Source organism: Aethalodelphis obliquidens, unplaced genomic scaffold, assembly GCF_003676395.1.
Source record: "Aethalodelphis obliquidens isolate GAN/ISIS:26980383/991018 unplaced genomic scaffold, ASM367639v1 scaffold43, whole genome shotgun sequence".
In the NCBI taxonomy this organism is placed as follows: Eukaryota; Metazoa; Chordata; class Mammalia; order Artiodactyla; family Delphinidae; genus Aethalodelphis; species Aethalodelphis obliquidens.
This window is the reverse complement of record NW_020837987.1, coordinates 8,465,831-8,604,898: the sequence shown is the minus strand read 5'-3', so window position 1 is coordinate 8,604,898 and position 139,068 is coordinate 8,465,831. Positions and strand designations below refer to the sequence as shown.

Here is a 139,068-nt window from a genome sequence, read left to right as displayed (position 1 = left end):
TAGGATTATTCGGTATGTTAAATTACTTGGGAAATGTTGTCAAGTGATTGGAGATAAACATTCTTAGGTTTTACTAAATGTCATTAGTATAGATATTCTGGAAATTATATGAAATTTCTAAAACTTGGATATATCCTGGCATAATATTATCAGTCATATTTCAAGTTATTACCTTAAAGTGTTGTATGTCACAGGAGTAACCATTTTTCTTTGTTAATTGCATTGTAATCAGATCTTTAACCATACATTTTTAAGTCTTTTGTCCTTCATAGACAGTTATTGTTCTACTCATGCTTTTGCAAAAATACTTCATCTTCAAGAATATTCATAGAAAGGATTTTTTCACAAGCACAGGTTTCTGATACATTTTGGATCATACCACTGAACTGGGTAAGAAATTAAATAATTCTAATGGAAACCCTAATGGTTTCATAAAACCGTTAACAAAATGGAATTCGTTATACAGGACAGAGAGAACTGGTGAACATGGGCAAAAATTTTATGTCGTATCTGAAATATTACTGGCTTTTAATCTGTGTTTTCCAGATATAAGGAAACATTTCCCCTCAAGATAATTATGAATGACAGCAACTTGATAAATTATAACTTTGTAAGCAGAACTGAAACATTTATCTTTTCTCTCTACTGATCCCTCCAGAATTGGAAACTCTTAAGTTCCAAGCAGGTTTATCAACTGAATAAGGAAGGTCACCTCCTGACAGGTGCAGAATTCTCAAGTACTCTGGGGACTTCAAGAAGACAGAAATTCACCTAAGTCTATAGAGAGCATACTCCAAATCTATGGCCAGCTCTTGGCATGGCATTGTGGCCTTGAGAGGCCTTTTAAAAGTTATTAAGATTCCTTATAAAAAGTTCCAGCACAGCTAATTTAAAAGAGCCTATGTAATCGATTACACTTATGTAAAAATCAGAACAAGTTTACTGAAACCAAGCTTATTTTGCAAACAAATTAGTCTCAATTTGGCTATATTTGGTAGAAATTAGAGTAATTTTAGAGAGAAAAAGATTATGCTTCAGTGGATATTAAATTCTAATTTTGTTGATTGAGGTCTGTATTTGAGGTCTGTCTAAGACTCACCTCTAAGATAGCTCCTTCCTGTTATGTTACATTATTGTGAAGTTTAACTGAATTATTGAAGGACATTTTAAGTTTACTTCTGAAGCTGATCACAGCAAGTTGTCTTTGGATGAAGATCAGATGCCCCAAGAACTGCAACCAGGAGATCTGTGCATACTGGAAAAGGCATCATTTAAAGGACTGCCTTCAACCTAGACAAAAGGGCCTTCATCAGGTACTCTTAAATAGCTCATATGCAATAAAACTGAAGCGAACTGACTCTTGAATGTGTATTTCCCACTTAAGAAAGGGCTTTGCATTGGACTGGTCTATAGAAAGGCCTGCTGACCCCAAATGACACCCACATCAGGATGAGAAGAAAACCACAGCAGTGGTCGGCAGCTGATCCAAGAATCCGGACCAGGCTTGTAAGACCCATTCAACTAATTTAATTGAACTGTTCACAAGATGTTTATCTTCCTAGAACATTGAAAATTATTGTTTTACTTCTAACCATACTGTTAGCCCCAATATTTAAGATGGAAAGAAAATTCTCTAGTGAAGTTGTCACAGAGTATAGCTATTCATGACATGTCTCTGCTTGCTTTAAGTCTATGCTAAAAGCATGTATACAGTGTTTGTATGACAAATTGGTATAACTGATAAACAAAATGTATACCCTAGGGGCTTCCCTGGTGGCACAGGGATTGAGAGTCCGCCTGCCAATGCAGGGGACACGGGTTCGTGCCCCGGTCCGGGAAGATCCCACATGCCGCGGAGCGGCTGGGCCCGTGAGCCATGGCCGCTGAGCCTGCGTGTCCGGAGCCTGTGCTCCGCAACGGGAGAGGCCACAACAGTGAGAGGCCTGCATACCGCAAAAAAAAAAAAAAAAATGTATACCCTATAAAATGCTTCCCCATTAGAATACCTCTGAGCTCGTTCACTATGTATGATTAGTTTTCTTCCAATGTGGATAACTAGGCAAAATATATATAAACAAAAAGTAGGCTTAGCACCAAAGGACATCATGGTCCCAGGGCAGGCAGCAACCAACCACCCTGGCATCAAAGCACAAATATTTTGATCTAGCTAAAGATCTGCAGTCAAAAGATGACAGAAGAAAATTTCACATATTGGGGAAGTCATTCTGGCTTACACATTATTTAACTTAAACCTTATGCTGAGCAGAGTGGTCTGTGTTCTGGACTATCAAGCATGACTGTACACTTGCTTTAAGCGTTAAGGAAAGAATACATTTAGAAATCAAGATAGAGCTGGATGGCCATTGTGGACATGGTTTTAGACACATGCCTGTATTACTGTGAACCTGAATTTTCTGAACTGTATCAGAATCAAGGACACCACCATCCGTTCTCAAGGCAGTATCTGCCAACTACAACATTAGAGTCTCAAGGTTACGGTGAAACCTTTCTCTTACTTAAGAATAGTAACAAATGAAAGAGCTCAAGCTACGGCCTCTCAGAATAAAACACTAGATTCTTTATCCTGAATAGTACTCGACAATAAAATTGCTTTAGATTAGATTTTAGCAGAAAAAGGAGACAGATGCGTAGTGTGGCCAATAGCTCTTGTTTTGTATATGTTAATACCACATTACAAAATAAAACCTACTTAGATAAAATTAGGCAACTGGCTACAAGGCTAAAACAAGTCTCCCCAGAAGTGCCAGGTCCAGACTGTTTCTCAGGATTATTCTCCTGAATTCCTCAGGGAACAAGATCTGTTTGCCAAGGGTTATTACATTTCTGGTTGTCGCTCCTCCACTTACTTTTAATTGGGTCTGTTGCACCAAAAGGGAGGACCAAGGGACTAAGTTCTTAATCGTGAAAGACTCAGATCCAATACTTGGAACTCGGAAGATTTCCAACTCAGTGCAGATTCCCCAAATTGAGGCAGGACTATGACCTGTTTCAGCAGGAATTAGCTAGAGCAATCATTGCCTTGTCGCCTCAAAAATTTAGGGAAAGTTAAAACAGGAGTGGGGATTGAAACTGAATCCCCCTAAAACCAAGTCTCTTTACCAAGTTTTTGATTAATCTCTCTATCCAAAACTTCTTTCTTGTCCCTTCGGACCTCAATCCTGTGCTAACTGAACACTACTCAAGCAGAATCAGATGACTAAAACTGTTTTCGATAACATCATTAATGTACTAAAATTGCTATTACAGACATCATCATTAATGTACAAACTCAGGTTGTTTCTCCAGGGCAAAAAGGAGCTAAGAAACTCCAGAGCCATGGACCACATGGCCAGAGAATCATATCCAGAGACATCCTGACTCCCGAAACTACATTAAGAAATGTCACAGAAACATCACAAGATGATGATTAACCCCAGCTTCTTTGTTCTTCCCCTTTATTTAAAAACAAAACAAAACAAAACCAAACCCAAACTCAAAGACCAGGTTGGAGTGAATTGGAGGGCTTGCCTCCCACTCCTTTCCTGGATGCCCTGCATAAACCCTTACTTTGCTGCACACACTCACTGAGAGTTTGTTTTTCTTGGCCACGGGCACACGAATCCTTGCTGGTTATACAACTGTCCTGGAAACTTACAAAAGTGGCATAACAAGGCAGAAGAATGTTCTAGATTAAAAAGAGACTAAAGAGACATAACAACCCAATGGACTGCATGGAACGTGATTCGATTCTGGACTTAAAATCTGCTATACAGGACATGTTTTTGGACAATTGGGGAAATTTAAATATGGACTATTATTTAGTTAGTTAGCTGGTTTCCAATTCTTAAGCAGTAGCAGAGCAGAACATACATCAGTCTTGTGGAAGGTACAAAAATGGGAGCTTAGTGCTTGCCAAGGGGGGAGGGGATCTGATAAGCACCTTAGGCTAAAGTTAAAGCTCTGAGAGGAATGCACCCTAGGGGAACAAGTGTATCAATCATCCCTCAAAGCAAGTGAGACTGAATCTAATCAGCTCTGTTTTTATTTGGATGAAAGAATGTGTCCCCACTCTCACTGCCTGAAAAGTGAATCCACTTAGAGGAAGATAACACAATTTAAATGTTTAAGAATGCCTGCATCAGGCTTCCCTGGTGGCGCAGTGGTTGAGAGTCCGCCTGCCGATGCAGGGGATGCGGGTTCGTGCCCCAGTCCGGGAAGATCCCACATGCCGCGGAGCGGCTGGGCCCGTGAGCCATGGCTGCTGAGCCTGTGCGTCCGGAGCCTGTGCTCCGCGACGGGAGAGGCCACAACAGTGAGAGGCCCGTGTACCGCGAAAAAAAAAAAAAAAAAAATGAATGCCTGCATCCAAAAAAGTACACAAACACTCCCTTCATTAAAAATTTAGCAGGCAAAAAAAAAAAAAAAATTTAGCAAGCATACCAGGAGATCTATTTGTACAAGTCTACTTGCACACATTAGATTTGTGGAATCTAATTGCATTGAATGATTCAAAGCTCTGAAACCAGCATCCTATGATTATTTTATCTACTTGAGAAGACAGCACTCTCATAGTTTTATAAGAGTTAACATCTATTGGGTATTTTCTTTGTGCCACACAACGTTCTAACGTGTTTTCATATATTTCCTTCAATCTTCACAGAAACCACGAGATGCAGGTCTATTGTTGATTAGGCTTTACAAACAAGGACTTTAAAGGACAGAGAACTTAACTAACTTGTTATAATTCATGGAATAACAAATGGCAAAATCAGGTTTGTACCCAGCTAGTCTGAATCCAAAGTTTGCTGTCCTAATTGCAATGGCATTAATTGTTATCAGCCTCTCCTCTGAGCTTGGGACTTGTATATATTTACTGGTGAGCTCATCGTGAATGTCTTAAAGGATCTCAATACCTCCTAAATCAAACTGCTGATTTTATTCTCCCAAACTAACTTGCTGCAGTGTCACCCATCTTAGTAACTGGGAGCAACATCCATCCATGTTTAACAAGTCAGAAACTCAATCTCCCCCCATCGGTCCAAGTCAAGTTCTCCTCCTAAACATCTCTCATGTACGTCCTCGTTCCCATCTCTATCATCATCTCTCAGTTGGACAACTAGTAATTGATTCAATTCCTTGCCCCTTGCACTCCATTCTCCAGGATGGAGGAAGACGTATATTTTCAAATGCATATCTAATCATGTCACACTCCCTTATCTCACATCAATGGTTTCCTGCTTCCAGGTGAAAACCAAACCCCTCACAATAGCACTCGGCTTGTCAGGAAACCCTGGCATACTTGTATTGCCTCATTTTTTCCTCTCACACTTTCTACGCCTACCATGCTGTGTTCTTTAGGTCTGTCATGCCAATTACACCTTTGCACAAACTGTTTTTCCACCTGGAAATTCTTCTCTCCTCTTTTATCCTAGTTAACTCTTACTCCTTTCTCAGATTCTAGATATTCTTCTTCAGGAAAATCTTTCCTGACCTCGCTGGCCAGGTCAATTCGTCCTAGAATTAGCCCTCAAAGCCTTGTACCTTCCCTTTGGAAAAATCATCGTATTTGAATTTTTTTTCAGGGATTGTTGGACAAATATTTCCATCTCTAGAACAGGAGAGCAGTGATCCAACCTGCTTTCCCCCACTTTTTAATGAAAAATTTCAAACATGCACCAAAGAAGAAGATTGTTAACCTAAAAACAATAAAACAGCTCGTTATTTTACCTGCAATACAGATTTATTCAGGAGCACCAAAGAAGTGCAGTCCAGGACATGCAACTATGGTGAACCACATGCAAGTCCAGTAAAGAAAAGGAGAGGAAACTCTTTTATAGAGGAGAAGGGAAAGCTGGGAGAGGCTGTTATAAACAAGAAGTCCACTGGAGGAAACAGAGTTTAAAGTGTAGTGGATTTTCACTGGCTGAGCTGTTTCCAAGCAAAGAGAAAATCTTTCTTCCTCCTGTTGGCGTCATAAAATAAGGTCACTTTTTGCCAGAGATGCAAGGTACATCTCTTCCTGTTGGGATCTATGAAAACAGCCAGTGGTACATGCATGAGAGCTCCCTCTTCTGGCCCTCCAACTTCATTTTCGTGAGGTTTCCCTTTATTAATTTTCACAAGAAAGAATAATATAAAGAACCCCTATGTACCTACTATCCCACTTTAATTATGAATATTCTAACATTCTTGCTTCATTTTTCCTCCTACTTATTTTTCTGGAGGATTTTAAATGAAAACTCAGGCATATTATCATTTTTCTTATAAATATTCCAGAATGTATCTCTAACAGATAAGGACTTTAAAAACATAATCACAGGGCTTCCCTGGTGGCGCAGTGGTTGAGTGGTTGAGAGTCCGCCTGCCGATGCAGGGGACACGGGTTCTAATTAGTACAGACTCAATTAGTACCGAGAGTAATGCTGCCGTGTTCTCCTTGATGCTACAAAAATTGTAAAACAAAAAGGGGGACATGTAGTGGGATAACTGAGGACATGGAAAGGAGACGTGACCCATGAGCCACCACCCCCCCCCCGGCAAACCGGGGGCATGCGAATAAGCCAGAACTGTGAACAGTCCTGAATGCTTTGAGCTCCCCCCCAGCAAACCGGGGGCCTGCAAAAGAAGCATTGAGTGCTTTGGGCACTGATCCATGAGCTGTCCTCAGTCTAATCAGAGTGGTGGGAACGCAAGGAAATGTCCTTGTGCGACTTCAGTATAATCAGAATAATGGTGGGAACTTTGTGCTGTTCTTGCGCTCAAGGACGAAGCACGGCAGGTGCTCACGAAAGCCAATTATTGCTTGTATAACTAATAAAAACATAGGCTGCTGCTTTGGCACTTCTGAAATGTTAAGAAAACAAGTCTTAAAGTGTAAACCTAGATAATGCTTTAATAAAAGCTACCACAGCAGGACAGACGGCGCTGTTCTGCCTGAGCGAGCGGCAGCCCTCTACTGCTGCGCTTCGGCACAATTCATCTCGCGTGACGAGCTTACTTTCGGCCCTGTCCTAAGAAACTACAACACATATACAACGTAAATGCTACGCAAATCACTGTAAATGCCACGTAAATAACTGCCAGCATGCGGCGAATTCAAGTTTTGCTTTTCGGAACTTCCTGAAAAATTTTTTTTCAGATATTTTTGATCCACGGTTGGTTGAATCCATGAATGTGGAACCCTCGGATACTGAGGGATGACTATATAGGGAAAAAATGGTACTGTTGACCCTTCAACAACACAGGTTTGAACTGCGTGGGTCCACTCATATGTGGATTTTTTTCAATAAATACATACGACCGTGCTACATAATCCCCAGTTGGTTGAATCTGAGGATGGGGAACTGTGGACACAGAACCGCGGGTGCAAGTGCCCACTGGAAAGTTACAGATTTTTTTTTTACTTTTATTACTGATGTTTCTTTCTTTTTTTAACACCTTTATTGGAGAATAATTGCTTTACAGTGTTGTGTTAGTTTCTGCTGTATAACAAAGTGAATCAGCTATATGTATAAATATATCCCCATACCCACTCCCTCTTTCATCTCCCTCCCACCCTCCCTATCCCACCCCTCTAGGTGGTCACAAAGCACTGAGCTGATCTCCCCGTGCTATGCGGCTGCTTCCCACTAGCTATCTATTTTACATTTAGTAGTGTGTATACGTCCATGCCACACTCTCACTTCGTCCCAGCTTACCCTTCCCCCTCCCCGTGTCCTCAAGTCCATTCTCTACGTCTGTGTCTTTATTCCTATCCTCCCCCTACGTTCATCAGAACCACTTTTTCTTTTTAGATTCCGTATATATGTGTTAGCATATGGTATTTGTTTTTCTTATTTCACTCTGTATGACAGACTCTAGGTCCATCCACCTCAAGACAAATAACTCAATTTTGTTTCCTTTTATGGCTGAGTAATATTCCATTGTATATATGTGCCACATCTTCTTTATCCATTCATCTGCTGGTGGACACTTAGGATGCTTCCATGTCCTGGATATTGTAAATAGTGCTGCAATGAACATTGTGATACATGACTCTTTTTGAATTATGGTTTTCTCAGGGTATATGCCCAATAGTGGGATTGCTGGGTCGTATGGTAGTTCTATTTTTAGTTTTTTAAGGAACCTCCATACTGTTCTCCATAGTGACTGTACCAATTCACATTCCCACCAACAGTGCAAGAGTGCTCCTTTTCTCCACACCCTCTCCAGCATTTACTGTTTGTACATTTTTTGATGATGGCCATTCTGACCGGTGTGAGGTGATACCTCATTGTAGTTTTGATTTGCATTTCTCTAATGATTAGTGATGTTGAGCATCTTTTCATGTGTTTGTTGGCAGTCTGTATATCTTCTTTGGAGAAATGTCTATTGAGGTCTTCTGCCCATGTTTGCATTGGGTTGTTTTTTTGACATTGAGCTGCATGAGCTGCTTGTATATTTTGGAGATTAATCCTTTGTCAGTTGCTTCATTTGCAAATATTTTCTCCCATTCTGAGGGTTGTTTTTTGTCTTGTTTATGGTTTACTTTGCTGTGCAAAAGCTTTTAAGTCTCATTAGGTCCCATTTGTTTATTTTTGTTTTTATTTCCATTTCTCTAGGAGGTGGGTCAAAAAAGATCTCGCTGTGGTTTATGTCATAGAGTGTTCTGCCTATGTTTTCCTCTCAGAGTTTTATAGTGCCTGGCCTTACATTTAGATCTTTAATCCATTTTGACACTCAGATTTTTGACTGCACAAGGGGTCAGCCCTCTAGCCCCTCCTGCCCCCACCCCCGCCCAAGTTGCTCAAGGGTCAACTCTATAATAGGATTTGGTACTATCCAGGGTTTCAGGCATCCATTGGGGGTCTTGGAACATAACCCCTGTTGCTAAGGGGGACTGCTATATATCTTTTCCAGTTACACTTTTCATTTCCTTTGAATAAATACCCAGAAGTAGAATTGCTGGATCCTATGGTACTTCTATTTTCCTTTTTATGAGAAAACTCCATACTGCTTTCCATAGTGGCTGCACCAATTTTCTCTCAACACTAAATATTTCACTCCACTTGCCTCTTGCTTGCATGGTTTCTAAGGAGAAGTTAGATGTAATTCTTATTTTTGCTCCTCTATAGGTGTTTTTTTTCCTATGGCTTCTTTCAGAATTTTTTATCTTTGATTCTCTGTAGTATGAACATGATGTGCCTAGATACAGGACTTTTGTTTTATTGTTCTGGGGGTGTTTGGGGGAGGAATTTATCCCACTAGGTTTTCTCTGAGCTTCCTGGATCTGTAGTTTGGTGTTTCACGTGAATTTGGGGAAATTCTCAGCCGTTATTACTTCAAATATTTCCTCTGTTCCTTTCTCTCTTCTCCTTCTGGTATTCCCATTAAGCATGTATTACACCTTTTGCAGTTGTCCCACAGTTTTTGGATATTCTGTTCTGGGTTTTTTCTTTCTTTCAGTCCTTTTTCTCTTTGTTTTTCAGTTTTGGAAGTTCCTATTGACATATCCTCTAGCTTAGAGATTCCTTCTTAGCTATATCTAATCTACTAATGGGCTCATCAAATGCATTCTTCATTTATGTAAGTTTTTTTAGTCTCTAGCATTTCTTTTTTATTCTTTCTTAGAATTTCCATCTCTCTGCATATATTACCCATCTGTTCTTCTTCCTTAGAGCCCTTAGCGTAACTTTGTAGTAAGTTTTGAAATTGAATTGTCTGAATCTTTTGTTCTTTCTTCAGAATATTTTGGCCCTTTGGTTTGCCTTTCACTTCCATATGAATTTTAGGATCAGTTTTTCCATATCTGCCCACAAAGGCCACTAGCATTCTGATAGGGATTGCACTGAATCTTCAAATTGCACTGGAAAGTATTGCTACCTTAACAATATTTATAATTATCAATAATACTAACAACATTAAATCTTCCACCCCATGAAGATGGAACGTCTTTTCGTTTATTGAGGCCGGTTGTCTGTAATTTCTTTCAACGGTGTTTTGTCATTTTCAACGTAGAAGTCTTGCACCTCCTTGGTTAGATTTACGCCTAAGGATTGTATTCTTTTTTATGCTATTCTAAAAGAATTGGTTTCTTAATTTCCTTTACAGATTGTTTATTCCTAAGGTACAGAAACAGGGAAGAATGCTCAGAGGGCCTGAGGATGACAAAAGCAACCAGCTTTCCTTTATGTATGGAGCATCTGGGAAATTGTGGGAATGCAGGGTCCCCAGAAACTTAGGAATTCATCAGGTCCAGAGATTGTGGTTTATCTGTCTCCAGAGGACCTCAGTCTGGAGAGGTCTGGAAGGATGTGGGCCCAGCTTCCTAGGTCACACTTCAGAACCCCGGAAAGCTTCTAGGTCTTCCTAAGTGAGAGGAGACAGAAACCAGGAAAGCCATGTTTAAGTCATGTCTGCCTGAACACCTGACGTTCAGCTCCTGAGTTCAAACATCCCTCTAGGGCTGATTTCATCCTTGACTCATCAGTATCAAGTTCCTTTTGCCAATAACATCATTCTCTGGTCCTCTCAGCGTCACATAGGGTTCATACTGGAATATCTGTTGTGTATAAAGGTGTATTAGTGTGGGTTCATACTGGAATATCTGTTGTGTATAAAGGTGTATTAGTGTAAGAGGTAGTAATGGTTAAATTTAAGTGTCAACTTGACTGGGCCATGGGGTGCCAAGGTACTTTGGTTACATATTATTCTCAGTGCGTCTGTGAGAATGTTTCTGGACGAGATTAACATTTGAACTGGTGGCTTGAGTAAGGCAGATTGCCCTCCCTAATGTGGGTGGACTTCATCCAGTCACCTGAAGACCTGAAGAGAACAAAACAGCTGACCTTGCCTAGATCAGCTAGGCAAAAATCAGGGAGGATTTTTCCTGCCTTCAGAATGGAACTGAAACATTGCCTCTTCCTGGGCCTCATGACTTCAGACTGGAACTACATTATTTATTCATTTTTGGCAGCACCGAGCAACTTGCAGGACCAGGGGTTGAACCCGCGCCCTCAGCAGTGAAAGCGAGGAGTCCTAACCATTGGACCACCAGGGAATTCCCTGGAACTATGTCATTGACCCTCCTGGGTCTGCAGCTTGCTGACTCACCCTGAAGATCTTGGGACTTGTCAGCCTCCATAATCATGTAAACCAATTCCTTATAAAAAATCTCTTTATATATATAATTATGTATGTGTGTGTACACACACATATAAACACACACACTCACACCCTATTGGTTTTGTTTCTCTAGAGAACCCCGACTAATACTTGGGTCCAATAATTATTTGTGGGTGAATAAACAAGGGAAAAGAAGCTCACATACAAAGTTGTGTCCCTCCCTTACACGTCCCCAAACCTGTCCATCTTCTCCATAACATCCTGAGACACTCTCACTCTGTCTCTATTTCAGGGACAGCACTTGAGATTTTGGCCACCTGGGCCCTTCCCAAACCACACTCCTCATTCCATACTTGGGACAACTTTCCCTTTGTGCCAAATCTGCCCTTGATGTCTTCCCTATGAGCAAGGACCAAGTCCTGGTTCATACTAGGAAGATTTTATTATCATTAGCATAAGTGTGGCAACAGGGGGATATCCTGGCATCTTCTGGGAGCTGCGCTGATCCTGCACATTATAAAAGAGTATAACGGGGTGGATATTTTCATTGCAAGATCTTCTGCCCCTCAACATACTTCCACTGAAGTAAGCACAATATCTCCCTTCACCTCCAGCATTTTTACAGACTGTGAGGGCAGGCGGTGGGCAAAGACGTAGGTGGACTTGTTATTCACAAACACCTAAGGAAAGAGATATACTTCTTGTGAGTGCAGAACAATTAGGCCTCCTCCTTCCCTTTCCTCTTTTCATTGCCTGTAAAAATTCTTTACTCCGTAAAAGCAAAGCAGTTCAAATATCTCCTTCTCCAGGAAATCCTGCCATGACACTGCTGTAGGGAATCATCCCCCAGTGTCCACTTCCTTGCCTCCAGAGCTCCCCATCCCTGCTTTACCCTGATGACAGTGGGCCTGCACTTCTCCCTCCGCATTCCTGATTGTCCATGAAAGCAAGAGGCAGATGGGATTCAGCTCTGAATCTCTGCTTGCACAGCATACATGGCAGTGCTCAAAGAGCTGTGTTCAATGATTTTCAATGCATAGGAGATATGTTTTCTGCCCTGAAGGACGGAGGACTGGAGGAGAATTGGCCTGTGACATGAGTGTCTTTGATAAGGAAGAGATGTGGCCAGTAGGGATTGAGAGATTTGATGTTTGAGCTGCAACTACAAACCTGGCACATTTTTGTTAAGACAAGATAAGCATCAGACCGGGAGGTAAACTTTTGTGGTTTAGCCCTATGAGGAGGAAAGGACGTGGCAGCACATATCGAATTGGTGTGCTAAAGATGGGCTTAAGAAGATGTGCTGTGTATGTGTGTGTGTATATATATGCACACATACAAATAAAATGGAATGTTACTCAGCCATAAAAAAGAACGAAATATTGCCATTTGTAGCAACATGAATGGACCTAGAGAATATTATACTTAGTAAAGTTAAATCAGAGAAAGCCCAATATGTTACGGATGTTACGGAAAAACCCGAATGAACTTTTTGGCCAATCCAACATGATATCATTTTTATGTGGAATCTAAAATAAAATAGAAATGAATCTATATACAAAATAGAAACAGACTCACAGACATAGAAAATAAACTTACAGATACCAAAGGGGAAAAGGGGGGGTCATAAATTAGCAATATGCTAATAACAGATAGAAACTACTAGATGTAAAGTAGATAAGCAACAAAGATTTACTGTATAGCACAGGTAACTATATTCAATATCTTCTAATAACCTATAATGGAAAATAATTTGAAAATAAATAAGTGAAGATAGAAATATATAGTTGAATCACTTTGTTGTATACCTGAAACTAACACAATAATGTAAATCAACTAAATTTCAATTTTAAAAAGCACATGTGGCCTTCCCTGGTGGCACAGTGGTTAAGAATCCACTTGCCAGTGCAGGGGACACGGGTTCAAGCCCTGGTCCAGGAAGATCCTACATGCCACAGAGCAACTAACCCCGTGTGCCACAACTACTGAGCCTGCACTCTAGAGCCCACGAACCACAACTACTGAGCCCGAGTGCCACAACTACTGAAGCCCGCACGCCTAGAGCCTGTGCTCTGCAACAAGAGAAGCCACCGCAATGAGAAGCCCGTGCACTGCAACAAAGAGTAGCCCCCGCTCGCTGCAACTAGAGAAAGCCCGCGCACAGCAACGAAGACCCAACTCAGCCAAAAATAAATAAATTTGTTTAAAAAATAGAAAGCACATGTATTAAAACTACAAAACAAGGCTTCCCTGGTGGCACAGTGGTTGAGGGTCCGCCTGCCAATGCAGGGGACACAGGTTAGTGCCCCGCCCGGTCCGGGAAGACACCACATGCCACGGAGCGGCTGGGCCCGTGAGCCATGGCCGCTGAGCCTGCGCATCCGGAGCCTGTGTTCCGCAACGGGAGAGGCCACAACAGTGAGAGGCCCACGTACCGCAAAAAAAAAAAAATACAAAACAAAAAATTGGTGTGTTGACATCAGATCAGATCAGATCAGAGTTGGACTCTGTTTCTCCACAGCAGCCCCACCACAGCCATGGTGCTCCACGCCCCTCACCCTTAGGGCCCACACACCTGGTATTCATTCTCCAGCACCAAAAGTCGAAGCTCAAATGGCTGCCCACGGCTTCCCTGGCACAAAAGGGTCAGAAGAAGCTATCTCTTCCTCTCCCCATCCCCCTTTCGTGGAGGCTGTTCATCACCATCATGTTGTTCGTGTAGACTCAGAAATGGAATGCGACGTTGCTGCCTCTCTCAGGACACATGCACAAATCCACCACAAATTTTGGGTTCTTTCTGCAAAGACAAGAGAATGGCTCCCTCATCCAGGCCTTTACTGAAGAAAACAACCTCCTCAGGGACAAACACAGTCCTTCTCTCTCTCTCTTTCCCTCCCTCCCTCTCTCCTTCCCCTTCCCCCACCCTCTTTCTCAAAATATATACCTTTCTTACTTTGCCATCTCTCTCTCTCTCTCTCTCTCTCTCTCTCTCACACACACACACACACACACAGGAAGGAAATTCCCGCCTGCAGTGTAATCTCACACTTTTGCATGAGCCACCTCAGCTCATTCTGGTGATTAAAGACCAAAATGTTTCCAATGAGTGTTCCCCAAAATGCTAACACTCTCCCCTTGTGCTTCACCCTCCATCACACAAAAACTGGGATCTACTCACCCAGAGGGACACAGAAGATCTGCCTTGATCTTCACCGTATAACCCACAGTAAGGGAAACAGACTGCCAGTAGGGGTTCGTCTATGGAAGAGATGGATACATCGGTGAGTGACAGGCCAGTGTTTTCTCTCCCACACTGTTGCCCAGGGAGAATCAGGACATATAACATGGTTTTCTCTTGCAGCTCAGAGACATTAGCAGACCTCCAACAAGGAGACATTAATCTGAGTCCAGACATGCGCTCAGAGGCACAGATACACATATTACATACAAACACCTCCAAATGCAGAGAAAAAATATACAAAAGGACAATTATGCAAATCCAATGATTCCCACTGACACACATATGTACACATTCTCTTTCCCATTCTGTACCAGTATTCATTCAATGATTTGTTCCCAGGTGACCTGGCACAAGAAGCAGAGGTAACCAGATTCCTTCTTCCCATCCTTTATACCAAGGATTCCATAGTCTCCAGTTGGGTCTTTCTTCCCTATTGAAACTGTTGTGTGCGAGTCTGTCTGGAGAAGGTGCCCTAGAAATGCTGTTAGGAGGTGGGTCACCCCTGATCCTTTTGCTCAGGCTATAGAGCCCTGCCTGCTATTCTTTTGAAATTTCTGACTCCAAAAGTGTATTCAGTCCACACTACCCAAAGTCCACTGTGATAATAAGAAGCAGCTTCTAACTGGAGATGCTGATATGCTTAATCTAAGTGCAGTTCTAGGTGTCTCCTGATAAGCCACAATGATAAAATTATAACGAAGAGCTCCCTGGCTACCCTGCTTCATAAAATTGGTGCCTAACCCATGCTATATGCAACTGACTCTTTCTCTGACATCAAATCTATTCCAGAACCTTTGCTGGCAATTTCCCTATTCACCCTAGACTTGGAGGAACACACCACCTGGATAAGGATCCCAGCTCTGCCACTGTGGGACCTTATTAAGGAAATTTAACCTCTGCTAGACCCATTCTTCTTATATGTAAAATATTTGATGAACATAATCCCAAATCAAAGGGTTGTTAGTAAAGCAATCAGAGGGATCCATCCATTTATCTATTCATCCATGTATCCACTCATTTGACAATTGCTTATTGAGTGACTAACTGGCAGCAGGCTTTGTACTATTTGCATAAATGGAAAAGAACAGATAAAAATCTTGCTCCATGGAGCTTATACTCCAGTTGGAAAATATATGCAGTAACTTTTAAAATATAATACACAAGCAAAATATATAACGTATCAGAAGGGGATAAATGTCTCGAAAAAGATGTTGGTGGACTTCCCTGGTGACACAGTGGTTACGAATCCGCCTGCCAGTGCAGGGGACACGGGTTCAAGCCCTGGTCCGGGAAGATCCCACATGCCGTGGAGCAGCTAAGCCCGTGCACCGCAACTACTGAGCTTGCGCTCTAGAGCCCGCGCACCACAACTACTGAGGTCCACACACCTAGAGCCTGGGCTCCACAACAAGAGAAGCCACCACAATGAGAAGCTCGCGCACCGCAACGAAGGGTAGCCCCCGCTCGCCGCAACTAAAGAAAGCCTGCACGCAGCAATGAAGACCCAACACAGCCAAAAATAACATAAATAAGAAATTAAATTTTTAAAAACCCTTAAGAAAAAAAGATGTTGGTAATGGAACAGAGCAGTCCACAGAGGGCTTAATTTGAAATAGGCTAGTTAAGGTAGTCCTCATTGAGGAGATGAGATTTGAGCAAAAGCTTGGAAAAGGTCAATAAAAGAGCCATGTGTATCTTGGGGAAGAACTTCCAGTCAGAGAGATTGGCTACCAATATGGACCACAATGTGAGAAGGCAACGTGAAGTTTTGAGGAACAGCAAGGATGACAGTATGACTGGAGTAAAGGGGGAGAGAGGCAGGACTTGAACTCGGGATATGGAAAAGTAGACCATAGGACGTTTGCTTTAAGTGAGATGGGAGCCCAAGGTAGAGGAGAGGGATCTGGTCTCATTTATGTATTTTTGTTTTTTTATAAATTTATTTATTTATTTTTGGCTGCGTTGGGTCTTCGTTGCTACACGCGGGCTTTTCTCTAGTTGCAGCGAGCGGGGGCTACTCTTTGTTGCAGTGTGCGGGCTTCTCATTTCGGTGGCTTCTCTTGTTGTGAAGCACAGGCTCTAGGCACGTGGGCTTCAGTAGTTGTGGCTCGCGGGCTCAGTAGTTGTGGCTCGCGGGCTCTAGAGTGTAGGCTCAGTAGTTGCGGCGCACGGGCTTAGTTGCTCCGCGGCATGTGGGATCCTCCCGGACCAGGGCTTGAACCCGTGTCCCCTGTTTTGGCAGGCGGATTCTTAACTGCTGCACCACGAGGGAAGCCCTCATTTATGTTTTAAAAGGATTTCCTCTGCTGCTGTGTGGAAAACAGACGGTAGGTGGACCTGGACAAAATAAGAAGGACTACTCATAAGGCTATTACAGTAATCCTGGAGAGCGGTGATGGGGACCTGGATGAGGCTTGTGGAAATAGAGTTGGTAGAATTGTGGAGTTCAGTAAAGAGTCTCCCACCCATAGCAGTGAAGCCTGCAAGCCTTACAACACTGGACATGGCAGAGGCTCCCCTTTCATCCTCTCCCTCCCCTCACAGTGATAGAGGCTATGAGTTCACCACCCCAGAAGAGCTCACCATCCCAGTGTCCCAGGCACGGAAACCAATGACACTGGCATCTGCAAGGCACCAAGAACCTTGGAGGCACGGGAAGTCATAATCAGGGCATGGAGCCTCACCTCTGACACAGACAGTGGAAGGTGGAAAATGCTGACTCTCTATAACCAGAGGCATCTCGGGCAAGAGAAACCAAAAACGTGTGCTATAGCACCACCTACTGGAAAAGCCTCTAATTTCTAACTTGTTGAATTGATAGACTCAAGAGGAAGAGTGTTTGCTACTTCAAAAGCACAGGCAGAACAATTCATAAGGCACCATGAAGAACCATGGTAACACTGTACCACAAAAAGAAAATGCCAATTCTCCAGAAACCAAACTTAAAGTCAAGGAATACTGCAATCTAACTGAGAGCGAATTTAATACCTATCCCTCTCAAACTCTTCTAAATTATGAAGAGGAGAGAACGCTTCCTAACTCACTTTTCTTTGGCCAACGTTACCCTGATACCAACACCAGACAAAGGCAACACACACCAAAAAAAATTCAGGCCATTATTTCTTATGAACATAGGTGTAAAGATCCTCAACAAGGGAATTCCCTGGCAGTCCAGTGATTAGGACCCAACGCTTTCACTGCCGGGGCCCGGGTTCAATCCCTGGTTGGGGAACTAATATCCCACAAGCCACGTGGTGTAGCCAAAAAAAAATCCTCAACAAAATATTAGTAAGCTGAATAGAACATGTTACAGGATCATACACCATGGTCAAGTGGGCTGTATTCCAGGGATGCAAGGATGGTTCAACATCCAGATATCAATAAATGTGATACACCACATTAGAAAAATAAAGGATAAAAACCATGTGATCATCTCAACAGATACAGAAGAGTGTTTGCCAAGATTCAACCCCCAATAAGGATAAAAACTCTCAATAAATTGGGTATAGAAGAAACGCACCTCAAAATAGTAAAGGCCACATATGAAAAACCCACAGCAAACATCGTGCTCAAGGAAAGCTATCTCCCTAAAATCAGGAACGAGACAAAGATGCCCACTCTGCCACTCCTATTATACATAATACTGGAAGTCCTAGCCAGAGCAATTAGGCAAGACAAGGAAAAAACGGCATCCAAATTGGAAAGGAAAAAAGAAAACTGACACTGGTTTTGTTTGGCTTTTTGTTGCTTGGTTTTTTGTTTTTGTTTTGTTTTTTAATATTTATTTATTTATTTATTTGGCTGCATCGGGTCTTGTTGCGGCATGTAGGATATTCGTTGTGGCATACAGGATCTTTCGTTGCAACACGCGGGTTTCTCCCTAGTTGCAGTGTGTGGGCTTCTCCCTAGCTGTAGTACACGGGCTCCAGAGTGTGCGGGCTCAGTAGCAGTTGCAGCACGCAGGCGCAGTTGCCTCACAGTATGTGGGATCTTAGTTTCCCAACCAGGGATCGAACTCGCGTCCCGTGCATTGGAAGGCAGATTTTTAACCACTGGACCACCAGGGAAGTCCCTGACACTATTTTTGGATGTCATGATTTTATGTACAGAAAACTCTAACGACTCCATCAAAATTATTAGAAATTATAAATGAATACAGTAAAGTTGCAGGGTACAAAATCAACAGACAAAAATATGTTGCATTTCTATATGCTAAAAATGAGCTAGCAGAAAGAGAAATTAAGAAAGAAATTGCAGGGAATTCCCTGGCAGTCCAGTGGGTTAGGACGCTGCACTTCCATTGCAGGGGGACGAGTTCAATGCTGTGCAGCATGGCCAAAAAATAAAAGAAAGAAAGAAAGAGAGAGAGAAAGCAATTGCCTTTATAACCACAACCAAGACAGGAATAAATTTAACCAAGGAGGTGAAAGACCTGTACGCTGAAAACTATACGACATTGAAAGAAATTGAACAAGACACAAATAAATGGAAACATAGCCCATGTTCATGGATTGGAAGAAATAACATTGTTAAAATGTCCATATTACCTATACAATTTACATGCTCAATGCAATCCCTACCAAAATCTCAAAGACATTTTTTACAAATAGAACAAAAAATTCTAAAATTTATATGGACCCACAAAAGACCCCAAAAGCCAAAGCAATCCTGAGAAAAAGGAACAAAAGTGAAGATCATACTCTCTGGTTTCAAACTATATTAAAAAGCCATGGTACTGGCAGAAAAACACGGTAATCAAAACCACATGGTAGTGGCAGAAAAACAGATACATAATCAATGGAACAGAATTGAGAGCCCCAAAAGAATCCACACATATACGGATAATGAATTTATGACAAAGGAGCAAAGAACATACAATGGAGAAAGGATACTCTCTTCAATAAACATTGGAAAAATTGAACAGCCACGTGCAAAAAAAAAAAAAGAAAAACAATTACCTCATACCATACACAAAAATCAACTCAAAATCGATTAAATACTTGACTCTAAGACCTGAAACCATAACACCCCAGAAGAAAACATAGCCAGTACACTGATTGACATGTCTTAGCAATATCTTTCTAGATACGTCACCTGCCACGAGGGAAACAAAAGCAAAAATAAACAAATGGAACTACATCAAACTAAAAAGCTTCTGTACAGTAAAGGAAACCATCAACAAAATTAAAAGATAACCTACCAAATGGGAAAAGATATTTGCAAATGATATATCTGGTAAGGGGTTCATATCCGAAGTATGTAAAGAACTCCTACAACTCAACAACAAGAAAACAAACAACCCGATTAAAAAGCGGACAGGGGGGCTTCCCTGGTGGCGCAGTGGTTGAGGGTCCGCCTGCCGATGCAGGGGACGGGGGTTCATGACCCAGTCCGGAAGGATCCCACGTGCCGCAGAGCGGCTGCGCCCGTCAGCCATGGCCGCTGAGCCTGCGCGTCCGGAGCCTGTTGCTCCGAAGCGGGAGAGGCCACAACAGTGAGAGGCACGCGTACCGCAAAAAAAAAAAAAAAAAAGCGGACAGAGTATATGCCCAGTAGTGGGATTGCTGGGTCATATGGTAGTTCTATTTTTAGTTTTTTAAGGAATGACCATATTGTTCTCCATAGTGGCTGTATCAATTCACATTCCCACCAACAGTGCAAGAGGGTTCCCTTTTCTCCACACCCTCTCCAGCATTTATTGTTTGTAGATCTTTAGATGATGGCCATTCTGACCCGTGTGAGATGATATCTCACTGTAGTTTTGATTTGCATTTCTCTAATGATTAGTGATGTTGAGCATTCTTTCATGTGTTTGTTGGCAATCTGTATATCTTCTCTGGAGAAATGTCTATTTAGGCCTGCCCATTTTTGGACTGGGTTGTCTGTTTTTTTAATGTTGAGCTGCATGAGCTGCTTGTAAATTTTGGAGATTAATCCTTTGTCAGTTGCTTCATTTGCAAATATTTTCTCCCATTCTGAAGGTTGTCTTTTCGTCTTGTTTATGGTTTCCTTTGCTGTGCAAAAGCTTTTAAGCTTCATTAGGTTCCATTTGTTTATTTTTGGTTTTATTTCCATTTCTCTAGGAGGTGGGTCAAAAAGGATCTTGCTGTGATTTATGTCATAGAGTGTTCTGCATGCAGGATCTTTAGTTGCAGCATGCGGAATCTTTTTTTTTTAGTTGCAGCATGTGGGATCTTTTTTTAGTTGTGGCATGGGACTCAGTTGCGGCATTCAGGCTCCCAGATGCGGCATGCAGGCTCCCAGATGCGGCATGCAGGCTCCCAGATGCGGCATGCATGCAGGATCTAGTTCCCTGCCTAGGGATCGAACCCGGGCCCCTTGCGTTGGGAGCACATAGTCTTAACCGCTGGACTACCAGGGAAATCCCTAAACTTGTTTTCATTCATTAAAGATTAATCCTATCCAATACAAATTTAAAAAAAAAGATTAATCCTAGATCAACGTGATACTTTAAAAACCTGGGATAGTTTGTTACATTTAGAAATATTTTATTGTAAGTACCCATGTTTAAGTCGATTAAATAAAGCTCTTTTACAAATTAATTTTAATGACACCATCTGGAGGTAGGGACATGTCATATTTACAATGTACAGATAGACAGACATCCAGATAAAAACAGACAGATCTCATGCCTTTCCTGCTTGAGTTAAAAAGTCCTCTTGGGGCTTCCCTGGTGGCGCAGTGGTTGAGAGTCCGCCTGCCGATGCAGGGGATGCGGGTTCGTGCCCCGGTCCGAGAAGATCCCACATGCCGCGGAGCGGCTGGGCCCGTGAGCTATGGCCGCTGAGCCTGCGCGTCCGGAGCCTGTGCTCCACAACGGGAGAGGCCACAACAGTGAGAGGCCCGCGTACTGCAAAAAAAAAAAAAGAAAAGAAAAGAAGGGACAAACCAATATGGATACAGAAAGTTGTGTACAGTTTTTTAAAAAGGAGCCCTTGCACTTTCCCTGGTGGCACAGTGATTAGGAATCTGCCTGTCAATGCAGGGGACACCGGTTCGAGCCCTGGTCCAGGAAGATCCCACATGCCGCAGAGCAGCTAAGCCCGTGTGCCACAACTACTGAAGCCCATGCACCTAGAGCCTGTGCTCCATAACGAGAGAAGCCACTGCAATGAGAGGCCCGTGCACCGCAACAAAGAGTAGCCCCCACTCTCCGCAGCTAGAGAAAAGCCCGCGCACAGCAACGAAGAGCCAACGCAGCCAAAAATCAAAAAAAAAAAGAGGAACCCTGAAGCATCTCTTACAGAGATGTTAAACTCACTAGGATTATTTGGTATGTTAAATTATATGGGAAGAATTGTCCAATGAGTGACAAGCCTTCTTAGGTTATACTCTATGGTTAAATGTTATATACATTCTAGAACTTACATGAAATTTCTTTAAAAATCTTATATGTCCTGGTATAATGGTATTAGTCATAACTCTAGTTAAAATATTATATGTCACAGCAATAACCAAGTTTCTTTTTCAATTGCATTGTAATCAGATCTTTAAGTATGCCTTTTAAAGTCTTTTGTCATTTAGACAGTTATTGTTTTACTGTTTTTTTCCCAAAAAAGCTTCGTCCTCAAGGTTCATAAAAAGGAATTTTTGACAAATACAGGTTTATGATATACTTCAGAAAATACTGCTGAACTAGATAAGAAATTGATTAATTCTAATGGAAACCCTGATGGCTTCATAAAACTCTTAACAGAAAGGAATTAGTTACACAGGACTGAGTGAAGTGGTGAATATGGTTGTAATTTTTATGGGTTTTATCTTAAATATTACTGGCTTTTTAAAAAATAAATTTGTTTTATTTTTGACTGTGTTGGGCCTTCGTTGCTGCGCGAGGGCTCCCTCTAGTTGCAGAGAGCGGGGGCTACTCTTTGTCGTGGTGAGCGGGCTTCTCATTGCGGTGGCTTCTCTTGTTGCAGAGCACGGGCTCTAGGCACACGGGCCTCAGTAGCCATGGCACGTGGGTTCTAGAGCACAGGCTCAGTAGTTGTGGCTCATGGCTCTAAAGCACAGGCTCAGTAGTTGTGGCGCATTGGCTTAGTTGCTCCGCCGCATGTGGGATCTTCCCGGACCAGGGCTCGAACCTGTGTTCCCTCCATTAGCAGGCAGATTCTTAACCACTGCGCCACCAGGGAAGCCCTATTACTGGCTTTTAATCTGTGTTTTCCAGATATAAGGAAACCTTTAGCCTCAAGCTAATTATGATTTACTGCAACTTGGTAAATTATACCTTTGTGAGCAGAGTTGAAAGATCAGTCTTTTCTCTCTATTGATCCCTTTAGAAACTGGAAACTCTTAGGTTCCCAGCAGAGTGAATAAGGAAGGTCACCTCCTGACAGGTGCAGGAATCTCAAGATATTGTGAAGACCTCAAGAAGCGAAGAATTCATCCAAATCTATAGACAGTGCAGGCAAAATCTGTGGCAAGCCCTTGGCATGGCTCTTCTGGCCTTGAGAATCCTTTTAAGAGCACAATCTGAGGTTCCTCATAAAAAAGTTAAAGCACAGCTAATTTAAAAGAGCCCGTGTCATCAACTACACTTATGTGAAAATCAGGACAAGTTTATTGAAACCAGACTTATTTTTCAAACCAGTTAGTCTTAATGTGGTTATATTTGATTAAAATGAGGATAATTTTAGAGAGAAGAACATTATGTTTCAGTGGATATTAAATTCTAGTTTTGTTAACTGAGGTCTGTATTTATTTTTTTATAGGGTCTTTTTTTTAAATTTATTTATTTAATTTATTTATTTTTGGCTGCGTTGGGTCTTCGTTGCTGCATGGGCTCTCTCTAGTTACAGTGAGCAGGGGCTACTCTTTGTTGCAGTGTGTGGGCTTCTAATTGCGGTGGCTTCTCTTGTTGTGGAGAACGGGCTCTATGTGCACAGGCTTCAGTAGATGTGGTGCTCAGGCTCAGTAGTTGTGGCTCGCAGGCTCTAGAGCGCAGGCTCAGTAGAGCGTGGGGTTAGCTGCTCCGCGGCATGTGCAATCTTCCCTGACCAGGGCTCAAACCTGTGTCCCGTGCACTGCCAGGCAGATTCTTAACCACTGCACCACGAGGAAAGTCTGAGGTCTGTGTCTAGTATCTAAGACTCACCTTCCAGGTAGCTCCTTAGTGTTGTGTTACATTATTGTAAAGTGTAATTGAAATACTGAAAGGACACTCTAAGTTTCTTTCTGAAGCTTATCACAGCAATCCATCCTGGATAAAAATCAGATGCCTTGGGCTTCCCTGGTGGCGCAGTGGTTGAGAGTCCGCCTGCCGATGCAGGGGACACGGGTTCGTGCCCCGGTCCGGGAAGATCCCACATGCCGCAGAGCGGCTGGGCCCGTGAGCCATGGCCGCTGAGCCTGCGCGTCTGGAGCCTGTGCTCCGCAATGGGAGAGGCCACAACAGTGAGAGGCCCACATACCGCAAAAAAAAAAAAAAATCAGATGCCTCATGACCTGCAACCACATTATGCATACTGGAAAAGGCATCATTTATGACTTTTTTTCCTTTTTTGGCCATATCACGTGGCATTCAGGATCTTAGTTTCCCCACTAGAGATCAAACCCGTGACCCCAGCAGTGGAAGCACGGAGTCCTAACCACTGGACCGCCAGGGAATTCCTGGAAAAGGTATCACTAAAAGAACTGTCGCCAACCTAGATAAAAGGACCCATACCAAGTATTCTTAACTAGCTCACACACAGCGAAACTGAAGGCAACTGACTCCTGAATTCATATTTCCCATGTAAGAAGAGCCTCTGCAGTGGACTGGTCTACAGACAGGACTGCTGACCCCAAATGACACCCACACTAGGACGAGAAAAAGACAACAGCAGTGGTAGGCAGCTGACCCAAAAATCTGGACCCAGCCTTTAAGAGTCATTCTACTAATTTAACTGAACTCTTTACCAAATGTTTGTCTCCCTATCTACACTGAAAGTCATTGCTTTACCTCTAACCATACTATGCCCCTAATGTTTAGGATGGAAAGAAAATTCTCTGGGGAAGTTGTCAAAGACTGTAATTACTCATGACATGCATCACTGCTTGCTTCAGGTGTGCTGTTAAAAGCACATGTACAATGTTTGTGCAACAGTTCGATATAATTTATAAAAGGAATAGCCTATGAAATGTTTCCCCATTAGCATATCTCTGAGCTTGTTCACTACGTCTGATTAGTCTTCCCCCAATGTGGATAACTAGGCAAATATATATATGAAGAAAAAGGAGGCCTAGCACCAAAGGACATGGTGGACCCAGGGCCAGCAGCCACCAACCTGGCATTGAGGGACAAATATTTTGCTCTATCAAAAGATTTGCAGACAAAAGGGAAAATGATAGAGGAACTTTTCACATACTGAGGGATGGCAACGTCATTCTGGCTTTTACATGATATAACTTGAACTGTATGCTGACCAGAGTGGCCTGTTTTGTGACCTATTGAACATCCACTGTACATCTGCTTTGGCCATTGAACACGAAAATGCATTTAAAAGTCAAAATGGAGTGACCATGGTTCAGGCATCCAAGATGGAGCTGGACGGCCATTGTGGATGTGATTTTAGACCCATTCCTGTTTTGCTGAGAACCTGAATTTCCTGAACTGTGTCAGACTCAGGATGACACCAGTTGTTCTCAAAGCAGTGTCTGCTGCCAGCTGTAACCTTATGGTCTCAAGGTCTCCTCTTATAGCTATTAATTTTTTTCTTACTTTGGGAATAGTAACAAACAAGAAGGCTGAAGACATAGCCTTCTAGCAGAAGGCACTAGAGTCTTCAGTCAGAGGAGGGGATGAGGGAGTGTGTGCATAAGTGCAAGGAGGTGAGGCTGTGCATTTGTCTTCATGGCTCTGAGTGTGTGACTACAGCACACCAGTGCATGTTACAGTGAGTAAGAATGTAGGGAGGTATGTGTGACATGACGAACTGCATGTCTTTGTGTGACTATATGTGAATGTGTGTGTGTGAGAATCTGTGACTGGGTGTCGATCGGTGAATATGTGTGTGGATTTGTCTGCATGTGAGGGTTCTCCCCTACACAGCAGTGACTGTTTAAATGACTGTGGGTCTTCCCATGTGTATCAGTGTGGATCCTGGTTGGCAGAAGTGGTGGCCTTGTGGCCTGTGAGTTACCCAGAACTCACCTCTGAGCATTGATGAGAGCAGAAGGAGTGATTCCTTAGATGCCTCTTCTCGAGAAGAGTGAGAGAAGGTGACCTCAGACTGTAGGGCGCTGCATCTCCAGTCTGGGTGCACACACAGCTCCACCTCAGGTATCCTCCCCAAGTCAGCCCTTCCCATTGCCTCACAGGAGGAGGGTGAGCAGATCCTGGACCCCAGGGGAAAGCTGTTGGGAGACTTGGTTCCAGAGAATCAAATCACCTGAAGCTGGAAGGAACACGTTCAGCCTCAGTCCAGACAGTTTACAGCAGATTTCAGTCAACAACTTGCAGATTCTCCCCAATTACTTTCCTGTCCCACACCCTTTGTACAAGTACTGACTGTGTTCTCAACAACGCTGTATACGTTCTTGAAAGGACATGCATTCCCCTTGATGATTCCGATGCGTATACATCTACATCCCACACACAGGGGTTTCCTTTTCCATTATTACGTCCCCCTCTCTTTAAACAAATGTTTTTCCCTGGAGTGAATTTTTACACTTTCATATTTTTATATCCTCAAGTCTTGTCTTCAGAGTTTCAGATGGTAGAAAATAATTGCAGGCAGTATTCCTGAAAGGGTCCTCCCCCTTCTGACAGGTCGCCCCTGTATGGACCCTGCATGTGCCAGTGATTAGGCTAAAGGTTTTGCTCATGTATTCCTGAGAACACCCTATGAAGTGGGAATTTCTGATAATCCTCCTTGTACCAAGCAAACTGAGGCAGGGAGAGTTCAAGTAACAGATCTAAGGTCTCACTGCTCGTAAGGGGCAGAATCAGGATTCGAATCCAGGCAGCCTGGCTCTTGAACCCTTGCTCTTAACTATGATCCTCTCATCTCTTCAAGGACACAGGGACCTGACTCTCGTGAAGTGGGGAGATTGGGGCCCTCAGAGTTTGTTCTTTGATGTGTAACCTGCTGCACCCCTGGGAACCGCTGTAGGAGGGGAGCCCACACCTGGCCTTGCCCCTCATCCACTCTTGTCTCCCCATGGCAGGTCCTGTACACATGGCGTGTGTCCTTGTCTATTGGTTCTTCAGTGACAATCAGAGGGAAACCTGACATATCTTTCAGGTGGGTACTCTATAGCCCATGGGTGGGGAGGTGAAGGAGAAGTGAGAATATTAAGAGTATGGGGGCGGGCAGGTCACTTCATGTATGAGTGATGTTAAAACATGTAAATAGCATAATGGTAGCACAATGCATATGCAGGTCCTGGAGACCCCTGCAGTACCAGGCATTATGCCTGCAGTTGCAGAACTGTTGGCAGGTCTTGGGGTCTGAGAAAAGGGGTCAGGGCTTTGGCTCTTCATCAAGGGGCATAGGACTTCCAGCAGATAAAGAACCAGTAGCCCCAGGCCAGTGACTGCTGCTCAATTTGAATCCTGGGCCAAGGAACAGGGCATCCTGCTATCCTGGGCAGGGTAAGCTGAAGGAGGCCCACAGGAACAAGGATTACAGTATCCGCCAGGAAGGCCTTCCTCCTACCAGGGAGGAATCGGGAAAGAATGTGTGTGTGTGTGTCAAATGTGGGTTCCCCCACAAGAAGAGGCCTATTCAACATGCTATGTGCTTGCCCATCAGCAAGAACACAGAAATGCAGGTGGATTTCCACACTGGGACTGACGAGAACTCAGACGTTGCCTTCCATTTCCAAGCGTACTTTGGCATATCTGTGAAGATAAACAACCGTCAGAATGGGAGCTGGAACTGTGAGGTGGCATCCTCTGGAATGCCCTGTGTGGATGGCCAACCATTTGAACTGCACATCTCGGTGCTGCAAAATGAGTACCAGGTAAGTGCACCCAGGAACCATCCATTCCATGGCCTCTACAAGCTCTCAGAGGAGGACACAGCTCTCCCTGGCCTTGCCCCAAGTGTCCTTCAGGGTCCATCTCCCATAACTACTCCTGCCCCTTTAATTACAAAGCACCCTCTGCTTGTACCGCCATCCTCAGGTCTTTTCCCAAATCGAACCAGGGTCAAGATCAGCTTACCTGCCACTTCCCTCAAGGTGGAGAATTTGCTCTGACTTCACCCATAGTTATCATTTCTACCTATGCTCTTATTATTTGAATTTTCATGTCACTAAATAGTTAAGATATGCATATGAGTAATTTTAATCCATCCAATATAAGTCTTTCTCTCACTCTCAAACCAGGACAACTGTTACTAGTTTCTTTACACTCATTCCAGAGGTACTATATGCTTATACAAGTACATCTAACTATCTACCCCTTTATATATTAAAAAATATATACTTTTATTAATGGATAAAAATATATACTTTTATCCATTTTTTATACATATATATATATATATATATACACATACTTTTTTTTTTAAAGAAAAGGTGTTATGAGTTTCTCTATATATCACACCATGAAGACTAGAGTTTATTTGTGATTTAAGAATATATCTTAGGGGCTTCCATGGTGGCGCAGTGGTTGAGAATCTGCCTGCTAATGCAGGGGACACGGGTTCGAGCCCTGGTCTGGGAAGATCCCACACGCTGTGGAGCAACTGGGCCCGTGAGCCACAACTACTGAGCCTGCGCGTCTGGAGCTTGTGCTCCGCAACAAGAGAGGCCGCGACAGTGAGAGGCCCGCGCGCTGCGATGAAGAGTGGCCCCCTCTCACCGCAACTAGAGAAAGCCCATGCACAGAAACGAAGACCCAACACAGCCAAAAATAAATAAATAAATAAGAATATATCTTAAATCCATGACATTTCATAATTTAATGTTTGCATAACATTCCAATAGAAGGATTACCAAAAATGATTTAACTTGACCCTTATTAATGCACATTTAGGTTGTTTCCAATATTTTGCTCTCAAGAATGATGCTGCAGTAAGGTTTCTGTACCACACTTTTGTCATTATCAACCTCCCAATACTTACATTGGAGGAATAACTGGTTCAAAAACCATATGAATTTTAAATATGACAAACTAACACCCAAAAAATGACTGCTTCTGAAGAGTCTCACCAATAAAGAATATGTTCAAATATTCTGCCCTTTTTAAATGGCTAGGCAAAAAAAATAATATTTTTTAAGACTGAGGTAGAGCATCTTTTCATATGTCTATAAGCTGTTAAAATAATATCCTATTTTTAAACCATCTGTACTATTCTACCTCTTTAAGACCACTTGAGTTTCATTCTTCACCACCGTCACCCCAAATCTAAGGTACTCAAAGAAAAAACTGGGTGATCAGAGTAAATGGCAACAAAGTTTGCAGAACTGAAGTGTATGCATTCAGTGAACACTTACCAACCCCTTAGCCTGTGATGCTCTGTGCAAGAGACAGGGAGTCAAGATTCGTGAGACACAGTTCTTGCCCATGAGAAGCTTCTAAGCTAGAGGAAAGGCCACGCAAATATAGACCGTGCAACAGAGAGTGGTAGAACCTCCCTGGAGGAATAAGAGAAATACAGAAAACAAAGAGAACAAGTCTCCAAAATAGTCCCAAAAGTTAGCCTATAAAAAGAAGCATATCTACTGGGTTTTGAAGTTTGAATAGGGGTTTTCTGAGTGGATAGTGTGTGTACTAGGGCAGAAGTAGAAAGGAAGACTGAAAGTTTGTTTGGTGGCATACCGTATTTCTGACCCATTTTCCCTTCCAGGTAACGGTAAATGGCCAAAAATATTATAGCCTTGCCCATCGACTCCCACCACAATCTGTGAAGTTTGTGCAAGTGTGGAGAGATGTCTCCCTGTCCTCAGTGTGTGTCTGCTAAAGAGGGATGTGACCAGACTACCCATTATCAAGGAGGTCCCTCCATCTAAGTGACCATGTGACTCCCAGAGTTCGCTAACAGATTGGCTCCTCCTCACCCTTCCCCAAAACTTGATCATTAAAACTTCTGAAAACTTAACAGGGTTTGGTTCTTGCTTTGGGGGAAAAAAGAGTAAGTGGTCATCACCAAGAGGGGTGTGAAAGTACTATAGAAAAGATCAAGGAATCTAAAAGCATAGCTATTTCTCTGACACAAGGAGTAAGGGACAGGGTCACTGAAATGTCTGCAAAGACATTAGTAAAAATATCCTTATATAGTACCTACTATATGCCAGACACTGAACCAAAACCCTTCCCCCATTTCAGACAACTAAACCAAGATATAAGGCATCTGTCTATATACACAAAGCTATAATTGGTGATATGGGGAAGAAACTTTGTAATTTGAGGGAAATCAGGTGAAATTCATAAAAACTACTAGAACTGATAAACAAATTCAGCAAGGTAGCAGGATACAAGATTAACATACAGAAATCGGTTGCATCTCTGTCTCCCCAGGAATAGGAGAAAATATGATAATAGTCACGTTTACATCAAGCCAGATTTACTGCTATAACTATCCTGATATCCCTATAGAAGTTGTGCTGTGGTTTTTTTTTGTTCTACTTTAATAGAAAGTTTAAAGCAAATATTTAATTGCTGACCTCAGAAATTTTGATAGTTACACACATATTTGGGAGTTAGTTGGTCTCATTTGGAGACTTCCTTTGGACCCTCCTTTATGTACCTTTTAAAAATAAAAGTGAAAATATCTTTAAAAAAAAAAGAAAAAAAAAAGAAATTGGTTGCATTTCTTTTTTTTTTTACATCTTTATTGACTATAATTGCTTTACAATGGTGTGTTACTTTCTGCTTTATAACAAAGTGAATCAGTTATACATATACATATGTTCCCATATCTCTTCCCTCTTGCATCTCCCTCCCTCCCACCATCCCTATCCCACCCCTCCAGGCGGTCACAAAGCACTGAGCTGATGTTTACACTAACAATGAAATATCAGAAAGGGAATGTAAAAAAAAAATTATCCCCTTTAAAATCACATCAAAAGAAAAAAACTACTTAGGAATAAACCTGACCAAGGAGCTGAAAGACTTATATGTTGAGAACTGTAAAACTTAATAAAGGAAACCATCCTTTCCTTAGGGAGTATTCTACTTGCCACTTCCATAGTTTTTCAGAGAGTCAGATTTATGAATAACTCTGAATCACTTTTTCTTCTTATGTGGTTCTGTTTATTTAAAGGAAGAGACATATACTTTGATTAAAAAATTAAAAAGGAGAATGTTTAAAAGATATAAAAGAAATCAAAGATGATTCAAAGAAATGGAACGATATCCCATACTCTTGGATTGGAAGAATTAATATCATTAAAATGGCCATACTACCCAAAGCAATCCACAGATTTAATGCAATCCCTATCAAATTACCCATGATATTTTTCACAGAACTAGAACAAATAATCCTAAAATTTATATGGAACCATAAGAGACCCAGAACTGCCAAAGCAATCCTGAGGAAAAAGAACAAAGCAGGAGGCATAACCCTCCCAGACTTCAGACAATACTACAAAGCTATAGTAATCAAAACACTGTGGTACTAGCATATGGATCAATGGAACAGAACAGAGAGCCCAGAAATAAACCCACACACCTACAGTCAATTAATCTTCAACAAAGGAAGCAAGAATATACAATGGAGAAAAGACAGCCTCTCCAGCAAATGGTGTTGAGAAAGTTGGTCAGCCAAATGTAAATCAAGGAAGTTAGAACACACTCTCACACAATACACAAAAATAAACACAAAATGGCTTAAAGACTTAAACATAAGACATAACATCATAAAACTCCCGGAGGAGAACATAGGCAAAACACTCTCTGACATAAATTGTACCTATGTTTTCTTAGGTCAGTCTCCCAAGGCAATAGAAACAAAAGCAAAAATAAATAAATGTGACTTAATCAAACTTACAAGTTTTGCACTGCAAAGGAAACCATAAACAAGACAAAACAGCAACCTACAGACTGGGAGAAAGTATTTGCAAATGATGCAACCAACAAGGGCTTAATTTCCAAGATATACGAACAGTTCATACAACTCAATAACAAAAAACAAACAAACAACACAATTGAAAAACAGGCAGAAGACCTAAATAGACATTTCTCCAGGGACTTCCCTGGTGGCGCAGTGGTTGAGAATCCACCTGCCAATGCAGGAGACATGGGTTCGAGCACTGGTCCAGGATGATCCCACATCTGTGGAGCAACGAAGCCCATGCACCACAGCTACTGAGCCTGCACTCCAGAGCTTGCAAGCCACAACTACTGAGCCTGCACACCACAACAACCGAAGCCCATGTGCCCTAGAGCCTGCACACCGCAACTACTGAGCACATGCACTGCAACTACTGAGCACATACGCCGCAACTACTGAAGCCCACGTGCCCTAGGGCCCACGTGCCACAACTACTGAGCCCGTGTGCTGCAACTACTGAAGCCCCCGCACCTAGAGCCCATGCTCTGCAACAAGAGAAGCCACCACAATGAGAAGTCCCTGCACCGTTAACAAAGAGTAGCCCCCACTCGCCACAACTAGAAAAAGCCCACGCGCAGCAATGAAGACCCAACGCAGCCCAAAAAAAAAAAAGTCTACAAATAACAAATGTTGGAGAGGGTGTGGAGAAAAGGGAACCCTCCGACACTGTTGGTGGGAATGTAATTTGGTGCACCCGCTATGGAAAACCGTTTGGAGGTTCTTCAAAACACTAAGAATAGAGTTGCCATATGACCCAGCAATCCCACTCCTGGGCATATATCCAGATAAAAGTATAATCCAAAAAGATACATGCACCCCTATGTTCAAAGCAGCACGATTCACAATAGCCAAGATATGGAAACAACCTAAATGTCCATTGACAGATGAATAGATAAAGAAGATGTGGTACATATATACAATGGAATACTACTCAGCCATAAAAAAGAATGAAATAATGCCATTTGCAGCAACATGGATGGACCTAGAGATCATCATACTAAGTGAAGTAAGTCAGAAAAAGACAAAAAGCATATGATATCACTTACATGTGGAATCTAAAATATGACACAAATGGGACTTCCCTGGTGGTCCAGTGGTAAAGAATCCGCCTTCCAATGCGGGGGACGTGGGTTTGATCCCTGGTAGGGGAACTAAGATCCCACACGCCATGGGGCAACTAAGGCCCCATGCCAAAACTGCTGAGCTCTCGCATCTCAACCAGAGAGCCTGCGTGCCGCAAACTACAGAGCCCATGCTCTCTGGAGCCCGAGCACAACAACTAGAGAGAGAAAAACCCGCGTGTCACAACTAGAGAGAAGCCTGCGTGCCACAGCTAAGACATGACACAGCCAAAAAAATAAAAAATAAAAATAAAATAAAATACGACACAAATGAACTTTATCTACGAAACAGAAATAGACTCACAGACATAGAGAACAGACCTGTGATTGCCAAGTGGGAGAGGGATAGGAGAAGGATAGACTGGGAGTTTGGGATTAGCAGATGCAAACTATTATACATAGAATGGATAAACAACAAGGTCCTACTGTACAGCACAAGGAACTATATTCAATATCCTGTGATAACCCATAATGGGAAAGAATATGAAAAAGAATGTATATGTATGTATAACTGAATCACTTTGCCGTACAGCATAAATTAACACAACATTGTAAATCAACTATATTTCAATAAAATAATTTTTTTAAAAACAACAGTGCTTCACACAGATTCTTTTAAAATCAGGTGAAATTTCTTAATTCTTCCTTCATTCTAAGGATGTTTATTGTTTTGGGTTTTTTTGTGGGTTTTTTTTTGTTTTTTTTTTTTTTTTTGCGGTACGCGGACCTCTCACTGTTGTGGCCTCTCCCACTGCGGAACACAGGCTCCGGACACGCAGGCTCAGCGGCCATGGCTCACGGGCCCAGCCGCTCCGCGGCATGTGGGATCTTCCCGGACCGGGGCACGAACCCGCGTCCCCTGCATCGGCAGGCGGACTCTCAACCACTGCGCCACCAGGGAAGCCCAAGATGTTTATTGTTAATTGACACTGCCTCGCTTTGTGCAAGGTGCACTGGAGAAATTAAAGAAAGAAAATGACAAGGTCAGAATTTGAAACTTTTAATCCAAGGAAGAGTCGGGGCACAGAAAATTGCCCTCAAAGAATCCTTTCCCTTGTATCCAAAAATTGCAAGATTTTTGCAATTTATGTGGGCGGACACCTGGGGCTTACATTTTGGAAATGAATTATCAGGCTTTTAGACCAGGGAGGGAAGAATTTGTTATCGGAACAAGCAAAATTTGTAAACATGGATGCAGTGACCAGACTCTGGTCTTGATGTTGTTCCAGTTAACCACTGCAGAATAACAAATCTCCCCCAAACATATTGATTTAAAGCAATAATTTATTATCTCACCCAGTTTTGCAGGTTTACCCCCACTCATATGGGTACCGTATCATGCAGCTTTAATCAGATCATGATGGGGCATAGAGTTTTCTGAAGGATCTCCTGGTCTGGGCTAGCAGATGGATGCTTTCCTCATGTCTGACATTTCATTTGGGGTGGCTAAAACAGCTAAGGGTAGGCTAGTTATTTCTTTCTTACAAAACCTGCATGGCTATCTTAGATGGCCTCAATCATGGAGGCCTCAGGGGTTTTGGACTCAGTGACTGGCTTCCACCAGTGAAGCAGAAGGTACAAGATATAATAGGACCTAGCCCCGGGAGTCAGGCAGTGCCACCCCCATCACATCCTATTGTTCAAAGGCAAGTCAAAGAGACAGCCAAGGGCTTCCCTGGTGGCACAGTGGTTGAGAGTCCGCCTGCCGATGCAGGGGACGCGGGTTCATGCCCCAGACCGGGAAGATCCCACATGCCACGGAGCGGCTGGGCCCGTGAGCCATGGCCGCTGGGCCTGCGCATCCGGAGCCTGTGCTCCGCGACGGGAGAGGCCACAACAGTGAGAGGCCCGCGTACCGCAAAAAAAAAAAAAAGAGAGAGACAGCCAAAATAATGGATGCTTACTAAGCTAATTGTGGTAATCATTTCATGATGTATTATGTTGTACACCTGAAACTTACACAGTGCTGTGTGTCAATTATATCTCAATAAAAATGGAAGGAAAACAACCCGAGGGAAAAAAAAAAAGAGACAGCCAAAATCATGGGGAGGAGGCTACACAGGGCATGGGTCTTCTGACTTATGGTTCTTGGGAAGTCATCCTTGGCCACTACCTACTGTTCCACCCTCAGGCCCCAGTGACTTCACACTTCCCACGTACCAAAAACACTAACGTCTCTCTAAAGAATTCCCAAGCGTCGTACAATCACAAAAAAACAGGCTCAGGAATGATGTCCAGCATCTCATTATCTAAACCAGGACCTGGTGCTCACGAAGTCGATGCGTATAAATCCTCAGGTGCAGTTCCTTTCAATGTGAGCGCTAAAGGGACATGATCTGCCTCACACACACCAAGCACACAACGCTGAGACACAGGGGAAAAACGCAGTCAACACACCCATTTTAAGAGGGGGCAGCAGGAGATGTATAGCAATCCTCGGTCCCTATCATTTCTGAAACCAGCCAGCCTCAAATCTATCATTCTCTACGGGAATCCTTCTCTGCAGCAATTGGCACCACCCTCCATTCTCAGCTTCTATGAGTTCTTGCAAGACGGTAAAACGGGAGCTCCTTCCTTCTAGAGGCTCTGATCATCTGCTCCTTAGTAAAGTCTGGAGAACCACTTAGGAGACACGAGATATTGCCTACAAATAGACCAAGACAGATTGAAGAAAGTCCTCTGTGTCCACAAGGACTATCTCAGGCATCCGTTTTGATCATTCATATCATCTCTCACCACGCCCACCGTCACAGCTTGTTCTTCAACTGTAACCTTACTAACTGGTCTGCCTCTTTCCTTAACCTTCTCAACGTAACCTCCAGATACCTTGAGGGGGCAACTCACGGCTCACCGTGCTCTTCAGGCCTTTCTTCCTGGTCTCATTCCACAGGGGAATGAAATTTCCTCCTCTCTATCTGTAAACTCTTGGGTTCTGATTTGGCACAATCTCCTTCTTCCCCCTGCCCTGTCTCATTCTTGGTCACTTCAGCATTTTGAAAATGGATCGTAGAACCCCATCAGTAGCCTGTAACTCATGTTTTGGGGAATTAGGCAATTCTTGGTCTAAGTGGATAAAAACTATCCTGTGGCCCACAGCCTACTGAGCAGAGCATGAGTTAGATTTTATATCAACTTGTCCCTTGGCTGGTGGCTACTTTATTTGAATAAACTACAGAACCCTGCACAGTGGCCCTGCTAAACAAACATGTAATAACTGCCCTTCCCTGAATGATATTTGTCAACCAGTCCACTTCACACAGATCGTTACATTCATCTCCATCTTAGATACTGCTCTGTGCTCAGGGTGGCCAGTAGAGGTGTTTCAGATACAAATATTTGTAAATATTTTCAGATACAAAAATTTGAAGTGCCTCTGGTGACTTCCCCAGCCCCCATTTTCCTCAATCCTTCTCAATCCCTGATCATCTCTCAGCTAACAGGGCATTTCTCAAGAAATGGAAAGCCAGCCTTGGGTCCTAAAGCCTTCCCTTCTCAGTGCCTTTTGCTCTTCCCAGTCTGTGCCAGAGTCCCCAAAAGAAGAAGTTCTGTTCTGTGATAATTCTACTCTTTTTTTTTTTAACATCTTTATTGGAGTATAGTTGCTTTACAATGTTGTGTTAGTTTCTACTGTATAACAAAGTGAATCAGTTATACATATACACATATTCCCATATCCCCTCCCTCTTGCGTCTCCCTCCCACCCTCCCTATCCCACCCCTCTAGGTGGTCACAAAGCACTGGACTGAACTCCCTGTGCTATGCAGCTGCTTCCCACTAGCTATTTATTTTACATTTGGTAGTGTATATATGTCCATGCTACTCTCTCACTTCGTCCCAGCTTACCCTTCCCCCTCCCCGTGTCCTCAAGTCCATTCTCTAACTCTGTGTCTTTATTCCTGTCCTGCCCCTAGGTTCATTAGAACCTTTTTTTTTTTTTTTAGATTCCATATATATGGATAATTCTATTCTTGACGCCCAAGTCCCCAAAAGCCGTTTCCCCTCTGTGGCGTGTCCGTGGTGCTGACTAATGATGGCTCTAATGTGGAAGCACGTCTGTTTCCAAGTGAGGGGCAGGCAACACAGAATAAAAGGGCCTTTTTTTCTGATGAGTCATAGCACTAAATCTCTATGATGGACGAAACATAAATTCACTTTGGATTTTCTGTACAAAAATTTGCAGGGACTTCCCTGGCGGTCCAGTGGTTGGGACTCCCTGCTCCCACTGCAGAGGGCAGGGGTTCGAACCCTGGTCAGGGAACTAGGATCCCACATGCCGTGAGGCCACACACACACAAAAATTGCAAATTGTTTCAGATTCTACTAACAGGAATTCTTACGCAACAGAGTTTATTTAGAACTGAAGAAAAACTCAATTTTCATCAGCATTTCATATATTGATTACTCAACAACTATTAAAATATTTTACATATTCTTCCTCCCAAAGAACCAAGATGCTGTAAAAGTTGCTCAAAAACAGCAAAAAATTTGCTGTTTTCATTTTCATAAAACTGCAATGGTAAAATAAACCTACATTCCATACTATGGTCTCATAAGCCATATATCAAGACGGATGGGATTTCCTCACCCTTCCCTCACAAAATAGATAAAACATTAATATAGGGATAATTCAACAAGAGTTGGCAATTACTCTGAATATTAAAGTACTAGTATGTTCTATCAATAAAGGGCTGATGTAAAAATGAAGCAGAAGTTACAATATTACCAACAACAAAAAAAAGAAGAAATATACCACAGCATGTTTATGGCTCTACTTCAATATTTTATTTTTAGGGACCACAAGATGAGTTAAGAAGTTCTGGTAAATATCAGAGAGGCAGGATCCCTATCACAAGGCCTTTGAGTACCAACATAAGAGGCTTATACTTTGTCCTGAGGACATCTGTGAGCCTTAGGAAGCTACAGAGCCGGAAAGCAACAAGGTCGTCTTCTGCCATCAGATACTATTTATTAAATAGAACAATTAATGAAGACCAAGTGTCTACCAAACCTGAAGAGTGTCCCATCCCCAGGGCCCCTGCTGTGAAAGTTGTCACACGGAGAGAAAGCATGGTTTGGAAATCAGGGGATGTTAATTACATGGGCCCTGTGGCAGGGCAGCTACTCAAAACAGATGTGTGCAAGGAGTGCAGGAATAACCAAGTGAGTGACTGTGCCCCAGTTCTACTCTGAATATTCAACCAGGGACCAGGGACACTGTTTTTTGTGGATCTCTCTGATATCTCCTCCCATCTCTCTTGGTGGTGAATGGCTGGTGCAGGACAGGAAGACAGAATCCACTGGTATAGGGAGCAATTCTGGAAAACAGCCCAGACCCTAATGGGGGCGCACCTGCAGATCTGAATGAGCTGAGTACATTAAAAGGAACTGAGAACAGAACCCAGGTTTCACTCCCTGCCTTTGTTTGACCTTTTGCAAACACAGCTAAGGCACCAACTTGGAGATTATACCCTGTGGTACTGGAGTACTGTCCCTCAAGATGCCTTATACCAACAACCACTGTATAGTACAGTTCTCAATAAGAGGTAGACATAGAATTGACCCCTCTCACCATGACTCCCATGACCATTTTGGGGAATATGTGTTTCTGTTCCTGCGATTCCAGACCCTGCAGATCTAGAGGTCCTGGTTCCCAGGGGAGGAACCACTTCCACCAGAGGACACAGCAAAAGCTCCATTAACCTTAAGCTTTCGTTGCCACCCAATCACTTTTGGGCTCTTCATGTCAAGAGAACAGCAAGCAAAGAAATAAATTACTATACTGGCAGGAAACAGGACTGCTGCTGTGTAATAGGAACAAGAAAGAATATGTCTAGAACTCTTGATGCCTCCATGCCCAGAACTAACTGTAGATGGGGAATTGCAGCATCATCAGTGTGATGAGGGAAAAGTAACCAGGGTTCAGATTGCTCAGACAGGAAGGTATATGTTTATTTCAACAAGTAAGCAACATAGATCAAGAGAAGTACTGGTCAAGTATGGGAGGAGTCTTGAATGTTAATATACAAACAAAATTCTGACCAAGACCAACTATAGCAGTGAAGGCCTCGTCCAACTGTATATCTTTAAAAACAAAACAAAACAAAACAAAAACAAGTGTGACTGGCTGCCAACTTGACAGAGCAGTGGCAGGATGGAGTGAACTTCTGTGAGGCACCAGTGGCCCTGAGTGGTGCAAGGGGTGACTCTAACAGAAACTATCAACACCCTGCCCATGCTCCTTGGACCTTCAGTGTGCACCAGTAGATTTCCAACTGCCAGTATCTTCATCTGTGCATTATTATCCTCTTCTGGAACTATAGAAAGCCATACTGCCCACACATGCATGGCAATCTGGAAACGCCAAAGAATTAACATGTACTGTACCAGGAAATAACCCTAATCAATGACACTTAGGAGTTGCCGTATAAAGAGCCCAACACCCTCAACCCTCCAGTGAGATCATTCTGAGGCGTGTTTTGCACTGCTTTCCAAAGTTTTCACGCGGGCTTAAATTTCAGCTTTGCACTGTAGTTGCTGGCTTAATAGAGCACTCTTTATTGGCTGCCTTCCCTTCCCTGTTAACACACCCCTAACTCCCTTCTCTTCCCAAATAAATTACTTACACTTGTTCCCGGGTCTAAGGGTCTACTTCTGAAAAAACCCAAACTAAGAGAAGTTATGCAATGTTTTTCAACAGTTTCCCTTGTTTGTTGCAACTTGCGGATAGTTTATCTTAAATTTGCTTATGCATGAGACTCTTCATACCTTTCCCTTTGGATTTCATTTTCTAGTCTTCTAAATACAAATGGTGCATAATTTGTTTTGTTTCAGGTGAGAAAGCTCTTGATGTGTTCTTAGAGCTTACACTTTTTATAAACATTTCCACTGCATATGTGCCAGTTATTATTCCTAGTGTTACTAAAATAACTGTAAAATATGTATCCCAAAGTTCCCTAAAGGCTACAAGTTATGTAAACAGAACCCAGCTCCCAGTCTTGTGTAGCCTCAGTGCTTCTTTATGGACATTTTCTAGTTTCTGAGTCATATAGGCCTGACATTCCTTACCAGTGAGAGTACACATCCCTTCTACTAGTTAAGGTCTATAATAATTTGGCAATTGCAGTATTAATTCCTCCTGCTATCCAAGCAAAATCCAGAGCCATGAATTCTGTAGGACTTTAGTTCCAATAGCCACCATCTCCATAGGTATCTGATTTGAAGAAGTTATCAGCAAGATCTTTTAGCTACTGGAATATGGAACCCCATTGATGGTAGTGTTATTCTCCAAATACGTTGTCCTTTTCTTATATAACTGTGGTGGACTCTGCTAGTCTTTCACTAAGTCCCTTTCTTCTTTTGTCCTCAGCACAGAGCTAAGCACACTTCCTAACCCCCCTACCAGTTAAATATTTACATGGCTGACTTCTAGCCAATGGAATATAAGTGGTAGGCACCATGTCCAAGCCTGTCCCACAAAAACCTCCTGTGCAGGCTCCATTCTCCCTCTTCTGGCTGACTGGGATGCAAACCTCCAGGGTGACCTGGGAATCCAGGTGTTAATGATGGCAGGGCTGAAACCAACCTGGTTCCCTGAATGACAGCATAGAGAACTCCAAGTAAAAGGCAGGAATTGGTAGAATTCACTTTTTTTATGATTCAAATATATGCTATCTACAAGACACAAATTAGATTCAAAAACACAAATAGACAAAATTAAAAGGATGGAAAGACATATACCATGCAAACAGTAAACAAAAGAAAGCAGAGTGGCTATACTAATATTTGAGAAATAGTCTTCAAGATAAAAATTATTACTAGAGGGCTTCCCTGGTGGTGCAGTGGTTAAGAATCCTCCTGCCAATGCAGGGGACGCAGGTTCGAGCCTTGGTCTGGGAAGATCCCACATGCCGCAGAGCAACTAAGCCCGTGACCCACAACTGTTGAGCCCGCGTGCCACAACTACTGAGGCCTATGCATCTAGAGTCCACGCTCCACAACAAGAGTGGCCACCGCAATGAGAAGCCCATGACCACAACAAAGAGTAGCTCCCGCTCGCCACAACTAGAGAAGGCCTGCACGTAGCAACGAAGACCTAATGCAGCCAAAAATAAAAACAAAGAAATAAATTTATTTAAAAAAAATTATTACTAGAGACAAAGAATGACATTTTAAAAGGGGTCATTTCATCAAGAAGATATAACAAACATATAAGCACCTAACAACAGAGCCCCAAAATACATGAAGCAAAAAGCAGACTTGAATGGAGACAATTCGACAATAATGGAAACTTCAATACTCCACTTTCAATAATGGACAGACCAACTAGACAGAAAACCAAGGAAATATAAGACTTGCACGACACTATAAACCAACTAGTCCTTACAGAAATCCACAGATCACCCAACAACAGTAGAATGCAGATTTTTCTCAAGTGCACATGGATCATTCTCCAGGAGAGATCATGTTAGGCCATAACACAATTCTCAAAATTTTTAAAGCACTGAAATCATACAAAGTATGTTGAGCGCAATGGAATTAAATTAGAAATCAATAACAGAAGGAAATTTGGGAAATTCCCAAATGTGTGGAAATTAAACAACACACTCCTAAATAACCAACTGGTCAAAGACGAAATCATAAGAGAAATTTTCAAATATTTTGAGATAAATGAAAACAAAATCACAACATACCTAAACTTATGAGATGCAGAAAAAGCAGTGTTTGCAGGGAAATTTATAGTTGTAAATACCTATATTAACGAAAACGAAAATTTTCAAATAAATAAACTAACCTTCCACCTTAAGGAACTAGAAGAGCGAACTAAACCCAAAACAAGCAGGAGGAAATCATAAAGATTACAACAGAAATAAATAGAGAGGAGAAAAACAATAGACAAAATCAAAAACCAAAAGTTGGTTCCTTGAAAAGATTCACAAAATTGACAAACCGTTAGGTATACTGACCAAGAAAAAAGAGAGAATGCTCAAATTATTTGCAATTGGCAAAGAAACTATTTTTTAAAGTCTGTTAGAACTTACAAACATTCAGCAAAGTTACTGGACAAAACAACATGGGAACCGTCAGCATTCTTAAAGAGCAGCGTGAGAGTCCTTTTGCAATAAAGAGCCTATCCACACAGCAACTAAATGCTTAACGTTCCTAAAATTCAGTCCAATAAAAGGCAGGAGAGATTTGTTTAAACTGTGAAATATATCATGCACATAAAACTTATAACAAACTAGAATAATTAAAATTTTAAAAAAACACAAAAAAATAGTCATGTACCCACCACCAAACTTCAGAAATAAAAATATTAGTACCTGTGAGACAGGCTGGGACCTGGGACCCTTTGCTGCAGTGCTTGCACCTGGACAAACATCTCCTAGAGCAGTAAAATACAAAGAAACTATAAGGGACTAAAAATAACTTCGTGCTGCACAGTTGAGGCAAATTATGAACAACAAGATACAAAAAGACCAAAAACCCACCCAGCACCACCAAGGGGGTGGCCGAAGCCAAGCCTCTGGCCTAACCCCTGCATCCACCTACCCTTACCCTCACCCCCATAAAAGGAACCAGCTGGCCACCCCCTCAGAGAGCCAGCAAGAGAAACTGTTACTTGTTTTCACTCCCTCCTGCTGCAGCAGGAGCCCCGGTAAAGCCTTGCCTGAATTTGTCTGCCTCTTATCGATTTCTATTGATTAAGGAGGCCAAGAACCCTGGTCGGTAACACCTGTGAATTTCTCTCGGTGTCCCTCCCCACTGCCTCTACTTGCTCACTTTCCCAAGTAAACTCCATTTTGAATTTCTCATTTATTGTTTTTAGTTACAGTTTTACTATCTACATCTAAAAACAATTAGAAAGAAAACTATAAAACTTTTATAATGTAGTAGAAAACCTTAATAAGTGGATACATACATACATCACATTAATGCAGGAGAAGAATCCATTTTAAAGATTCCAGTTCTTCCCTGAATTAAACTAAGAAGTGATGAATTTCTAAGCAAAATCCCAATAAGATGTTAAGGAAATTCTCAAACTGACTCAAAAATTCACACACAGTGTAAAAGTCCAAGGAGAGCTAAGACAATCTTGAAGAACTAGGAGGGAGGATTCAGCCTCATCCAATGTCAATAAGTCACGTATTAAAGCATTTGATAGTAATTATAGTAAGACGATTTGTATTGGTGCAGATAAGCACATAAATTAACAGGAAAGAACAGACATGGGACTTCCCTGGCGGTCCAGTGGTTGACTCCAGGCTTCCACTACAAGGGGCATGGGCTTCGATCCCTGGTCGGGGAACTAGGACCCTGCATGCCACACAGCTCATAAGAAGAAGAAGAAGAAGGGGAAGGGGAAAGAAAAGAGCAGAAGTCCAGAAACAGACCCAAGCAGAGAGGTGGCATTACAAGGGAGTCTGGAAGACAGTTCCCCTAGAAATTAGAAGCAGGCTGGGCTGAAAGTCTGGGACGTTACAACAGTCGGGTAGGCAGAGGAGCCTGCCAGAGACTTAGACTTAAGACGAAAGGCAAGGGGCGGGGAGAAAGAAATGGAAAGGAGGGAGGCTGGGAGAAGAAGGAAGATGAAAGGGCAGGAGGACAGAGGGAAAGAGAGAAAGGGGGAATGGAAGGAGAAGGTAGCAGGGGAAGAGATGAGGAGGAGAAGGGAAAGAGGGGGGAGGGGAGGAAAGGAAAGAGAGAAGCAGTTAAGAGAAAAGGAGGTGAGGAACGCCAAGAGGGACAAGAGTTCATAACGCAGGGCAGTTTCAGGTTTCCAGCATCAAAAGTTGCACAGCTTTCTAAAATTAAATAGGGACCCAGGGCTTCCCTGGTGGAGCAGTGGTTGAGAATCTGCCGGTTCGAGCCCTGGTCTGGGAGGATCCCACATGCCGCGGAGCAACTGGGCCCGTGAGCCACAACTACTGAGCCTGCGCGTCTGGAGCCTGTGCTCCGCAACAAGAGAGGCCGCAATAGTGAGTGGCCCCCGCTTGCCACAACTAGAGAAAGCCCTCGCACAGAAACGAAGACCCAACACAGCAAAAATAAATTAATAAACTCCTACCCCCAACATCTTCTTTAAAAAAAAAAAAAAGGGACCGAGACACTGATGGTGTAGGTGTGCCTTACCAAGAATTCTTGACTATGACTTCCCTGGTGGCGCAGTGGTTGAGAGTCCGCCTGCCGATGCAGGGGACACGGGCTCGTGCCCCGGTCCGGGAGGATCCCACATGCCGCGGGGCGGCTGGGCCCGTGAGCCATGGCCGCTGAGCCTGCGCGTCCGGAGCCTGTGCTCCGCGACGGGAGAGGCCGCAGCAGTGAGAGGCCCGCGTACCACAAACAAAAAAAAAACAATTCTTGTCTAAAACTTAGAAGTATGAAGCAGCCCTTGTCATTCGTTGGGGACTGACAGCAACAAAGGCCTTGCCGAAACTTAGCATTATGAACCTTCTCACAGGCACGGTCACCACACAAGCATGCCAGTTAAACACAGCCGCGCGAGCGTACACGCTCACGTGCACGCACGCGCACAGAGATACGCACGAGCATGCGCACTCGCTCACGTGTTCACGCGCACAATTGTGCTGTTGCGTTGTTCCAAAGTTTCTGAGAAGCGGCCGCACGGGCTCCGCGGTCCGAGATGCCCAAGCTGCCCGCAGGCAGCAGTGTTCCGCCGACGGGCTGGGCGAATGGCGACCGCGACGTCCCGCAGGCGGAGGTCGGCGGCGGGAGGCGGGAGCCGGCCCCTACGGGGCCTGCGGAGCCCGGGGAAGGTCGGATGACGGACGAGGACAGAGAAGGCCCGGTGGCTGGGCCACGCGGGGACGGGTGTCCCCGAGAGTCGCCCCGGCAGGGGAACGGCCCCGACCCGGCCGAATTCCCACGACCGCAACGCGAGCCCGAAGGCTTCGAGCCTGACTTGGGACAGGCGCAGCCTTGGTTGTGGGGAAGAGGTGCCCAGCGCCCACGGCAGAGGATTAAGAGGGTTTGACGAACCCAGCTGGGTGTGTTACGGATGTGTGTAGAGCAAGGGAAGTAGCCCACGATTCCAGCTGGCAAACGCGTTATCCCAGCGTCTGTCTGATTATACATTTATCAAAGATCTCTTTACATCGGTGGCTCTCAGTCACCTGGCTGCAGAACTCGGGTGCGATGAGCTGAAAGACAGGGAATAGTTTTCACCACCAAAAAAAAAAAGTTAATTATGTGAGGTGATGAAAGTGTTAACTAACCCTATTGTAATTATTTCAAAATATATACATGTATCAAACCATCACATTGTACAACTTAAACTTATACGTTACGTGTCAATTTCATCTCAATAAAGCTGAGGGGAAAACATACCTTTCCTCTAGACTTCTTTCTATTTTAAGATCAGGCTTCTGCAGGACCATGCCTGTGGGCTTCCTAGAAACCCTTTCTTCTAGCTGGGAAGCTCACCTACGCACTGCCTCACATTTTCGAACTTTTAACAAAGGGTCATAAAGCCACACCTTTAATCTGATCTATACTCACAGGCTGTTTTTCACTTTGACAATCTTTTTTTTTTCCACTGGATGTGAAAAAGGCTTTTCTTTCCCAACCTAGCAAGTCATAGTCTCTCTACATTTCCTTTAAATTCTTCTGGAAAGTCAGCCAGTTCCTTCTATCGGTCAACCCTTTCTTGCTACGCTGTATCATACTCATCAGTGAGTAATCAGCAGTATGCCTGGGTATCTCCTTAGCCAAACACTTTCTATTTTCTGTTTCTATTTCTATTTCTGGGTAATCACAGGCGACAGTTTGCCAATTATTTCACTACATCATAATGAGTCATCATTTTTTCTGTTCCAATAACAATTTCCTCACTGTTTTCCCTACGTATCTCAGCCTTTTCTTAGGGCACTACCCAACTCCTGATACCAATTTCTGGAGCAGTTATCTATTGCCATAATAATGTTGCATGGCAAATCACATCAAGCATTTATTTAGTCTATGAGCCTAAAAGTCAGCTGGTGGCTCAGATGGAGCTGACTGATCTTCCCCCCGACCCTGCCACGAGCCAACCACAGGTTGAACCTGGGCCCCGGCAATGAAAGCACTGACTCCTAACCACTGAACCACCAGGGAATTCCCAGGACTGACTAATCTTGAATGCCTTGTCTGAGACCACTTTTCCCAGTCCCAGGTGTCTTCCACCGTCCAGCAAGCTGGTCCAGGATTGTTCTCATGGTCGAGACAGGAGTCCGAGAGAGAGAACGGAAGCATGAAATGCCTCTTGAGGCCCAGTCTCGAAACTGATACACCATCATGTCTGCCACATCCTATCGGTCAAAGCAAGTCACAAGGCCAGTTCCGATTCAAGGGATGGAGAAAAAGAATCTACCTATTGATGAGAAGAGCTACAAACTATTATTACAAAGGGTGTAGGAACAGAGAGGATGGAGAATTGGGGCCACTTTTACAATTAATCTAGCACAGTAACAATCTTGGGAAAAGAGACAAGGCTTGTAACATCATGTTTAGACCTCAACACAGCATTAACTATCTCAGGAGAGAGAAGCAAATCTAGAAAATCCCCTTAGAGAAAGAAGCACCTATATCCACCATTAAGTCAGCTCAAGCCCATCTAGTGAGCAGAACATGTAAGGCCTAGAATAATCAGGGGTAATAAAGAGGCAAGAATGACATCATGATTTCCCCAATTGTCCTAAGCCAGGTTCAGATTCTGAGTTGTGGTTTCAACCCCTATCCATAAAAGTACTGATTTAGGTGAACATGTGTATTTATCCTTTAAAGGAAGTCTTTGTTCCCAGTAAGGATAAATATCCCACCAGTGCTATTTATTACAGGCTTTTGCAGCTTTTGGGAGAAGAAGATCCAGTCCCTTTCCTTATAAACTCTTCACCTCCTCTTTTAAAATGTTAATTGTATGACCATGGGTTTAAATTCTCTATTTTTTCCTGTAAAAATATACCAGCGTGGAGCCCCTGATATCAGCTCGCTTAATTGTTGAGTCTGCACCATGACTAAAACTGTCCTCAGATGATTCTGAAATGCTGGCGGTGAGTCAGAGACAAAGATGCTACAGCCGCTACACAGGAACAGTCTTGGGAGCAATAGCGAACCTGGAATCTATCTCAAATTTTTGCTTTCATCTCCCCACATGAGCACTTCTGTTTAATACACCATAATTTTCTCTAGAGCTATTCTTATCCCTGGATAATGGGAGGGCCTTTCAGCTTCAGCTGGAAGGTGATTTGGGGCCTCAAAAGACAGGACAGATATCTGCCTCCATAGTATTATAGCAAATTACTGCAATTTCTAGTTCCCCCTCTAATAATATGTTATTACACAAGTCTGGGGATTCTTCTATTAAATATTTGTGATTTTCCAGGCAGCCTGAGGGTGGCAGCAATGGACCTTTGGTCTCCAGACTAGCCTGGGAGCTGTTAAGGAGCCACACACTTAGTCATTGCCCAGATGCTGGGGTGAAGCTGTGTTTGAAGCAGCACATAGGCTGGATGTTGTGTTTTATAAATGTGGTGCTTGGACCAGAAAAAAAAAATGCAACCTCGGGGCTTCCCTGGTGGCGCAATGGTTAAGAATCCGCCTGCCAGTGCAGCGGACACGGGTTCGAGCCCTGGTCCAAGCCCTGGTCCGGGAAGATCCCACATGCCATGGAGCAACTAAGCGTGTGAGCCACAACTACCGAGCCTGCGCTCTAGAGCCCGCGAACCACAACTACTGAAGCCCGCACGCCTAGAGCCCGTGTTCCGCAACAAGAGAAGCCACCACAATGAGAAGCCTGCGCACCACGACGAAGAGTAACCCCCACTCGCCGCAACTAAAGAAAGCCTGTGTGCAGCAACGAAGACCCAATTCAGCCATAAATAAATAAATAAATAAATTTATTTTAAAAAGAAAATGCGGGCTTCCCTGGTGGCGCAGTTGTTGAGAGTCCGCCTGCCGATGCAGGGGACACGGGTTCGTAGCCCTGGTCCGGGAAGATCTCACATGCCGCGGAGCGGCTGGGCCCGTGAGCCATGGCCACTGAGCCTGCGCGTCCGGAGCCTGTGCTCCGCAACGGGAGAGGCCACAGCAGTGAGAGGCCCGCGTACCGCAAAAAGAAAAATAATAATGGTAATGGATATGTAACTATCAAGAAAATTAAGTCACCTAGAGGGGTGGGATAGGGAGGGTGGGAGGGAGACGCAAGAGGGAGGAGGTATGGGGATATATATATATATGTATAGCTGACTCACTTTGTTATAAAGCAGAAACTAACACACCATTGTAAAGCAATTATACTCCAATAAAGATGTTAAAAAAAGAAAGAAAGAAAATGAAGTATTTATAACCACAATGAAAAGCATAGGTGAATCTCATAAAAATAATGTTGTGGGAAAGAAACGAGACACAAGCGTATGTAAAATTCAAAAAAACAAGCAAAATTAAACTACAGTATCAGAATGCAGCTCTAGGTAGTAAAACATAAAGAAAAGCAAAGAAATAATTACCATACATATCAGTATAGTAGTTACCTCTGGGTAGAAAGGAGACAATAGTGATAAGAAGAGGGAAAGGATTCTGGGATACTAGAAATATTCAATTCCTTGACCCAGGTGGTGGTTACATGGACATTCACTTTGCGATAAATCATTCAGCCGTATATTTATATTTTGTATATTTTTCCTGCATGCTATATTGTACGAAAAAGATTTAGAAAAAAAATTAATGTCCAAGAATAGCCAAAGCATTTTTTTTAAATAACAAGGGAACGTTATTACAAAGTTTTAGTAATTAAGAGGATTGGTATGGGTGAAGATTGGCAAATGAATAAATGGAGAAGAATAAAGAACCACACCCTACCCCCAAAATAACCCATGAATCTAAACTATCTGGGTATATAATAGAAGTGGCATTATAATCACTAGAGAACAAGAAGGAAGAGGCATCCTAGGATGTAATCTTGGGAAAGCCAACAGGAAGCGATCTTGTGAGACTTCCCTTGTAGACATTAAACTAGCTGAAATGTAAAACAAGGCTCGACTCCGCCCTTAGACATTCTGGGTAACAGGGGAAGGTTTCAGGTGTGTTTGTTGGCTCTTCCGGCCGCTAGGTGGCACCTGGAAGATCGCAGGCGCGTGGGGATGACTCATGCGCAGTGCTCTTAGGTTCAGCCACAGGCCCTACGCTCGTGCACGTGGGTTTGCCCACAGCGTTGACCCGTGTGCACAGCGCTCACGCACGCGCATTTACTTGCAAACCGCTGATCGCGCTGTAGCGTTATTCCCGTTTTTCTGAGAGCGGCCGAGCTGACCCCGCGGTCCGGGATGTCCGAGCTGCCTGCAGACAGCAGTGTGCCACCGAAGGGCGCGGCGAATGACAACGGCGACGTCCCGCAGGCGGAGGTAGGCGGCGGGAGGCGGGAGCCGGCCCCAGCGCAGCCTGTGGAGGCCAGGGACCGTCCGATGGCGGCGGCCAGGGAAGGTCCAGTGGCGGATGCCAGGGAAGGTCCGATGGCGGCGGCCAGGGAAGCCCGGATTGCAGAGGTTGCCCGATTGTTGGCGGAGCCAGCAGAGGAAGAGGGTCCTGAGGGCAGACGCCGGTCCAGGCCCGGGAACAGCCCCGGCCTGGCTGCGTTGCCGAATCTCCGCCTCCGTCACCCACTTGGCGTTTTAGGAATTAATTATCAGCAGCTCCTCCGCCACTATCTGGAACACTACCCGATTGCTCCCGGCAGAATTCAGGAGCTTGAAGGACGCCGCAGGAGATTTGTGGAAGCCTGCAGAGCAAGGGAAGCAGCGTTTGATGCCGAATATCAGCGGAATCCTCAGAGGATGGATTTTGATATTTTAACATTTAGTATAACTCTGACTGCATCTGAAATTATCAATCCTCTGATAGAAGAACTTGGTTGTGATAAGTTTATCGGTAGAGAATAATTTAGTGATGAAACTACTTCAAGAACCTCTGCGTCCAGTACAGTCATACCAATCCTGTAACTTGATTTTAAAAAGTCAAAGTATTTGAGAATAAGGCAAGGCACAGTTGAAAAAGAAAAGGAAGCTTATCAAGAAAAACCATCAGAAAAGAAATAGAAGAAAATAAAAAACGTTATGACTCCTCTAACGTCCTTTGAGTTTGTGATTGATCCAGATTGTTTTCCCTGCATTGTGGAAATGTCTTTTAGAATTGCTTCACTAAAGTGAAGAATGGTTTTACATAATGGAGACTTGATGAAGAAAAACTGCCAATAGAGCCCATAGTGTAAGATTGATTTTGTGTTTTCTGAGGCATTTCAAATGAAAGGCAAAGTAAATACTGTATATATTACATGATAAATTATGTATTCAAGACTATCGGAAATTTCTGGATTTTTTCTTTCATTCAATTTTTAATACTTTTTTGGTAAATAATCTATTTATAAGCCCCCAAAATATAAAGTGTGCAATGAAAAGTCTTCTATCCCTTGCCCCCCGCCCACCCAGTACCTACCACAATTCCCATCTGTAACCACAGTACCTCTTCTGTCTTTTCAGTTTCCCTATGTATACACAAGCAAATACAAATCTGGGTGGGTTTTTTTTTTCATTTCTTCACAAAAGTTGGCAAATTATATTTATTGATTTATGCATTGCATTTTCAGTAAGAACTTATCTTAAAGATCCTTCCAAACCACTACATTTCCTCATTCTTTTTTAGAGCTGCATTTTATTCCATTCTGTGGTTATGTTGTAATTTACTTAACCAGGAACATACTGATGGGCATTTAGGTTTTTTCCCATCATTTTCTATTGGCCAAAAAAGTTCCTATAATAGTTAATCTTGTCTGTATATCCCATGGCATGGGCACAAATACAGTATTGCTCTGATTCTAAATGCACTTTTCATATATTGACGTCTCTGAAATTGGGGTGTGTCTTACATTTGATGGTGTAATACAGCATTTTCATAAAAATAATAGTGCATACTATAATCAGCAGCTTCTTAGATTCCTTGTTATGTATAATATCTTAGTACGACTTTCCAGAGGTGAGAATTCTGAGGTGAATGCACTCATGTGAAAGTTTAGAGATATTACTAAGTTGCCTTCCATTCATGTTGTACCTCTTCACACTCCCACCAGCAACTGCTGAACATGGACATTTCCCCTGCAGCCTCACCAGCACAGTAAGTCATCAAGTGTCTGGATTTTGCCAGTCTATATAGTTGGAAAATGGTATATCAGTTTTAATTTGCTTTTCTCTCATTATGAGGGAAGTTAAATATCTTTTCATTTGAGTCATACATATTCCCTTTTCCATGAACTATCTATTCAAACTCTTTTCTCCATTTCTTTCCTGAATAATTTTGTCCTTTCTTTATTGACTCTGTTAACTATTAATGAAATAGTGAGATGAGCTATGATAATAGCTTGTAATGTGAGTTATGGATAGTTTTTCCTAGGTTGTCATTTGTCTTTGGTTTTCCTGAAAGCCTTTTGGCATGGAGATTTTTGCTCTTGTTTCCTTTTATCTTTTAAACCTGCAAGATTTGGGGAATTCCTCGGTGGTCCAGTGATTAGGACTCAGTGCTTTCACTGCCGGGGCACGGGTTTGATCCCTGGTCGGGGAACTGAGATTCTGCAAGCCGTGCAGCGTGGCCAAAAAAAAAAAAAAAAAGAGAGAGAGAAAAAACCTGCAAGATTTCGAAACTCGAGGGCTCCCCTGGTGGCGCAGTGGTTGAGAGTCCGCCTGCCAATGCAGGGGACACGTGTTCGTGCCCCGGTCTGGGAAGAGTCCCACATGCCGTGGAGCAGCTGGGCCTGTGAGCCACGGCTGCTGGGACGCAAAAAAAAAAAAAAAAAAAAAAAAAAAAGATTTCGAAACTCGAGGTTTTCTCGGTGTGTGTGCATGTGTATGTATGTGTGTGGTTTTATTGTTCATATTTGAATTTTTGAACCATTCGGAATTTATCCCGATGTACAATATGAGGTAAGGATCCAAATTCTCTTTTTCAGGTGGCTACCTGGCTGCCCCAACACCAGATACTAACTAGCCCATCTTTTCCCCACTAACTTTGTTTAAAGATGCCTCTTCATCATACACTAAACTTTTTAAAGTTTTCTAACTAGTTTTACAGGTAATAATGCTAAAACCTCTCATTATACTTCATTTTCAGAGTGTTCTGGCTATCTTTGTTTATTTATATTACTACGTCAACCTCAAAGTCAGCTTACCTTATTTCAAAGTTCTTTATTAGAATCACATTATATTTAATAAATCGAAGATAACTGCCATCACTAAGATATCCAAATTATTTATTTTTCCATTTTTTAAAGGCTTCCTTTGTATCCTTCAGAAGAGTATTAATGTTTGTCCTTAAATTAGTGTTCCTAAAGTAGGTCTTTTACAGGTCTAATCATTTATTCCTAGACATTTTATCTTTTATGTTTTTTCTATAGTAAAGGAGGATTATCGCTGTTATATTTTCTAAAAGCTTGCCTATGTATTTGAAAATAATTCATTTCTGCATATTTATTTGATAGCCTGTTAACATACTGAATTCTCTTACTGTTTTACAGTAGTTTTTCATTTGAATCTCCTAGATTGGGGAACAAGTCATATGCAAATAGTGACAGTATTGCCTCTTTTATAATGTTTATACTTCTGACTTCTTTCTCTTTATTTATACATTAGACAGAAGGTACTTTATTGGTACCTTCTTTCTAATGTAAAATAATATGAATGATAGTGAAGCATCATTAACTTGTCCTAATTTTGTAGAAATTCTTCACATATCCATCTCTCACTATTTGTACATGTGTGTGTTTTATCTAGAGTGGTTACAGAATTTTGTCAAAGGCCTTTTCATAATCCATGAAGGTATTATTTTTATATCCACCACCATGATTGCATTCTTCAAATGATCCTTATTTACAAATGAGATATAATCCTTTTTTTTTTTTGCCTCGCCAAGTGACTTGCAGGATCTTGGTTCCCCGACCAGGGGTCGAACCTGGGCCCGGCAGTGAAAGCGCCAAGTCCTAACCACTGGACCGCCAGGGAATTCCCTTGGCCACTTCTTAGATCCCAGTTCTATGAGACCTCCATGCGCATGAACTAAATTTTGTTTCTTTTTCTCCTGTTAATCTGTCTTGTGTCAATTTTATTATTAGTCCAGCCACAAGACCTCAAGATGGGTCCAAGGGAAAATTTCCCCCTCCCTGACAGTTCCTTCATACGTTTCCAATCAAATCCACTCACACGACCGACCCCTTCACTTTGGTAGACTTGAGTGAAAATCTGGTGGGTCGCAGGGCTGGGGTCATCCCTTGAAGGACAAGCCTCCCCACCTGGCTGGTTCCTTTCAACTTCTCCCCTTCCCTCCTCTTCACCTTTCATCTCAGGAGCAAACTCAAGTCCTCTTCTTGTCTCTCAAAGCATTTTAAGGAGCCACTTCTCTTGCTTGAACAGTTTCAGCTGCAGTGTCAGCACGTACAGTGGCTTCTTCCCCAGAGTTTAGCCAAACTCCCCAGGTCAGGGACACAGTCCTCTGTTACAGACACCATAGCTCTAAGTTCAGGGGTCCCCAGGCCACTCCCACGTCTGACCAGCAGGCTACAAGTTTGAGGATTCCCAGTTCCCATGCAGTTTCAATAATTTGCTAAAAAAAAGACTCACAGAACTCAAGAAAGCATTACAGTTATGGTTACAATTTCATGATAGCAAAGGATACAAATCATAACCAGTTAAAGGGAAAGACGAGTAGGACCAAGTCTGGGAGAGTCCCAAACATGATATTACTGCCATCCTCAGGGATGCATCATCCTCCGGCACGTGCAGAGCATTTACCAACCAGGGACGCTCAACGAGCCCTGAAGTTAGGCCGAAATCGCGAGGCTTAAACCCTCTAAGACTCCCAGGGATGGCCCAAGGGGTTCCCCACACACACCAGTAACAAAGACACTCCTATTGTAATGGGGATGGGGCGGCCGTTACTGCGCGACAGTTACCGGGCAACCGTTGCTCTGTAACGAACAGGTCCCTCGCATAGCTGCCTCTGGCGCTACAGTTACCAGGCAACCGTTACCGGGAGACCGCTAATGCGGGACCGTTAGAGCGAGACCGCTAGCCTGGCCGGTTAGAGGGCCCCTTCTGCCAGTCAGGCGGTTGGTGGTTCTCTGGGGAAAAGTGAGGTAAGAGGCGGATCCCGGCCTTCTCCCGGGTGCCCTCCAGGCACTCTGGCCTTGGGCCAGCAGGTGAGCTGGGGGGCTGGGGATAGGCTGGGGGCTGTGTCCTGCAGGGCTCCAGAGCCCTCGCCAAGGCCCCCCACTGGCCGGGCCCAGGCCTTGAGGCTGCGGTGAACCTCGCGACCTAATGGCAGCGGCAGTCTGCGTGGGACGCAGTTTGCGGGACCTGGCCCCCGCCGTTTGGGCGGCCTGAGGAGCCTGAGGGCCGGCTGGGTCCTAGGCGTCTGGCTCCCTCAGTGATGACAGCTGTGCAGGGTCTGGGGACCTGGTCCTGAGGGCACTGCCAGCTGGGATCTGCCTCTTCAGCCGGGAGGACCCAGACTGGGTGCCGGACGAACGCTCCTGGGCAGGGTAACTGGCCCCCGCAGGGTCCCCCTCCTCTTAGCCAGGACCTGGACCTCGGAGGGTGAAAGTTGAGCCTTAGAACTTTGCCCTTTCTTGTCAGAACAGAGAATAACATTTGTTGGGTGGAGATTTACAGGAACATCATTACCTGACCGTGACCTGACCTCAAGGACAAAGGATCTGACACCAAGAAATTTACAACTGACCACGCCCCTCCCTCACCATTGCTATAAAAGGGCTTTGCTGAAAGCTTTCAGGGAGTTTAGGGTTTTTCAGGCATGAACCACCCATCTCCTTGCATGGCCCTGCGATAAACCTTTCTCTGCTCCAAACTCGGACGTTTTGGTATCGTTTGGCCTCACTGTGCGTCGGGCACACAGACTTGCATTCGGTAACACTATCGCTGGAAATTCCAAAGATTTGGAATTTGGAATTTGGTTACCTTCTGGGAATTAGGGACAAAGTCCAATCAAATTAACATGATGGTTCTTCCAAACCAATACTGGCCTCTCTTTACGAATTCTGGGGGAAATTAGTCTCTGTCCCCTAATACTGATGTTCCAGTTATCTCTTGCTGTGTAACTAACCACCCTAAAACTTAATGGCTTTAAGCAACAACCATTTTATCACTGCTCACTCTTCTGTAGGTTGACCGAAATCAGCTCAGCAGTTCTGCTCCACGTGATGGTGGCCAGGAGCTCAGCTGGGCTGGAATGTCCTGGACGGGTCACTCACGTGCCTGTCATATTGGTGGGAAAAGGCTGGGCCTCTCCCTGTATGCAGTTTCAAACCCTCTTCCTCTCCACCTTGCTCTCCAATAGTGTAGCCAGATTTCTTATGTGGCCGCCTCAGGGCTTCCAAAAGTGCAAAGGTGGGAAGCTGCCGGGCCTTCAGACTCAGGCCCAGAGCTAGCACACATCCGCCTCATTCTGTGGGTTACACAGGCCCAGCCCATTTCAGGGAGGAGAGGCAATACCCAAGGAAGTGAATCCTGAGCACTGCGGTTTATGGGGAGCCATCTTTGGAAACCGGTCACCACAGATGATATAACTACCATCGCCATTGGTTGAGAGTTTATGGTGATCCAGGCACAGATCTTGGTGCTTTATTTATGGCATCTCACAGAATTCTCACCATGGTGTGAGGTAAAGAGTATTAGCATATCCATTTTATAGATGAGAAAACTGAGGCTTACTAGCTGTATCAGTCAGGGTTCTTCTGAGAAATAGAACCAATAGGAAAGCCATGATCTAGGCACATGGGCTTCTTTCTGTGTGTGTGTCTTTCTGTGTGTGTGTGTGTGTGTGTGTGTGTGTAATGTATATTGTATATGTATACATATATATTGTATATACAGAGAGAGAAAGAGATCTTAAGGAATTCATTCACAGGATTGTGGAGGCTGGCAAGTGCAAAATCTGTGGGGCAGGCCAGCAGCCTGGAGATTTAGGTAAAGTTAATGTTGTGGTCCTGAATGTGAAGGCTGGAAACTCAGGGAGAATATCTATGTTGCAATCTAGAGGAGAATTCCATTTTCAGGAAACTTTAGTTTTTGCTCTTACGGAACTAAGATCCCGCAAGATCTTTTTGGCTCTGCACGGCCAAAAAAAAAATATATATATATATATATATGTATATATATATATATATACATATATATATATACATACCTTCAAGTGATTAGATGAGGCAAGTCTGCTTTATTTAGAGCCAACTGTTGATAAATCTTAATCACTTCTAGGAAATATCTTTACAGCAACATCTTAGACTAGTGTTGGACCAAACAGCTGGTCATCATAGTCTAGCCAAGTGGACACAGAATTTATCATCACACTTACCCAAGTTCACACAGCTAAGAAGCAGTAGAATTAGGGCTCAAACCCAGCTTTCTTGCCTCCAAAACTCATACTAATAATCAATTCATCAGTGATTGCCAAAATGGACCACCTTTAGAAATGAACTGGAGTGCTGACCAGAAAATTTTTTCCCAGGACTCCACTCTGACTCTAGAAGACACTTCTTGAGATGGCTACCCACTACGTCCTCCTTTCTCTAGGAATCTCACCCCACCCTCTTAATGCTATTTGACCTTTGTGACTTCACTTCCCCTCCACTGTAGTTGATTTGATCAACGGTGGAACTTCAACTAGGCTGGGCCAATGAGATACTCGAATACTGGAGCTGGACTGTCAAGGTTCAAATCCCTATTCCACTTCTTACCAGCAGTGAGCTCTAAGGTGAATTACTCTACTTCTCTGGATCAGTCTTTCATCTGTAAAATGGGGGTAATGTTAACAATATCGACAGTTACATTATGAAAAATTATCCAAAGCCTACAAGTAAGACAAGTGATGACTTCATGTCCTTTCTTTTCTTTTTTTTTTTTAATTAATTTATTTTTGGCTGCATTGGGTCCTCATTGCTGTGCGCGGGCTTTTCCCTAGCTGTGGGGAGCGGGGGCTACTCTTAGTTGCGGTGCTCGGACTTCTCACTGCCGTGGCTTCTCTTGTTGCGGAGCACAGGCTCTAGGTGCGCGGGCTTCAGTAGTTGTGGATCGCAGGCTCTAGAGTGCAGGCTCAGTAGTTGTGATGCATGGGCTTAGTTGCTCCGCGGCATGTGGAGCCCCGACCAGGGCTCAAACCCGTGTCCCCTGCATTGACAGGCAGATTCTTAACCACTGCGCCACCAGGGAAGCCCTTCATTTTTTAATATTTTTAAAAATCATTAGGGAAGTCCCTGGCGGTCTAGTGGTTAGGACTCCAAGCTCTCACTGCCGAGGGCCCGGGTTTGATCCCTGGTCAGGGAACTAAAATCCCACAGGCCTGTAAGGCACAGACACCCAAAAAAAAAAGTTACATGTTAACAGTTTTATGAAAAATAACTGTTTCAGAAGAATGATGTCAGCAACATGGCAGATGAAAAACTGTCTCTTCAATCTACAACCGCTAAAACATCCACAACACAAACACCATGTGTCCAGAGAATTCATACATCTGAACAGCTACAGCGGGATGTACAGGGACACACAGAGGAGGCGGAACTGAGGGAACAGGGAGGTGGTTCCTGCAAACCCAGCTCTCCTGCCATGGCAGCTGAGGCCGCAGTCCCAGAGAGCCAGTAACAATAGCAGAGGAAGCGGCACACACGACTCTAACCTCCCAGCGGCAGCGGTGCCCACAGTCACCGGTAGCAGTGGAGCCTGAGATCCCATCCCTCCAGCTAATGAGGCATCCACAGTTCTGACCCCTGGCCACCCACTCGCAGCGGTGGAGCCGGCAAACCTTACAATACTGGCAGAGGCGCCAGGTGCAGCACCACTCGCCCGCCACACCACCATCGCCCTCCCCCAGGGGCGGAGTCTGCAAGGGGTGGGGACCCCGAATGTAAGAGAAGAGCACATCATCTCCGAGCCCCAGGCGGAAACACCTACTGGTGTTTCCAGCAGGAAACAAGGCACCAATGACCCCGGAGGCACAAGGAGCAATAAAGAGGGCTTGAAGCAACGGTAAAGGCAGTGGAGTGTGGAAAATGCAGACTCTCAAACATAACCGGAGGCAGCGCAGGGAAGAGAAACCCAAACCTTGTGCTATATCTCCACCTACTGGAAAACAGAAGAAACGCCTCAATTTTTTTTTTTTTTCTCTTTTTTTCTTTCTTTTTGGCCGTGGCCCTTGGCTTGCCGGATCTTAGTTCCCCCACCAGGGACTGAACGGGGGCTATGGAAGTGAAAGCGCCGAGTGCTAACCATTGCACCGCCAGGGAACTCCTTGAAATGCCTCAGTTTCTAACTTGTTAAATCGTTAGCATCAAGCAGAAAGTTGTCCCCTACTTCAGATGCATGGGCAGAGGAGCAACTCATCAAGCACCATGAAGAACCACGGTAACACTGTAACACGAAAGAAAATGACAATTCTCCAGAAACCAAACTTAAAGTCGCAGACTACTGAGATCTTACTGATGGAGAATTTAAAATAGCTCTATGAAGAAACTCAAGGAGCTACAAGAAAACTCAGAAAGGTAGTTCAATGAGCTCAGGAATAAAATTAATGTACAGAAGAAATACTTTACCAAAGAGATTGAAATTCTAAAGAAGAATCAAACAGAAATTCTGGAGCGGAAGAGCAAAATAAACGAGATGAAGAATGCATTAGAAAGCACTGGAAATAGAGCACACTATATGGAAAAGAGAACTAGCAAGCTTGAAGATAGAACTCTGTGATACAAGTAGAAGAGGAAAGAGAAATAAGATTTTTTAAATGAGGAAACCCAGCAAGGCTCACATTCAGATTTGATGGAGAAATCAAAAGCTTTACAGACAGGCAAAAGCTAAAAGAATTCAGCACCATCAAACCAGCTTCACAACAAATGTTAAAGGAACTTCTCTAAGCGAAAAAAAAAAAAGGCCACAACTAGAAAAAAGAATACTACGGAAAGAAAAGGCTCACTGGCGAAGTCAAACATACAGCAAAGGTGGGAAATCATCCACACACAAAGCTAGTAGGGAGGTTAAAAGACAAAAGTAGTAAAATCTGTATCCACAATCTGTATGCACAATCTGTATCTACAATAAGCAGTTAAGGCATACACAAAACAATTAGATGTAAAATATGATGTCAAAAAACAGTAATTGTGGGACTTCCCTGGTGGCACAGTGGTTGGGAATCCGCCTGCCGGTGCAGGGGACACGGGTTCCAGCCCTGGTCTGGGAGGGTCCCGCATGCCGCGGAGCAACTAAGCCCGTGCGCCACAACTACTGAAGCCTGCGCGCCTAGAGCCCGTGCACCACAACGAAGAGTAGCCCCCGCTCGCCGCAGCTAGAGAAAGCCCGCGTGCAGCGGTGAAGACCCAGTGCAGCCAAAAATTAATTAATTAATTACATATTAAAAAAAAAAAAAAAAAAAAAAAAGTAGTGCTTCCCTGGTGGCGCAGTGGTTGAGAGTCCGCCTGCCGATGCAGGGGACACAGGTTCGTGCCCCGGTCCAGGAAGATCCCACATGCCGCGGAGCGGCTGGGCCCGTGAGCCATGGCCGCTGAGCCTGTACATCCGGAGCCTGTGCATCCGGAGCCTGTGCTCCGCAACGGGAGAGGCCACAACAGTGAGAGGCCCGCGTACGGCAATAAAATAAAAATAATTAATTAATTACCTTAAATATAAAGGGACTAAATGCTCCAAGATTTGCAAAAAATGTAAAACAATGTCACTTTTCTCACTGAATTATTTTTTTGGGGAAATGATTATATTTTCATAAAAAATATTATTTATGTTAACATGTAATGGGCTTATTGTTTTAAATTGGTTTTAGGATTTCTCAGTTTTAATTCCTAAGATATGAATAACAGTAGATGAATACACATAAACAAAAGCTGTTTGGGACGATCAATAACTTTTACAAGTGTAGGTGGGCCTGAGACCAAACAATTTGAGCATTGCTGCTCTGAGCTTGGCAATCCATTCCTATTTGCTAGGGACTGATTGGCCTGAGATGGACATTTGACCCCAGTATGGCCAATCAGATTTAAGAGCATATCTGCTAAACCTCTGGAAAGGACTTTTCTCCTTGAAAATGCAGATTTTATTTTATAATCAATTAATAAACATATTTTTTAACTTCTCAATTTATTTATTTATTTTTGGCTGTGCTGGGTCTTCATTGCTGCGCGCGGGCTTTCTCTAGTTGCGGCGTATGGCTCAGTAGTTGTGGCACACAGGCTTAGTTGCCCTAAGGCATGTGGGATCTTCTCGGACCAGGGATCAAACCCATGTCCCCTGCACTGACAAGTGAATTCTTAACTGCTGGACCACCAGGGAAGTCCAGTCCAATACTATTAGGTCAGGTACAGACCTTATTCAGATTAATGGAAGGGTTTCAAACAGAAGTCCACTGTGCTTCCCAACCCCTGAGAGCCCCTCCTGTGCTAAACCTTGGGCCTGGGTCCCGAAACCAGGAAGATCAAGAAAGACACTGAATTTTCTGTGCGATTCTAGGCAAGCGTCTCCCCCTCTCTGGGCTTCACTTTGCCCCTCTGTGAAATGAACTTCAAATGGGCTTTCCTCTTATAGCATATTGAGAAGTAATATTTACTGAGCATCTATTGCATGCCAGCCTCTGTTGTAAAATGCTTTGTACTTATTAACTCATTTAATACTCACAAACTTGTGAAGCAGATTCTACTACTAGTTTCATTTTACAGATAAGGAAATTAAGGCACCGAGAGGTAAAGTGACTTGTCTGAATACATGGCAGAACCAGGTCTGAACCAAAGCAGTCTTATTTCCGTGCATTTGTAGGCTTTTTGGTTTTTTGTCTTGGTTTGTGCTTTTTTGGAGTGATCATTTAGGTTGCTTTATTTGCTACTGCCATTGTGCTAAATGCAATAAGTGTATGCCTGATTTAAAGATTTAAAGCTCTGTCAAAAGAGAAAAAAAAATGACAAGTTTCTCCTTGGTGTGCAATGCCTTCCACCTTACTCCTCTGGGGCCCTGCTTCCTTTCACCTTTAAACTGAAGGATTTGGACCAGAGAATAACTTTCTCTTCCCTGCAAGCTCTGATCATCTGAGATAGTCTTCCTTGCCCCAGAGGCTACGACCTTAGGCTGAGCCTGCAGCAGCCTATGAGACAAAGCGATAGAACAGAGCCTGCACTTTAAAGGGCCTCCAGACTTGGGTGTGGGACTCTTCCCTTGTGGTGGTGAATCAGAGGACTCTGGTCATCACTCTTTGATAATCCAGCCAGTACTGTTCCTGTGATGACTCACCGACATGTACAGTGATGGTGCCAAGACTCTGAGATAGGTGAGGCATCCTTGACACCAGAAGTGCATCAAAGGGGGGAATCCATGGGATTCAGCTGCCTGCCTTCAGCTTGCATGCAGTCACTGATCAAAAATACACGATGAAGGGACTTCCCTGGTGGCGCAGTGGTTAAGAATCCACCTGCCAATGCAGGGAACACGAGTTCGACCCCTGGTCCGGGAAGATCCCACATGCCGCAGAGCGACTAAGCCCGTGCACCACTGCTACTGAGCCTGCGCTCTAGAGCCCGTGAGCCACAATTACTGAGCCCACATGCCGCAACTACTGAAGCCCGCGCACCTACAGCCCTGCTCTGCAACGAGACAAGCCACCACAATGAGAAGCCCGTGCACCGCAATGAAGAGTAGCCCACGCTCACCGCAACTAGAGAAAGCCCACACGCAGCAACGAGGACCCAACGCAGCTAAAAATAAATACATAAAATAAATAAATTTTTAAAAAAATACGTGATGAATGTAACAGTTTCCCATCTTTGCTTTTAAATTGAGTTCTGCTCTCTCGGCAGGTGGTATAATTTGTTCAAGGCAGCAAAGACTCGGCCTCTGAATATCGCGTTGTCTTTGAAGGAACAATGGGCTGGTGTTGATGTCTGCCTTTAATCTCAATTTAAATATCATTTGATAGTACGCTTTTGTTTCAATGTCCATATTCCTTAATGGTACAGTTAAATCTCATGACACAGAAATTCAATATAGCGAAACTTGAAAGGAGAATTTGTATGTATAAGTATTTATTCAATATATGGTATTGTTGACTGAATTAAAATATGTGGATCCCTTGGCTGATGTTCTAATAAAAGGACTCCTTCATTTGTTCATTTGTTGCTATATTCCATTTGTTACTTTTCTCTGTTCTCTCATCTTCAGTTCCTATGATTTTGCTCATTTCCACAAGTGCTTGGGCACTGTTCCAGCCTACTCCCCACTAGAAAATATGGGGAAGGAGGATTGGCAGAAATTGGCTGATGCAGGCTTTTTATATTTTCAGTGGTAGAAGCAGTATTAGATGTGTGATGAACTGTCTTAGGCTAGTCCCCAAATTTAGGAAGCTTACCCCTCTCTGCTAGATCTTACCTAGATTTGTTCCATCTCATCAGGAAGGAGCTGCAGCGGTTACTCCACTCTCTGAGCCTCCCATTCCCCTGTAAAATAGTTACTTTCTGCTCTCACTGACTGGTTCTGTCCGTTTGCCTGCCAGGTACAGTACTTATATCTAGTAACAAATGCTGATTTTTGATACAGAAAGGGACACTCCTTTGCCCACATATTCCATGTGGTTTGGACAGGCTGACCTTAATCCCTGCCACGCACTAGACAGACGGCCAAGCCTGGCCAATCAAAATAAGCCATACTGCCTGGCCCCTAGTTTGAGCAAGGCCATGTGACAAGCCAGGGCCAATGAAAGCCTGTCTACATATGAAGTCATCCTAGAGACAACTGGAGGAAAACACTGAGCCCCTGAATCCACCCCTGCTAAAGCTACACCTGCCACAGGATTTTCACTTTTATAAACTAATAAATTCTCTTGTTTATTTAAACTACTTTGAGTTGTTTCTGACCCCTGCAGTAGAGTCCTATTATTCTTCTCAGGAGACAAAATCTCTCCCCTCAGCCCCAAAACCACATACAAAGCACACAACTTGATGAGTCAAAGCTGATCAAACTAAGAGCCTTTATAGATGTCTCTGGAGAGATGGGGAAAGGAAAAGATAGGATATAAATAACCATTATGTACAACGTCCAATGGTAAAACCCTCCCCTTCACCTCTTCCAGCTTGAACTCCAAAGTGTCTGAAGCAGAGAATACAAAAATATCCATGTTCTGTCCCCAGGTGCTGATGGAGAAGGGGCAGCTCAGGCCTAGAAACAAAGTAGGAAGCATTAGAAAGGTCTGCCCCTCCACCTCCCCTCCCTCTCCCCAGTGAGTGGAAATCAGTGGAGAAGCTCTGGCTGAGGCTCCCCACTGTGACCTCTTGAGGCCCAAAGGTCATCCAAAGAGAAGATGCCAAGTAGCTCAAAACGATAGCAAAAGGCATGCAAGATAGAACTAAATTAAGTCAAAACTGAAAAATGGGCAGAGGACCTTCCAGAGACACTACCCTCTTCATTTTACAGATAAAGGAGAGCTACAGGAAAAGCAGGAGCTGCCTCTGCCCAACATGCCCAACGTGCGCAGGGTGGGGAAAGGTGGGTAACTACCTCCCGAGCATAGATACAAGGAGCAGATATGACGTAAACCGAACGAGCGTCTCCATCTTCAGGGCGATTCCAATCTGAGGACGGGCTGCGGGAGGAAAAGAGTAAGATCCAGACACTTTAAATTCTCATATCTTGTTTTCCCACCCACCAAGGAAGGGAACCCAAAGCCAACCAGAGGAATTGTGAAACGACCCAACCAGAAAAAGGTTGGAGCTGGGATAAGAGAAAGGGACCAATCAAGGAAGGCCCATCAGGGAATCAGGCCAATTGCACTACGGAGATTGATGCAAGAAGCCGAGAGGGACAAGGCTTACGTCTGCGGCCAAGCCCCTCACCTCGGGCCATCCCCGGCACCTTCCCGCGTCCTCATGTTGTTGAGTGCATCAGGGAGCGCGTGGACCGATGGCTCCGGTGTCCCCGCCAGCAAGCGAGATCCAGTATCCCGGCCAGGGCCACGGCGTCGCACGTGGACCAGCAAGAGCGCAGAGCCGGCCAAGCCCGCGGCCACCAGCAGTCCCAAAGCCGGTGGCAAAAGGAAACGCTGCGGGTCCCCCGACCTCAGACCCGGCGGAGCCACGGGCAACGCGCCTGCGCCGTCGGGGTGAACCGGGAACTCGCACCGCGCGCCCATGTAGCCGGGCGCGCAGGCGCAGACGAGACCGGAGAAATGCGCGTAGCAGCGCCCGCCGTGGGCGCAGGGGCGCGCGGCGCATGGGTCGGCGCGCTCGCGGCAGTCGCGGCCACCGAAGCCCAGCGCGCAGGAGCAGCGGCGCGCGCCGCCGCCCTCCAGGCAGGTGCCGCCGTTGGCGCAGGCGCGGCTGGCGCAGTCATCCAGGTCGTGTTCGCAGCGTGGCCCCGCGAAGCCCGCGCGGCAGCGGCAGCGCAGGGCGTGGCCCAGATCCAGGCAGAGCCCGCCTGTGGGGAAGAGGGCGTCAGGGGCGCGGCTCGATTGAGGGGAGTCCCCCAGGCCCGCCGCTCGAAGCCTGCCCGCGATTTCTTCTCAGCTCGGTGATCCCCGCCCTCATTTTTTCTCTGGGCGCCCCTCTACCGTCTAACTCTAGGGCCAGCCTCTGGGAGTTTGCCTGTAAAACCGACCCGCCTCTTTTCCCCCGGTGAAGTCTTGGATTAACTCGGCCTCACACCTCTTTGATTCTCTGGGTCTCTTTCTGTTTTTCTCTCGGCTTTAACCGTACTGAAATAGTTCAACAGTTCTGGAACGACGGGTTTGAACCACCTGGCCTTTGCCCGTGCCTTCTTCTCCCTTTTCCCTTCCTCCTTTTCTCTCATTCTTTTCACCTGTTGTCTTCTCGAGCTCATCCTCCAGGTCTGTGCTCAGGTGTCCCCTCCTCCAGAAAGCCATCCGATTCTTCCTCCATCCCAACCCTCCTCTGGCTCCATCTCAGGGTAACACCAGAATCCTCCCCATAACCCATGAAGCCCTACAGGATCTGTCCCAGTCACCTCCCTGACCTCATCTCTCACCAGCCTACCCTCACTCCCTCTGCTCCAACCACACTGGCTTCCCTGCGATGCTGAACACACCAGGCATATTCCTACCTCAGGGTCTTTGCACTTGTTCATCCCTCTGCCTGGAACATACTCTTCCCTCATATCCCCCCACGGCTGCCTCCCTACCTGCAGCATGGTCTTCCTTACCCACTCTAGCTAAAATGTCAACCTGCCACCCCATACACACTACTTCTCATCCCCCTTCTGGCTTTTTTTTTTTTTTTCATTTTTTTTGTTTGTTTGTTTTATTTTTGGCGGCACCTCACGGCTTTTGGGATCTTAGCTCCCCGACCAGGGATTGAACCCATGCCCCCTGCAGTGGAACCACAGAGTCCTAACCACCAGGGGATTCCCTATTCTTAGTTTTTATCACCACAAAACCTCCTATATTTACTCATTGATCTTCTTTATTGTCTCTCTGCTCCATCAGCTCTGTGAGGGTGGGGGTTTTCATCTCATTCCCTACTGTATCCCCGGAACAGGGCCTGGCACACAGTAGATGCTCAATAAATAGTTATGAGATAGGAATGTCACCTCGCCCATTTTACAGAAGAACAAACTGAGGCTGGGCAGAGGGGAGCCCAGCCGCAGACCGAGAGGAGGCAAAGTCAGGATCCCCACCCGGGACTGTGTGAGCCAAGCCCTGCTCTTGCCCACTGACCATGCAGGGACCCCCACTCCCCACCCTCACCGCTCTGTGCTCCCCACCTCACCATTCCGGCATGGCTGCAGGCTGCACCGGTCTACCCTCTTCTCACAATTGGAGCCTTGGAAACCGGGCGGGCAACGGCAGATGTAGGCAGAGTCGGGGTCCGCACCTCCCACACACAAGCCGCCGTTGAAGCAAGGTCCATCCGCACATGTCACCCCGCTCACCTCACACCGCAACCCGTAGAACCCACGGGGACAGGTGCATTCGAAGGACCCCGGGGTCTCCTGAGCACAGGCAAGAGGACTTTGGATCAGTATCTCCTTAGAAATCCCATCCCTGTCCTTAGTCTTTTTTCTTTTTTTTTGGCCGCCCAGTGCGGCATGACGGATTTTAGTTCCCTGACCAGAGATTGAACCCATGCCTCCTGCGGTGAAAGCATGGAGTCTTAACCACTGGACCGCCAGGGAAGTCCCCCCTTCCTCAGTCTTGACCACTGGGGGGCTGCTCCTGGTCTAGTCCCACCTCCTAGGGTGTAGGGGCCTCACCGAGGAAGTCCCTGAGGCCGAGACAAACTCTCTGTTCCACGTTTCTGGGTCTGCACATCCAACCCCACAGAGGGGAGGCTCTGGAGGCCCGGAGAGATCCCGTTCCCACCTCTACACCTTTGCTGCCAAATGTTGCCCGCCCTGTTTGCCCTCCCCGATGCTGTCCTCATGGCCCAGGCCTAATTCCAGGTCTCAGCTCTAAGCCCACCTCCTCCATGGAGCCTTCCCTGGATCTCCCCTTCTCAGGCCCTCCCCCTAACTTGAACGCTGAGTGTTTCTCACTGTCCCGTGGTGGCAGTGTCCAGGTGGCCCACACCAGGCTCTGCTTCATCCCAGGCTCACTCCCACCACCACACCTTCGCTTCCCCCAGGCCACTCGTCCGGTCTAGCTTCTCCAGTCGCCTCCTGTCTGCCAAATGGGGCTTACTTCAGAAGGCCCAGCCCAGGTCCATCTTCAGAAGCCTTCTCTGATGCCCGCCCTTTCCTAATCCTCAACCCACTCGGCCCCACCACCCCTACCTTGAGCTCTGACTTGTTCTCTACCCCATAGGCGGGGCAGTTTGTGGCCCGATAGGATCCCTCATCATTCCCACATCTACACCTTTAGGTGCCACCCACTGGGGCTGCTCTCCCGAACATGTCATCCTACTTCAAGGCCCCAGATGCAGTCTGGACACCTCCAGGAAGCCCTCCCTGATAGCTGTCCCACCCCCCCCCCCCCCCCGCAAGGCTGTTGTCTCATGGAGCCCCAGACAGGGGACTCCCTGGGAAAAGTATTACCCAGGATCGGGGGGTGGGGGTGTGTGTGATACTGACACTACAGCTGCCTCCGTTGGCACACGGATTCCCATCACAGGGCCCAGGCCCGGGTACGAGGCATCCAGTGGTAGCAGAGGATGGGCCCCTGGGGCTGAGGCAGCTGCTGGTGGAGACAGGGATTGTGCAGAGGGGCCCAGTCCAGCCCTCCAGGCATCGACATTCATCGGGCTGCTCACAGAAGCCGTGCTCTGGGCTGCAGCCTGCTCGACATGCTGCTATGGGGGAAGGAGAGGCAGAGGGAAGAGGAATATTGATGAAGGGAGGATAGGAAATCAGAGAAATTTCTGAGCACTTTCCGGGCATCACTTGTTTCATCTTTGTGACTGTCAACCCAATGGGCTAGATGGTATTGCGACTCCCAGTTTACAGACAGGGAAACTGAGGCCCTGAGAGGCACGGTGATTTACCCAGCTAGGAAGTGGCACAGCTAGGATCTGAACCCAGACCAATGAGTTCCAGAGTCTGTGCTCTTGGAAGGAAAATGGAGTGGAGGTTCCCAGGTCTGAGCTTGGAGAGAGGAGAATGAAGGAAGAGGATTGAGGAGGGACCCTTGGCCTTTCAGGGGAAATGGGAGGGCCTTGGATTAGGGGAGGTCTGGGAGGATCTGGATAAGCCTGGGGGTCCTAGGGGATTCAGTGGGGCTCAGACATTGGGATATCTAGGGTGGGTTGGGGGACCCCAAGCTTTAGAACGCAGTGGGGTCTAGAGTGTAATCACAGGGAGGGAGGATGGTGGAACCCCTGCGGGGGATGGGAGGAGCTTCCAAAGCTCCTGAGTGGGGGTAGGCAGGGCGCCAGAATTAGAAGAGCTTTGGGGTCCGAGCATCTGGAAAGGGGTATGGGTATGGATTAGGGGAGGAACTGGGGGTACAAGGGCGGGAAATGGGTGTGCGGTTCTTATTTGGGGAGACAAGTGTGCTGGGAAGAGGGAAGGGGGCTGGAGTGCCCAGGCAGGGCTGGAGAGAAGTCTAGGGTCCTTAGCTTCCCAGAAAGTGGTAGCTGGATCATGGGAGCAGGCTGAAGACCATAAGTGAAGCTGGCGAGGGGTTCTCGGGTCCCCAGTTCCCTGAAGAGGGTAACTAGGTTGTGAAAGGAGCCGGAGGGGCCGTGACGGGATGGGGTGGGGTTGAACGCAGGACTCACGCGGTGCCTCGCATTTGTCCTCAATCTGCGGGCAGGGGCGCAGTTCCGGGCCACACCGCGAGGGGGCGCCGCGCGAGCGGCAGAGGCGCGCGCACGCGGCCCCAACGGCCGGCGGCTCGCAGCGCGCGCGGTAGGAGAAGCGCAGCTCCCAGGCGCCTGCGCGCTGCACGTCCCAGGCCCACGGGCTCCCGGCCGACAGGCGACGCCGGCCCGCCACGCGCGCCAGCAGGCTCCAAGCGGGCCCTGAGGTGAGAAGGGAGATGTGCTAGGCTGCGGCCCGCCGCGGTCTCGGGATGGAGACGGAGCGCGCAGGCTCGCACTCTCCCTTCCCATCTTAAGAAGCCAAAACACCCCTTTTGAGTCCTGAGAATGGCAGTTACTTAGCAAGGCTGCAAACTCCCCTAATGCGCCCTGGGATCTTCGATGACGCGAACCCTATGACCATCATGATGATAACAGTTCTCCCAGAGAAGCCGAAGTGCCCCTATATTTTGCCCCAGAATCTTTGTATATTAAAGTAGCTATGAGACCCCTAACACCCTGGGACATATGATATCCCTAATATGGCCAAAGGGCAATGACAGGTCTTTGAAGTGAGGTCAAAAACACCCCCAAATTGTGTCTCAGGATTTTCCTATATCAAAATGGTGACAGAACCCCCCCCCTCTGGGCCTTATATAGCATCAAAGTCCCCCTCGAATTAAGGTTAAGATCATCCCATATCCCTCCCTGAAACCTCTCTGGTGAAACTGCAACGTCCCAAAGGGGTCCTGAGGCCCTCTGTATGGACAAGGTGACAGAGCTTTGCCTACAAGAACCAGAAAGTAACTCATATTGTACCCTGGGTTCTCAAAATCAGATGGTGACAGAGCAGGACTGTGAAACGCTGCTGCTTCGACTCCAAGATAGTAAGAGAGCTTCTTCCCGCCTCTCCCTGCCCCCACCCCGCTTTGCCTGGTATCAGGACATTTCTGTGTCGACATGCCAAGAGCCCTGGGGCTGTCAACACCCAGCACCACACTCCGGGAGCTGTGATGACATCATGGGTCCAGCAATCCCATGAATGCCCCACCCTACAGACAGCCCCATGTCACCCTCCTGGACCTCACATCGGGCCCCAACTCCCTGGCTCTCCCACACTCTACACTGAAATCCCAGAATTGAAGATACTCACCTCCAATCTGTTCTCCTAACTCCTCTCTCCAGGTTTCAATGATGAGAGAGAAGGTGCCCTGGTTGGGTGGAGGAAGGTGGAGAGGGAAGAATGAAGACAGTGGTCAGGGCAGGTAGGTACTCAATGAAGCCCAGATTTTAAGAGGTAAAGAGTGATGACCATTCCAGGGACCAGACAGGCAAGGGACAATTCCCAGAGGCTGGCCCAGGCAAGGAATGACTGTTTTGGCTCTCTTTATTGAGCACTTACTATGTGGTAAGCACTATACTCAAGATACCTGGTTGAATCTCTCAAAAGGGACCACTGTAATGTACCATGATGATCCCATTTTACAGATGAGGATACTGAGGCTGGAAAAGGGAAAGTCACTTGCCCAAAAGCATAAGCATCTAGAATTCAAAAACAATTCTGTTCACCTTTATGCTTTTGGGGTTGTGGGATGGGAAGTAGGATTTTGGAGGTGAAAAAGTCATGGATACAGGCCCCAACTGGAAGGTCTGAGAAGAGATAAGGTGAGAAGATATTGGGGGTCCCCAAGACAGAGTGTGAAAGTCTCCCTAGGTGCAAGGAAATTTGGGGACAAAGATGAGGATACCAGTGTTTAAGGATCCCCAAGGAACAGGGGTAGGGTCCTGTGAATTGAGGATTTCTAGAAGGTGAGTTTGGGGTTCTGGGAATTCAGGGTTCCAGGCATGCAAGGCTGTGATCTGGGATTCCCTAGAGGGAAATTCGGAATCAGAAAATTTGGGTTTATGAGTAGGGTTTATGGGTCTGAGAATGTGAGATTCCAGATGATGGAGTTACTGGGAATTTGGGGTCCCCAGGGGGCAGAGTCTTGGAAGTTGGAGGGCAGATGGCAGTCGAGGTTTGGGTAAGGCCCCCAGCACGAGCGTGCCCCGGGGCTGGGTCTCACCGGCCAGGCGTCCCGGAAGGGCACGCGTATGAGGCCGTCTGGCAGCGGCAAGTCAGGCGCTGGCGCTCCGGGCTGCGCAGTGTAGACCGGTCCGCGCGCACTCAGCGCCGCGCCCAGGGTGCACGGAGACTCGGCGGCCTCCTCGGAGATCCCTGGCTTCAGGCAAACCCTGAAGAAGAGGCGGCAGGTGTCCCCGGCCTTGCAGGGGGACCGCGGGGCGCCCGGGCCTGGTCCCGGCCCAAAAGAGTGGATCTGCAGCTCGAAGACGCCGGCCGGCCGTGTCTGGGGCGGAAAGGGGTACAGGGTGAGGGGACTACGGGGACCCAGACGTCTCATCCGCCCCGCGCCCCCCTCCCCAAGACCCCCGGGTCGCACACCCTCCCATCCACCCTTTCCACTCGGGCTCCGACCTGGGGAAGGAAAAAGAGCGCCAGGATCACCGTCGGGGAGAGGAGCTGGGGCATCTGCAGGGAGACCATGGCCTTCCGGAGGTCTTGGGAGCTGCAGCTGCTGGCTCCGGAGCCTTATATCTGAGAGGACAGCTCCGCCCCTTCGGGCAGCCGCCGGCTCCAGGGGACCCTAGGGGAGGAGGTCGCAGGGGAAGGAGAGCGTGCTGGAGCAGCCGTGAGACTGTGTCGTGGCCACAGGCAATGCAGTGAGTGTACATCTTATATGCGGTTGTGGGCATGATTTGTGTGGCTGAGGATAGGGTGGGGTGGGGTGGGGGGTTAAGCTTGTGTGTGAGGTTGGATATGATTTTAAAACTCTGTGTGTGGTGTGTGAGCCAGAGCTACTGGAGGGTGTACATGACTGTGATTGTGTGTCTAGGTCAGATTGTGTGGCTCCACGTGTGCTTGAAATTGTATATGGTTAAGCCTCTTTGTGAGGTTGTAAATAATTCTAAGATTCTGTGTGTGTGTGTGTGTGTGTGTGTGTGTGTATACACGCACACACACACCTGCATGGGAGAATGGAGATGTACATGATTTCATGGTTGTGTGACTTTTGAGATTCTGTGGCTGTGTAGATGCTTCTCTGTTCAGGTGTACAAAAATGTGTTAGCTCCTGGGCCACTGTGTGTAGTCATAGGAACCTGTGACTTTGTGGTCTGTGCAGGTGCCTCTAGGTGGCTGTGTGTGTTTGTGTGTGTGGTAAGGTCTGTGCAAGGTTGTGAATGGCTGAGGGTTTGTGTGTGAAGGAGGCTGGGTGTGGGAGGTCCATGAGTGTAGCCCTGTGTGGATACGATGAAGATCCAGTGTTCTTTGTGGACCCGTGTGTGTGTGTGTGTGTGTGTGTGTGTGTGTGTGTGAGCACGCGCGCATGCTCGAGTGTGTTTCCCCTCCCCAAAACAAAGCCACCCTCCCCAAACCCGCATCACGGATGCACCAGACGCTAGGGCGAGCAGCCCCCGCCTCAGAGGGGGCTCCCAGCTGTATGTAAATGCTGCCATCTGCTGGGCGGCCGCGCCCCTCCCCCTTTGGGCCGCAGCTGGGCTGCCCGTTTGGCCTCCGGAAGGTGTGAGCAGCAAATGGGCAGGAAATTCGGTCCTCACAGATCAGGGGCCCGCTCCCTCACTCCAGGATGAATGGGGGGCGGGGGCACCCGGCGCCCTCCAGAAGCTCCTTAGTATTCCAGGACCACCGCAAGGAAAGCCAGTTAGAGCAGATGTTCCAGCCCTCCGGTCCCAATCATTTACTCTGCCAGGTGCTGAGCAAAGCCCTTTAGATGGAGTAAACTTTTTTTTTTCCAGAAGAAAAAAATTTAACACTTAGAAGCTAATAATTATAGGGGGAGATACAGGTTCAATTATATACGTACATATTTTTCTTTTGGAGAAGGTGCTCAATAAAGCACAGCCCAGTAGAGCCAGGCATACAGTAAGTGCTCAGTCATTTTTAATGAATGAAAGAACTCAATCTAAACAGTTTTGTCATAATCCTGAGGACGGGAGTCATGGAAGGGTTTTGAACAGGGGAGGGCTATGGTCAATTGTGCAGAACATCCCAGGTTCCTTTGCACAGGTTTTTCTTCTACTTGATATATTCTTTCCACTTCCTTCTTTTTAAATTGTTACCAGACTTCACCTCCTATAGGAGGCCTTCCCTAACACCCCCCAAGGGGGTCAGGCACCTCTTCTGAGTTCCCACAGCCCCTGGGGACTCCTCTATCCCAGCCCCAACCACTCTGGCCTATGAGGTCTTTCTAAGCACAAATCTGACCATGTCCCTCTCCTACATAGACTCTTCCATGGCTCCCCAGTGCCTCCCAGCTTCTGAAATTCTAAGGTTGACATTTAAGGCCCTCCCTCCACATCCCCCTACTCAAACAGGTTCTGTGGCCCCAAAGCACAGAGCCAGACCTTGTGGACCCCAGTTAATGGGAGGCAAATTAGGGCCTGTACTGGGGTAGGTAAAGGAGTGAGCCTCCCATTACAGGAACTATTCAAATGAGATCTGGACAGTTATTAGAAGCTGTGGGAGAAGGCAAATTCCTGCCGTGGATAATAACTGGGGAGGTAACAATTTCCACGTCTGAGATAGCTCAAAATTTTTGAAGATTGTAAAAATAGCCAGCGTTTATTGAGGGTTTCTGCCAGGCACGATAGTGTTTCCTGTGAATTCTCTCAAGTCTGTACGTGTACTTTAAGGGATTTCCAAGCATCTTTTTGGCTATCTAGGACTTTTCCTTATGTGCCCACCTTAGAGCCCACAGAAGGCTATGCTGAGGTGACATCTGCAAAGACCTGAAGGAGGGGAGGGAGTGAGCTATATGGATCCTGGGGAAAAAACATTCCTGGCAGAGGGCATAGGAAGTGCAAAGGCCCTGGGGTGACCATGCCTGGCACACCCAGATATCCCCATGGTTTGCCTCATTTCATTCTGGTCTCTGCTCAAATACACCCTCCCAAGAGGCCTTCTCTGACTGTCCCATTCAATCTAAAACAGCACTCCTGTTCCCAAACCACTCTATCTCCTTACCATGCTTTCCTGTATGCATTTATTTTACCCCAAGAAATATCTGACCACTTTCTGTCTCCTCCATGAGAACATCAGCTCCTTTTTTTCTAGAGCTTTTCCTCTAGTTTGTTCACCAGTACACCCTTGTGCCTAAAATGAGGGCTGGCAGTCAGTACTTAGGATATATTTGTTGAGTAAGCAAATGAGAAGTACTATTATTAACCTCTTATGAATGAGTAAACTGAGATGCTTGAGACCTTGCCCAGGGTCACAGGGCTTGCAAGTGGCGTGCAACCTGGGAATTCAGCCCCTGCTGGGATATGCCTCAACACTGGCCCAATCCTGCCCACTGGATGACGCCCTAATGCAGCCCTAGCACCGAGCATTTGATATAAACATCCTACGCCATGTCACGTAAGCAGCGTCTCAGAGGCCACCTGGCACAAGTCAAACCTTCTCCTCCCATCCAGCTTTAAGCAGGTGTGACCTGACAGACAGCACCATCCCTGAACCAGCATCAATGTCGGGGAGAGGCCTTGGAGGAACCCACTGGACACTGAAGCATGTGCCACCCAGAGTACTAACCTTAACCCCCAGGGCCACGGGCCAATGGACAAACGTACTTCCTCCTTTCATGCCCCGTGGATGGACAGATCTGAGTCACATTTCAAAAGCTTCTCAGAAGGTCCCATGGGTCACCCCCTGTGGTCGGCGAGCACTCACTTGCAGTGGCTCCCTCCGTCCACAAACCCTCTCCCCAGGATCATGTTCCCCAAATACCTTGCTTTCAGTTAGGAGTTTATAACACTCAAAGCCACCTGCAAAGGAAACACAGGCCCTCCCTCAATCCTGCAGATGCTCTCAAGCTAGGGAATCCTGAGGATATCGAGGAAACTCTCTCCTGGATTACAAATGGTACACCTCAGGGTGGGGGTAGAGGGCTGCAAATGTTACTTATTTGTAGACATCTGTGAGCCTTGCTTAAAAATCTAGAGTTCAAGTTCAATCTGGCCCACACAGTTTCAAATACATTTTAATTCTTTTCACAAATACCAGGGAAGGGTTTTTAAAAGTATCTAACTGGTACAAGCACTAAATGCTGGCTAGAGCAGGAGAGGCTGAGACAGCCGGGGGGCAGGCAACTGCCAAAATGGTACAGGACATTTCAGTCTGGGAAGAACCAGCATGGCCTGGTAACAATAAGCCCCACTGAATATACATGCAGCCTGCGCATGAGCTGTCCCATTTACTCCTCGCAGCCACTCTATTACAATGGGTATTATCATCGCCCCCATTTTAGAGATGAGGCAAGGGAGGCAGAAAGGTGCTCCCAAGGTGCATACAGCTACCATCTGAGTGCCTACCTGGGGGACCTCACTGAGCCTTCAAGCCTAGCCTATGAGGTAGGGACTATTATTTCACAGACGTGGAAACTGAGGCACCGAGAGGGGAAGTAACTTGCTCATTTGCTTGTGATCACACAAGTCAGGACGTGGCATAGAGCTTGGATCCGAACTTGGATTTGGGTTTATAAAAGTCTGGAGGGACTTCTCTGGCGGTCCAGTGGTTAAGACTCCGTGTTTCCACTGCAGCAGGCTTTGATCCCTGGTCAGGGAACTAAGATCCCATATGCTGCGCTGCTGCGCGGCCAATAACAACCAGTCTGGAACTCAACACTCCTAGGTAATACCCAAATGTGCTGTCCATTGCAGGAGCCAGTAGTCACACGCGGCTATTTAATTAAAATGAAACAAAATTAAAAATCTCATCCCTCAGTTACCCTTGCCACATCTCAAGTACTCAATGGCCCCATGAGGCCACTGGCTGCTCTACCGGACAGTGGAGATACATGACACGGGGTACACATCGCGGAAAGCTCCACTGCAGAGTGCTGCTACAGTCTGTTTTAGTTAGGAGCCAACATTTTTAAATTGGGAGATTTAATATAACAACCCCTTTCCTGGCTTCTACTGAAAAACCAGAAGATCAAGCAACTCTAGGCCCACCTTCCCACAGGGCCATGGTTGGCAGAGCTGAGCAGCAGCTGCCCTCGTGAGATGGGGCGGGGCAGCCTCTGGTCCACTGAAGCCCCATGCGCCCACACTTCACACATTTACACAGCAGCCTGGCGGCTACCTGTATTTCAACCCACAGTGCCGTCCTCTCTTCTCTTTTCCATAGGGAATCTGGGGCCAAAGAGGGAGATGCACTTTCACAGACCACGTGGCACATGGGAAGACACGGCTAGGGCAGGGCCCTACACAGGTTTTCGGATTCCCAGGCCAGAGTTAAAACCAACCATCACCCCCCAGAGCGCCCTTGCTGCTCAGCAGCCGATCAGCCGCTGTGGGACGACCCCCGAAGAGTCCCACACTGCACCCTGATGCCCCCATCTGGACACTCTCTGGACACAGCAGTGTGGCGTCTGGGATGAACTTTATTGGACATGTGGTTGGCCAAGCCGTGGTCTGGGAGCACTGGGCCTGGGGCCCAGAACCCAGGCACTGAGTTTGAGGAGGCCCAGAGGTCAGGGCTGTTTGGAGCGAGGCCACAAGCGGCTGGTAAGGGAGCCAAAGAAGAGGTTCTGCTTGCTGGATTTGGAGAGCTCAGCCAGGCGCTGCTGCTCCTCCTGGAGTTGGGGGCAGACAGAGTGGGAGAGTCAGCCCAGGGGCCACCTTCCTTAAACCTTTGCCCAGCCCAGACACAGGATGCACCCAGAACCTAAGGACCCAGTTCAGACACTGGCAAAAGCCAGCTTTGAGCCACAGAAGCCCAGACTCAAATCCCAGGGGGCCTGTCCCCTGAACCCTGGGAACCTAACCCAGGCCCTACACTGGACTACAACATGTTACTCCCTAAGCCCCCAGTGCCCAGTCTTGAGCCCTAAGACCCCTGTCTGGATGCTGAGGGACCCCAGGCCCAAATCTCCAGGGATTCCTCCTTTGGGTACTCAGGAGCTCTAGCCAGGAACACAACCCCAAACTCGATCATCCTCAGCCTAGACTCCTCAGAATCTCTTTCTCAGACTCAATTCATGTTCTTATCCCCACTTAAAAATTAGAGGATCACAGGTCATCAGAACTCCTTGCCCAAACCCTTGGGCCAAGTGTCCAAGGATCCCTCTTCCCAGACCTGATCCAAACCCCCACCCCACAAAATACGAGGACCCCCAGACCATCAAGGCCTCTGGACCTATCTCAAATGCTTAGCGTTTCCTGCCTCCTGTGCTCAGCGCAGGCTGCAGAATCAATTCGCCCCTCATTAAAGGGCCCCCTGGGACGGGTGGTGTGAAAGAGAAGGCAGTTGCTCAAGGTCACACAGCCAGAGTGGAGACAAGCTGCTCCAGGGCTCCGCCTTCAAGAGCCTGGGGAACTGACGGTGACACCCCCCATCCACGCTGGGAAGCTGAGGACTCACCTGCTCCAGCCGGCTTTGCCGCTGCTTGAAAGCCTCCAGTGGGTCTTCCTCCAGGGCGTAGTGCTCCAGCACAGTTCGGACATCCTCCACACCATTCAGAGCAATGGCTGTGGGGATAGCAGGTGGGGGTCAGCCAGCTGACGGTCAGAGGGAGGCAGGGCCCGCAAGGGTAAAGGTCAGACCGGGGTGGGGTCAGAGCTACGTGGAACATTTCTCAGCATTCTAAAAGGGATTCCCCTGAATATTCCCAGGCATCCCCTAAACATTTCAGAGAAGCATCCCAAACATTCTAAGAAGCTTCTAAAGACTGCAAGATGCTCATGGATCTCCTGCATCGCAAGTCCCTGGTTTCATATAAAAAACAAGCCAGAATCAAGCATCTTATCACTCCTCTTGAATGTCAAAGGCTCCAGGGTCAGAGGCCAGGAGGTCAGGGGTCAGCCTTACTCTTCAGGAAGGCAGATAGGTCCAATAAGACCCGGTCATCGGAGTTGCCATTCCAGGGCCGCAGGGCGACACCGTTGTAGGGCTGTAGGCGGAAGGCTTCCTTCTTGCAGTCCACGACTACTACGCGGGCTGGATCCCGATTCAGACACGAAATGTCCTGGAAGTGGATGACAGGTCAGGTCAAGGCCTGTGCTCCTTCCCTTCCCACCAGGAACCCCCAGAGGGAGAGAGAGGTGGACAGACTACACATGCACTTGGTATCACACACTGGGATCATCACGACACGGCCTCCCGAAGACCAGGCTGGGATGAAGACATCAAACGTAGCAGGGAGCAGAGGAGCTAGTCACACAGATCCTAGGCCCGGGCCCGGTGCTCAGGCAGGCTGGCTTGGGGGCTCCCTGGGGAGGGAGGTGGCACTTGTGTATTTAATCACTGCCCCAGGTGATTGTGACAAGCTGCACGTTTGTAAACTTCTCACAGACAGAGGTGCTGACTGACCCACAGCCACACACAGGAAGTCACACAGAGACAGGCACCCAGACAGACCCTTCAAGACCCTCAATCACAGCCCATGTCCTTCCGAACCCTGAAAAACTACACAGACCCCCAGAACCAAGACACAGGGAGAAACCCAACAGACACCAAGACCCATGGATACCTGGACAAAGACCCACAAAGAGGCCCATTCACAGCCCCACAGACTCCTGGACCCCTGGATATATCATTGGTCACAGCAACAGACCCCAAGTCAAATTCCAACACAGTCTCATTTAAACTATTATAATTACATAGTCCCAGAGACACTCAGCCAGAGACAAAAATCCACTCCAAATGTCATGTCCCTACCCCGTACTCCCAACTGTTTTCTTTGGAGAGATCCCATTTTCCCCTGCTCCCACTCCCAGATTCTGGGACAGAGAAAAGGGCGTAGAGGCCCAGCCCAGGCTGGCGTCAGGCTAGTGTCCTACCAGATTCAGACCTGGGGCAGAACCAGAAGCAGCCGGTTGCTTCTCAACCAGAAACAGATTGAGGCTGGGGTCAGAGCTAGGTCCTCTTTCCTTTGGGAAGTGCCAGCCCTCCCCCAAATCCCAGAGCCCCACCATGGCCCCCACATGGCACCTTAACGTGGTGCCCATCCATGTATCTCGTGGCGTCCCGGAACAGGCGGTAGGAGATGAAGCCGTGGGGGTCCACGCTGTCGATGAGTGGAAAGGCAGTCTGGGGGGTGGGGTCGGGGGGAGAACAAGGTCAGGCTGAGCCTTGGCCCTGCAGCTCTCCCTCACCTCCTGCCACATCGACCATCCCGCCCCTGCCCCGGGGGCCTCACCATGCCAGTCTCTGATGTAAAGATGACGATTTCATACAAAGGGGCGAGCTGCTGGAATAAGGTCTCGATGCCTGGACGCTTCTTAAACCTCCAGCCAGTGGCCAGCTGGAAAGGCAGTGAGAACAGTGAAACACTGAGACCCAGAGGTCCCTGTAGCCCCAAGAGGACAAAGACCCAGTCTCGGGGGATTCCCGGAACCAGAATGCTCTCTCCATCTCTGTGGCTCTTGGAGGGGTGCAGGAGCACATGGCTGTGGCTGAGGGCCCAGGAGTATGGAGGACGTGACTCCCCTATGGCACTTACTGTGTGCCAAGGCACACTTACAACTACCTCCGGGCTGCGGAGTAGCACAGTTGAGGGAAGCAAGGCAATGAGGGGTGATACCTCTTCCCCTGGATCACAGAGTGGAACTGGGGCCTCCAGAGTCTATGCTCTTAACCACATCATCATAAGCCGGCCACCCAGCCCTGTCTGGTGTCCCTAACCCGCTGCCTTCCCCAGGACACACCGACCACTCAGGGTGCAAGAGGACACCAGTGAGCTCCAAGACCAGTGTGTATGGTGGTTGGTAGTACGGCTCCCGCAGAGGGTCTGGGAGAAGGCAGGGGCTGGTGGGCTCGATGATCATCTGTGAAAGAGAGATGTAATGGGGGCACTCAGACAAGGAGGCAGGAGGCTGGGGGTGAAGGGATAGGGACTGGGCCCAGGGCTCCTGCTCACCTGTCTATAATCTTTGAAATATTTGTATGTCCGGCGCAACTGCTGTACCAGAATTGGATCTAGGAGAACACCAGGGCACAAATGGATTCCAAGATAAGCCACTGCTCAACCTCCTGGACAAACCAGGGGTTTATTTATCTACCAGATACAAACAGGTCTACATACCCACCTGGTTTGAAACAGCTCATTTCCGAGTACAAAGATAAAAAGCAATGACATATCTAACTGCCAGGTATGAACAAATGTTTTTATTCACCTGTCAAGTTTTAATCTGAATACTTATATCCACACACCACCCCAGATATAAAACAGAATACTTATACATCTGCCCACTTAAATCCCACATACATATAAATAAATCTGCTGACATCATGCCAGTATGTTTAGTCCATTTTGAACCTCTAGGTTTCTAGATGTGCCCACTTTAATCAAGTATGTGAAATCTAGTTAAGCCACAATAAACATACACACATCTATACACTTTAAACTAGTGGTTCTCAACTAGAAGCAGTTTTGTTCCTCGCTTCCCAGAAAATTCTGCGATGTCTGGAGACATTTTTGACCGTCACAATACTGGCATCTAGTGGATAGAGGCCCAGGATGCTGCTAAACATCCTACAATGCATAGGACACTCCCCTACAACAAAGAATTACATGATCTATAGCATCAGAATGGCTGAGGCTGACAAATTTTGGATAACTGAATACACCAAATCCAGTTTAAAACAGAAATCTTACATGACTACCTTCTTCAATACAATATTTTTAGTGCAGTTAAACTACTGTCTGTGGGCCTGCCTTTTTGAAACCAAAATATCGAAACACCACTTAAGCTAATAAACACACACACTTTAAAACTACAAGTTTACCTGCCCAACTTAAATCAGTATACTGCCTTGTTTAAACCAGTATGATTCTACATCTGCCCAGTTAAACCAGCATACTTACCTACCTGCCTAGTTTAAAACAATCAATGTACTAACATGCCAGTTTGCAAACATCCCTACCACAAGTGGCTTTCTGGACCTACCAATTTTATATTTCTCTTGGGAGGGACCAGATGTGACAAAATTAACAACTACTCTCTACTATCCAACTTGTCAGAAGCTCCCTAAGAGCTGGTTAATCATAAGGGGGAGGAAGGAAGGAGGCATTGTTTCGGAAATGAGGAGTTGGATGGGGTAGGGACCTGGTGGGAAAAAAAGAAGCTGTCATAAAGCAGGGGGTGAGGGGCTGCAGATGCTCAGATCTAAGGCACAGGAAGTCATGTGTCTGGCGATAGAAAGCCCAGTTCTCCCCAAGCACTCCCACCCACCTAGGATTCCCCTCCCCCATCTATCTGTCCCTGACCATCTGCTCTTGGGCTGAGGGGCCAGGGAAGGGGGCTGGAGTTTTGTATGCCCCTCCCCCCAAGCCATCCAGCTGCTGACTCCCCTACCTCCCAATGGAGGGGTGGGGGAGCACCAAATGGGGAGGGCACAGTAGAGAGGGTCAGGGGACCCCAGAATCTGTGCTTGTTTACTCACCGTTGTCGAATTCATCGGGAATCTGGGAGGTAGAGAGAAAAATGGAGGGTTTGGGATGGCAGAGGCAGAACCCCATCACACCCAGAAAAGGAATCTCCAGGGCCCTGGGAAGAGTAGGCAAAGGTCCCTGGGAGGGAGAGGTTCACCCCAGACCAGAAAGAGCCTGAACAGGCCAAATGGGAGGAGACCCACAGGATGGGACCCCTGGTAAGGCTCTGGGTCTCTCTCCAGCTCACCTTGGCACCATTTTCATCCACAGAGTTGTTTCCTGTAAGGCAGATAGTGATGAATGAGAGGACTGAGGATCCAGTCTCCTGGGTTTTACAGAAGGAAAAGGGCAGGGGGCCTAGCCTCCTGGGTCTGAGGGAAGCGGGCTAGAACATCATGGCCTCCTGAGAGAGAGGAAGGGGCTGGTAGCCAGGATACCTGGGCCTCTGAGACAAGAAGGGCTGGGGCAGAGTCTCCTGGGTCTCTGAGGAATGAAGGGACTAGGGGGACGGTTGGAGTTTTGGGTGCTGAGGGAAGAGGTAGCTTAGGGGGGTGAGCCCAGCCTATCCTTCCTTCTCTTCCAATTGACTCCCCCCATAGCTTAGTGCAGGAACCAACTAGAAAGAGTAGAACGTTGAGTAGAGAGGCAGTAGGGAGACTTCCCTCATTTCCAAATTCTAGTTGGCTGCCCTATTGAGGGAGGAGCCAGGGAATGAAGACGGGTGAAGCCCTTAGGGGAAAGAGGGGGAAGTTCCCAAGCAGAATAGCGGGCCAACAGAACAAAACTGGTGGGCAAGGGTACGTTCCTCACCAAAAATATAGATGACGCTCACGGTCCCACCAGCCCCGAGCAGCCCAGCAAGCCAGAGTGCAACTTTTTTGGCATAGCTGGGACCCTCCGAGTTCCTCTGCTGCTGTGGCCCCTGGGTCTGGGCCTTAGCGCCTGCTCGGCTCCCAATCTCTGTAGCCTGCAACTGAAAGGGGGTAGGTTGGCCAAGAGAGGAGAGAAAGAAGGTCAGGGTGATTTGGGCACCCTGATCTGAGAAGAATCGAGGTTGGGAGCCAGGAAGCAACCACCCACATGGCCTCCAGGTGTTGTGTGCCTGGAGGGGCAGGCAGGAGACTGGGTCTCTCAGAAGGGTCAAGAACTAAACTGTCTGGCGCCAGGATCCCAGGGGTTCAAGAGTTGACAAGCTCTGGTGCCCGGGATCCCAAAAGCAAAAGATTGGAGGGCCTGGAGCCGGAAAAAGCTGGGCAGGGAGATAAGATGAGGGAGCCTAGCTGAACACTGGGATTCCTGGAGCAAGACAATGAAGGACACTCAAGGGGATAGGACGGAGAGTTAAGTCCTCCGGACGCCTGGGGCTCACAGTAGCGGGGTATGGAGGGGGAGAGAATGGGAGCGGGGCCGGAGGGGCAATCGCTTGCTGCGGCTTAGGGCACGGAAGTAATGGACCCGGAGGTCAGAATGACTGGGTCTCTGTCAAGATGGAGGCAGGTCAAATCAGAAGCCCGAACATCTACCTCACCACCACCACCACCACCACCGCGGGGGAAATACCCGCAAGGCCAGGCTGGGACTCCAGCGTCCCCGGATCCTCCCCTTCAAGTATTACCTGAACAGTCACTGAGATGGGGGAACAGATGACTCCCCTCCCCCGGCGCCCACGTGCGGTCGAGGAGGTGGGGTCCAGAGGACGCACTTGAGCCCCCAAGCATCTAGCCCGGGACGCAAGCGCTGCCTACCCCGGGAAGCGGGGAAGAGACCCAAAATGCTGGCGGTGTTCCATTCAGCACCCTGACGTGCTGCGTCCCAGAACCTCCGGGCGGCGGCGGTCCGCCTGGAACTCCAGGAAGGAGCCCCAGCACCCGGAGGCCACCCCCACCCCCACCCCGCTCACCTGGTCCGGGGCCCGAGGGGGCGGCGTCGCGAGCCTCGCGCACAGCCCCCGCGCGCCTTGCCGGAGCCCGCTCCGCAATCGCAGGAACGGCGCCGCTGAGGCCGCCATCTTGCGCTGACGCCACGCTACCCCGCCCCCTCACTCTCTCCCCGCCCCGGGCCGGGGCCGCGGCCAATGGGTGGTGCAGGAGAGGGGCGGGTGGACGGGAGCCCGAGAGAGACAAAGGGCTGCGGGCGCACTGCCGCGGGCACTCCAACTAGGACTGGGAGACAGACGGCACCACGCCCCCCTCGCGCCGGACGGCGTTCCACCGCCCACGCCCCAGGTCGGCGCCGGACACCCACTGCTCCGAGGTGAAGCGGAAGCGCTAACGGAGGGAACCTGTGGCTGCGTGATTTGTCCTAAAACCTGAAAGCCACCTTCACACACCTTCTTACTCACGTGCGGCCCAGAGGCCTCATCCGTCTTCCTTCCCATTCTCCGAACCCTTTCTTGCCCCTCCTCCCGTGAGCTTCTTAAAATGGGTCTGGAAAACCAGCCAGTTTCATGGAGGTTCAGCCAAAAGAACAGCTGCCCGTATCTGGCGGACTCGGGGTATTAAGAGGAAGTCCATGAATTAGAGGCTACAGGAACCACGATGAATCTTCCTCAAATTATTTTGAGAGGAAAACAAGTCATACTGTTTATGTAAACTTTAAAAACATGTAAATCACCACACAACATTTAGGGACATTTACTAAGGTAGTAAATGTACAAAGTCAGGAAAAGACAGGATTCAGGGTGCGGTTACTTCTGGAGGGGAATGGACTGGGTGTGCTGCTCGAGTGGGTCCTTACTATCCGGTACACATATGGTTCCTATGCTGGGTGGTGGGGACATGGGTGCTCCTGACATACCTTTTTAAACATTTGAACTATTTTATAATACAGTTTATATTACATTTGTAAAGAGACATGTGAATATCAAATGAGGAAAGTGAAGAAAGGTCAAGTACTAAGCCCACTCTCCACACTGCTCCCCATCCCCACGCCCTTACACAAGCTACAGCAGTTCTGGTGTCACTGCTATGTGGGCTCAAGAGAAAAAACTATCAAATGCTGTAACCTGCACCAAAGGAGCAATATAGGCTTCCTGAGGGATACTCACTGATTTTCACTTAACTCGAGCATGAGTAAGATGTAACTTTGTCAATCACATGGCAGGCTCTGTTCTAATAATCTCTGTTCTAATAATCTCTTTCCAATGTCTTAAACATTCAACAGCCCTCTGGGGTAGGGAGTATCATTTTCTAGATGGGGAAACAGGCTTTTGTAGGACTGTTATTTGCCTAAGACCACACAGCGTGGAAGTAAGTGGGGTCTGCAAATGACCCCACTTACAAACCAGAACACACACACACACACACACACACACACACACACACACACACACGACTTTTGACCAAACAGCTTTTTATTGAAAGACCGTAACACAAAAGAAAGCTGGGGAAGGTGGGGACTGTCCCTGTCGACTCTACTCTGATTCCCATGAATATCAGGGAGGGAGACAGGAACCCAGAAAGGAAAATAAAAGAAATCCTGATCAACCCGGCTAGCCCTGCTCCAGGGCCCAGATCCTGTGTCAGAGCCAAGGGCCAGGAAAGGAAGGAGGGACACTCTCCATCTACCAGATTCATCTGCCAAAGTCCACCCTGCCTGCCTCAGGCCTCCAGGAGCTTCCCCAGGAAGCGGAGGTTGAGGATCTTGAGCTGTTCATCAAGGTCCATGCGGACTATGCCATCCTCGCCATCAATGCTCAGCAGGACACCTGTGGCTTCCCGATCCTCACCCAGGATCACCTTCACCTGGGGGGGGGCGGGGACAACACGACACATGGGGTCACGGTCCTTGGCAGCAGCCCAATGCCCCCACATCCCTTTGTCCTCCCTTACCTTGTTGTTCTTGGTCGGGGTGATGGGCTCCAGGTGCTCACTGGAGATGCTGACAACCTTCTCGCTGTCCTTCAGGTATACGGAGCACATGCCTCCCTGGGGGTGGGGACAGCCTGGTCAGCCTGGCCTGCTCCCAACACAGGACTGATACCGCCCCCCCCCCCAAGGGACATAGGATCAGGGCTTATTCTAAGAAGTCACTTTCCCAAAGTGACACAGGGGCAGGAAAGGTGAAGGCTGGGCCTGGTTCCAAGGCCTGGGGTCTGTGGTGTATGGGGGCAGGGTGATCAGATCAGCAAGGGAAGCTCCAGCATGAAGCTAACTTAGGCCAAAAGGGAGACTGTTTCTCAGGCTCTTGACTCATCGTGTCCCAAACTGGCCTCAGTTTCTTCCCCACACTTGCTTCTCATCCTGGGTCTCCGTCTCAAGGATGGCCCAATGGTCCCCGGCACCAGCCAGAGCTCTAGACCTCGTCTTAGTCAGCAACTTCACCAACAACCTCCAGCTCTGAGGCCTGTCCATTCAGCCTCCTGAGGGTCTCTCCCACCTCCCTCTTTCCTCTCCTCCCCACAGCTCTGTAGTACAGCCTGACCTCCCTCTGGGCTCCCAGCCCCGATCCAACTATGACAGAGCAACATAGTGAATTGATTCCAAACCACGGATCTGATCCCACCACTCCCCTGCTTAGATTCCTCCACCACCTACCAGTGCCCTCAGGACACAATCCAAGTTCCCCAGGCTGGCATGTGACCAGCTCCAGCCACTCCTCTGGCCTCATCACTCACCTTCCCCCTTGAATCTTTATGTTCCAGCCACAATGAAGAGACTTCAACCCCCCAATTTGTGCCAGGCTTTCCCTCACCTCCAGGCCTTTGCACGTGCACTCTATCTAGAACACACTCAACCCCTTCCCCAGCCATTTCTCTCGGCTTACTCATGTTCATTCTTCAGGTCTCAGCGCAGATGTCACCTTCTGCCGGAAGCCATCCCTGATCCCTTCCAAAGTTGGATAAGGTGCCTCCCTGGGTTCACATAGCTCCCCTTGCCCTCTGGGCTTCCTATATCCCAGCTCTGGCCACTTGGGCTGTCACTGTCTGGAGACGTGTCTGTCTCCCCCACTGGAATGTGAAATCTGTGAGGGTAGGGCCTGGAGCTGTCTTCCTCTCTGGTGTTTAATTAATTCAATTAATATTTACTGAGGGGCCAACAAGGTGTCAGTCCCTCATCTAGGAACTGGGGCTACTTGGGAAGAAAATATAGGCTTGGTAATCAAAGAACCACACCAGGATAAACTTTAAGCTTTTAAACAGGTAGATAACATGAAAAAGAATTACATGGACCCATAAGAGACAGATCTGAGACAGCCCAAGTGCTTTCTTGAAGGATGAGTAGGAGTTAACTAGACAAAGAATGGCAGGAAGAGAGTTCTAGACAGAGGAAAGTAATAAGCAAAGGCCCTGAGGCTGCTGAGAATTCAGTGACTGAGAAGAATGGAGAGAGGCCAGCAGAGCTGGAGCTGGGAACGCCCGGGGGGCGTGGGTGCCTGGCGCTAAGCCGAAGCCTGGCACAGAGGAGCACTTAGTCCATGTTACTGAACTGATCTTAGAAGAGTATGTCAAAAAGTAACCACACTCCTGGGTGCCAGTCACTGTCCCAGGCCGCTGGGGACCCAGCCATGAGCACAAAAGGCAGAAGTCCCTGGCCTGTAGAGCTTACATGCCAAACCTTTCCACATCTGTTTTTCCAGCTATAAATGAGTACTGGAAAATGGGGATAGACAGTTAAAAAGAAAACAGAAAACAGTAACCAGAGAGACTGGGGACCCCAAAGGAAGGGATGCCCGCCCACCCACCAGCCTGGGCGCTTACCGTGACACTGCGGATGACGCCTGTCTGCCCCACCACTTGTGTATCCAGGTAGGTGTCCCGCACCTTCACCTGGATGTCAGTGGTCACCCAGTCGCTGGAGTTCTGCTCAATGCCTGAGCCCGGTGTGTGTGGGTTGTAGCCACCAGGGGAGGGAGCTCCAGGTGTCATCGGACTATAGCCAACAGGGCTTGGGCTGGGGCTGGCCTGTAGGGAAAAAGGGATGGGGTCATTGGGAACAGGTTATTTGGCCTGGTTGTCCCTATAGGCCCAAGGCCCATCCTAGCCCACCACCCTCAAGGGCGTGCCAAGTGAGCAGTACCTGATAGGCCATGGGCGAGGGGGTGGGGTGGTAGCTGGCTGGGGAGTGGGTGTTCTGGTAGCCTGCTGGGCTTGGCGCCACCTGGTGGTAGCTCTGGGGGCTGGGGCTGGGCTGGTAGGAGCCTTGCGGGGAGGGGGCTGCATAGGGGGAGAACTGGTCTGTGTTGTACCTGCAGAGACAAGGAGAGGTGGGGGGCATTAGCTGGGGGCATTAGAAGGGGAGAGAAGGAGGTGGTGGCAGTGGGGAGGGTTTGGACAGCGGTTGATAAGGCCTAGCCCCAGTGGACTCACATGGCTGGCGTCCCTGGCGTCTGCGGGTTGTACTGTGGGTTGACCTGCGGGGACGAGGGGTCTGGGTAGCCAGGTGTTTGGGGATTGGGGGTGCCCCCATAGGCCTGTGGGGATGGTGTAGGCTCATCATCGAACGCGTACTCATATTCTTCCTCAGCCCTGTTGGGGAGAGACGTCTGTTGAGAATGACTGTGGTGATCGCAATGATATAGCAAATGCTTCCAGAACAGCGCTGAACACCAGGCAAAACCAAGGCAACTTCATCCTCACAAACAGCCCCACCCAGAGGCCTCCATTTCACAGGTGAGGAGACTTGGGAAATAGAGATAAGGTTGCCCAAAGTCACATGACCAAGATCACACAATTTGTCTCCAAGCCCAGGTCTTGACCACAGCATGCTACTACGATGGGAGCTGGAAAGATTACTTTGCCCCCAGCCCCAGCCTTGCCTACCCCTTCACATAACCAGCCTGGGGCTGAGCAGAGAACACAGGGTGGACCACACAGACCGGTCCATCACACAGAAACACAGCAGAACCATTCACGCACATGGGCACACACACCCAGTGGCTCAGGGAACCCCGCCCCAGCCCCCAAGCTCCTGGCCCTCACCGTGACGGTGTGTTAGGATTGTTGGGGTCCCAGGCCCCACTCTGGGCAGGAGTGCGGCTGCCATCATGCAGGGGCGTCTGAGAGCCATAATGCGGGGTCCGACTACCTGGAACGGGAGAGATGTGTGTCCATCAGTTCTGTCCTGGCTCCAGATCCCCCCACATTGCCCCTCATCCCTGTCCCGTGGGAGTGCTCACCATCCTGGAGAGGCGTCTGAGAGCCGTACATGGGCGTGCGGGAGCCAGAGCCATACATGGGCGTCTGGGAGCCATACATGGGTGTCCGCCCATAGGTCGAGGTCATGCCGCCCGGGCGCCGTGAGCCCCTGTAGACACAGAGAACAAGTGGGGTGAGTAGGGCTCTTGCACCACCCAACAACCTCCCTCCCAGCCCTGCCCTGGCCCGTACACTGTGGTGAGGCGCTGACGGTCCACTGAGATGGTCTGGCAGGTGGAGTGCAGCTCCACACGGGCTGTGGACTCCGTGGCATCTTTTACCACGCCAATGTAGCCTGGTGGGGAGGCAGGAGGTCAGGCTGGGTGGGCTCTCCTTCACCGTGCCCCTCCCCAGGCCTCCACACAGTCTTGCAGGTCACCTTTGTAAGGCCCCTGGGAGATGCGCACAGTCTGGCCGATGAGCTCGTTGTCTCTCCGCCCCCGGCCCCTGCTCATGCCGCCGCTGCCACCACCCGGGCTGCCAAAGCCACCACGCTGACCTGGGGAAGAAGACTGTCACCAGTCCCTGGGGCCATCCTCTCATGTGCTGTGCCCACAGTCAGGGTACCCTCCAGCCCCCTCTTCACCTGACTCCCTCCACTCTTGGGTTAGGAGGCTCCTCTGGGGGCCCACCACCAGAGCCCTGGGCTTTCCCATCACAGCCCTAGCCACCCTGAGCTGCACTGTGGTAGGGGGTCGGGTCTTCCCTGGGCTGTGAGCCCCATCATGGTCGGGCCAGCCCAGAGCAGACACTCAGTGAGTGTGGGCTGAACAGCCTCTCTCTTCCACCCCCCAGACATATCCCCACCCCAAATTCCCCTCACCTCCAGCACTGGGGTGCATGGGGCTGCTGATCCGGGGGCTCATAGGGGCAAAGCCACCTACTGTGAAGTTGGTCACATCTCGCGGCTGGGGAAAGGGCAAGAAGTGAACAGGAAGGCAGGGCCTGGATGACAGGCTCCCAGCCCCTGCACCACACTGCCTGCTGCCATTTGGGAACAGTTCCTGATTGAACCTGCCCAGCAGCCTTGCCTCCCTCCTTCTGGTCACAATGCCTCAATTTCCCTTTGGGAAAACAGTCACCCCTATGCCATTGTGGGCCTGTCAATCAAGAGGCCCAGGCCTCCCTTGGGCAAGGAGATTAAAACGTGGTAGTCAGGAATTTAAACCCCCAGTGACACAGAAACTGCAAGCCATGGGAATTCAGCATTCCACCTGCAGGGCCTGAGAAAACCACCTCCTGGTCCCAGCTCCCCAGATCCCAGGTTTGATTTCCTTTCTGATACCTGGTTCTGTACAACTTCCCTACAAATCCCACCTCAGGAACTCTGCTTTCCCCTGAGACATTCAGGTGGCTCTCTGACCCTTCCTTCAGGTCTCTGCTCAAATGCCACCTGCAGCAGCGCCCATCATTCTCTGTCTCCTTATCCCGTTTTATTTTTCTTCATAGTGCTTGCCATCAGTCCCAATTGTATTATGCATGTATTTATTTATCTGTTCATCTCCAGAGCAGCAGCACTAGAAAGGCAGAGATTTTTCTGTCTTGTTCACTGCCGTACCCCGTGTCAAGCGCCTAACAGGTGCACAATAAAACTGAATGAACAAATTATTTGGTAAATAGCTCAGTATCCCAATAACCCTTTTTTCCGTACTTTGCCAAGGATCTGACACTGACACTTGCCCTCCTAATCCTCCACAAGCCCATTCTTGGCACTCCTGGGGCCAGGGTAGGTCAGAGAGCCGAGTCAGGTGGCCAACAGACAGGGTGCCACCATGCCTGTCTCACCTTCGAGCCCCCTGCCAGCACCAGATGGCGGGTCTTGCAGACAAACATGCCCCCGTTCTCTACCAGTTTCTTGCAATGCAGGAAGGCGAAGCTGCGGAAGAGATGGCGAATCTCGCCCTCCCGGCCCTGGATGGGGAAGGACGGTCACTCTCGTGGCCATGCCCCACCCCAACTCTTTCAGATGTGACAGACGGGCAGGAGCTTATACTCACTGAATGGGGGCCATCAATGACCTTGACAATGTCTTTCACATGGATGTTGTTCTGTTCTGAGTCCAGGGCCACGGCAAAGCGGTTGTCCTTCTTCCGGGTCACAGCCTGGTGCCTGACAGTCACCACCTTCCCATACATGTTCAGCACCTACGGAGGGAGGGGAGGGGATACTGAGGGGATGAGAGTAGAAAGGGGTGAGGTGGAGCAGGGCTTCCCTACAGTGGGATGATTATTCCTGTAGGAGACTGTCCCAAGCTCTGCAGGATGTCTAGACTCCCTGACTCTGGGGCAGGTAATGTCAGAGAACCACCCCCCAGGCACTGGGTCAACCGAAAATGTCCCCAGTCATATTCCAAAACACCCTCTGGGAGGAGCCTCCATTCCAACTGAGCATCAGGGACCTGAGAGATGAGCAGAGGAATAGATGTTAACATAACAGCTAATGTCTACCCATCACTCTGTGCCAGACCCATGCTAAATTCTTCACACAAGATTTCACTGAGGCCTCAAAATTTCCCTCTGAGATGGATGCTGTCACAATTCCCATTTTATAGAGGGGAAATCTCAGGCCCAGAGAGGGCAAGTTACTAGCCCAGGGTCATACAGCACAGAGCAACAGAGCTGAGATGTGAATCCAGAGCCCAGGGTCCTAAGCATTTACACTCTGTGGCTCCCACATGCACGGTGAAGGGGAGGAAGGCACCAGCAGTACCCAGCCCTTGAGAAAGCACCGAATGCCTGGGTACGTATCTGATGTCACGGATTCAGTCACAACTGACGAAGTATATGCTGCTGCTATCTTCTTTTTACAGGGTGTGATACTGAGGCACCGAGAGGGTAAATGACACGCACTTGCCTGATATCACACAGCTGGCCATGGGTGACAGAGCCACGTCTGCAACCCTGAGCAGTCTGGGATCTTAGCCACCATGTGCGGCCACCTCCCAGGATGAGGAGCTGGAGGGAGAGGAAGCCCCTAGAGTAAGCCTGCCTCTGCGTGCAGCACACACACCTGGAAGGTCTCCCGCTCCAGTCGCACGATGACACCCACGGTCTGGGGGTCCAGCTGCACCAGCTCCCCCCATTCATGCTGGCCCCCGACATCCACACCTGATGCCGTCTCCGAGCAGAGCTGCAGGTCCCGGGGGAGCACCTTCAGCTGTGGGAGACGGGAAAGGGTGAAGCAGGGTCCACGTGGCTCATCGGCCTCGGTCTCCTCCTGGCACATTCACCCCACTCCCAGCCCTCCACTAGCTACCTCGTGCATGGTGAGGTCCGAGAAGAGGATGACGAAGTTCTCCTCCACCCGCACAATGAGGCCTGTGTCGCCCTCGAACCGGCCGGCAATCACCTTCACGTGGTCCCCCATCTTGAAGTACTTCCGAAGTTCCTGGGCCGGGAACTCCAGCATGTCCTAGGGGTCGGGTGTGAGGACAAGCAAGTGAGGGGAAGTCACCACAACCCATCTGTCTCCCCCTCTTCAGATTCCACTCGTGGTCTCAGAAGGACCCTGGCCAAAACCCACTCCAGGCTCACCCCCAACCACAGACTACCCCAGGCCACCTGGACCAACCTCAGCCTGCCCCGGAGACTCAGGATATCAGCCTGCACAACCCTTTACCCCGCACAGAGACAGCCTGTCCCCAAGACATATGACACCAGACTAGACACCTCCTCAGACCCACCTGGAGACAGCCTCACCCCAGACACACCATGCTGGGCCTAGACAAGCCTCAGACACAACCACCCCTAAGCAAACTAAAACCAGTGCCCTCAAGATTACTCCATGGTTTCGTCATGCCCTCAACCCACCACGTACACACGAGCAGCATGGTACCCACCTTGAGGTCCTCGTGCTTGGGCATTATGGTGATCTTGTTGCCATCCACGCTGAGGATCTTGCCCTGCAGGTTGATGAGCTCACCCTCACACACCTCCACGTTGTCCCCAGGTTGGAAGTTGTGTTCCCGCTCCTTCCCTGTGGGGGCAGGCACAGGGCTAACCTGAGGGCTGCTCACCATGGGCCGCCCCCTCCTTGGCCTGGGTTACTGACCAGGACCAAATACCTGTGCTTTCAGTCACCACCTCGAGGTCGATGCCCTCTGGCTGGTCCTCAAATTTCTCCAGCTCAGAGAGTGTGGGCTTCACACCCTCCGTGATCTGAGCCCCAAGAGACAAGAGGAAGAGAAGGAAGTGGATGAAAGTCAGTGTCACAGCCCGGCTGAGCGGACTGGAGAGATGGTGAGATTAATCCCCTGGGGATACTCCTAACTTGAGGATCCAAGACAAGCCCAGATAACCCACTGTTCTGGGGCCTGGACTGCAGGAGGGAGAAAGCTTGGCCTCCCCGCTTCCCACCGCCATTAGCACGACCCCCTCTGGGACCCTCACCACAGCAGACATGGCAAAGCTCTTGAACAGAAAGCCCTTCCGGCTGTAACGGTTCCCCTCGAAGATGAGGAAGTCACCATCAGAGGCAACATCACCCCCCAGGGACCTGGGAGTTTGTGGGGGAGAGAACATTGGAAGTGGAGGTTAAGAGGAGAATCTTGCTGTACCTCAGTCTCCTCTGCTGGCAAAGGGGGAAAAGGGCACAGGATGCCTGAGCCATCCCCCCCCCAAAACACACACCCCTTGGCGAGAGTGACCTCTCACAAAGCCCGAAGGCCCCGCCTCAACAGAAGGGCGCACAGCACCCACCTTCTTGCACCCTGCTGCCCCCCGTCCCTGCTTTATTTTCCACTACAGCAAGTTTGACCCATCTTCCTAACTAGAATGGCAGCTCCAGAAGGGGAGGACTTAGCATCTTTTATTCACTATTTCCCCTATAACAGGGCCTGGCACACAGCAGGCACTCAGTGAGTACTAGCTAGACAAAGTATCAGACACTGCTAACAGTTAACACTCACGGACACATATGACCTCACCGACTCCTCCCCAAAGCCCATGACATCAGTAATATGAGCCTTGTTTCCAGGGAAATGAGAGAAGGAGGCTCAGGGAGGGCACACCACATGGCCAACATGGCCGAGCCCTTGAGTCTGAGAGTCAAGATTCAAATGCAGGGCGGTGGGACTCCCAAGCCTGTGCTTAACTCTAATGGCCCTGCATGTGGGACAGGGGGACCTTAGTTCCTGCCCATGCTTCTAGAGTGGGGAGGGAAAGCCTGCCCCGCTCTCAAAAACGGAGCGCTAGGGAGCAGGCTGAGCTCCTCCTGCCAACTGCTCAATCATCTTCTCATTCCCACGCTACATTTGGCAAGAGGCGAGACTGCTCAGCTGCGCATGTCTGGGCACTGCGTCAGACCGGCTACTGGGGGGCAGGGAAGGGTCACTCTAGTTTGTGCTCAGCAGGGGATGTCCAGATGAGTGGAGACCACTGGTGTAAATGAGTCCAATTCAGGCATGTGAAGTATTAATCTGGCCTGGCCTGGAGGTATTAGCCCAGGCTGGCAAATCAAAAGGCTCATTCTACAGTCCAGCCTTTAAGAGAATGAAAAACTGGCTGCTCATGATGTGTTTCCGGAACAGGACCAGAGGAAAAGTGTCACTGGCTCTTGTTTCTCCAACTCCTCCTCTTCTGCCCTCCCGCTGGAGCCCCCGGCAGCCCTGGAACACTGGAAACCCTGGACTGCTCCAATGCTCTATCCAGCGGGGAGGGGGAGGGAGACACCCTGAGTGGAAGGGGCTCTGTACCCACAACTGAGGTGTCCAGGCATCAGGAGATGAGGGTAAGAGACTTTATAAAGCCTGATGTGTCGATAAATCTCATTGCAATATGTGATACCATTAATCACACTTACTAGGTGTCAAGTGTTGTTCTGGGTACACACACATATTAAATCATTTGAGTCTCAATACAATCCTAGGAAGTGGGGGTTACTATTATAATCTTTGCAGCAGAGGAAACCAAGGCACAAGGATGTTAAATAACATGGCTAAGGCTATACTGCCAAGTTAACCACTCACAAACCACGGATGGCTCCCGGAGCCCAGCCCTGTGGGGGAACCTGCAAAGGCATATCCTACACCACAGCTCTGGGCACCCGGCCTGGCCCAGCCCAAGGACACCCACCTGATCTTTTCTGCATCAAATAGCCTCTGTGGAGGCCGCTTAAACTTCTTCCTTTTGGCAAACCAGTCTTTCTGTGTAGGAAAAGGGGCATGAGTAGGAAGGGTGAGGGACGAGGGCTTGGCCACCAGCAGGGGTATCAAGCACCCCCTCTCCCCACTGGCAGCACATCCCCACGATACCAAGCTCATTCGGGCCTTGATGCGGTCGTAGTCGATGCGTGGGATCATCTTTAGGGAGATGGTGTTTTGGCTCGGCTCCACGTAATCCACCTGAGAAGGCCAGACAGGTGGTCAGCAGGGGCCCAGCCCTCCCCTCCTGACCCCGGACACAGAAAGGGAAAGGAGATGCCAGGAAGGGCAAGGGACAGAGGGTGATGGGGAAGAAATGAAACTGCTGACAAGTCCCCCAAATTCACTCTCTAGCCTGTCTTCCCTCCATTCTGAAACTGAGTATCCACTACCATCCTGACATCTCCACCTGGATGTCTAGAAGGTCCCGCACACCCAGCGTAACTGCAACTAACCTCCTGATTGCCCCAAACCCACTCCTCTCCCCATCTTGTCCCTCTCCATCCTTCCTTCTTCTCAGGCACACAACGTGGGAGGCATTCTTTACTCTTTTTCTCTTACACCCATATCCAACCTGGTAGCAAAACTGTCAGCTCTGCCTTCAAAAATTCTGACCTCTCCCCCCTCCTCTACTACTGCAGCCTCAGTCCTGTCCTACCATCACCTGCCACCTAGGCTGTGGCAGCAGTCTCCTCACTGGTCTCCCTGCTCCCGTGGCCCATCCAGTCTATTGCAGGGTTTCTCATCTGGGTAAGCCTTTGTCGTGGCGGCCGTCCCGCGCCTTGACGGATGTTAGCAGCACCCCTGGCTTCTAGCCCCTAGATATCAGACTCCACTCCCTCCCCAGGTAAAACAACCAGAAATGTCTCCATTCATTGTGCAAGGTCCCCCTGGGGGTACCCCTGCTTGAGAACCAGTGGTCTAGTCCCAATGCAGTCAGCAGCATAATCCTATCAAAATCCAAGCCACACTGTATCCCTTAGAGCCCTCCCATCTGACTCCAGTAAAAGCCAAAGCGCTAGGATGAGTCACAGGCCCCGCTGCCTTCCTGAACTCATCTCCTGCCACTCTCACCCTCATGCACTCTGCTTCGGCCAGTGACGGTCCTAGCTCATGGGCTGCCTTCTGCCACATCCCTTCCCCGAGAACTCCGCGTGGCTCACTCCCTCACCACCTTCAGATCTTTACTCAACACGCATAGAACATGCACAGAAGATGGTTATCCCTTTCCTGTGTGCTCACAACAAAGTCCAGACTCTGCTTCACCTGATCCTTGTGGGGTTCTGCTCTCTGCACTAGTCAGGGGGCTGGAAAGGACAAAGAGAAAGGAGGGGAGGACAGAACAGAGAGCCCTGGCCTCCTCGGCCACCCCAGCCCAACCCAGCCCCAGACACCTGAGCGATGTCGTCCTTATAGATGCCCCGCTTGAGGCGGACCCAGGATTTTGGTTTCAGGTTGGCCACCTCCTTCACCACTTTGAGCACATCTGTCATCTCCTTGATGGGCACCATCTGCTGGTTCCAGTAGCCAAGCCGCAGGTTGCCCACGCCCTCGATGGCCTGCTTCACATGGGTCTGCTTGTAGGCCTCCACGTAGATGTAGCCCTTCACATGCTCGGGTGCCACTACCGACTTAATCTGCAGGGGCTGGAGGGCCGAGCCAGTGAAAAGAGACAGTGAGACACGACTGCTGGTACCAGTAATGACCGCCACCTCAGCAGTCTCTCTTCTAGGAATTTATCCCACAGAAACACGTTTGTGCAATGACCCCCACACAGGGACATTCACTGCAGAGCCATTTAGCATAGAAAACAAACAAGACTGGAAATTTTTAAATGCCCCCAAAGAAAGACTTGTTAAGTTATGGAATAACCAGAATAACCATATAGACATAACTCGTTTTACTGCTCTTTGGCTTTATAGCACTTTGTAGCTATTGTGTTTTTTACAACTGAAGATTTGTGACAGCCCTGCAGGGAGCAAGTCTATCGGTGCCATTTTCCCAACAGCAATTACTTTTTAGTTAAGGTCTGTACATTGTTTTTTTTTAGACATAACGCTATGACACACTTAATAGAATACAGTATAGTGTAAACATAAGTGTTGCATGCAGTGGGGAACAAAAAAATTCATGTGACTTGCTTTACTATGATATTCACTTTATTGTGAGGGTCTGGAACCAGTATCTCCGAGGTCTGCCTGTACCATGAAATACAATGTAGTACTTAAAAAAAACAATGAGATGGATCTATATGTAGTGACACAGAAAGACATCCAACATATGTTCTGTGGAAAAAGCAACTAGAACCAAAGAGAGCTGGAGTGACTATACTAACAGCAGAGCAGACTTAAAGACAAAAATTGTTACCAGAGACAGAGGACATTTAATAATGATAAAAAGTTCAATCCATCAAGAAGATATAAGAATTATAAATATATATGAACCTAACAACAGAGCCTCAAAATACAGGAAGCAAAACCCAACAGTAATGGAGAGAGAAATTGGTAATTCACCAATAATAACTGGCGACTACAATACCCCACCTTCGACAATGGACAGAACAATTAGACAAAAGATCAACAAGAAAACAGAACACTTGAGCAACTCTACAAACCAACAAGACCTATCAGACATCTATAGCTAGAACAGTCTGTCAAACAGCAGTGGAATTGTCAGGGGCACACTGAACACTCTCCAGGATAAACCATATGTTAGGCCACAACACAAGTCTCAAATGTAAAAGGATTGAAATCATATGAAGTATAATATATTCTTCAACCACACAGAATGAAGTCAGAAATCAAAGGAAATTTACAAGGTTCACAAATATGCGGAACACACTTCTAAGTAACCAGTGGGTCAAAGAAGAAATAGTAAGGGAAATTTTAAAATATTTTGAGATGATGAAAACAAAAACACAACATACTAAATTTATGGGATGCAGAAAAAGCCGTGCTTAGAGATAAATTTACAGCTGTAAACACCAACTGAAAAAAAATTTTTTTTCAAATCAATAACCTAAACTTCCACCTTAAGAAACTAGAAGAGAAAGAGGAAATTAATCCCAAAGCAAGCAGAAGGAAGAAATAATAAAGATCAGAGTGGAAATAAGTAAAATAGAGGTTAGAAAAACAATAGAGAAGACCATCAAAACCAAAAGTTGGTTCTTTGAAAAGATCAACAAATTTGACAAACCTTTAGCCAGACTGACCAAGAAAAAAAAGAAAAAACTCCAATTACCAAAATCAGGAATGAAAGAAAGGACATTACTACCAACCAAACTTACAGAATTTTAAGGCATACTATGAATAACTGCATGACAATAAATTAGATAACCTAAAGGAAATGAATGTTTTGTAGAAAGACATAAATTACTACAACTGACTCAAAAAGAAATAGAAAATGTGAATAGACCTATAAGAGGTAAAAATATTGAATTAATAAGCAAAAAACATACACACACACACACACACACTCTCTCTCACAGACACACACACATACCCAAAGCCCAGGATTAGACGGCTTCACTGGTGAAATCTACCAAACATCTAAAAAATTAATACCACTCCTTCACAAATTCTTCCAAAAAATAGAAGAGGGGGGAACATTCCCAATTAATCCTATGAATCCATTATTACCCTGATACCAAAACCAGACAGAGACATCATAAGAAAACTACAGACCAACATCCCTTATAAATATAGATGCAAAAATCTGTAATGAAATAGTAGAAGACCAAATCCAGCAACATGTTTTCATACAGTACGTGAATTATATTTCAATTTTTTAAAAAGCACCTAGTTTGTTTCCGTATTCGCTGTGGTAGTGAAAAATGGAAACCACCTTATGTTTACTGTCATGGAAAGATGACTATGGTATTGACAAAAGGCTCTCTGCAGAATGATACGTATATAATACCATTTTATTTTTTTTTAATACCTATTTTTCAATATGCAGAGAAGACAGTCTGGAAAGACACACAAACCAACAGTAATTACTTCTGAAAAATGGGACTTGGGTATGGAGAGATTTTGGCTTTCATGATATACATGTACCACTTCAGTCCCATCTCAAATGGGGTCACTAGAATCTCGCCCAGGGCATAGGGTAGAAGTATGAGCACATTCAAAATCATGATTTGCAAATCCTGCAACTGTCCACTTGGTCCCACTGACACACACCCACTGTTTTGGCAGGTAAAAGCTATGCACTCAGCCTAACACAAATCATATTCAGTGAGAAAGTTACCAACCAGCACGTCCTGGTTCCAAAACTAACAATTACGCCTATGATAACAATTACACTTACTGAACACAAGCTGCAGAACAAGTCCCGGCTAAGGATTGGACATATTCAAATATACTTAATCCTAACGATGCTGAGGGGCAAGCAAGGGGCGCAACAAGGGGAAGCGGCTTGATAGAGGTCACACAGTGAGGAAGCAGCAGGGGCAGGATTCAAAACCAAGGAGTCTAAAGAAAAATCTGTGCCCTTAATGCAGCATCTGCTGCCTTGCACGCAGCCGGCATTACTTCATGTTTTGTGTGTTGTGTGTGAATGAGCCCTTAAGGGGCAGGGACCAGCTCTGGCATGGTCACAGCTGTATCCTCAGCATCTCCCAATGCCGGGACCAGCCCAGAGGAGGGGCTCAGTGGATTTTGATAACTGAGTGAAAGAGAGAAGGAAGGAATTCTCCTCCCCAAAGGCCTGTTCTGTGATGCACTTAGCCACACTGCCCTATGGTGGGACTCGCAACCAAACAGTAAGAGGGTGACAGCTGCCCACCAGGGTTGGTGAACAGGCAGAACTCGTTCTCAGGCAGAAAAGGCTCAGGGAGCTAGATGGTTGACTTCCAGAGGGGTGCAGAGGCTGGGGAATCCTGCCAGAAATGCAGAGAGAATAAAGACAGTACCTCTATAAGGCATGAAGAACACTTTGATCCAGAAAGTGGTCATTTTCTAGCTGAAGCAGCTCACCTACCAGGCAGTGCTGCTCAGTGCAAGGGGTATCTGGTACCCCTGAACCTGTACTGTCCCTCACTCTGGGCTTTACCTGTCTCTCACCCACAAGTTGCTTGCCTACCCAACTTACCGTGTCTGTAAACTGGTATGCAATGAACTTGCGCATCAAGGAAATGGCTGTGGCCCGTTCCTCCCCAATCTGGAAGAAGAAAGGCAGACTTAAGAGAAATGACAAGATGGAGAACAGGACATAGAAAAGGGGGCAGGAGACAGCAGCAAGAAAGACAGAGTCAGGGGAGGGCAAGATAAGGGTAGGGGATTAAGAGGTACAAACTATTATGTATAAAATAAAATAAAGCTTTAAGAATATATTGTACAACACAGGGGACATAGCCAAAATTTTCTAATAACTATAAATGGAGTATCTTCAAAATATTGTGAATCACTATGTTGTGCACCTGAAATTTACATAATATTGTAAGCCAATTATACCTCAATGAAAAAAAGAAAGAAAGAATCATCAAGCAAAAAAGATAAAGTAAGACAGTGGGAATTCCCTGGCGGTCCAGTGGTTGGACTTGGCACTCTCACTGCCAGGGGCCTGGGTTCGATCCCTGGTTGAGGAACTAAGATCCTGCAAGCCACGTGGCGTGGCCAAAAAAAAGATAAAGTAGGAGAGAGGGAGGAGCAAGAGAGATGGAGAGATTACAGAGCAAGAGTAATGGACAGCAAGAAAAACAGGGAGGAGACACTGAGTGAGGGAGGGAGAGGGGAGGGGAGGAGGAGGGTGGGGGGAGAGAGACGGATGTAGAGGCAGACAGAAGGAAGAGAGTGACAGATCAAGAAGACCCAGGAAAGACAGAAGGAGAGTTCCCCCCAATGAGGCTGCCTCTCCCATTCCCCTGCCTCCCCCAAGCCATGAGGCCAGAGCACATACCTTACATTTGACAGTCCACAGATTGGGATCCCTGACAGGAGAGGAAAAGGAAGCCTTTTAGTGAAACTGTCTCCTGATCATGAAACATACAAATCACCACACCCATCCTTCTTCCTCTCCCTCCACACCCTCTCCCTTCTCCATCCTTCCATCCATAAGCAGACAGGAGAACAGTGCCAATCTGCCCTTCCCCTCTTTTCCCACCATCCACCACTCTGTGTGACACTGTGACCTGATTTATTTCAGGGAGTGAGCCGTGTGGGCACATCACCCCAGTAAAAATTCCCACCTCGGCCCTCCTGTCCCACCCCCTTACTTGACTCCCGGGAGCAGCTGCTGCTGGGTGATGTCATCCGAGAGCTCATCGGATCCTCCATACACCCTGGAGAGAGAAAGGCCGTCAGGAAGGAAGGGGTCTGTCAGACCCCTGACCCTTCTCGGAAAGGAACCACCTGCTCCCAGCCTCCCATCAGCCCAGCCCACACCCTTACGTCTCTCCCACAGATGACTTTGCGTATTTCTTCATGTAATACTCGCCCAGTTCTTCTTCTCGCTGGTCCCTGGGGTGTGAGGGGGAAAGTAAACAAGAATTGAAGGTTGAGGAGAGGAGGGTGGGCTGACCTGCCCCCAAACCTCCCTTTCCCCTCACTGCTTACCTCCAGAGGTTTTGTAGGCGGCGAGCCCCGGAACGGTCTTCATCCAAGACAACATTGTCGATATTGGAGGCTGCAAAAAAAATGGGCAGATGGGGTGAGTAAGGGGAGATGAAGAGCAAGCAGGGGCCTGGAGAAAGCGGTGCGGGTTAAGGGGGTCAGAGGTGGGTCCTGGGGCAACAGATGCCTCACTGAGGAAACCCCTAACCCTCACCTTCCTATTCTGGCCTACTCAACATCCTGCTTCTCAGTGTCCTCCTTGGGGATGGGGCCCAGCAGTTGGGGACATCCAGCTGTTCCCCATCTCATCGCCACTGCCTAAGCACATCCTGAACTCCATCCCAGCCCCCCAACCCCTTCACCCTGCTACCGGCAATGCTCACACTCACACGCACACATAAACACATACACGCTTTCCCAGGCCAACAACTGCTGGAGACCTGGCCCCAGACCCCCTGCCTCTGGACCCTACGTGAGTCAGAGCCCCCGGGGCCGGGGAGGGGTCAGGGGTGAGGGAGGGTGCCACAGGCAGGAAGGAGGAGATGTCAGGATATGGGAGGAGGGTCGGGGAAGCACACTTTTCAGGTTCTTACCTTCAATCTCTTCTACTTGGAGGAAGAGGAGGTGGTGGTGGTGGTGGTGGTGGTAGTGGTGGTGGTGGTGGTGGGCGAGGGCAGACAAAGTATGAGCCAAATTATAGCAGCGAAATCAACCAATGGGTTGGGGGAAGGGGAAGGGAGGGACACAAGAAGGTTGAAAATCAAAAGTAAAGGCCAGGCACCAGGTGGTGGGGGGAGAAGCCGAAATGTATGAGGCGCACAGAACGGAAAATAACAGGGAAGGGGTGGCACTGGCCCAGGAAGTGGGGGGTATCTTGGGATAGAGCCTGTCCCACCCCCACAGCCCCCAGAAGGGATTCACTGGGGCCCTAGGAGCCCAGAGTCCTCTCCCCACAGCCCCCATCCCCCCAACTCATGGGCCTAAAAGGAAAAGGGTGCAGAGCTGGCCTCTCTGGCAACGACAGAAAGAAGCAAGGTGAGGAGGGTGTGGGTTGGGGTGGCTCCGGGCATGGGGGTGGGGGTGGGCCCTCAAGGCCCTCTCGGCCACACCCCCAGTGGTCTCCCAGAGGTGGGGCCCACACACACCTTTCTCCAGGATGTCCTCTGCTCCATCCTCCCACTGGTCCTCATCCTCATACTCATCGTCCACATCTGAAACGGAAACGCCAGGTGATCAGGGGGGCATCCAGGGAAAAGACGACCTCATGACAACAGCTCCCAGGAAACATCTCCTCTGGGCAACAGGCACTACAAATCCCCACCTCACAGGTCAGGACACTGAGGCTTGGACAGGTGAGGCTCTCACCCAGAGCCTCAGAACTGCCTCAAGCAGTAGGGTCAGGTCTAATGTGCAGATCCGCCTGACTCTAGAAGTCATCCCTCCCCCTACCATCCACAGATCCATTTTAAAAATATGATAAAAATAAGCAAGCAGAAAAGTTCCCTCCCAACTATCAAGGGAAAGGAAAATTGGTATATAGTTTTATTTGTTTGTTTTTTTAAAGATAGGATTTGTGGTTTGTTGGTTTTATTATTATTCGCTTACATTTGTAACAGCCAACCCTTATTGAGAGCGTACTGTGTGCCCTGCCCTCCTCTGAGTACTTCCCAAATTCCTCATTGAATCATCCTGGCAACCCTAAGGGAAGTACCACCATTGTTCTCATTTTACAGTAAGGGCTCTGAAACCCAGAGAGGTCACCTAACTTGCCTAAAGACTCTCAGCTGATACCTGAGAGGCAGTCTGGCTCCAGGGTCCATGCGCTTAACCTCTCCACTACATAACATATACTCTTGTATGTATTGAATATTACACTAAAAACTGAAACAACACACAACAAAAAAATCCAAAGTGTACAGAGGATGTAAGTGTACAGTGAGTCTCCCTCCCATTTCTAACCCCTTTCAATCCCCTTTCTCAGATGCAACTGTGTGACCAGCTTCTAGTCTAGAGGTAATCTGACCTTATACAAGAAATGCATATAAATCCCCCACCACTATTTTCCCTTCACACAATTTTTTTTCCTATAAACTTATTTATTATTTATTTATTTATAGCTGCATTGGGTCTTTGTTGCTGCACGCGGGCTTTCTCTAGCTGTGGTGAGCAGGGGCTACTCTTCACTGTGGTTGCGTGCTTCTTACTGCGGTGGCTTCTCTTGTTGCGGAGCATGGGCTCTAGGCACGCAGGCTTCAGGAGTTGTGGCATGCGGGCTCAGTAGTTGTGGCTCACAGGCTCAGTTGTTGTGGCTCGCGGGCTCTAGAACGCAGGCTCAGTAGTTGTGGCGCATGGGCTTAGTTGCTCCACGGCATATGGGATCTTCCCGGACCGGGACTCAAACCCGTGTCCCCTGCATTGGCAGGTGGATTCTTAACCACTGTGCCACCAAGGAAGTCCCCTTCCACACACCTTTTTAAGACACTGTTCTGTCCCACCCTCTTTTTTAAAGCAGTACTAGTAGCTTGGAGTTCTTCCATAGCAGCACACGCCTCATTATCTGTCCTATAGTTCATTATGCCAGGCTCTTATCATCGATGGGCATTTAGATCACCAAACATTTGCAACTGCAAACAGGACCGCAGCAAGTGTCTTTGTTCTTGTATCCTTATGTACCTGTGGGGTGATCTCCTAAAAGGGAATTGCTGGATCTAGGGTCCTGATGTGGTAGATGTTAATGGGCATCGCCACAGGCAGTGCTGAATGTCACTCCCACCACCACCAAGTAGGTGTCCCTAGTGGCCCACATCTTTGTCACATGGCACGTTATCCGTTCTCTTGATCTGAGCCCATCTGCTGTCTAAGACTTTCTCTCTAAGCAAGGACTCCCTCCCTTTCAGCCTTTCAGAAAAGGGCCGAAGCTCTCTGAGAACCAGGAACACCTAGAGCATCTCCTGCCCCTCTGTTCCCTGGTTTCCTCTCAGGTAAGAAGGTCCCAAGAAAATGAAGGGTGGTGTTTCAAGTCGCTTCTCTTTACCTGCGTGTGGGAAACAAGCATTCTCATGTATGGATGGTGGGAGTATCAAGTAGCAACATTTTCAGGAGCTGATATTTGGCCAAAGATATCAAAAAGCTTTAAAAACATATGCATCGGGCTTCCCTAGTGGCGCAGTGGTTGAGAGTCCGCCTGCCGACGCAGGGGACACGGGTTCGTGCCCCGGTCCGGGAAGATCCCACATGCTGCAGAGCGGCTGGGCCCGTGAGCCATGGCCGCTGAGCCTGCGCGTCCGGAGCCTGTGTTCCACGACGGGAGAGGCCACAACAGTGAGAGACCCGCGTACCGCAAAAAAAAAAAAAAAAAATGCATCCCATTTGTCCAGCAATTTGACTTATAGGGATTTACCATGTAAAAAATCTGCCACGTCTGTGTTAGTTGAAAAAACTACATCTTCATTTTCACTAATCTCTAAGTGAAATTTAGTATTTACATCAATTATGCGCAATGGCAACAAACCACAGTAGTGTTAGCCATGAAATCTGATAATTTTCATAGCACAGTACAGCTATAAATATCTTAAAATATTACTCACAATCAGTGTTACTTCAAAATTAGATTCTTAACAGATCCTCCACTAAATCTTGTTATTTCAATGTGCTAAAAAAGAAGCACATACATCACAATGTTCTCTTAATATTTAGATACTGTATTTCAATATAATTGTTTTCTTTGGAATCCTGTGTATTTTTTTAAATGCATTTCAGAACATGATTCTGAGAAGGGTCAGGGAATCACACTTCACACTCCAAAAGGGGTCACAGTACAAAAAAGATTAAGAATGCCTGATCTAGGTAATAACTTGCATATGTGAGTCTAAATGTTATATGAAGATGCTCAAGGCAATGCTGCTTATACTACTGAAAACTACAAACAACATCAATGTCCCACAAAAGATTGGTTCAATAAAGCACATCACAGAATGGAACAATGTGCAGCCACTGGAAAAAAACAGATATTTCAACAGTGATGATGATGATGATGAGAGCAGCTAAAACTTACAGAGTACTTGCCAAATGTTCAGAAAACTTTCCTTACAAGAATTAACTCATTTAACCTAAACTATCTATGTTATATCTACCTCCACAAGCATTGAACAGAAAAGCAGTTACAGAACAGCAGAGACATTGTGGGTCTATGTAACATAAATAATAACCCTGTTTTCTGAGGGCCTACTGCAGGCTGGGCATTATACTTTGGGCTGCCATCAGCTTGACGTGCTTTACATGCATAGTCCCCCAAATCCCCAAAATATCCCTGCTGAAGTCGGCAGAACTGCCTGTCCCCCTGTACAAGGGGGAAAAGAGGCTCAGACAGACAGGCAGCAACTTGCCCAGGGCCACGTGGAGAAAAGAGCAGAGCGAGGCCAGAAGGGACCTGCATCTGTCAGCCTCCACTACCCTGTCCAGCTGCCTACTTCTAGGTCATCTGAGCTTTTCACGATTAGTAGTTTTTTAAAGGAGGATAATGGCATTGTAACTGGGTTTTAAAAGGATCTATCTTATAGGAATACATATGAAATATTTTGGGGTTAAATTGTGTATTTGGGATTGGCTTCAACATCATCCAGTGGTGGGTGGGAGTGAGCAGGAATAAGCAAAACAGGGCAGCACTGAGCTGTTCACTACTGATGCTACGTGATGGCACACGGGGGCTCCGTAAACTACCCTACGATTGTGTGTTTGACATTTACCAAAAGAAAATGTTTAAAAAGTACATTGGAGAAATAGAACTGAAGGTGGAAGTCCAGCCTCTGCTCAGCACTCGCCAGCCCTGTCACATACCAGCCTCATCCAGAATGAAGCCGCCGTGGCGGGGTTTCTTGGGGGGCCGGTCATCATCTTCCTCCTCCTCTTCCTCATCATATTCCTCCTCCTCTTCCTCCTCCTCTTCTTCCTCAGGCTCTTCCTCCTTCTCACTACCTGCTGCACTCCGCCGCTCCTCCTCTACCTGCAGGGTCAGGTAGGGTTGGGGCACCAGTGTACTGAAACCCCCAAATCCAGACACCATGCTCTCCACCCCTAAATCTGACCTCAGCTCTGCCTGGACGATCACAGCCCCCTCTGCTCTGCATACATGTCCTTCCACCCTGGCCAGGCCTCCCTGGTAGCCATCCTATCTCAGTGACAGCACCGCCATCCACCCAACCAATATCTGGGAGCTGACCCCACCCCCCAAACTAGATCTCCTTGCTAGCCTCCACCGAGCCTTTAAATGTTATCACTCCACTAGGTTTGGTCCTTGGCTCTTGTCTCTCTCCATGCTACAACTCCCCTGGGCCATCTCATCCACTCCCTTGGCTGTGGTGGACATCTCTGTGATGACTCCCACGTCTGTTTCCAGTCCACACTGCTGCCAAGGCCACTGACCGCCTCTCACAGCTGTTCTATGGACATTCTTTGGTCCTTACCTATAAGACCTCTCACACCACCGACCACTCTTCATGCAGGGAAACGCTCTTCCCTTGGTGTCTGCCACATCACACTCTCCTGGCTTTTCTCCAACCTCTCCGCCTGCTCCTCTGCAGGCTCCCTTTACTGTGCTCACCTCTCAAATACTGGCTTCAATCGGTGATTGACCAGGGTTCAACCAAGGGCCCACTTTCCTTCTCCCTCCATGCACCCTCTTCCTGGCCATTTTACCTTCCACGATCTCACTTACTGTCTCTGTAGATGACATCCCATCAGTCTCCAGTCCCCTACTTTTTTCCAGAACTAGAGACCCTCCTGTGCCAGCAGCCTCCTGGATACCTTCCTCAGATGTCCTCTGAGCCCTTCACAACCACCACACCCCAAACTGGCCTCTGTGTCTTCCCCTAGACCTGTGCTTGCCTCCTCTAGCTCCCATCAGGCACCAAATTCTTGACCTTTCTGCTTTTTGAGCATCGTCTCTTCAATCCGTCCCTTATTCCCCATCTGCACAGCCCCTAGCCTAGGCTAGAACATTGCCCTCTAAATCTGAATCCTTGCCCCAGCTTCCTTTCTTGTCTCTTGGCCTCCAATCCCTCTTTTTCATACAAACCACAAAAGGAAATGACCCACACAAAACAGTGTTCCCCAAACTTCAACCTTTCGCTCATTAACTTCATGACTTTTTGCCATGTCCACATCGGTACAACCCATTTATCTAATATTTTCTTTAAATTCACTAAAATTTTTACTTCTGAGGCAAACTTTTTTGTTTTGAAATGTTTCAGAAGTTAAAACTTTTTAAAGGTTAGCTAGTTATAGACAGAAAGTAACCATAAAGATAAAAGTAATGTTACTAAGTCCCAACATGATATTGTTGCCTGCTGCAGGCTAAGTCTAAGGCCTGTTCTCCCTGCCAAACACAGAGACTAGCAAATTTCAGAAAGGTGTTCAAGACACAGTAGCACTAAAGTGAAACTTTCTCCATGACCCAATTAAAAGATAGGGTGTACAACTAAAAAGAAAATAACTTTCTCACTAAATGAGTCAATGTGGCTTCAGGTCTTATTCTTATTCCACCTAAAAGCACTTCTCATTACTCCCCACCTGGAAAACATCCTACAGTCTTGGGAAACTATGACCTAAAACACGAATCTGGGGGACTCCCTTGGTGGTCCAGTGGTTAAGACTCCACACTTCTGCAGGGGGAATGGGTTCAATCCCTGGTCAGGGAACTAAGATCCCACACGCGCACCATGCGGCCAAAAAACAAAAGCAAACCAAACCAAACCAAAACAAAAAAACACGAATCTGATCATTTGGTGCCCTGCTTGAAACACAGCCACGGCTCCCTACTGCCCTCAGGCAAAGAACCAGCTCCCTAGCAGCCTGGTCTGGGAGTGCACACTGTGCCCTCTGCCTCTCCCTCTCATCCGCCTCGCTGGGCTCCCCCTCCTAAATGCTAGGTTTGAGCCACACTGAACCACTTGCAGCATGCTCTCATAGCACTGTCCATCATCCATGCCAGTCCTCAGCATAAAAAGCCTTTCTCTTCTGCCTCTTGTTCATACTTCAATCAAAATACCCTCTCCTTTTTATTATTTCTCATAACTTACATACAATTAAATATATTCTTTTGTATATTATCTAATAATATTTAAAAAATCAAAATCCATTGTATACCAAAGATAACCCCTAGACATTAATTATAGAGTCCACTTGGAAACAACATACATAGTTACTCATAAATCTTCTGTAGTTCAAAGCTTTTAACTATGAAATTCTTCCCCCTTCATATGAGGACTTTATGTTCCATAATGAAGGTAAATTGTTCCTACTTTGGGACAATTTGCCTTCTTTATTTAAGTGATACTAGTTAGTCCTTCGGCTGCCTAGAAATTTTAAAAACAACTGATAACTACATCTACTGCCTGCAAGAGAATAAAGGAAAAGGAGCATATGAGGCAATCTCATACATTATTGATAAACACATACAAAGACAATATTGGTACAAAGCTATTTCTCCATATAGCAACTCTGAATTTTATTAATAAATACATATATATATCAAAGATTAATAAAAGAATAAAATTATCCAAAAAAAAAAAATACCCTCTCTTCCAGGAAGTGACGCCTGCCCTCTCCCCACCAGGGAAAGTCCGGCACATTCTCTGGGCTCACAACTCTCTGGGCTTCCTCCATCACAGCCCTGACCACCGAGAGCTAGCTCCCTAAGTGAAAGGCCCATGCTAGCTCAGGCATTGCTGGGTCCCTAACACACCACCCAGCCTGGGGCTGGGAACAGAAAATGACTTTAAAAAAATAAGGCTGACCCTTGAATAACATGGAAGTCAAGGGCTTCAACCCTCTGTGTAGTCAAAAATCCACACATAACTTATGGCCAGCCCTCCGAATACAAGGTTCCTCCGTATCCACGGTTCTGCATCTCAGGATTCAACCAATCTTGGATCATGCAGTACAATTTACTATTGAACAAAAATCCACATATAAGTGGACCCGAGCAGTTCAAATCCATCATGTTCAAGGGTCAATTCTATTTGCTTAATACAGAATCCTAACTAGCCCACAACGTCCCTTACTTTAACAACTCACACTACAAGAGGACCACAGCCTGACTTCTAGGAACCTTGTCATCATCCCCCTGGCTCAGTCCCAGCAGTCTTCTTTCCAAACCTGGCTCCGCATCTTCTGAGGAGATAGCTCTCACTACTATCTCTATGTTACCTCAGGGCTTGAACGTGCTCTTACACAGTCCGTCCTCAGCATCCCCTGGAGTAACCATCTGCTTATAAAACTACCTCCACCTCAAGACAGAGAGCTCATGAGGGTCTCATTACCATCAGGCTTTAACCACAAGCAAAGTGTCTTGAAGCCATGAGTCAGAGACCAAGGACTCAATGAGACAGCTTCAAGTAAAGGCCCTTTGTGTCATCTTCCCTCTTGTCCCATTCCCACCATGGCAAGCTGAGGACTCCCCAAAGGACGCAACAAGGATTGACAATCAAATGCCTGCAGAGGGCAGACAGGAAACGTAAATAAGTAGGGCAGCTCAAGGGAAACCTATGGCACTCTTCACCTACCTGATGTTTTCCAGAACACAGATTTATGAAATCTTTCCTTTTCTTAAATCTGCATGATGACAAATGGCAATTAATATATCCCGGGAACTGGAGAAAATTCCTAACTTTAAAGAAGGGATGCCACTTCTTGAGAAAAGGGCTGGGGTGTCACTCAGATTGCTCGCTCCTCCCATTGTCCCAGAAAAGCAAGAGAGCTTGATTTTTACATGAAATTTCTACAAGTGTTGGCAACTAACTTAAGCAATAAGTTAACGTTTCTATAATCATACTGCCATCTCTTTGTCTGTAATTGTTGCCTACTAACTGTAAACTCTGTGAAGGCAGAAATTTGCCTTGCTCCACTCTCTCCAACGCCTAGGAAGTGTCTGGAACATAGCAATAGATGCTCAAACATTTACCTGTTCAACAAACGAGTAAATGAGAAATAAATAAAACAGGCTAATAGCTAATAAAATAATATCTGAAATCAGCTATGTCCCAGGAAATGTTTATTTGGTTCCTAAAACAGTGACATTCAACAGACCCCTTTGGGTTGAAGCTAAAGTGATCCTTTCAAAATATTAGATCACATGCTTCCTTTGCTCAAAACCTTCTCATGGCTTCATCTCACTCAGTTAAGGACAAATTCCTCACCACAGCCTTTAAGATTCGACAAGATCTGGCTCCTGTTACTTCTATGTTGCACTCACTCTGATCCAGCCAAACTGAACTTCTTGTTACTTTCTGAACATCACAGACATGCTCCCAACTTTGCACTTGCAGTTCCCCATTACTGGAACACCCTTCTTCCATATGACATGACTCACTCACTCACCTCACAAATCTTTTTCCAAATGTCACCCTCCCAGACTCACCAGGATCACCCTACCCAAAGTGCAACCAGCACTCCCTATTCCCCTTCTCTACTCTACTTTTCTCCAGAGTGCCTTCTAGCTCACTAAATGATTTACTTCTCAGTTACGTTTGTTTACCCTCACCAGAGCAAAGAAAGATTCTAAAAATCTGTTTTGTTTACTGGCGTAGCCCAAGGGTAAAGAAGTGTGTCTAGCATGTAGTAGACGCTAGAAGTATATTTCTGGAATGACTGAGCACACCTAAATATAAAAACTAATAGTGAGTTCTTACTATATGCCAAGTCCTTCAAACACATCACTTGTTAAATCACTGGACCTGGAACATCCCGGGTCTCCAGCACCTGAGCCTCTGCTTGACTTGGGCTTGCCTACTTCCCTATCTCTCCCGACAACCTGGAAGCTCCCAGAGGCCAGAGATCCTTCTGATCCCCGCTAAGCTTCCACATGGGCCGTTCTGCCCTGGTCCTGTCCCCAAGCGCAACGCCTCCCCCAGCGTCCCAGCCACAGACCTCGGCCTCCTCGCCGTCACTGCTGCGCTCGCTGTCCTCCTCCTCGGAGAAGTTGCTGTCTTCGCTGTCCGACATCTTCTGCTCGCAGGAAAAGACGGCGGCCTCAGCGCTTCCCCCAGTTCCGAGCCCCACTCCGAGCCTCAGTTTCCCCTCGGGTTCCCGGGGAGAAGAAAAAGCGCACTTCCGGCAGCCTTGATCCGGCAACCGTGATCCCAAAATGGGACCACCCCCCGACACACGCCACCCGCTATACCTCCCGAGTCCCCTAATCTGGTCTCTACACCTCCTTGTCCTCCGGCGACTCCCGGGCCTGCCACCACGGCCTCCAACCCAACCGCTCACCGTTCAGGTGCCACCTCCGCCTTCGGCACCAGCTGCTGTTCACACGACGCCTGGCTGAGACTGACGTGACTCTCGCGAGAACCTACCACTTGGCCCCGCCTAACGCGAGATTTCTGGGGCTCATCCCCGGTGACGCACTTCCAGGACGCCATCTTGAGAGTGGCAGAGATGTCTTAAAGTAGAGCGTGGAGCAGACATCTTGGGATGGTCAAATCGGAGTGTTATAACACCCTGGGATCGGCCTTTTCTAGCCAGAAATAAGTGCTTGCTTGAATTTAGTCCAGATCACTAACGTGGTGTGCCAAGCCGTGAGGAAGCATGAGATTAGCAAATAATAACAAATTTGCAAATAAATCAGACTTTATCTCACAGCCTCTGAAACATTCCTAGGAGGTAGATACCCCTAGTTTGTATACAAGGTAACCAAAGCTTAAAAATAAACTATGTAGGGACTTCCCTGGTGGCGCAGTGGTTGAGAATCCGCCTGCCGATGCAGGGGATACGGGTTCGTGACCCGGTCCGGGAAGATCCCACATGCCGCGGAGCGGCTGGGCCCGTGAGCCATGGTCGCTGAGCCTGTGCGTCCGGAGCCTGTGCTCCGCAACGGGAGAGGCCACAACAGTGAGAGGCCCGCGTACGACAAAAAAAGAATCCACCTGCCGGGCTTCCCTGGTGCCACGGTGGTTGAGAGTCCGCCTGCCAATGCAGGGGACGCGGGTTCGTGCCCCGGTCCGGGCAGATCCCGCATGCTGTGGAGCGGCTAGGCCCATGAGCCATGGCCGCTGAGCCTGTGCATCTGGAGCCTACGCTCCACAACGGGAGAGGCCACAGCAGTGAGAGGCCCGAGTACCGCAAAAAAAAATAATAATAATAATAATCCACCTGCCAATGTAGGCGACACGGGTTTAAGCCCTGGTCCAGGAAGATTCCACATGCCGCAGAGCAACTAAGCCCATGCACCACAACCACTGAGCCTGTGCTCTAGAGCCCGCGAGCCACAACTACTGAGCCGGCATGCCACAACTACCAAAGCCTGCATGCCTAGAGCCCATGCTTGGCAACAAGAGAAGCCACCGCAATGAGAAGCCCGCGCACCTCAATGAAGAGTAGCCCCCCGCTCACCGCAACTAGAGAAAGCCTGCGCGCAGCAACAAAGACCCAACGCAGCCAAAACTAAATAAATGAATAAATAAATTTATATTTTAAAAAATATATGTAAATTATGTCTCAATAAAGTTGATTTTAAAAATATAGATGTTCAGCAAATATCGTATATTAACGCATATATGTGGAACCTAGAAAAATGGTACAGATGAACCGGTTTGCAGGGCAGAAATAGAGACACAGATGTAGAGAACAAACGTATGGACACCAAGGGGGGAAAGCGGCAGGGGGTGGGGGGGCGGTGGGATGAACTGGGATTGACATATATACACTAATATGTATAAAATAGATAACTAACAAGAACCTGCTGTATAAAAAAATAAATAAAATTCAAATATTCAAAAAATACATATATAGATGTTCAGGATTCACCAGAGACCAATTGTCAAATTCTCTGGGCTGGGACCTGGCCATCAGCATCACTTAAAAGTTTTCCAGGGCTTCCCTGGTGGCGCAGTGGCTGAGAGTCTGCCTGCCGATGCAGGGGACACGGGTTCGTGCCGCGGTCCGGGAAGATCCCACATGCCGCGGAGCGGCTGGGTCCGTGGGGCATGGCTGCTGAGTCTGCGCATCCGGAGCCTGTGCTCCGCAATGGGAGAGGCCACAACAGTGAGAGGCCCGCTTACCGCAAAAAAAAAAAAAAAAGTTTTCCACGTGGTGACTATTTGCAGCCAGGAATGTGAGCCACAAGACTCTTCCTGTCCTCAAGGGATGGGGATGAGTTTGGAGGACAGGTGTGCAATTCTCGGTCCCTTCCTGGAAGAGGAGAGAGGAGGGAGTATCTGAAAGAGAGGGAGAACAATGGGGACAGGTGTGGGCAATTTATCCAACCCTCTGCCCCAGTAGGTCAGAGACTTCAGGCTTCAGATCTCACCTTATATTTTACTTTCTCTCCTCTTCCCCTGGCTTCTGGGGCTCTGGGTGAGATCCTCTGGCCTAGAAGGAGAAGGCTTGGGGTTTGGGAACTGGGGCTGAAGACCGAATCTCCTCTCCCTCTCTCCACGCAGCCTCTCCGGGAGTACCAGGGAGTCTGTATCCTTCCCACGAACCTCCCAGGTTCGTGCTGAGGGCAGATGCTGAGCACAAGCACCCTGTAATAACTCCAAGAGTTTGGCCAGAAAAAGATGGACAGGTCTCTGAGGGTGTCCTCCACAGGGTGGACAAGGGCCCCAGCCAGTCACCCACAGCCAGGACCTGAGGGCATCCAATAGGCGTTGTAGCCGGAACACAGCAGTCTCCATGGATGGGCCCTCCTCAAACCCAATCACAGACAGCTCCAGCCAGAAGCAGCCTAGAGCCTCAGCAGGACACACCTGTGGGGACAGAATGATCTGGTGTCTCTGGGCAAGGACTGATCCCAAGTCCTCACCCCCACAATTTCTGACTTGTGGCCTGGGACAAGCCCCTTCACTTCTCTGAGCCTCAGTTTCCTCGTCTGTAAAGTGGAGCTCTGAATAATCCCTACCTTCACTGGAACTGCACCTGTGTAAGTTAGAAAAAGACACTCCTTCCTTAAAGTACTTCTAAGTGCTGATTTTGTTAGAACAAGATACTTTACTGCCGTCTGCTGGAAATTGACAAATATATCCAAGATGAGAATACTGTCCTTGTAGATGTGGGATTCTTGTGCAGTGTACACCTTCACATCCATACATGATGGCCTTGTTTACCTCATAGGGTCAGTGTGAAGAGTAATTAAGCTAATATGCTGACGAGTACCTGGCACAGGGTAAGCACTATATGAGAATAGCTGTAATCATCACCATCATCCTTTGTTGTGATTATGTGCCAGTCACTGTAGTAGGTGTTGGAGACCGCAGTGAATAAAATATATTTGTTGTTGTCCCTGGTGGCGCAGTGGTTAAGAATCCACCTGCCAATGAAGGGGACACGGGTTTGAGCCCTGGTCCGGGAAGATCCCACATGCCATGGAGCAACTAAGCCCATGTGCCACAACTACTGAGCCCAAGTGCCACAGCCACTAAAGCCTACAGGCCTAGAGCCCGTGCTGTGCATCAAGAGAAGCCACCGCAATGAGAAGCCCGTGCTCCGCAACGAAGAGTAGCCCCAGCTCCCTGCAACTAGAGAAAGCCTGCGCGCAGCAATGAAGACACAATGCAGGCCATATATATTTGTCAAGGCTGGGGTGGGTCAGGAGCTGGACAACCAGAATACCAGCCTGCCTGTCTCCTGGCCTTAACATGTGCATGTTCTGAGCCTAGTGGGCTCTCCCTAAACTTCCAACTTCAGTAAGGAGCTAATGAGATACCCACCAAAAGATCATCTGCGGTGTAAAGAGTACCATCATTTTTGCTTCCCTACAATGGCGAGGTAGGGAGTAAAATCAGATTTTGGTGGGGGGGAGAGACTGGCCTTTCCTCAACATGCCCCCCACCCACTCCCTAACTAGCCTGCCCCTGTCTGCTGGCTCTTCCCTCCCTACTCACCAGCAACTTCATGATGGCAATGAGGAAGCAGAAAGTCTCCCTTGGGCAGAAGGGTGGTCCTAGGCCTCCCAAGGGCAGCACCAGCAGGAGGATGGTCCAGAGAGGCCACATGGGCACCCTGCCCACCCCCAGACTTTCTCTGGTTCCGGCCTGGGGTCCTGGAAACAAGAGGTACAGAGAGTGGGAGCAAGTTGGAAAACTGGAATAGGTGAGGGAATTGCCCCCTTTCCCTCCCTTCCAGCTTTACTCAATCCACAGATACCCAGGAAATGTACTCCAAGAAGTTGGAGGAGATGGTGACCCTAGAATAGGGAGGACCTAGGTCAGGGGACTCCCAGACCCACTTCTTTCCCCCCACCCAAGATACCAGACTTAGCAAGGCTACGAGGATCACCGTGGAGAGACTGGAGAGTTTGGAAGCTTCCCCTGCCCCCCAAACAGGCCCATAAGGCAGTACAGAGTGTGTGAAAGCATGTGCATTCTGTGGCCTGTCTTCTCACTGGAAAACACCAGGGTTAGGCTTTATCTGTGTCTGCAGGTACATATTTGGGAGTCTCTGCTCTGCTTTCTACTTCTATTTCTGTTGGAAGTGTCTTGGAATCTTCGTGCCTGCCTGTACCTGCCTGTCTTCTTTCTCTGAGGGTTGGCCTCTCTGCCTCTGGATCTCTGTCACTTGTGTCTCCTGGCTCTATCTTTGACTGACCTGGTGTCTCTCTTCTTTTTCCTCTCCTCTGTTGGTCCCGTCTTTGCCTTCTCCTCCATGTGTGCCTGTCTCTCTCTTGTGCTGTGTATCTGTCTGTGGGTCCCTCCAAGTCAGCCACTGGGTCTTCCCTTCCTCTCTCCCCGGGGCCTGGCTCCTCTCCCTCTCTCACCCTTTAGGAGCTGGATTCTGAGCTGCAGGATCCTCCCTCCGGCCCCTGACCTGCCCACCAATCTCCACCCTGTCTTGGACCCTCCAGGAACAGGTGAGCCACCACACCCTTTTGCACTTTGGACTCCAGACCCAGTGCTGCCAGAGAAACTGAGGCAACGGTGGGCTCCCTGCAGCCCTGAGAGGGAGCTCTGGGCTAGGAAGGGAGCATCCTGAGTGGTGGGGGGCCAGGGAGCTACCCAATCCTGAGGTTCCTCAGATGGGCTGGGGGGACTGGGGATAGAGCAGTGGTCCCCAACCTTTTTGGCACCAGGGACCGTTTTCGTGGAAGACAATTTTTCCAAGGACCGGGGGTGGGGGTGAGGATGGTTTCGGGATGATTCAAGTGCATTACATTTATTGTGCACTTTATTTCTATTATTATTACATCAGCTCTACCTCAGATCACCTGGCGTTAGATCCTGAGGGTTGGGGACTCCTGGGATAGAGAATTCTGTGTGGGAGGAGCCTAGAGAGGAGGGTGATTTGGGGGGGTCCGGAGAAAGAGGGTTCTCAGAGACTCTGAAGAGTAGAATTTTGGAGCGTCTCCAAGGAGTGGGGGATTCTAGTGGGGAGGCAAATTTCAGGGGAGACAATTGCTGGGGAGAGGAGGCTCTGAAGGAAAACAAATTCTTGGGAAAGGTAGATTTTGAGGGAGGGGGCTCTGAAAGTGATGATTTTGTGAAAACGGGTTCTAGGGGGACAGTTGCGGGAAAAGCAGATTGGGGGAGGAGCTTCTGAAGAAGGGGGATTCTAGGGCTCGTGGGTCTGAGGAGAGAAAGATTCTGGGGAGAATTATGGCGGGGGGAAAGGGCCCTGAGTGGAGGGAGATTCAGGGAAAGAAAGAGTCTAGTGTGAGGATTCTGAGGAGGGGGTTTTGGGAGAAGACCTCTTAGAGAAAAATTCTGGCAGGAGGAGACTCTAAAAGAAAGGAAGTTCTGGTGAAAGCCAGACTCTGGGGTAGGGGCCTCTAAGAGGAAAAGGATTCTGGGGGGACTCTCTAAGGAAGTGGGTTCTAGGACGTAGGGGGAGTCTGAATCCTGCCAGGTTTCTCAGAAGGGAACTCTAGAGGGGAAGAAGATTGCCGATGATGAAGCAGTAACACAAACCTCCTTCGAAAAGGGCGATAATCGGTTGCGTATGGGAGTGGAGGGAGGTTATTAAAGAGCCTAAATGCAAATGAGAACTGGCGGTGATCAAGGAAGACCAAGGATGTGAATTTCGTCTTGTCCGCACCCTTCTCTGTCAGCCCCCCGACACCCTTCAAGCCCCGCCCCTTCCGCTCCCGGGGCCCGCCCCCTCCGCTCTCTGGACCCACCTTCCCGCCGCCAATCCAAAGCCCCGCCCACTAGCCGTAAAGCTCCCTCCTGTCGCGAAGGTGAGCACAACGCGCCTGCGCAGACCGTGAAAAGCAGCCAGGTTGGACCCGCATTTTCCTTTTCCGGTTGCGGCGCCGCACGGTGAAGAGCTCCTGTGAACGCTCGCAGCCATGCCGGCTAAGGGCCCTCTGCAGTCGGTGCAGGTCTTCGGACGCAAGGTAAGCCGGGTTCCCGATGGTAGGGGCGAGAGGAGGCCTGGGTCGGGGAGAGGCTTGTGGGCAGGGTTCTGGGGTCGACTTGGGAGCCGGGGCCCGGAGCTCACGTGGCTCCGTTGTTTTCCCTTCGCTTTCCGCAGAAGACGGCCACGGCCGTGGCTCACTGCAAACGAGGTAACGGCCTCATCAAGGTAAACGGGCGTCCCCTGGAGATGATCGAACCTCGCACGCTGCAGTACAAGGTACCGGAATTAAGGATGGTTGTTTGGGTTGAGTGGAGGGTTCTGGAGATGGAGATGTTGGAGTAAGTGGGTTCCTGGAGTTCGTCGATCTTGGAAGCTGAAGGGTCTGGTGTCAATAATGGGACGTTTAGAAGCTGAGTAGGGGACAGAAAAATGGGGTATTTGTCGATGAATGGAGTCGGGTGTTGGGGGTTCAGGCGATGTTACAAAAGCTTGAATTGAGAGTGAAAACGTGGATGTTGAAGATTAAGCAGGTGCTTAACTGGGTTATTTGGAAGCTCACTCAGTTTTGGGGACCGGATGGCATGGGGATTACGCAAGTTTATGTGGTCTGATTTCTTGCAATAAGTTAATAGGGATATAAGGTTGTTTATTTCTTAATGTTTTGACTTTTAGGGTAGTATACACTCTCCGACAACAGGAATCAATGTTTTGTTCTTTGAAACATTGTGAATAAAGTAGGGTTTGAATATTGTACATACTTAATAAGCATTATAAGAATTTGAGTTTGTTCTGCTTGGCTGTGAAAGGAGTTCCTCCTCTCTCTGTCTGAGCCTCAGTTTCTTTTTTTTTTTTTTCCCTGAATAAAGTTTTATTGGAAGGTCTCAGTTTCTTTGGCTCAGAATGGAAAGAGATACGAGTTTGATTTCTGCCGTTTCTAGCTGAGTGATTTGAGGCAGTAACTTACCTTTTCTGTAAAATAGGAATAATTCCTACCTTGGAGGACTGTTGTGAGGGTAAATTGGATTTTCCTTGTGAGGTTGTTGGTGTGTGTGAGAATGCATTTGTTAAGTCTATTGCTTTTAAAGGTGAAGAATAACATCTCCGTTGCAGGGTTAGTTAAAACTTAATAAGGTGGTGTCTGAGATTCCTTGGTATAGCAGATAATTGAGTATTGTGGCTTATTCTTACTGTCAGTTTACTCGAAGGCTTTGTGTGTGCAGCCTGTGTTGAGAGCTGGAGACAAATCAGTGACCCTGATGGCTTCAGGGCCTGCCGCCACAGAGCTCCCAATCCAGTGGGGGAGACACATTGGACCCCAGTACCAGACACTGCTCCAAAGTAGCCAAAGCTGGCGTACAGGAGCCCAGAGAAGGTTTCTGGCTCAAACCTGGGTGGAAGCTTCAGAGCAGGGTTGGGGGAGACTTGTGAGCTGAGGCCTGAAGTAGGTAAAACAAAATAGGGTTATAGCATAGTTGTAATTTTTCTGGAAATCTGTGAGACTCAAAGGGAGGGCACAGAGCTCAGGTGGGGAAAGCACGTGACGTAGCTCAGGAGTGGCTTTTCACTGTTTGGGGCAGCCTTGGTGGCTGCAGAGGTGTTCCTTAGTGTTGGGCTAAAGTGCCAGCATTCTAAGAATCAGTTTTTTTTTCAGGAGGGTGTCTTTTTTTTTTTTTTTTAAGAATCAGTCTTAAAGAAAGGTAATCTGATGTCCAGAGGGAAACACAGGAGGGAGCCCACCTCAAGTTTCAGGTTGCCTTCAGCGATCTCTTCTGTCTTGGAAACGCCCCTGCTCTGCTGGCTGTGCAGAGTGCCTTGAGTAACAGCCCAACCCTCTTCCACTAATACTTTGAGGCCAGTGGTGCCCGAAGCTACTTGGAGAGAGTTGTGGAGGAATGTTCGGTGAGGTGGCTTGGCTGCCCAGGTTGTGATCTAAAATCCTGTCATGCTTCCTGTTGCTCTAGCTACTGGAACCTGTTCTGCTTCTGGGCAAGGAGCGATTTGCTGGTGTTGACATCCGTGTCCGAGTGAAGGGTGGTGGTCATGTAGCTCAGATTTATGGTGAGTCCCAGGAACTGGGCACATGGGTGGAAGGTGGGTCCTACCCTTGGGTGTTCCTAAAGTTGATGTACCTTTTTTGTGTGTGTGTTTCTTTCTCACAGCAATCCGCCAGTCCATCTCCAAAGCCTTGGTGGCCTATTACCAGAAATGTGAGTGAGGGTGGGTCCTTCCCATCAGGTTGGGGGGCGGGGCAGGTCAAGGTCTAGCTCTGGCACTCTTGCATTTAGTCACAAAGAGCAGGAGGACACTTCCTGGCGTATCTAAATCTTTACCCCTACTTTAATCCCCAGACGTGGATGAGGCTTCCAAGAAGGAGATCAAAGACATCCTCATCCAGTATGACCGGACCCTGCTGGTAGCTGATCCCCGTCGCTGCGAATCCAAAAAGTTTGGAGGTCCTGGTGCCCGTGCTCGCTACCAGAAATCCTACCGTTAAGCCTGTCGTAAAGATCAGGGTTCACCTTTATAATAAAAATGTTACGGGATTTAAGGTTTCAAGGACTATGCTGTGGTCTTCTGAGGTGGTCTTTGTCTAAAAGGAATACAGGAGATGCCCCAGAAGCCTTTCTAGAGGCTACCACTCGTGGTAGGAGATGGGTTGGGTTGGAGAGGCTGGTGGGAGCAGCCCTGGTCTCAGTTTCTGTGCACCTCCAGTAGAGTCCAGTGTGTTGGCACAGCTGAGGTGGGCGTGGTTCTAGGTCATTGGTTGTGTGGGGTATCCTTGTGAGTTTTTTTTTTCCCCCAATCTTTTTGCTGTTGTTTTATTTTTTAATTTATTTTTAAATATTTATTTATTTATGTGGCTGTGCCGGGTCTTAGTTGTGGCATGTGGGATCTAGTCCCTGACCAGGGGTCAAACCCAGGCCCCTTGCATTGGGAATGTGCAGTGTTAGCCACTGCACCACAAGGGAAGTCTCTTTGCTCTTGTTTTAATGACATGTCAGAGAAGAGCAGGGGAAATGTGTAAGATCAATAATCTTTACTACAAAGTGAGGAGAAACTGCCTGGATGGAGTCTTTAAGTCAGCAACTAAGAGCCATCCATGCCTGTGTTGGGAAAGGAATTTTCCTTAATGCCAACCTGTAGTGTAGATAGGATTGAGATTGGGGCAGGGGGCTGTAACCACCCCATTGTGGATGGGTGCATGATTTCCCCCTGATTGGCCACATCCTTCAGGATGTCAACAATAACTCCTGAGAAAGTCTGCCACACCCCCATGGCCTCCTTAAAGTAGGTCCCAGTTATGCTCAGTGTGGTGACTGTCCTTATGGGCCTGGGAACATGTAGGTCTGAGGACTTGTTCATCTATTGTGTCTGCCATGGGATGATAATAGCTGACTTAGGTGGGCTCTCAGTTGCTACCACTGGGCTGCAGAGATGATAGAGCATTTCCATCATGGAAGAAAGTTCTGTGGGATGGCCCTGGTATACGTATTGGGAAGTACTGTTTGTGAATTAAGTTGCCTTCAGTTTCTTTCCCCATTTTTAAAGGAAGCTAGTGAACATCATTGGGGTGGGAAGGGCATCTGTGCTTCCATACCAGCCTTTGCAGCCAACCTGGATACTTAAGCGATCTGCCCCCAAGTGGGCTTCCTCACTACTCCCCCTGCTGAGTACTGGCAAGAACATCATTACACACTTAATCAAGGAGAGTTTCACAAATTTTCTTTATAAAAGAAGGACCTTGGGATTTACTGACTAGTTGCCCTTTTTGTATGTCTGCCCTACCAAAACCGTAGCCACATGTGGCCGCCAAGCTGGGCTGCACTGATGAGAACATTGTCACAGGAAAATTCTGTGGGACAGCACTGGTGTACAGAGAAAACATACAAAGTGCTTCTTACAGATGGAGAATGGGGTTGATTGAGCTCCATCTGGTTGCCAGGCTAAGTGTTTACAACATCCCTGTGAGGTTGGCGACAGGCAGGTGTCTTCGTGTTAGCTGGTGAGAAAGTTAGCCTAGTGGCTAAATAACTTACCAAGTTTTGCACTGGAGCTGGAGTTAGCTCGGGTTAACTGGGTTTGGCTGGCATTAACCTAAACATCCCAAGGAGGGCAGCAGTGTCCCAAAGAAGGCAGTGGACAGCTGCCCTTTCCCTTTTCAAGCCTGTCTTAATTGCAGCTCTAAAGACAGTTTACAAAAGGCAGGCTGTAGTAGACCAGCAAGAAAGGTATTCCTGAGGAGGCGTTGGAGCTGGGGTTATGAAGCAGAGGTAGAAGTCAGGCAGGCAGGAGGAATGGAATTCAGGGGCAGGGAGTAGGAGGGCCCGAGGCAGGCCTAGTGCCCAGGGTTTTCGCACGGGGTCCGGAGACCCCCTTACTGAGACTCTTAGCCCCCTCCCAGAGGCACAGCTGGGATGCATCTGGAGTGGCTGAGGGGGCTTGCCTCTCCTTCCTCACTCCAAGCCTTGGAGTAGATGGCCTCCTTCCTCCCTGCTGCCTCCTCAAATACCAGGAATTCCGGCACCGCTGGGAGCCCAGGCCAGGCTGGGAACTTTCTTTCAGCTGGGAATGTGCAGCCGGGGGCGGAAGAGGGGAGGGCCAGCCTCAGCCCTGACCTTTGTCGGGAGGCTGCAGCGGAGCAGGTCCAGGCCAAGAAGCCGACTCAGCCTAGGCTCTGGTGTATGGCATGGTAACCACTCAATAACTGAATAGAAGCCAGCAGCTGACGCTTACTGAGCCAGGACTTACTCACTTTACCCAGCTAATGACCAATTACCTAGGGCCTTTGGAGCACCAGGCTGCAAGCCCCTTGTGGGCAAGGAATTATTCCCTGTTGTGCCCCCAGTGACAAGAACAGCGCCTGACACACTCAAGTAAAAGTGCCGACGGGCTTGGCAGTGTGGATGAGTCCCAGCTCTGCTCCTTCCCACTTGTTTGGGCAAGTCCCTTATCCTCTATGTGCCTCAGTTTCCTCATCTCTAAAGTGGGGGGTAAGAATCATCCTCACTTGCCTTTTAGGGATGTTGTGAGGACTCAGAGTGAACGAGTTCAAATAAAGTGACTAATGCCTGTGGTATGCAGTTAGTACTCAATAACAGCATTTTTTGTTGTTGCCGTTAATTGATTGTTAAAACCAGACTCTTAGGCTCCTGCCTTGGAGGTTCTCATTCCATGGGTTGGGACTAGATCCTGGGGCATCTGATTTGAACACTGCCTCGGTGAGTCAGGCTTAAATACATTTGGGAAGTAAGGATACGCTCACTGAAACTTTCCGATGATCCTGCGAGGCAGGTATTGCTGTCCTCATTGTGCAGATGAGGAAACCGAGGCTCGGAGGGAAGTTAACACACCAAGTACTAGAAAAGCTGGGACTTCAACTCAGCCATGATGCTGTGGTGTCTCAGAGAATTCCAGGGAAGACTAAACAGATGATGCACTAAAGCACAAGAGGTTAAGTGTTCAATAAAAGCAGCTAATATGACCAAAGAAACTGCTTAAATTGTGCTTCTCACTGGGCATACCACTGCTGGGAGGAGGACAGAACGATGTTAATATAAAAGCCTTTGTCCCTAAGACCTGAATTACTTTGGGGTGTGGGGGCATATTGAGGCACTGTAGAGGCCCCCAACTAGAGAGAGGGAGTAAAGAGATCTGATAGAAGAATTCGATGGGTGGGTACGAGAACTGGAATACTTAGGAGGGTGGAGAGTGGTTGCCAAGAGAAATAAGGCAGATGTGGGACCCTTCTGCCAGAACCCCAAACCTGATCCATTTTGGCATTAGCGGGGAACTTGTCTCCGAAATTTTGTAGTACCAAGACCCAGAAGAATCCAATTAAGGAGGGATGGATGTAAAGAGATTAAAATGGTTGGATGGATGGTGGCAGAGATGGTTAAATGGACGGTTGGCTCGATGGATTACGAGATGGTTGAGTGATGAGATGTACGAATGAATGGACATAGATGGGAATATGGAGGGACAAATGGATGAATGGAGAGAGTTGGTTGGAGAAGATGGACACGTGGGATAATAGATGAGTGGATTGACGGAGGAACGGGTGCTAGATGGGGGGTGGGGTAGGATGATGGATGAATAGGGTAGAGAAAGTTGAATAAAGCAAGACATATGGGTGGGATGATGGTTTGGAAGACGGATGGACAGAGGGAGATGACGGAGAGATAGCTGGGTGGATAGAATTGGCTAAGTAGATGAGAGGAATAGATGATGGTGGGACACATCAACTGGATAAACTGCTAAGGGAATGAATTTTGAGGGATCTGCTTGGGAGAAAGCTTCTTAACTTGGCCTTCCTAGATAGGCATCAAGCAGTTCATAAACCCTCTAGAATCACACACCAAACTGTAATGGGTCCAGTCTTCAGTAATTCTCAAAGGAGTTTGAGATTCCCCAAATTTTCAGAACGACTGATTTGTGCTGTATCAGACCTTCCCATTCATTGTCGTCTTCTGTCATCCCCCACGGCCCCCAGAATGGGAAAGATACATAATTTCATAATATTAACAAAATATTAATGACATCCCCTTCCCCATCCCTGTTGGGTTAATCCAGGTTAAGTAATAAGGCCCATGTGCCAAAGACGCCAGGTGTTGGAAAGCTGTGGCAATTTTTAGACCTGTGTTCAGCGTCTGGACTTCCGGGTGACTTCTGAGGGTCTGTGGCATCTGGCTGAAGTCTCTGCTTTTCAAGAAGCGCGACATCCTGGCTCACATGTGGAAAGGGGCGTCGGGAGCCCCCTGGGCTCTGCGAAGGCCCACTGATTCCTGGGGGGTTGCCAAGAGAGCAGGGTGGTTCAACCTGACCTGGGCCTTGGCTGGCTGTAGCCGCCCGCCACCCCCGACGTGGATGTTGACCGTGGTGGCATAGCTGAGCCTCCTGGCTGGGGGCGCTGGGGGTTGAGGCTGGGGTGGCGGTGAAGGTGCCCGTGACGTGGGGGCGGAGGAGGGCCAAGGGCCCCGGGAGGCCGGGGGAGCCTCTCCTCCAGGCCCTTGCCGCCGCGCCAGGCTCTGGCTGATGTATGAGGCTGCCAGGTATCTTGACAGGGCAGCTGCGTTGGAGCCCAGGAGCTGCCGGGTTGTGAGTGGGGGACTGTGGGGTGGGCTCAAGTCTGACGACTCTGACCTGGCAACGTGAGAGACCGCGTGGCCTCCTTGTTTAGACAAAACCACCGTGGTCTGGACTCGGGTGGGTAACAGGCCCTGAATGTCCCGAGGGCCCCCTTGCTCAGGCAAAGGTGGGGCAGCTGGAACATGGTCGTTGGTGAGGCTCTTCTGCTCCAACAAAGGTGTCAGTTTCTGACCCTGGAGGTCTGTGAGGCTTTGCTCCTCAAGCAGAGGCGCAGCAGCTGGACCCTGGATGTCCGGGAGGCCTCCCTGCTGGGGCAAAGGTGGGAGGGCTTGGACCTGGGTGTCCGTGAGGCCTTGTGGCTGCGGGGAAGGTACGGCAGCTGGAACCTGAAAGTGTGGGAGGTCCCGGGGCAAGGACGGCAGAGTGTTGGCTGGGGTCTGATGGTCTAGGTGGCCTCCATGTGCAGGCAAAGGTGAGGTACCCGGAACCTGAATGTCAGGGAGGTCGTGTTGCAAGGGCACTGGGGTGTCAGCTGGGATCTGAGGGTCTAGGCTGCTTCTGTGTATAAGCAAAGGATCGACGGCTTGGCCACAGGCAGTGGCTGGGGACTGAACAGCCCTAGAATCTCCGTGCTTAGTTAACGGGGTGTTGGTTGAGCTCTGGCTGTCCAGGTGGCCTTCTCGCTTGGGCGTAGGAGTGGCGGCTAAAGCCATGACATCAGAGCAACTTCCCCGCTTAGGCAAAGCTGGGGTGATTGGAACTTGGATGTCCACGTGGCATCCTTGCTCAGGAAAAGAGGTGGTAGATGGAACCGGTATATCCACGTGGCCTCTATGCTCCGGCAAAGGAGTGGCAGCTGGAACTTGGATTTCCGGGTGGCCTTCTTGATCCGGCAAAGTTGTAATAGCTGGCATCTGGCCGTTGGGGGGGTCTTCCTGCTTGGGCAAAGGTGTGGTGGCTGGAATCCGGATATTCCAGAGGCCTCTTTGCTCAGGCAGAGGGGTAGCAGCTGGAACCTGGATGCCCAGATGGTGTTGCTCAGGCAAACTTGAAACATTTAGACGCTGGCCGTCCAGGCAGCCTCGCTGCTTAGTCACAGCTGTGGCAGCTTGAACCTGGGCAGCAGGGCTTAGGGGGACAGATTCCTGGGCGCAGGTCAGCGAGAAGGCCAGCTCACATACGAGCACATGTCCAAAGGCAGGCAGGGGCCCTGTATGAAAAGCAAGGTGGAGAGAGTTAGGATGGATGCCCCCACATGGGCTGCGTCTGCCAACCACATACCTGGACCTCACCTGGCTCAGCCTGCTCACGGGGCAGGCAGGGCAACAGCTGCGGCTGGGCCAGAGCCCGTGGCCGGCGGCGGGGGGCGTTGGCTGATGCCCGGGTCTCAGCCCGCTGCATCTGCTGGATCCGCTCGCTGTAAAGCCGGGCCAACTCTCGCACTCGGGACGCTGACCTCTCCGAAGTTGGGGCTCCTGCCTTCCCGCTTCCGCTGCCTCCACTTAGATCTGAATCCTCCAGGATCAGCAGCGGCTCTGGGAAACCTGGCCGGGCCGGCTGCCCCTGCTCCAGTGCCCGCCAGGCACTCCGGATTTCTGAGCAAGGGCGGAACTCCAGCTCATCTGGGAATTCCTGACCTTGGGTGACATCCCGGGGCTGGAAAGCTGGGTATGATACTCCTTCACCCTCCTCTTGGCCTGCCCTGCTTTCTGAGGAGGGCTCTCCCAGTTTTCCAGAACTGCTTCCAGGGAAGAGCTCTCTCCTGGTGGCTAGATCCTCATCCGGCTCCTGCAGAGGTCTCTGGAGCCAGGAGTCACAGGGGAGGGTGGGAGCGTTGGAGAGACTAGGAATGTCGGGGACACTGGGTATGGCTGGAAGGCAGGGCATTTCAAAAACACTGGAAATGTCAGAGAGACTGGGAAGGCGGGGCATTTGGGGAATTTCAGAAAGGCTGGGAATTTCAGGGAGGTTGGGTACATCAGGACTTTTGGAAAGGCTGGGAATGTCAGGAATTTCAGCCGCAATGGAACTTTCAAGCCCCTCTAGGACGTGGAGTGGGGAAGGGCCCCGTTCATCCGTATCCAGCTCTTCTTCCTCCTCCTCTTCTGAAGAGTCCCGGCTGGGCAGGGCTTGGAATGCGAGGGTGTCACTGTCGCCTGGCACCTGGGAATCTCCGGGGAACTTGGGAATGTCATGGGGGGGGTGGCTGTAGTGGGCACTGAGGAAGAAGCCCAAGGTATCAGGGTGGGTTGGCCCCCCTGACCCCCAGGCTGTGCCTGCCCAGGCCCAGAGCCCCAAGGACACCGTGAGGGGATGCCCGACTCACCCCTGGATCCCGGAGGCCTCTTTGGTTTAGCAGCTCCAGGATTTCTTCAGTGATTGAGGTCCCAGAGGGGTCCAGCGTGGGGGGCCCAGTGTCCTCCAGGTCCTCAGGGGGTTCAGAAGCTGGAACTGGTGGCAGAGGCTCTAAGGGCGGGTAGAGCTCCCCCTCACTGCCAGTGTGCTGTGAGGAAGGAAAGGAAGGAGGGCAGGAGTCCAGGGCCCCATCCCCCTCCTCCCTGAGACAGAGGAATCCAGTCCCCAGCCCCCTTCTTCTTCAGACCCAGCACTTTGGAACCCAAGCTCCCTCCTCCCTCAGACCCAGGAGTCCAGGACCCAAAACAAACCCTGTCCCAGGATGTTTCTCACCTTGAGTCTAGGCTTAGCTGGGGATGAAGACATGAGAAAGAGAAAAGAGTGAGATGTAAGAACAAGTGTTATTCCTTGTCATTGATGAGCTGCCCCTATCAGCCCTCCCTCACGAACTCTGGGCATCCCCGGGAACAGACAGACAGACAGGGACGGAGCAGGCCGGGGTGGGTGGTCCCTCACCGTTCTGTGGAAACATGACGTAAGGGTCCTTCAGGGGCTCTGGAGGGAGGACACAGTGATGTCAGGGGCCAGGTCCCACCTGATGCCTAGTTCACTTTTAGGTGAAGGGTACTCACCAGACTGTCTGCGGCCACGGCGGGTAGTGGCGGGTCCTGGAGATGGAGCTATGGGAGAGGCGGATCAGAACCTTGTTAGGAGCCCAGCTCCAGGCTTCTGGGGGAGGAGTGGAGGGAGAGGGAACTCAGGGTTCCATCTCTTTTACCTGTGTTCCTTCGTCCAGGGGTGAAACTTCTAGCATCTCGAGGTCGGGGAGACCCAAGTGGAGGTGTCAGGGGCTCTGGGATAGACTTACTTTTAGGAGCACCTGCAGGGAGAGATTTGGGGCTAACACTTTACTTTTTCTTAGAAGTGATTCCTCTACTGCCACATCCTCCCAACACAGGGCCCCAACTCACAGTGCAGGCTGTTTTCAAGGAGAACTTGTTTTGCCTGAAAGAGACAAGGATGAGGGATGAGGGGGCTGGTCCCTGAGCACCCCAGTCACGGTCCTATTGAAGGGTGCTGCTGGGCTTCCCTGGTGGCGCAGTGGTTGAGAGTCTGCCTGCCGATGTAGGCGACACGGGTTCATGCCCCGGTCCGGGAAGATCCCACATGCCGCGGAGCAGCTGGGCCCGTGAGCCATGGCCGCTGAGCCTGCGCGTCTGGAGCCTGTGCTCCGCAACGGGAGAGGCCACGACAGTGAGAAGCCCGCGTACCGCAAAAAAAAAAAAAAAGGGTGCTACTACATGTCAGGTGCCTTACACGACTGATAATGACTAATCCTCACCGCAACCCTATGAGGTTAATGCTGTCATTCCTCCAGGTGAGGAAACTGAAGCCAGAGAGGTTAAATTACTTGCCTAAAGTCACAAAGCAGGGATGTGATGGAGCTGGGATTGAAACCCCGGCAACGTAACGCTGCAATTTAACTACCATGTTCTAAGACGGCACCCCCTGCAGTCAGGGTTTTTCGGTGTTACTGGGGGAGGGGAGTCTCCAGCACCCTGAGGACCCCCCGCGGTGGCAGGAGCTGTACCTTGGCAGGGATGGAGGCGGGGTGATTCTCAAAGAAGAGGCGCTGGAGACAGTGAATCCACAGCCTCTTCTCTTCTTGGTTCTTGGCCTGGGGGCAGGGTGGGGTGGAATGGGGAGCCAGGGGTGAGGTCTAGGGACTGGGGGATCCCTGCCCGCCCAGCCCCACCCTCTGCTCACCTGGAGCAGGTGTCTGTGCTTGGGAATGGTCAGATCAGACACCTTGAACCCTAGAGGGTCTCGAGGGCTCTCAGTCACACTCAGGTTGCAACACTGGATGAGGGGCAGAGAGGGGAGGCAAGTTCAGAGGCCTCAGACTCATCCATGTGCCCCTCGTGTGTATCTGGGTCCCTACCCCCTAGAAAGATGTCCCCTTTCCCCCTGTCAACCCTCCCCACCAGGCTGGGCTCAGCTCTCCCTCACCAGCCCTCCCCGCCTCATCTGGATCAAGAAGACATGCCTGCCCATGAAGATGCTTGTCTGGTGGGCAAATCCAGGTCCTCCCCCTCCAGGCCCGCACCACCCGTGCATCCCACTGGCCTCACCCCTCCTTATTAAACCCTGCCCCCCCACCTCGGACTCAAGAAAACATGGCCCTTTTAAGCTGGGTTGTCCCTCCTTGCGGATCCTGCCCCCAGCCTTTAGGTCTACAGGTATGCGTGTATAGAACATACCTGGCAGGTAACATTCTGGCCCTGCCCCATCCCTGAACTCACGAAGATGTGGCCCTTGTATGTGTATTCTGGTCCCCGGCGCTTGGCCACGAGCAGCATCCGTGAGAATAGAAAGAGCAGCCGTTCACCCCCTCGAAGTCGGGGGCCGCCCCCTCCACCACCTCGGAATGCGCCCTCCAGCACCAGCTCGCCAAAAGCACTGAGCTCCGGACCGGTCCAGCCACCCAGCCGCCGCTGCACCTCCTGCCGGGACCACGCCGGGTGCAGCGGGCACAGGAACACACCGGTGGGCGGTGTACGCATACCAACACAGGGGGGTTAGCAACCAGACTGCGCTGTCCCAGCCCGCCCTCCAACGCACGGACCGAACCCCGCAAAGGCCATCACACCCACTGCCCCTCATGCCGCCGGTCCCAGCCCTCTCCCAGGGGTCACCTGGAGGCGCGCAGCGTGCTCCTGCTTGCGTTTCATGTCATTGATGTACCAGGCGACCGCTGTCATGGACACGATAGCCTCCTCCACCAACTCGCGGCCCCCGGCGTCTGGGCCCTCCACCCAGTGCTTGCCTAGCTCCTGGAGGGCAGCCACCAGGCACCCAGGGAGTGGAAGAGGAACAGAGGAGGAAAGAATGACAAGGATAAGAGAGAGAGAGAAATAAAGGCAGGGGCAGAGACGGAGAGAGACAAACAGGCAAAGACACGAAGTGAAATCAGCTGGCGCCAGCCCCCACTGCCAGCAAGACCCTGCCCCAAGCACCTGCCCAGTTTCTAGGGACCGGATGCCTCCCCAGGCCTTGCCCAACTCATCCACGGTCCACTCTCCAGATGTTCCACCAGGTGGCCAATGGACAGGACCTTGCCCCTCCCCAAGCAGCCCCCCAGGGGCCACAGCTGACCTGCAGCAGCAGATGGTACTTGAGGATGCGCTGAACAGGCTTCAGCAGGAAGCTCTGCAGGGGCAGTGAGTGGTGGAGCTGGGCCTGGCGCTCCTGCAGCCACAGGGCTGCTGGCGGAGACACTGACAGCTCCCGGAGCAGGGCCAGGGAGCTGGGGGCACAGCACAGGTCAGGGAGACTTGCAGCTACAGTGGGCAAGGCTGGGAGGGGTCAGGGAGTGGCCAGGGTTTTGGAACTCTCAGGGGCCCACCCGGGTCAGGGTGGGTTAGGGAGAGGGTGGACGCTGTCACGGTATGGCAGGAGCTGGATGGGTCCGGGTGGAGGGAGCTTGGCTGGTACATCAGCTCGTGGGCACAGCCTGGGGCCCCGCAGGGGCTCCTTGGCCCTCACCTCGGGTAGTTCATGCAGTACAACGTGTAGATGTCAAAATCCTCGCTCTGTGGGCAGCAAGGGAGTCAGGGAGACCTCAGTTCCCGACTCCCCATGACCCCCCCGCAACGCCTAGCCCAGGCCTGCTCCCCCCTTACCCAGGCCCCAGCCCAGGCCCTCGCCTTACCCTCTGCACGAAGCACTCGGCGATGCCCCCGGCACTGCTGCTGCCCTCCAGGTCCTCCAGGAGCTCGCTGTGGAGGGGAGAGGGAGGGTGAGGGGGTGCCCTGCCCCCCAGCCCCCCATGGGAGGACTCCAGGAGACTGGGGCCCTGGTGGCTGCCAAGATCTCTCAAGGGATGTCATGTCCATATGAAGGGTCCTCTGATCGCGACATGGGGGACTGCAACCTGCTCAGACTTTGTCCTTGGTTACTATTACATTCCTCGGCCCCAGATCTTGTCACAGCTGGCATGAGCCTGGGGCGTCTCATGGCACAACCCAGGGAGAGGGGTGTCAGGACGCTCAGAGCTGTGATGATCTTAAGATCCCACTGTGACCCCGAGACCTTGTCGTGACTCACGAACCTCCTGCAGTAACTTTAAGTGTAATTAGGGAATTCCCTGGTGGTCCAGTGGTTAGGACTCCGCGCTTTCGCTGCCGGGTCTGGGTTCAATCCCTGGTTGGGGAACTAAGATCCCACAAGCCAAGCAGTGCGGCCAAAAAATAATAATAATAATGATAATAATAAGTGTAATTAGGTGTCATCAAGACACTCGGTGTCATGCCCCTTGGACTGAGTGGCCAACCATTCTGGTTTGTCTGGGACTGAGGGGTTTCCCAGGATGAGCTGGTCACACAAATGCTCACACTGTCACGATCCTCAGGCCCCACACAAGCCTTGGATTCATCGCGATCCCAGACCTGACATAGCGATAGCCCCATCTCGCTGCCTGGACCCCTCCCGATATCTGGACCTCAGCTGGGCCCTCAGGCTCCCATCCACCTCACTCCTCCACCACTCTGGATGCTCACTCCCCATCATGACCCCTGCCCAACGTCACGACGCCCCGTGTTCCAGACTGGACAGGGCACTGTGGGGTGCCAAGGTTGGGGTTAGAACACAGCCTGCCTCCCCGACCCCCCGAGCCAGCGCTGCTGCCCATCCCACCCGTCCCTGACCTGCTGAACTCGTAGATGTCCTCAATGTTGGCAAACAGCGTGCCCACCTGCTCCGTGCTCAGCCCCAGAACCCCGCCGTCCAGCAGAGGGCCCAAGTAGTCCTGTGGGAATGACTGGGGTTACAGGGGTGGAGGGGCTGGCCTGGGTCCCCACTGCACTTGGGTGCCTACCCGCCTCACCTCCACGATGCTGCGGAGGTCCCGGACATAGGCCCGCTCCGTCTCCACGATCTCACGGGCCACACGCTCCAGCCTCGAGGGTTTCGCCGAAGCTGGGGTCCCCACGGGCGACAGATGCAGGCGGATGGGGGGCCCCGGAAGGGGCTCTGGCCTGGAGGCCAAGCAGGCTGGGGTGGGCCCCGGAGCCGGGTCCCCCTCTGAGCCCACTGTGCTCAGGGATGTGGAGCTCCCAGAACCTCGGGGGGAGGCCATGGCGGGGGTTGCAGGGGCTGCTGGGGGTGTGGAAGAGGCGATCAGGGGGTCTCCCCAACTGAGTTAGTGCACTTAGCCCCCACGCTCACCCACCCCTGCTCAACAGCTCTCCCATAGGCTCCCTGCTCCCCTCACTGTGCCCTGTCCTCTCCCTTCAGGGTCCTCTCTGGACTGCTGGTCTCCATTCCTTAAATCCACCTCCATGTGTCATCCTGGGAGAACTTTATTAATTGGCCTGACTCTGTCACTCCCATGAGTATAACCCCATTCCTGCCCTCAGGGTAAAGTCCAGATTCCTCAGATCCACAGGGGCCTGTGCAAGGTGGCCATTAGAGACCTTTCCAGTCTGCTCTCCTCCCGACACACCACTTCTTACCCTCTGGACTCCAGTCACACTCAGCTTCTTTCAGTTACTCAAATAAGCAGCCTCTTCTCACCTCTGTGCCCCTGCACATACTGTTCCCTCTGTGCAGAACACTCTTCCTTGCCTCGCTCAACTCATTCCTCCTCATCTTTCAATTCTCAGTTTAGATGTCCCCTCCTCCAGGAAGCCTCCCTGGACCTCCCAGATTAAGTTCCCACAGTCCCCGGGGCTTTCCTCATCCCAGCCCTGACCATTCTATGCTGGGCTTCCCCTCTGGACTATCATGGTATGGGGATGGGTCCATCTCCCGGACCAGACCTGAAGCTCTGTGCACGCAGGGCTGGGGCTGTCTTGGTCAGCCTGTGTTGCCAGCACTGGGTCAGCCCCAGAGCGTTGCAGTGTCTTTCATGAAAGAATGAATGCCCAGCAGGCTCCACCCCTCCCTCACAGGCTCACCTGTCCGAGTCTCACACACAGCCGCACAGTCACACACTTCACCTCTGCGGCCGAGGCTAGGGCTGGGTTTGGACAGGCCCAGTCCACGGGCTCCTTCGGGCATGGCTGAGTGGCTCAGCGGCTTCTGCAGAAAGACCCCCTTCCTGGATATCAGGACCCCATAGGCCTCCCTGCCCCCCACGCTCAGAGGCTGGGGTCTGAGAATGAACAGTGTGGTCTAAATCCTGGGAGGGGGCCCTGGGAGTAACTACTGGGGGAGACAGAGGCAAAGTGATAGAAAGAGGGGAGCAAGGAGAGATAACACTGAGAAAAAGATGGAAAGGGTGAGACAAAAGAGTAAAGCGAGCGAAAGAGTCGTCCAAGCTGTGAGTCTGCTGTGTCTGGGGCCGGAGGCTCAGGGATCCTGGGAACGTTTGGGCTCCGGCTGGAGCCGAGGGCGAGGGGCAGGGCTGGGAAAAAGCCGTGGGCGGGAGGCCGCGGGGTCCCAGGGGAGGGCGGAGGAGGCTGGGGGACCGGATGCCAGGGTCCTGCAGACGGCTCCCTCCCCCGCGGAGAGCTGCGAGTTGGGGCGCTGGCCCTGAGTTCTCGACCCCCTCCAGCCAGTCCCTCCGTGATCCACTCACTGTTCCCACCGCCGCAGCTCCCCTGCAGCGCCTCCCCACACCCCTCTAGCCCCCAACTCCCGCCAGCTCCTCCGCTCGCCCCCCGCCGGCACGCCCCCTCATTGTTCAGCGGCAGCGGCGCCGCCCCCTCCCCCAACCCGTCGGGGCCCCTCGCCTCCCCCCTCACCTCCCGGGGAGTCTCCAGCCCCGAACCGAGGCAGCCCAGTTCCTATTCGACCCTAGCACGGTCCCCGGGGAGGCGCAGAGCCGGGACTCCTGGGTCTCTCTGCAAGTCAGGGGTTTGAACTTCGGGCTCTCAGGATCCGTGAGCCAGAATCCGGGGTCTCTCGGAGGATGGGGTGCAGTGGTCCAAATTTCTTTGGTCCTCTAAATGGAAGATGCTGGGGGCGTCGATTCTTGAGTCTCAGATGGGGGTGCTGGGAACCCAAATTCCTGAGTCTTCTAGATGGGGCCGTGGGGTGGGGGGGCCGGATTCCTGAGTTCCCCTAACTCTAAGAGCAGGGATTAAACCAACCCCAGGAGGGAGCGCAGGGAGCCCCAAATTCCAGGGTCCTCTTGAAGTAGTTGGCGCTTCAACCCCAAACGGGCTGGATGGGGCGCTAGGAGTCCGTATCCCAAGTTCCTCAAACCCGGGGAGTCCTGGGCTCAGCTTTCTGGGAAACTCTGGAGGGAATCTCCGGTCTGGGATCCTAAATTCTTGGAAACCGGGTGCAGGAAGCTCGGCCTCCAGGGTCGCGCGGCGCTTATGTCCCGGACTCCTAGCTCCTCCAGGAGGGGGCGCTGGGCACCTGGATATCTGGGGTCCTCTAGCCTGGACGCTGGGGCCCGGGCTTCGGGGTCCCTCAGGACGCGGTGCAGTTTCGGGAGGCTGGAGTCTGCGACTGTGGACCCCTCAGGCTCCGGGATGGGTGGCGCCGGCTCTGGCGGCGGCGGCGGCGCCACATACATCTGTGGCTGGAGAGCCCGGTCCCAGCAGTGGGGCGGGGGGCGGTCGCCTGGGGCTTCCCCTCCCCCCAGCCGCCCGGGCTCATATCCTGTTCCCGCCCGCAGGGGGGAGGGGCCGCCTTCCGGCCGGCCAGCCAACGAAGGGTTAAGACCCCTCCTCTCTGGTTTCTGAATATTCATGAGAAGGCGAGTCCCAGGCAGGCTACACCCCCACATTCCAAAAGCCTCGCGGACTTTTCCCTTTTACAGCAAGAGCCTTCCAGGCGTGAGAATCCGGAACTGGTAACGCACTTTCTCCTATTGGCCAATCCATAGATTCCTATTTGTATATGCAAAGACGAGGCGGAGCAATCCATCAAGGTCACGTGGCCAGAAATGACTGAAAGATCCCGCGGCGCAAGGGTGCGGCCGGAGCTCCAGTGGCGCAATCGGTTAGCGCGCGGTACTTATATAACAGTGCGAGCGGAGCGATGCCGAGGTTGTGAGTTCGATCCTCACCTGGAGCACTTTTAGTTTTCTCGTACCGGTTTTTGTCAATTTATGCATCTTATTAATCAACCCGAACATCTATATCACTTAAAAGAATAAACGTTTCGGTCTCCTGAATTTTTAAGCTGGGAGGAATCCTGGGACTCTGGTGACGATCTGTTAGGGAGTGTTTTCTGTTGTGGGGAGATGCCGTTTTCCTCTTGGTCACCAGGGGGTGGTATTGCCTCTTAGATGCCTGGTAATTTGAGTCTGCAAATCAGTAGGAGATGTGTCAGGCTGTGGGTCCTCAGCAAACTGCCTATGTGATACTGTCTCCTTCTCCATCTTTTTGTCTTGGATTCCCGCCCCCCCCCACCGTCCCCCAGTTTTATTGAAATGTAATCGCCGTATAACATTGTGTTAGTCCAAGGTGTACAAAATAATAATTTTAGATACGTATAAATTGTAAAATAATTACCACAATGTTTAATTAACATCATTACTTCACACAGTCACTATTTTGTGTGTGTGTGTGTCTTGGAGTTTTCTCTCTTTCTCTCCCCATTTCTGAATTGATTTATTTTTTTTTTCAACAAATTCTGAAGCTTGTGACCACTATGTGACTGGTTCCTGGGTTTAGGGTTTAGGTGTGAGTGATACAGCAGTGAACAAGACAAAGTCAGAGTCCCTGCCCCTGAGGATCTGACATTCTAGTGGGGGAGGAAGATTGCTATAAACATAAGATCTAAGTACATTTGATGTGTTAGGTGGTGATAAACATCTTGGAAAAAATACAGAAAGGTAGGGAGGATGGGGGTTGCAATAATAGTAGTCAGGGACCATCTCACTGAAGAAACATTTGAGCAGAGACCTGAAGAAGGGGAGTAAGCTGTTGGGATACCTGGGGGAGTATTCCAGGCAGAGGGAACAGGAAGTGCAAAGTCCCTGTGGCTGAAGTATGGCAAATGCACTGTTTGGAAGCCAGAGTGACTAGAGCAAGAATAATCAAAGATGAGAGCCAGGCTGTGTAGGCTGGTGAGGACTTAAGACTTTGACTTTTATGTGATCTGACTCAGGTGTCATGACAGCTTCCCTCTGGTTGCCTAGTGGGGGAGTGGGGAAGAGACTGAGGGTAGGGGCCTGGGCCAGGAGACCAGGAAGGGGCTGCTATGATGGTTCAGGTGGGAGATGATGCCCGATAGAACCAGGGTGGGGGCCAGAGGAGGAGGCAGGGGGGTGGATTGTAATATCTCTTTAGAAGGTGAATCAGACGGGACTGACGTTGAATTGGGGTGTGGGGGTTGAGGAAAGAGTCAAAAGGAATGACTCTCAGGTGTTTGGCACTGGTAGCTGGTGTTAGGTGCCATTTTTGCAAGTGAGGATTTGTTAGTTCGTTTGTTTTCAAGGGGCAGAGAATCTGTTTTTCGCAAAGGGAAGGACCAGAGATGTGTTACTTCTTGTTCTTTCAGTGCCTGTGAATGTCTGCGTGGCTTGCTCTTCCTCTCCAACGTCTTTGGGTTTCTGGGTTTCTCTCTCTCTCTCTTTCCCAAACCTCCTCTCCAAGTATGGGGACCTGAGCCCTTTCCCAAAACGGGGCGCGGGGGCGTGGGTGCTTCGTGGAAGAGGAGATCAAAGGTCAGGGCCTGCCAGTGGGCGAGGGGAGAGGGCCAAGGAGGGCTGAGAGGTCAAGGAGGCCTGAGGAGGGGAGGGGAAGAGGAGAACACTCGATGGAGGGAATGGGGTGAAGAGAAATGGGGTGAGGAGGGAGGTGGAACAGAGGGGATGAAGAGTGTGGGCAGGGGAGGAATGGGTGGAGAGAGAAGGAAAGGAGGCCAGAAGGGGGAGGAGGAGGGGAATTGGAAGGAAAGAGGAGGGGATAGAGGACGGGGAATGGGCGGCTGGAAGGTAAGGATATTAAAAAGGGGAAGGGGAGAGGAGTGGTGGGGGAGGGGAAGAGCTGGGGAGGGTGGGGGAAGAAGGGGAGGGGAAGGTCGGCGCAGGAGGGTCTGGGCAGGAGGAACTGAGAGGGAGGAGAAGGGGTGAGGTAGGGAGAGGAGAGGGAAGTGAGGGGCGGGGGGAAGAGGGGTAGGAGGCCGCGACGGAAGGGGGCGGGGCGCAGGCACTGACGCGAGGCGGCTTCCTGGCGCTGGGCTCCTCCGCCCCAGTGTGGTTCTCGCCGCCTCTTGCCTTGTATGGTCCGAGGACGCTGCTCTCCCGGGGGCCCCGCCCCGTCCCGGCGCGGCCGCGACCCCCACCCCGCCTGGGGCGCGAGACCACGAGTTTCCAAGGCTCAGAAATGTCGAGATCTCGCAATCCCGAACTTCTCGAATCCCGACAGGCCAAGATTCTGGAATTCCGAAGGTCTAGGAGCCCGGAAAGCCAGAGGCTACAGTTCTGCGATTCCTAAACGTCTGGGACACCCAGGGTCTAGAAGTCGCCGAGACCAAGTCTGAGATTCCCCAGTGTTGACATTCTAGAATCCTGAAGGCTTTCAAGCTGCCTCCGCCGAGATGCCGAAAGCCTGAGTGCCCCACACTCTCCGATCCTGGAAGGCCGGGCGGTGGGACCCCAGGACGCCCCGGCTTCCGGGACGACCCCTCCCCCACCCGCCGCGCCGGCCTCCTTCGCTTGCCCTGGGCTCGTGCCCCGGCACATTCCGTCCTCCCCACTCCGCCCCGCCCTCCTCCCTCGGCCCCATGGGGACGGAAACATCCCGTCCCCGCCCGCGCCCGGCCGAGAGCTGGGTCAAGGATCCCGGCGGGACGGGAGCGCCTCCCACGCCCCGGGAACTGGCTCTCCAGGTTCCTACCCGGTGATCTCACCTGGCCCCGCCCTCTCAGGTGAATGGCCGGGCCAGGTGACGTCACTTCCTGCCAGGTAAGCGCCGCTGGCGGCTCGGCTCCGGGGAGGTTTGGAGGAGCTATCGGCTGATTCCATCCCGCTTCTAAAAAAAGCCACACCGTCCTCCCCTCCCATCTCACTACCTCTAGACCGCAGAAGAGCCAGGATTCCAGTTTACACACAGATTTCTTTTATTTAAAAATTCCAAAAAAAATAAAATTTTAACAATATATATTACTTCATATATTATAGTATACTTATAACAATAATTAGTCCATCGTTTCCAATATTACAAAAAAGAGGAAGAAAAATACAAGGGAAGCAGACGACCCAATATATATAAATACTATAAAATCTATTAGAATAAATAAAGTCGTCATAAATAAAAGGCCCAAAGGCGTGGGTGGGTGGGTGGGAGAGCAGGGGGTTGGCAACGGCTTTGGCTGCTTGTTTTTGGAGGGAAATTTGAGCACCAGGATTCCCCTTCAGGGGAGGATCCAGTCACCATCAGACATCGGAACCTCAGGATCTAGAAAAAATTGGAAGGGGCAGCGGGGGCTTATTATTCACAGCATTGGGCGGGGGAGAGGTGAAAGAGGCCTCACTACCTCCAATTTGCTACATTTTTTTAAGACCCCAGAAAACACTCCTTCCCCCAACAGCACGAACAGCTTGTACACCGGGGACCTGCCCCAGCGTTGGGTCAGGGGAGTGAGTTAATGCACTTTGGAAGGTGGGGTGAAGCTACTTGATTAAGAGTCCCTCAGTTCCCCCGCAGCCTTGGGACCCCTTGTGGAACCCACAGCATAAGAGAACTGGCCCCCCTTAAGATCCAGCTAATCTGCACTAGGCAGTCACTTGTCACTCCGAAACGGAGATACGATTGAAGATGGGGAGTCTCCTGGGGGCTGCAGATGGTTGGGGTGGCCCAAAAACCCCGGCCTCGAAGACAGGCGAGTCAGATCCCCCCAGGCTGCTGCCACTGCTGGCATATTCGTCAGGATCAGATCCCAGGGAGTGCGCAGAGGGGCTCCGAGCCAAGCCACCCAAGGGCCCCCAGACGCTGCTGGGGGTGGCCCTTCGGCAGGAAGGACAACAGGCTGGGGTGGGGTCCCTTCGGGCCACCGGGGTCCCTGGGGCAGCAGAGAAGGCAGAGGGTGAAAGTGGAAGGTCCCCGGGTGGTGGTGGGGGGGAGCTGGAGGGTGAGAAGGAACACGAGGACAGGGAAAGGCCTGCTAGGCCTGCTGGTGGTGGCGAGGTTCGGCGGCCTGAGGGCAGGCCTGAGAAGCTGATGCTCTGGCGCAGCACGTGGGGGTGGCCGGAGGCACCCAGGTCCTCGCTGGGGTTGTGGATGAAGTGGCAGCGCGAGCCGTAGGGGCAGCGGCCCTGGAGGTAGAACTTGTGGCACAGTTCCGTCTTGTACTTGGGGTGGCGACTGGCCTGGCGCAGCTCACCCAGGCCGTGGGCAAACTGGCATTTGGCCCCATAGCGGCAGCGCCCGCTTTCTGAGAAGGTCCGACATAGCTCGGTCTTGTAGCGGGAGGAGGTGGTGGGGGTCGCAGTAGGCGAGGTGGGTGAGGGCGACAGCTCAGGGCCTGGACGGGGAGCCAGGGGCGCGAAGCCTGGGGGAGGGGGCACCCAGCCGCAGCTGCGACCCTCCACCAGGCTGGTGGAGCGGCCAGGCAGGCGGGCAGCCACCCCAGACGAGCTGGAGTCGGGTGAGCCGAGGCTCCAGAGTCCCGAGGAGGCCCAGGCCGAGCTGGACTCAGTCTCTCCGTGGTCGGAAGGCAGGTCAGGGCTCAGCAACTGGAGGGTCTGTGGGAACAGGGATCGGTCAAGACACCGAAAATGCAGGGTGACGCCCCGCCCCAGCTGCAGGGCACCTAAGAGCTTGCCAGTCCGGTTTGTGGGCTCCCAGACTGAGCCCCACCCGTCCGCAGAAAACAAACATGGGTTCCGGATCGCAAGGATCCCGATTTGGAGGTTCTGAGTTTATTTGCGATTGAAACTTATCCCGAGGGACCCAGGAATCCCGGCTCCCCCGGCTGGATCAGAGGGGCTCTAGAGTCAGGACACACCGCTGTCCTCCAATTTTCAGCCTCTGGGCCTCTAGGGATCTGAGGTTCTCCAGTTTCACAAGTGGAGGAGCGGGCAAAGTTAACCCAGGAGTCCGGATCTCTTCGGTTTTAGAGTTGCCAGAGTCTTCTGGGTCAGGGAGTGAAGAGACAGAAGTCGGCTCCCCCTCACCCTGAGACTCCAGCCCAAGAAACGCCTCCGCGCAAAACCGCACCCTCAGCAACTACCAGGGGTAAGCCAGGTGTGGGGTCATTTCCGCCTGCAGACAGCCCCCGTCTGAGAAAAGTTCTCCAGCTTTCCATCTCCGAGGGCCACCCCACCCGTGTTTGGACCGAGACCAGAAAGTCACGGGCTCCATTTTCACCTCCAGAGCATCACACTGGTCTGAGACGGGAGGCAGGGACCCCGGGCCGAAGTGT

At 48.9% G+C, this 139,068-nt stretch overlaps 9 protein-coding genes, 1 non-coding gene and 1 pseudogene across 14 annotated transcripts in view; 4 read left to right on the top strand and 7 right to left on the bottom strand.

The window, feature by feature from the left end:
* Window positions 1-11,506: 11,506 nt before the first annotated feature.
* Window positions 11,507-14,382, bottom strand: LOC113606241 (galectin-16-like; annotated as a pseudogene).
* Window positions 14,383-26,428: 12,046 nt separating this feature from the next.
* Window positions 26,429-30,113, top strand: LOC113606240 (galectin-10-like; the record flags this gene model as incomplete). Its single annotated transcript, XM_027080368.1, has 3 exons — window positions 26,429-26,592; window positions 27,103-27,313; window positions 29,146-30,113. Coding segments are annotated over 3 exons (489 nt in total), but the record flags the coding sequence as incomplete, so codon positions are not given.
* Window positions 30,114-43,811: 13,698 nt separating this feature from the next.
* On the top strand, window positions 43,812-49,816 carry LOC113605866 (EP300-interacting inhibitor of differentiation 2). Its single transcript, XM_027079532.1, has 2 exons — window positions 43,812-44,290; window positions 48,870-49,816. Exons 1-2 carry the CDS (start codon window positions 44,113-44,115, stop codon window positions 49,397-49,399), a joined length of 708 nt encoding a protein of 235 aa, XP_026935333.1. The 5' UTR covers window positions 43,812-44,112; the 3' UTR covers window positions 49,400-49,816.
* A 12,685-nt stretch (window positions 49,817-62,501) lies between these two features.
* DLL3 (delta like canonical Notch ligand 3) lies at window positions 62,502-75,058 on the bottom strand. Its single transcript, XM_027079529.1, has 9 exons — window positions 70,211-75,058; window positions 69,801-70,082; window positions 68,888-68,945; window positions 67,714-67,956; window positions 66,569-66,786; window positions 65,269-65,491; window positions 63,382-63,961; window positions 63,047-63,131; window positions 62,502-62,707 (listed from the first exon to the last, which is right to left on the bottom strand). Exons 1-9 carry the CDS (start codon window positions 70,277-70,279, stop codon window positions 62,702-62,704), a joined length of 1,764 nt encoding a protein of 587 aa, XP_026935330.1. The 5' UTR covers window positions 70,280-75,058; the 3' UTR covers window positions 62,502-62,701.
* A 116-nt stretch (window positions 75,059-75,174) lies between these two features.
* Window positions 75,175-83,005, bottom strand: TIMM50 (translocase of inner mitochondrial membrane 50). Of its 2 annotated transcripts, XM_027079531.1 has the most exons (12): window positions 82,087-83,005; window positions 81,802-81,927; window positions 80,997-81,159; window positions 80,434-80,465; window positions 80,198-80,219; window positions 78,672-78,730; window positions 78,460-78,579; window positions 77,952-78,056; window positions 77,744-77,842; window positions 76,622-76,778; window positions 76,175-76,281; window positions 75,177-75,386 (listed from the first exon to the last, which is right to left on the bottom strand). In XM_027079531.1, exons 1-12 carry the CDS (start codon window positions 82,192-82,194, stop codon window positions 75,285-75,287), a joined length of 1,200 nt encoding a protein of 399 aa, XP_026935332.1. In that variant the 5' UTR covers window positions 82,195-83,005; the 3' UTR covers window positions 75,177-75,284. The 2 variants fall into 2 exon arrangements, with proteins under 2 accessions (XP_026935331.1, XP_026935332.1); XM_027079530.1 differs by lacking the exon at window positions 81,802-81,927 and having other exon boundaries at window positions 75,175-75,386; window positions 82,087-82,217.
* A 515-nt stretch (window positions 83,006-83,520) lies between these two features.
* SUPT5H (SPT5 homolog, DSIF elongation factor subunit) lies at window positions 83,521-110,376 on the bottom strand. 3 transcript variants are annotated; one of them, XM_027079526.1, is made up of 30 exons: window positions 110,278-110,376; window positions 109,936-110,013; window positions 104,848-105,013; window positions 101,157-101,222; window positions 100,605-100,616; window positions 100,015-100,084; window positions 99,850-99,918; window positions 99,675-99,740; window positions 99,359-99,389; window positions 98,552-98,620; window positions 94,855-95,106; window positions 93,572-93,661; window positions 93,393-93,463; window positions 91,710-91,815; window positions 91,385-91,478; window positions 91,160-91,296; window positions 90,577-90,732; window positions 90,331-90,477; window positions 89,319-89,465; window positions 89,107-89,232; window positions 88,145-88,229; window positions 87,701-87,820; window positions 87,514-87,616; window positions 87,303-87,430; window positions 87,106-87,211; window positions 86,494-86,652; window positions 86,204-86,372; window positions 85,885-86,088; window positions 84,017-84,112; window positions 83,521-83,929 (listed from the first exon to the last, which is right to left on the bottom strand). In XM_027079526.1, the coding sequence occupies exons 2-30, from the start codon at window positions 110,008-110,010 to the stop codon at window positions 83,786-83,788; spliced, it is 3,264 nt and encodes a 1,087-aa protein (XP_026935327.1). In that variant the 5' UTR covers window positions 110,011-110,013; window positions 110,278-110,376; the 3' UTR covers window positions 83,521-83,785. The 3 variants fall into 3 exon arrangements, with proteins under 3 accessions (XP_026935327.1, XP_026935329.1, XP_026935328.1); XM_027079528.1 differs by lacking the exons at window positions 109,936-110,013; window positions 110,278-110,376 and adding an exon at window positions 105,725-109,923; XM_027079527.1 differs by lacking the exons at window positions 100,605-100,616; window positions 110,278-110,376 and having other exon boundaries at window positions 109,936-110,243.
* A 1,629-nt stretch (window positions 110,377-112,005) lies between these two features.
* On the bottom strand, window positions 112,006-114,335 carry LOC113606239 (uncharacterized). Its single transcript, XM_027080367.1, has 5 exons — window positions 114,328-114,335; window positions 113,889-114,129; window positions 113,715-113,759; window positions 112,316-112,754; window positions 112,006-112,223 (listed from the first exon to the last, which is right to left on the bottom strand). The coding sequence occupies exons 1-4, from the start codon at window positions 114,333-114,335 to the stop codon at window positions 112,317-112,319; spliced, it is 732 nt and encodes a 243-aa protein (XP_026936168.1). The 3' UTR covers window positions 112,006-112,223; window position 112,316.
* A 1,832-nt stretch (window positions 114,336-116,167) lies between these two features.
* On the top strand, window positions 116,168-118,858 carry RPS16 (ribosomal protein S16). 2 transcript variants are annotated; one of them, XM_027079524.1, is made up of 5 exons: window positions 116,168-116,335; window positions 116,473-116,574; window positions 118,260-118,356; window positions 118,458-118,505; window positions 118,647-118,858. In XM_027079524.1, the coding sequence occupies exons 1-5, from the start codon at window positions 116,288-116,290 to the stop codon at window positions 118,790-118,792; spliced, it is 441 nt and encodes a 146-aa protein (XP_026935325.1). In that variant the 5' UTR covers window positions 116,168-116,287; the 3' UTR covers window positions 118,793-118,858. The 2 variants fall into 2 exon arrangements, with proteins under 2 accessions (XP_026935325.1, XP_026935324.1); XM_027079523.1 differs by having other exon boundaries at window positions 116,199-116,335; window positions 118,260-118,505; window positions 118,647-118,857.
* A 1,148-nt stretch (window positions 118,859-120,006) lies between these two features.
* PLEKHG2 (pleckstrin homology and RhoGEF domain containing G2) lies at window positions 120,007-133,361 on the bottom strand. Its single transcript, XM_027079525.1, has 20 exons — window positions 132,486-133,361; window positions 131,697-131,820; window positions 130,625-130,896; window positions 130,446-130,546; window positions 129,452-129,518; window positions 129,286-129,332; window positions 128,896-129,046; window positions 128,436-128,573; window positions 128,043-128,243; window positions 127,507-127,599; window positions 127,331-127,417; window positions 126,711-126,744; window positions 126,518-126,619; window positions 126,372-126,419; window positions 126,256-126,294; window positions 126,073-126,089; window positions 125,706-125,887; window positions 124,677-125,584; window positions 123,439-124,594; window positions 120,007-123,080 (listed from the first exon to the last, which is right to left on the bottom strand). The coding sequence occupies exons 2-20, from the start codon at window positions 131,797-131,799 to the stop codon at window positions 123,002-123,004; spliced, it is 3,825 nt and encodes a 1,274-aa protein (XP_026935326.1). The 5' UTR covers window positions 131,800-131,820; window positions 132,486-133,361; the 3' UTR covers window positions 120,007-123,001.
* Window positions 133,362-133,677: 316 nt separating this feature from the next.
* Window positions 133,678-133,770, top strand: TRNAI-UAU (transfer RNA isoleucine (anticodon UAU)). The gene is given in 2 exon segments: window positions 133,678-133,715; window positions 133,735-133,770. It is a non-coding gene; the product is annotated as a tRNA-Ile (tRNA).
* A 2,973-nt stretch (window positions 133,771-136,743) lies between these two features.
* Window positions 136,744-139,068, bottom strand: part of ZFP36 (ZFP36 zinc finger CCCH-type) — a 2,584-nt gene continuing 259 nt past the window's right edge. Inside the window, exon 2 of the mRNA XM_027079522.1 lies at window positions 136,744-138,388. Within this exon, the coding sequence (XP_026935323.1) occupies window positions 137,435-138,388 (954 nt within the window). The 3' untranslated portion in view covers window positions 136,744-137,434. The remainder of the gene's footprint in view (window positions 138,389-139,068) is intronic.

Bases quoted from the DNA above. Each gene is read 5' to 3' on its own strand.
- LOC113605866 (XM_027079532.1), top strand. From the start codon at position 44,113: ATGCCCAAGCTGCCCGCAGGCAGCAGTGTTCCGCCGACGGGCTGGGCG. The intron at 44,291-48,869 runs GCGGGGACGGGT...AGGCGGAGGTAG, and splicing joins AGGCCCGGTGGCTGGGCCAC to GCGGCGGGAGGCGGGAGCCG.
- DLL3 (XM_027079529.1), bottom strand. From the start codon at position 70,279: ATGGTCTCCCTGCAGATGCCCCAGCTCCTCTCCCCGACGGTGATCCTG. The intron at 66,787-67,713 runs GTGAGTCCTGCG...CTTCCCCCATAG, and splicing joins GGACAAATGCGAGGCACCGC to CAGCATGTCGAGCAGGCTGC. The intron at 63,132-63,381 runs GTGAGGGGCTTG...TTCCTCCCGCAG, and splicing joins GGTGCCGGGGATGGCCCGAG to CCCGTCCTCAGATTGGAATC.
- TIMM50 (XM_027079531.1), bottom strand. From the start codon at position 82,194: ATGGCGGCCTCAGCGGCGCCGTTCCTGCGATTGCGGAGCGGGCTCCGG. The intron at 81,928-82,086 runs GTGAGCGGGGTG...TTCCCGGGGTAG, and splicing joins CCCCTCGGGCCCCGGACCAG to GCAGCGCTTGCGTCCCGGGC. The intron at 81,160-81,801 runs GTAATACTTGAA...ACCCCCTTTCAG, and splicing joins CCATCTCAGTGACTGTTCAG to TTGCAGGCTACAGAGATTGG.
- SUPT5H (XM_027079526.1), bottom strand. From the start codon at position 110,010: ATGTCGGACAGCGAAGACAGCAACTTCTCCGAGGAGGAGGACAGCGAG. The intron at 99,390-99,674 runs GTAAGGGGGTGG...CTCTCCTGTCAG, and splicing joins CAGCTGCTCCCGGGAGTCAA to GGATCCCAATCTGTGGACTG. The intron at 87,821-88,144 runs GTGAGGGGAATT...CTTCTTCCCCAG, and splicing joins CATGCACCCCAGTGCTGGAG to GTCAGCGTGGTGGCTTTGGC.
- LOC113606239 (XM_027080367.1), bottom strand. The intron at 113,760-113,888 runs GTGAGTAGGGAG...TCGCCATTGTAG, and splicing joins TTGCCATCATGAAGTTGCTG to GGAAGCAAAAATGATGGTAC. The intron at 112,755-113,714 runs GTGGGTATCTCA...CTGTCCCCACAG, and splicing joins ACACCGCAGATGATCTTTTG to GTGTGTCCTGCTGAGGCTCT.
- RPS16 (XM_027079523.1), top strand. From the start codon at position 116,288: ATGCCGGCTAAGGGCCCTCTGCAGTCGGTGCAGGTCTTCGGACGCAAG. The intron at 116,575-118,259 runs GTACCGGAATTA...CTGTTGCTCTAG, and splicing joins CTCGCACGCTGCAGTACAAG to CTACTGGAACCTGTTCTGCT. The intron at 118,506-118,646 runs GTGAGTGAGGGT...TTTAATCCCCAG, and splicing joins GGTGGCCTATTACCAGAAAT to ACGTGGATGAGGCTTCCAAG.
- PLEKHG2 (XM_027079525.1), bottom strand. From the start codon at position 131,799: ATGCCCGAAGGAGCCCGTGGACTGGGCCTGTCCAAACCCAGCCCTAGC. The intron at 126,420-126,517 runs GTAAAAGAGATG...CCTCTCCCATAG, and splicing joins CCCTGGACGAAGGAACACAG to CTCCATCTCCAGGACCCGCC. The intron at 125,585-125,705 runs TCGGGCATCCCC...CTACAGCCACCC, and splicing joins CTCCGGGATCCAGGGGTGAG to CCCCCATGACATTCCCAAGT.